This window comes from Hyperolius riggenbachi, chromosome 2, assembly GCF_040937935.1.
Source record: "Hyperolius riggenbachi isolate aHypRig1 chromosome 2, aHypRig1.pri, whole genome shotgun sequence".
Taxonomy (NCBI): domain Eukaryota; kingdom Metazoa; phylum Chordata; class Amphibia; order Anura; family Hyperoliidae; genus Hyperolius; species Hyperolius riggenbachi.
The window spans coordinates 131,028,054-131,172,232 of NC_090647.1; the positions used below are offsets into that span (position 1 = coordinate 131,028,054).

A 144,179-nucleotide genomic window follows, 5' to 3' on the forward strand; every position below is an offset into this window, starting at 1 on the left:
TCACAGAGGGGACTGCTGTATGGGGCCCAAGTGAATCTGGGGCCCGGTGAACAATGCCACAAACGGGCCCCAGCTGCAGTCTGTGTCTGTGAATCAGTTAGTGATTAAAGTAAACCTGAGACAAATGGGAGAAAAGGATTTTTACTTACCTGGGGCTTCTTCCAGCCCAATGTAGTCTGTCAGTTCCCTCGATACCCTTCTGGTCCAATCCGTTGTCCTCCTGTGAAATCTGCACAAGCCAACTGTGTTGCGGGGCACTGCGCATGCACTGTTCTGAGCCACACACCTCCTCCACCGTGCTCCCATAGCTGGGATCATTCTGCGCAAGTGCAGTTATAGTCTTAGCAAACTGAGCATAGGCAGAACCCTCCCAGCCATGCGAGCACATGAAAAGCTGATGTTAGTGCATTCAGGCCTTCAAACATTGTGATTTGCTATGTGGGGGCAGAGAGGAATGGGGGATGAGGAGGGGGGAGGGGTAGCGGCAGTGAAATTTGCCCAGTATGGGGCCCAAACATTTCTGTTGGCAGCCCTGTATACCAACAACAGAGTGAAGCACAATCAGAACCGTACAGAACAGCCCAGATACACATGATCAGGCCCGTTTCTTGCCCCGTGCGGAGCGTGCGGCCGCCCGGGGCGCTGTTGGGAGGAGGGCGCTATAACGGAGGTGGGAGCCGGAGCCGCGGGGAGGGCAGCCCGACCTCTCCCTCCCTCTCCTCTCCCGGGCGCCCTCCGTGCTCCCCCCTCAGATGCAGAGTCCGTGAGCAGGCAGGGAAGCGCTGTTTACAGCTCACCTGCCTGGCTCCAAGCGCTGCTCTCTCGCCGCTGGTCTGTCTCCTCTCTCTGTATACGTACTGATACACGCTGCTTCCGGCTACAGGAAGCAGCGTGTATCAGTACGTACAGAGAGAGGAGACAGACCAGCGGCGAGAGAGCAGCACTTGGAGCCAGGCAGGTGAGCTGTAAACAGCGCTTCCCTGCCTGCTCACGGACTCTGCATCTGAGGGGGGAGCACGGAGGGCGCCCGGGAGAGGAGAGGGAGGGAGAAGTCGGGCTGCCCTCCCCGCGGCTCCCCCCTCCATTATTGGGGACAGCTACCTATCTAACCTATCCTGGGGGCACCTACCTAATCTAACCTACGATGGGGGGCAGCTGCCTAATCTAACCTACGCTGGGGGGCACCTACCTATCTAACCTACACTGGGGGGCACCTACCTAATCTAACCTACACTGGGGGGCACCTACCTAATCTAACCTACACTGGGGGGCACCTACCTAATCTAACCTACACTGGGGGGCAGCTACCTATCTAACCTACACTGGGGGGCAGCTACCTATCTAACCTATACTGGGGGCAGCTACCTAATCTAACCTACGCTGGGGGGCAGCTACCTATCTCTAACCTATACTGGGGGGCACCTACCTAATCTAACCTACACTGGGGGGCACCTACCTAATCTAACCTACACTGGGGGGCAGCTACATAATCTAACCTACACGGGGGGGGGGGGCAGCTACCTATCTAACCTACACTGGGGGGCAGCTACATAATCTAACCTACACGGGGGGGGGGCAGCTACCTATCTAACCTACACCGGGGGGCAGCTACCTAATCTAACCTATACTGGGGGGCAGCTACCTATCTAACCTATACTGGGGGGCACCTACCTAACCTATACTGAGGGGCACCTACCTAACCTATACTGGGGGGGCAGCTACCTAATCTAACCTATACTGGGGGGCACCTACCTATCTAACCTATACTGGGGGGGGGGGGGCAGCTACCTAATCTAACCTATACTGGGGGGCACCTGTCTAATCTAGCCTATACTAGGGGGCAGCTACCTAATTTAACCTGTACTGCGGGGCACCTACCTATCTAACCTATACTGAGGGGCACCTACCTATCTAACCTACACTGAGGGGCACCTACCTATCTAACCTATCCTGGGGGGGCAGCTACCTATCTAACCTATACTGGGGGCACTTATCTAACCTGTATTGGGGGCTCCTACCTAGCTAGCCTATACAGGTAGAAACTATACTGGCTACCTATATTGCAGGCACCTACCTAAATAACCTATACTGGGGGGCACCTACTTATCTAACCTATGCTGGGGGCAACTATTCTGGCTACTTATATTAGAGGCACCCACCTAGCTAACCTGTACTGGAGCACCTACCTATCTAACTTATACCGGGGGCGCCTGCCTATCTAACCTATACTGGGGGCAACTATACTGGCTACCTATACTGGAGGCACCTACCTGGCTAACCTATAGCGGGGGCAACTATACTGGCTCACCTATGCCTGGCTACCTATACTGGGGTACCTATTCTTGGCTACCTATACTGGGGGGACCTATACTAAGTGCAACTAGACTTGGCTAGCCTATACTGCGGGCACCCATACCTTGCTCGGGGGGGGGGGCGCAATTTTTACACCCTCGCCCTGGGTAAATTTTAGCCTAGAAACTGCACTGCACATGATGGAGCCAGCCTGTCAACATGTTCACTGAATTCAATCCTCATTTATGGACATGGAAGGAAGCAGAAGACAGGGGGTGGTCACATTTGACAGCAGTGGGGAAAAGCAGGCATAAGTAAAGAACCCATAGTCGTAATCATAATTTAGATTTCTTTCTCTTTGATACAATGGTTTATAAGGATGCTTTCAGGTCCATGGGACAAAGGCTCCTAAAAATGTTACTTGGAGGAACTTTTGGCACTGAATTCAACTAGATCTGTTACTTATTTATCTTTTTTTTTTTTTTTTTTTAAAGCATTCACTGAGAGTTTGTACTACATTAAAATATTGGGGCGCTAACAGCTTCCCAGAACAGTTTAGCAACCTTTCTCGCTGATAAGATGGTTATCTCTGAAAATTGGGGGAAAAAATACCGTCAACATAGTCGAGGTGAAAGCCAGAGTTAACCTTTCTGGTGTATGAGAAACTAACCAATATTCTTAGGATACACAAGAAAAAAAAATACGGTTTGATTCTTATGGATTCAAGTGGAACTCCCCTCTATGGACAGTGTGACTGTGACCGCCTGTCAAACCATTCTTTTGGCTTATGCTTTTCTTTATTTCTTTTTGTCTCGTTGGCCTTATTTCCATTTATGAGTCTTGTTGGCATTTTTAATAGACATAAGTCAATAGGCTTTTGTCTATTAATTGCAAATTTCCTTTTACTTTCCACTACGGAAGAAAAACTGCCTGCTGCATCCAAATCACACAACAATTCTTAACAGCTCTGACTGCATGTGAAATGGGAAGATTTGCATACATTTTTCAAAGGAAGCAAAGGAGAAGGAAGGTGTCATATATGCTAGCCGCATCTGACAATTCTCATAAACCTGCAACCTGGCACATTTTTCTCTCTTTCCGGTGGACTATGCCACAAACGGGCCCCAGCTGCAGTCTGTGTCTGTGAATCAGTTAGTGATTAAAGTAAACCTGAGACAAATGGGAGAAAAGGATTTTTACTTACCTGGGGCTCCTTCTAGCCCAATGTAGTCTGTCAGCTCCCTTGATACCCTTCTGGTCCAATCCGTTGTCCTCCTGTGAAATCTACACAAGCCAACTGTGTTGCGGGGCACTGCGCATGCACTGTTCTGAGCCACACACCTCCTCCACCGTGCTCCCATAGCTGGGATCATTCTGCGCAAGTGCAGTTATAGTCTTAGCAAACTGAGCATAGGCAGAACCCTCCCAGCCATGCGAGCACATGAAAAGCTGATGTTAGTGCATTCAGGCCTTCAAACATTGTGATTTGCTATGTGGGGGCAGAAGGGGATGAGGAGGGGGGGGGGAGCGGCAGTAAATTTTGCCCAGTATGGGGCCCAAAAATTTCTGTTGGTGGCCCTGTGTGCTTCACTCTGTTGTTGGTATAATCAGAACCGTACAGAACAGCCCAGATACACATGATGGAGCCAGCCTACACTTGGGGCTCCACTCTACTCAGGGAAAGCACTTTGCCTATACTGGGGGCAGCACTCTAAATATACTGGGGGCTGGCTGCCATGGCATTTTGGGGGGGGGGGAATGACTTTGTGGGGGCCCCCCAAGTTACATTTGCCCCAGGGCGCCAATGCTGCTTAAACCAGCCCTGCATGCCTTGTCTGACTTGAGTCATTCCCAAGTACATTCTGTTCTGAATAGCTATCAGTGTTTGTGTAACAACCAGTACACCCCCAACCTCTAAAGAATTGCACACCACAACTGCTGCAGATCCCCCACTGGCCAAAGTCTGTGCACACATCACAACTGCCACATTAAGCCCAGGGTACAACCTTTGGTTGTATATAGAATTCCTTGCAGATCAGCTGTTGAATGAGCTGCTTGATAACTGTGCAGTTTAACTGACAACTGGCCTCCGTGTGTCCACCACATTATGCATTACAGTTGTCTTTTAATTATATAGATACCATAGCTAGCTAGCTGTGTGATGAACACTATGGAAAGCTGTGAGTAATCGCCAACGATTTCCGTATTGTCGAGCAGACTGTCAGTTTTGTTTTGTCACTCGGTTAAACGAACAAGAAGTGCATTTTGTTTCTCTCTTCTATTAAGAGCTCCCCCCATCACCCACACTGAATGAAAACCTTCCCTTCACCCACCTTCCCCATGTCCTGCATTGCATTAAGTCCAGAGAGGAATGTCACACGTGGCTGGACCTCATGAGGAGACCAATTGCTGCCTACAGCTCATTCCCACAAACCAGGTAGAACCGGCATAGATAAGGGATTCCCTCTGAAATCTAAGAACCAGACCATAAGAACTTTAATGTATTTGTAATTCAAAATAGGCTTGTCACAGAAAGACAAAAGATACATTTTCTGATACCCATAAACCAGTTCTATCATCCACCCAAAGTACAATTTTCTAACTATTGGGGGTCAGTCGGGAAACTGCTTTATTCAGCATGTGCAGACCTAATGCGATAGACTAGGCATGTGTACCCTCATTTGATACAGGATCGCAGGCTGCTTATGAATATAGTCTCGGATTTGCGATAAGCCAATCTGGTGCGGAGTCACGCAGATGATTAATAAATGTTACATTTTCTGCTCTGAGTCCTGGGGGCTGCGACCTTGCTGACCAGGAGGTAACTCCGCCTTAACCACACCTAGTTTGAAGGTAATCCAGCCCCAATTCTAAGATTGTATAAAATCGTTTAGCGGTTATGACCTGTTGTTGAACATACACAATCGTACTTACTCCTCCGAAAACGTTACCTTGTGTTCTCAGAGGCGTATCTAGGTAAGATAGCGCCCATGGCAAACACTAAAATTGCGCCCCCTCACAGTTTCTCCCAAGCAACAGCATTCTGCCTAACCGGTCCTGGGCAGAGCAACCAAGACTACGACATCCATTCCACCTGCCATCCAACCTTAACACAAAAAATGAGAGGGGGGCCCAGACTATTTCCTTATTTCCTTCCTCCCTCTACTGGGGGTCCTCTCCTGTGCTTTCCCTACCACCGTCATCTCCTTCCCCATACACTTGAAGACAGGCACATCTTCGGTGCAAGATTTTCATACTGCTGAAGCTTTCCCCTTACAACACTGGGCCCACCTTGTGTCCTGATCTCTGACACCTGATTGCAAGTTTTCCCACATGTTGAGAGAGAACTCTGTGAAGGAGCAGAGATAAGAGACTGCAGCATACTAGATCTAAGAGCTGACCTAATGCTGGATAGGTAAGCTCCAGCAGCTCAGAACAAGGGACATACACCTATTGCACTGAGAAGGCATAATTATGGTGGCATAGTGGATAACACTCTTGCCTTGCAGCGCTGGGTCCCTGGTTCGAATACCTGCTAGAGCACTATCTGCATGTAGTTTGTATGGTTTCCCCATGTCTGCGTGGATTTCCTCTGGGCACTTCAGTTTCCTCCCACATCCGAAAAACATACAGATAAGTTAATTGACTTTCCCTTAAATTGTTCCTGGACTGTGATGGACATATGGCAATGGTAGGGATTAGATTGTCAGTCAGTGACAAGACTGTGTATTCTTAAAGCACAGCGGAAGAGGTCGCCGCTATAGAAATACTATAATAATAATACTATAATAATAATAATAGCCAAGTATTATTAGAAACTGGTACTAGGTGAGTGAGGAAAATGAATTATGAACAAAAAAAAGGCTATCCCTATATGAAAAGGGGTGGGGAGAAGGTGCCAATGCAATACAGTTCATAGGTTAAATGCTGTCTGTGATGACAAATTCACAATTAAACATTTTTAACCTAACCACAATTATAACAGAATATCTGGAAATCTGGACCACGGATTACAGATCAGTAGATACAGATCCTGCTATAAATAAACAGCATTTTGATGACAATTGAGGCAGACTGTGTACGAGAGAAATTGTTAATCGGGCCACAGAGCTTCCAGCAGGGTAATAGTTAAAGTGCAGACAGAGTATCATAAATAACTGTGAGAGAAGGCTGAGGAATGTGAGAAGGGCAATGAGTGGTAGGAGTGGGTAATCTATTACCTTCAGACCGTCACCCGCAGCATGGAGACAGAACACCAGCGCAGCGGCAGTAAGCAAGTTTAGGGAAGGGACAGAACACCATAGCTGCTTCCATAAACAAATGTAGGGAGAGAGAGAAAGAGAGAGGGACAGAACGTCACCAGCGCTGCGGCAGTAAGCAAGTGTAGGGAGAGGGACAGAGACAGAACATCACCAGTGCTGACATCTGTGTACGGAGCACAGACAGGAAGAGTGGAAAGAGTTTAGAGCCCCTCCCTCTAATATTCTCACCACACAGCGCTGCCTTTCCTCCTGGCTAGCTCACCTCACTTTCAGCAGCTGCTGTTAAACACGCTCAGCGCTGGCTCTGCCTCTTTCTCTCCCGAGAGTTCCTGGGGCCAGCTGATGTAAATAATATCATGCATCACTGCGCCCCCCATGTTGTTGGAAGGGGGAGGCGCCCAGTGCACTTGCCATGTGTGCATCCCTGTAGATACGCGTCTGTGTGTTCTAGAGTATCCTGTATTTATAACTTGTATGCTGGAATCGGGCACAGATGAACAGGTCTGGCGCCGATCCCTGCATACAGCTAAGGGTTAACTTACAGTGTTCGCAGTGTGCTTAAATATTTACAGTCCTGTGCTGTCTCACAGGTGGTGGCAAGCCTTTGAATTGTATGTGTGTGGTGCATCCTTTGGCGTCCGAACGCTCCCTCCGCTAGTCGGTTCCTCAACTTGCGAAGTCTGTTACGCTTCGTGATGAGCAAAATGACCGTGTGAGAGGATTTCTGACTCAGATCGATCGACCGATCGCGGACCAGCCCTTGCGGCCTGTGACAAGCTGTATCAGCTTTCACCGACCAGCACACCTGTTTTCTGTTCTATGTCAAATGAAAAAGACTTTAGCTCTATTAACATTCAGAATCAAGTTTATTTGCAAAGTACAACAGGTATTGCAATGGAATTGCTTGTGATTCACATGGCATCAATCATAGGACATAGGCCAATATCCATGAAAATGAACAGTGAAGACACACGTATAGAAGTGAAGGTGTAGGTTCAGTAATGTGAGGATTTCAGATAGATGAGGGAGGCTGGAAGATTATGCTGGGGAAGGAGCAGGAGTTTAGGAGGAGGACTACATGGGGGAAGGTGTTCCTATGCCTGACGGCGTAGCTAAGGAGTTGTGGGCCCCGATGCAAGTTTTACAATGGGGCCCGTCCAAGCACTCTATACATAGCAATTGATACGGCGCACCAAAACCTGCCAATGGCAACTACAGTGTCAGAGGTGCAAGAAGGGGATGGGGAACAGCTTGTTAATGATTACCACTATTCAAAGTATCTATAGAAGTGATTATTATGAGCACAGGACCAATAGAGAGCTAATACTGTAGTTGAGGGAGGGCCCTTTGGGACCCCTCTGGCCCAAGGGCCCCGATGCGTTCGCTACCTCTGCAACCCGTATTGCTACGCCCCTGGATGTTCTTGAAGTGGTGGCCTGAGGGTAACAGGTTGAAGAAACTGCTGCCTGGTTGGTAGGGGTTGTACAGAATCCTGTTAGCCCTGGACCAAGGTCACAATGTGTGGTGGAAGGTCTAGCAGTGGCAGCGATGATTACTCTTTGAAGTTTGAGCCTGTCGCTTACAGTTGCACCTGTGTGCCAGATGATGATGGAGGAGCAGAGGATAGATTCGATAGTGATGTTCTTACCGCTCTACACACCATTGATGTACTGATACAACTGTCTAATGAGATTTTTTTTTTTTAAATGTTGAAGGAGATTCTTGCTTCCTTCATTAACCACTTCAGCCCGCAGGTTGTTTTCACCTTATGGACAAGAGCAATTTTCACATTTCACACTCCTCCCATTCATCAATACCTTCGCCAAATAGGCTTTTTGAAGGTGATTTTTTTAAATAATTTTATTCTCTATTTATTTTAAAGGGAAAAAAAGAACACAAATGAAAAAATACAATAGATCTTTTATTTCCATCCACTATAGTTTTAAAATAAACGATGCTACCATACATAAAACCCACACATTTTATTTTCCCATTTATCCTGGTTATCCCAACATTTAAATTATGTCCTTAGTGCGATGTATGGGGATAATCTATTATTAGAAAATAAAGCTGTATTTTTTCTGTATTGTAATTTATTTTCTCATTGTACCCCAACAATAATTGCAAGCCTTTATTTGCAAAAATAACAGTAATCTACCTTTAGGGCAAACATATTTAGTCCCTAAGACAGGGCAGCACGGTGGCACAGTGGTTATAAGTCTCACCTTGCAGCATTGGGTCCCCGGTTTGTATCCAGCCAGGCCACTATCTGCACAGAGTTTATATGCTCTCCCTGTGTCTGCATGGGTTTCCTCCAGGTACTCCTGTTCCTTCCACATCCCAAAAACATACAGATAAATTAATTGGCTTTCCCCTAACATTGGCCCTAGACTACAATACATACATTACACAATACATACTGTATATAGACATATGACTATGGTAGGGATTAGATTATGAGCCCCTCTGAGGGACAGTTAAGTGACAAGACAATGCAGTCTGTACAGCGCTGCTGAATATGGCGCTTTACAAATACTAAATAATAATAAGGTAAAAATGTATGTATCCTATTTTAAATTCTGTCCCTTTTTTGCTACAAAATATATGAAAATAAACATTTTCTTGTGTTTGATTCAGTTTGTCACTAAAAATAATACATAGACCTCAACCCTAAAAAACCCTAAAATCTATTCTACAACTTATCACAATTAATATAATACCACATATCAGTTGATGGATAGTTGGTCATCTAGCAGGCCATTCATTCCAAAGTGTGGAAGTGGCTTTGTACTGGCCAGTTTTTTTTTCCGACAAAGAATTTTAGCACCATACTTTGTTTGCATAGCCCCAGAAGAGACTAGACAGCAGAAAGAGGCCACAAAAGTCACCATTATGGAAAGCTAACAGCCAGGGTGATTCAAAAGTGTATGTTTTTTCAAGCTACCAACTTATGTAATTTTGCTGAAACTTTCATAAGTTTCATCATAACTTTAAACATCACTATTTTTTTTCATGATGGATTGCTATCTCTGCCCCAGAAAATATTGGTTATTCAAATTCAAGCAAACAAAAAATAAAAATAAACTAAAGATAGAAAAAATCTGTTTAATGAGCTCCTTCTGCAAACCATACACATAATTTAATTACAGACCTTCAAAAAGAGATAGACATTTTTAAAACACTTGCACTAAAGAATATCAGAAGCATAGATGGCGTTTAATAAGTGGGGCAAATACATTGGGCAACGTCCTGGCTAAACCTTTAAAACAAACAAACAAACAAAAACCACATAAAGACTGGTTCACACTTGTTTTGAAAATGTACCCGTGGGATACGTTTTAAAGCTCTGCAGAAACGCAGAGGAGTGGATCCTATGTTAAAAAAAACCCGCTTCCACTTGTGCAGAAACACAGATCGCACACAGATCGAAAACGTAATGGAGAGTCAGGGTTTGACACTTTATCCCATACTGGATGTGGAAATGTGTCCAATGCAAGCCTATGAGAACGGACACTGTCCGCTCTCACTAGGCTAGTCGCCGCATCCGCGTGACCCGTTTCACCCGCATACAGTCGCCTTTGGGACGTTGTACTCGAGCACCCCGCCGTCCTTCACCACTGCTCAGTCCATTCTGAAGAGCCCAGAGGCCGACAGAAGCATGGGGATTCTCCATTGGGCTGCAATAGACCAATGGGAATTCTTAGCAACAGAACGAATTCTCATTGGTTCATGTTGAACCAATGAAAATTCTCCCTCTTGCTTGGCAGAATTGGCCTGTTGCAGCCTATGAAGAGCCATGCTTCTGCTGGCCTCCAGGCTTATGCTACTATTTATATATTTTTTTTCCTGGCATAGTATGGCTGTCCCTCCTGCTTTAAAGGGGAACTGAAGAGAGAGGTATATGGAGGCTGCCATGTTTATTTCCTTTTAAGCAATACCAGTTGCCTCGGAGCCCTGCTGATCCTCTGCCTCTAATACTATTAGCCATAGCCCCTGAACAAGCATGCAGCAGATCAGGGGTTTCAGACTTTAAAGTCAGATCTGACAAGACGAGCTGCATGCTTGTTTCTGGTGTTATTCACACTACTGCAGGCAGATAGCTCAGCAGGGCTGCCAGGCAACTGGTATTGATTAAAAGGAAAACCTCCGACACAAGCTGCCGCGTTACCACCAGCACGTTGACTGCCCCACTAGAGAATCGAACATACTCGACCACTGCTACTCGGTCCTGAAAGACTCTTACAAAGCCGTCCCGTGGGCAGCACTTGGATCCTCTGATCACTGCCTCGTCCACCTCATCCCCACCTACAGGAGGCACTTGGAATCAGCTAAACCGGTCCACAAGTCCTCTAAAGTATGGTCAGAGGAGGCCAAGCTTCAACTTCAAGCCTGCTTTGACTGTACTGATTGGAAGGCCCTGGAATCACCGAATCTGAACGAGTGGGTGGACAATGTCACCTCGTATATCAGCTTCTGCAAGGACATCTGCGTTCCAACAAAATCTTACAAAGTCTACCCTAATGACAAGCCATGCTTCTGCAACAAGCTCCGCCGACTATGGAAGTGCAAGGAAGTAGCGTACAAGTCGGGCAACCAGGATGACTACAAAAGGGCAAGGAACAACCTTAACCGTGAACTGAGGGTAGCCAAGAGGGAGTTCGCTGAGAGGATGGATCAAAACCTCTGCTCGAACAACTCACGCTCTGTCTGGAAGGGACTAAAGGCTGCTACTAACTATAAGCCCTCCCCCCAACATGCGCCACCCAGCATTGAGCTAGCAGAGAAACTCAGCGAATTTTACTTTAGGTTTGAGGACCACGCGGCACCTGCAGGTCATCAGTTGCTACCCTCCTCCTCCATCCTGGCCCCTGATGAATGTGCCCTGAACCTAAGCTCACCCCTTCCGCTTCCAGCTGTAAGTGAGACCGAGGTTATGCGCTACCTGGCAACAGTGAATGCCAGGAAAGCCCCTGGTTCTGATGGCGTCTCTCCAGCCTGCTTGAGGATCTGCTCACGACAACTAGCTCCCATCCTAACGGCCATCTTCAACAAGTCACTTCAGGAGGGCAGAGTCCCTGCATGCTTCAAGAGGTCCACCATCATCCCTGTTCCCAAAAAGCAGGGAGTCTCCGACCTGAACAATTACAGACCTGTGGCCCTAACATCTGTGATCATGAAGACCCTCGAAAGAGTGGCCCTCTCTCTCCTGAAACTCTCCACCGTGCCTCTCCTGGACCCCCTTCAATTTGCGTACAGGGCCAACAGGTCCACGAATGATGCCATAAATATCTGCCTGGAGTACATCAGCGATCACCTGGACAGATCAGACTCGTATGCCAGAATCCTCCTCCTGGACTTCAGTTCAACTTTTAACACCATATGCCCATGCTTACTTCAGGAGGATCTGGCAGCACTGGGGGTCCACTCAACACTACGCCTCTGGATTCTGGACTTCTTAACCAACAGGTCACAAACAGTCAAGCTGGGAGACATCTCCTAAAAACCAAGGACTACTAACACAGGTGCGCCGCAAGGCTGTGTCCTGTCGCCGATGCTGTTCTCCCTGTACACGAATGACTGTAGATCTACAGCAGACTCCGCCAAGGTCATCAAATTTGCTGATGACACCACCATTGTTGGCCTTGTCACAAACGACGACGAGCAGGCCTATCGCCAGCAGGTTGACAGAATATGTCACTGGTGCAAGGAGAACAGATTGGTCCTCAACACGACCAAAACTGTAGAGCTGATCATAGACTTTAGAAAGAATGCCCCCAAACCACTTCCAATCCACATTGACGGTACTTAGGTGTCAAGAGTTCCCTGTGTTCGCCTCTTGGGCACTACTATCTCCAAGGACCTGAGCTGGAAGGCCAACACCAGCTCCACCCTGGCAAAAGCTCAGAAAAGGCTCTTCTTCCTCCGCCAGCTGAAGAAGTTCGGTATGGACCAAAAGGTTCTGTCAAGATTCTACACTGCCACCACTGAATCTGTCCTCTGCACATCTATTCTGGTCTGGTACGCTGGCTCCTCTGCCGGCGACAGATGCAAACTACAGAGGGTTATCAGAACAGCAGAGAAAATCATTGGGAAACCTCTCCCTCCACTCGACCTTCTCTACGTCACAAGACTGCGCTCTAGAGCGCTGAGGATCACAAGCGATACATCTCACCCGGGCCACCGCTACTTTAGCAGGCTTCCATCAGGCCGGAGGTTTCGGGTCATTGCCACCAAGACCGAAAGGCACAGGAACTCCTTCTTCCCCTCCACTGTCAACCTCTTAAACTCCTCCTAAACTACAGTCACGTACCCCCACACTTCACCAGGGTCCCCCTGAACTGCAACCGAAGTGGGGAACTATACTGTATCTACTATATCACCACCTCTTTTGCTGTCTAGTGTCCACGATCTGTTAGTGTTACTGTCTTATTGTGCTATTATCTATTGTCTTATTGTGCTATTATCTATTGTCTATTGCAAGTTTGTGCTTTTATCCACTGTCTTACTTTGCTTCTGAGTTATGTACGTGCCAATTCCAATTCCGGGCATGACCCAGTCATGCTTGGCGAAATAAATGATTCTGATTCTGATAAATATGGCAGCCTCCCTATACCTCTTTCTTCAGTTCCCCCTTAACCAGGTTGACTGATCGGAAAGTTATTAGGTCAGAAAATTGGGACGTGAATACTTTGGAGAAGTTACCATTTCATGACATGCTGCCTGTGGAAGCCAATGCTATTTGTAACTTGTGCCCCACATCTTCTGTAAGTCTTTTTAGAAATGTCTTTAAGTCTACCAGTAGGGAAAATGGTGCCCCAAATGGGTACTGACCTAAGAAGAGGAAATTAATAAGGTTTTCATTTTTGGAATTTTGAGGTCTGAATTAGCTTTTTTTTTTCTGTCCCATTACTACTAAGTAGAAGAAAGCCTCTGGATAATCCAGAGGCAGTCCCTGTCGCACTTCTCCTCAACCAGGGCCGGATTTACCATAAGGCACTGTAGGCACGAGCCTACAGGCGCCTGATGATGGAAGGGCAGTTCACTCCCTTCCCTAAGTGCCTCATTCTCTATTCAGTGTCCTGATGAGAGTGTAAATGAAAGTTTACTCACCCTGCTCTCGGCATTCTACTAATGAGATCTCTCTTCAGTGAGGAGCACCTCTAGCTACCTAATACTGAGGTTCTGCTAGCTACCTAATACTTGGGGACATCTCTAGCTACTTAATATTGAGGATAGCTTTGGCTACCTAATTCAAAGGGGCACCTGGAGTAAGCATGGCAAGAGAAGTAAGGGAGAAGTGACAGCTGGGACAGCCAGCACACTTGCGGTGTGATTCTGCGTGTATTTGTGGGTTCATGGAGGGCGAAGTCTACAGTGCCACGACATCTGTGCCTATAGGCTCCTGTGAGGTAAATCCGGGCCTGTCCTCAACGTTCCAGTGCAGTGCGGCTGCACTCATTCAGGTATGGAAGCGTGGCTGCAAACTTCTGAGGGTCTCAACACTGGATCGGTAGTCAGAAGAAGGATGTGCAAAGCCTCTGGAGGATCCAGAGGCTTCCTTCTACCAAGGTAAGCATCTAAATTTTGGTCCAACATAACGCATAGATTTGCTTTAATGACCTCCACTACACGGCACAAGACCTGCATGTTTATATCTTGTGATTTAACACACCTCGATAATGAAAGCGTGGAGACTCGCCAACTTGTTCTCATTGAAGATCTGCATATCAGTCGCCCAAGAAATGGAAAGGGGCCCCGTTGTTTTATGAAAACACAAACTCGCAATTTCAAGTGGATTATTAGACTATTAACTTAACCACTTGCAGACCGCGCACTCATAACGCGCGTCGGCAAAGTGGTAGCTGCAGGACCAGCGACGCACATCTGCGTCGCCGGCTGCAGGCTAATTAATCAGGAAACGCCTGCTCGTGCGAGCGGCTGCTTCCTGTCAATTCACGGCGGGGGGCTCCGTGAATAGCCTGCGGGCCGCCGATCGCGGCTCGCAGGCTAAATGTAAACACAAGTGGAAATAATCCGCTTTGTTTACATTTGTACAACGCTGCTAACAGTAGCAGAGTTGTACCAGATCAGCGATCCCCGGCCAATCAGCGGCCGGGGATCGCTGTCACATGACAGGCAGGAGCCTGTTAGAGGCTGCACAGGACAGATCCGTTCCTGTGCAGCCTCCGATCTCCGGGACAGGGAGGGAGGAGAGGGAGAGGGGGAATCCTGCGGTGGAGGGGGCTTTGAGGTGCCCTCCCCCTCCGCCAGCCACACGCAGGCAGGATCGATCAGACCCCCCCAGCACATCATCCCTCTAGTGGGGAAAAAAGGGGGGCGATCTGGTCGCTCTGCCTGGTATTTGATCTGTGCTGGGGGCTGTAGAGCCCACCCAGCACAGATCAGCGAAATCAGCGCTGGTCCTTAAGGGGGGGTAAAGGCTGAGTCCTGAAGTGGTTAATTGGTATGAGATCCTATACCATGCCGCAATGCTTAATTATTGAGATTACTTTTCTAACAAGATTTAGACCCACTAGAGGGAGCCATCCCATTTGGTTGGACCTGCAGATGCCTGTCTCATTAGGCAATATGTTTATACAATGGATTTCGATCAGCACAGTAGTTCTTGTTCCACAACAGCTTAAGCTCAATCCTGCAGAAAAAAAACATGCTTAAGAAAACATGGTTTCAATTGACAACCTCAAAGTCTTTAACAATGGCATTTGCTAATGTCATTTCTAGGAGTGGTGATCCATAATTCTAGGTACTCAATGGTTCTTTATCTCATGTGAGTCATTGAAGCAGGTGAGGTATTTCACAAACATTTCAAGGAACAGAAATAAATATATGTCAACTGTTGTACCCACTGAAGGAAATGTCTTGTGACTCACATAACTCTGTGACCCAGGATGTAGCTGATACCATTGATCTGTCAGGTGACACCGTGGATTTATACATGTAGCCTTAACCAGATATAGCTGGATGAAGCTACAGTTTTGCGCATAGGTTTACATAAACTAGCGGGGGAGGGGGCTGTTCTATGGTCAGTGTCAGTACATATAAAAGTCAAGGCAGCACCAGCCCCTGACCACTACCTTAATTACCCTCAGCAATTTAGCCTTTTTCGTTGTTGACTGGGTCAGTGCTGCTGCCAGGGCCGGATTTGTACTTTCCAATGCCCTAGGCCTGCTGTCTTCAAGCGCCCCCCCCCCCCCCAAAAAAAAATATTTTGGCCAACACTCTGACTAGCGATCATTGGTTTGAATGGGCTAATTTCAGTGTGCTGCTCTGCCCCCCATTCAACAAATAATTCCTGTAATTTGCGCTCCTGCCCGAATGTGCACAGCAGCCGATAGTGTTCTGGGCATGCATACTTGAGAAATGACGCTGATGTATGACCGGTACTTGTCAAGAATGCGTAACACGGCACCGGCCTCAGTTGCTGTGCACATCTAGGCAGAAGCGGGAAATTACAGGGAGCGCGAGTGACCAGAGCATGCACTGCTTCTTTGTCCTCTGTGCGACTGGCTGCAGTCGGAGCTACAAACAGGTGACAGGGCAGAGCAATGGAGAGAAGCCCATCCAAAACAGAGAACAGGTAAGTAGCAAACATCCAGTCAAGATCCACTTTGGATGTTCTGTTGTAATTATAGTGGACCTGAACTCAGAACTTCCTCTCTGCTCTAAAAGATACGCAACAACATAACCTTTACATAAAAAACATTTATTTGTTACAGCTGATACAAATCCTGCAATAAATCTGCAGTGTGTCTACTTCCTGCTTTTATGGAAGCAGACATATTTTTAACATCCTGTGCTTTCAAATGAGCTTAGATGTTGTGGCAGTCTGGTGACACAGTGTAGAGATCAAATTACAACTTGTGACACAGAGGAGGGGGAATTAGACAGGCTCTCGAAATACATACATGGTGCATTTCTCTGTTTTCCTTTTGTCCTGTGCAAGAGTTCAGCTCTACTTTAAAGCATCTGAATGACATTTATTTATATTTGCTGAAAAATCTATGCATCTCTTTTGAATGCTGAATGTACATATGGTGGTGTGCTCTAACATATTGACAGTATACAGAAACAAAGTCTGAAGAAGGCTTATTAGCAGAAAGCTTACTCTTTTTCTTTTAAGCCAATAAATGGTATTATCCTGATTTAAAACTCTCTGCTTTTGCTGATGGCTAAGATGGTACAATGCTCTACTGCTACAGGAAAGCAGAAGGATGCCAAATCAAACACGCTAGCATAGGTAGTAACAGCTCAGGTGCAGTGCTGCTCGGATACCCCTTTTCAAAATCCGGATTGAATTCGGATCTGGATACGTAGATATCCGATCCGAATCAGATATCAGAGTTTGAAATTTTGGAACCCGAATCGGATATCCAAACCCAGTATCCCAGATATCCGCCCGGATTCGGATATCCGAGTAGAAAACCGGAAGTGGGTTTCAAATTGCCTTTAAAATATTTTTTAGGGTAAATGAGGCATGTAGCATCATGGTTTTTTTAATAATGTGGGGACTTAAAATCCCCCCTCAAAAAAAATTCTCTCTCTCTCTCTCTCTTTCTCTCTCTCTGTCTCTCTCTCTCTCTCTCTCTCTCTCTCTCTTTTAAATGGGAAATCCGAGTTTTCTCAGATAGTGCTATTCGGATTTTAAAATATATCCAAATTGTTATTCAAAGTTCAAAGTTCGGATAGTGGAAAAAGTTCGGATTATCTGGGTAGTTCGGATACCCGAATATTGGATGAGCAGCACTGCTCAGGTGTCCTGTAAAATGACAGTTTAGCAATGATAGGAAAGAAAACAGCATTTTTATTATTGCAGTTCTCATACATGGTAGGAGCTGGAGGACAGAAAATGAGTCAGGAAAGAGTTAACTAAGGAAGAGAAGAGACCACTGCTAGCTAAGAAAAACAGTCATAAATTAGGATAAGATAAATTAATTAACTGCTGGGGTCAGTGTCAAAGCTGTAAAAGAAACTAGCAGAGCTCAGTGATGTTTGTGAATGCCTGCATTAAAACTCAGCGTAACTTAGTTCTATCTGCTTTGTAATGTAAATCCCTTTTATTTCTCACATCCACTTGTATGCCCATCATACAGAAGAATGATTGTTATAACACATCAAGAAGTGAGAGAGAGAGAAGCAGGGATTGGGGAACTCTGGAATTCAGCTATTAGTGCAGAGCAGGGCACTGGCTGGCTGCGCTGCGGGACCAGAAGAGATGATTTACTTTGACATATATAGTAACATAGTTACATAGTTATTTTGGTTGAAAAAAGACATACGTCCATCGAGTTCAACCAGTATAAAGTACAACACCAGCCTGCTCCCTCACATATCCCTGTTGATCCAGAGGAAGGCGAAAAAACCCTTACAAGGCATGGTCCAATTAGCCCCTAAAGGGAAAAATTCCTTCCCGACTCCAGATGGCAATCAGATAAAATCCCTGGATCAACATCATTAGGCATTACCTAGTAATTGTAGCCATGGATGTCTTTCAACGCAAGGAAAACATCTAAGCCCCCTTTAAATGCAGGTATAGAGTTTGCCATAACGACTTCCTGTGGCAATGCATTCCACATCTTAATCACTCTTACTGTAAAGAACCCTTTCCTAAATAAATGGCTAAAACGTTTTTTCTTCCATGCGCAGATCATGTCCTCTAGTCCTTTGAGAAGGCCTAGGGACAAAAAGCTCATCCGCCAAGCTATTATATTGCCCTCTGATGTATTTATACATGTTAATTAGATCCCCTCTAAGGCGTCTTTTCTCTAGACTAAATAAACCCAGTTTATCTAACCTTTCTTGATAAGTGAGACCTTCCATCCCACGCATCAATTTTGATGCTCGTCTCTGCACCTGCTCTAAAACTTTTTTGTAATGTGGTGCCCAGAACTGAATTCCATATTCCAGATGTGGCCTTACTAGAGCGTTAAACAGGGGCAATATTATGCTAGCATCTCGAGTTTTTATTTCCCTTTTAAAGAAAACCTGAACTGAAAATTAAAAGTCAAAATAAGCATACACAAGTCATACTTACCTTCCATGTAGTCTACTCCTCAGTATCTTTCTCCTGTCCCGCGTCCTGTTTGTTCACTGTGATCAAGGGAATTTTCCGTCCTCCATTTTGAAAATAGCCTTTACTCATAACAGCTTTCTGGTCAGCACACAGTTAAACTGTAACATCGCCCACTTGAGCCATAGGCAAACATGGAGATTACCTGTTACATCCGTTTTCCTCTCAGCTATAACTGACAGCAACTGATATTTTACTGACAGCAACTGATATATTTCAGATCTGACAAAATATTGTCAGAACTGGAAGGGATTATTGTCAGAAGAAAATGGTGAGCTTCTGAGAGGAACTGATGGCAAGGTAACTATGCAATGTTCATTTGAAGTTACCTCGTGTTTATTTTAAATATTTTTACTCAGTACAGGTTCTCCTTAATGCATCCCAAAATTTTGTTAGCTTTAGCTGCAGCTGCTTGGCATTGAGTATGATTATTTAACTTGTTGTCAATGAGTACTCCTAAGTCCTTCTCCAAGTTTGATGTCCCCAACTGTATCCCATTTATTTTGTATGGTGCTAGACCATTAGTACGTCCAAAATGCATGACTTTACATTTGTCAACATTGAATTTCATTTGCCATGTATGTGCCCATATAGCCATCCTATCCAGATCCTGTTGCAATATGACACTATCTTCCCGAGAGTTGATGATTCTGCACAATATTGTATTATCTGCAAAAATAGCAACATTGCTCACTACTGCATCTACTAGGTCATTAATAAATAAATTGAAGAGCACTGGACCCAGAACAGACCCCTGTGGGACCCCACTGCTAACAGTCTCCCATTTTGAGTACGATCCATTCACCACAACTCTTTGTTTTCTGTCCATTAGCCAGTTCCCTATCCATGCACACAGACTCTTCCCCAGTCCTTGCATCCTCAACTTTTGCACCAGACTTTTGTGGGGAACAGTGTCGAAGGCCTTTGCAAAGTCCAAGTATATCACATCTACAGCATTCCCAATATCCATATTAGCATTCACTACCTCATAAAAGCTGAGCATGTTAGTCAAACAGGACCTGTCTTTAGTAAACCCATGTTGATGCTGAGAAATAAGATTATTTTCTACTATGAAGTCATGTATAGTATCTCTTAGTAACCCCTCAAATAGTTTGCATACAACTGATGTTAAGCTTACAGGTCTATAATTTCCTGGATCTGATTTTTTGCCCTTCTTAAATAAATATGACCTCTTCTCTCTCTAAGTCATGCTGCCCTTCTTATCTTATCTAATTTTATCACCCTAGGCCGTGGCCTTTCTGGCCTTTCCAGAAATCTGGCCCTGGCTGCTGCATAACTTACCATAGTTCACTGGTGTAGTACTATGGAACAGTGCACCCCATTCAGCACAAGACAGATTTGGTGTGACAGCCAGGTGGTGAAAGTGAAGGGGTACAGCCTGGGCTTCCCTATCTACTGGTACATCAAAGTACTAAAGAGGTCGGCACCACTCCAAACGTGAAGAAAAGCTCTTTTATTGCATCACCACCATTGTGGCTTAACAATGACAAACGTTGTTTCGGGTATAGCCCTTTTTCAAATTGCAACAGCCATATACAAAAACACAAGTGCAGTGCCTTAAATACCCCACCTCCACTAAAATCACCAATCGGTGACTTACTGGGCGGAGACATGTGGTGGACCTGATGGGGAACTGCGAAGGCTAATATGTAAATCACAATTAACCATTTACCTGCTGACAAAAACATTCAAAAAGAGAATAAAGGTGCCTCCATTGGTCATTATGAACGGATCATGTGACATCCACATCACTTCCTGGTCATTCCTGGCCAATCGGGAAGATCCACGTCACCAAACGGAACAACGCGTCAAAAAATACGCATGCATGCGTGATCATCCGCATGGAACACACGCCTACCGCTGCGTAACCTTCAGAACGCGTAAAAACCGACGGAAAAAACGCTTCAAAACCATGCGTCAGAACGTACGCATGCATGCGTGACCATCCGCATGGAACACACGCCTACCGCGGCGTAACCTTCAGAACGCGTAAAAACCGACGGCAAAACCACTTTGCGCCACAACGTACGCATCCCACATGGCGGTACGCATGGAACGCACCCCAAACGCGGAGTGCGCTCCAAAACGCGTACGACTGTTCCACAACGCGTCAAAAAGTACGCAAAACATTCTCTTTTGAATGTTTTTGTCAGCAGGTAAATGGTTAATTGTGATTTACATATTAGCCTTCGCAGTTCCCCATCAGGTCCACCACATGTCTCCGCCCAGTAAGTCACCGATTGGTGATTTTAGTGGAGGTGGGGTATTTAAGGCACTGCACTTGTGTTTTTGTATATGGCTGTTGCAATTTGAAAAAGGGCTATGCCCGAAACAACGTTTGTCATTGTTAAGCCACAATGGTGATGCAATAAAAGAGCTTTTCTTCACGTTTGGAGTGGTGCCGACCTCTTTACTACTTTGATGTTCTGAGCACCTCGGTGGACGCAGAGGTGAAGGTCGAGGCACACTCATTTTCATTCTGGTGTGGAGCTCCTCCTGACTACAGAGTGCAATATTCCAGTGAGTGTCCAGAGGAGTGGAGCTTTATGGCGACCCCACAGATGGAGAAAGTTGCAGGCACATTCTGTTATCAAGCTACTGAGATCTTGTCGATAGTGGAAAGGGGTACATCTTTTCTACAAACTCTGGATCCTAAGCCACTACAGCATGACCTTGAGATGACCATGAGGAGGAAGATTAACCTGGATTTACACTCCAGGACTCTGGAAGAATACTGTCATGCCAAGAGGATTCCCCGGTCGATGAGAGCACATGTGGCACCAACGCTATTTCCCAATGATGATGCATACTGTGATGTGTGGGCCAACATTTGGAATAAGGCATCATTGGATGCGATGTTGCACACGATCGTCCGCATCCAGCGCGAATTACCCCTACTGACGACAAAGATTGAGGTCTTGACCAAACAGATCAAGGAGACCCTCCCCACGGATAAGTTTGATGACTTTATGGATTCTCTCAATAATAAGTTAGGTACTTTGACTAAGAAGATCGAGGAGGATAAGAGAGGCAAATTTACTCGAGATGCCTGCGATTACGTCTCTGGATATGTATATCCGTGGCAGCGACAATCTGGGCTGCGTAATCCTGTCCCTAGAGGAAGAAAACCACCTCGGGGGGGGGGGGGGGGGGGGGCTAGACCCGGCTCTGATTCGCCTCGTGAGGAATCCGGGGCCTCTTCACAGGATGATTCCCCAAACTGTGGAGGAGGAGGAGGCATAGGGGAGGGAGGCACCGGAGGAGGCGCAGCTTCCAAGAAAGTTCTGAGTCCACGGGTATTGCGCCGGAGGAGGAAGTAGAGTCCCTTGTGGTAAATATTTCCTCATATACACTATCTCCATTAGAGACACATGTTTTGAATTACGGACTTTCTTTTTGTCCTACTTTTGCCACTGACTTTTTTCAATTAGATCAAGATCTGTTTCGGTTTTTCCGGAACATTAGATTGAAATACTTTTTTTCATGTTTACCCACTTTTTCTTCTACCAATCAAGATGATGCAGATGGACAATTTAGGTTGAAGGAGCTGGGCTTTAGAAACCCTAGCTCTTTTTTACCTCCAAGTCACCCCGTGATTGACAATTTTGTTTCTAAGGTTCAGGGTGACATTAAAGAGACACTGAAGCGAGAAAAAAAATGATGATATTATGATTTGTATGTGTAGTACAGCTAAGAAAAAAAACATTAAGATCAGATACATCAGTCTAATTGTTTCCAGTACAGGAAGAGTTGAGAAACTCCAGTTGTTATCTCTATGCAAAAAAGCTATTAAGCTCTCCGACTAACTTAGTCGTGGAGAGGGCTGTTATCTGACTTTTATTATCTCAACTGTAATTGAACGGTTTACTTTTCCTCTGCTAGAGGAGAGTTCATTACTTCACAGACTGCTCTGAAAGACTCATTTTGAATGCTGAGTGTTGTGTAATCTGCACATATTATAGAGTGATGCAATATTAGAAAAAACACTATATACCTGAAAATAAAAATATGAGAATATTTTCTTTGCTGCTAATCTTCTAGCAGGGCCGGGACAAGGTCTACAATCAACAGAGGCTGAGCTGCCCAAGTGCCCCCCCCCCCCCCCCGGCCTGCTCCGTAAGCTTACTGCGCATGCGCAGCTCTCTGATGTCTGAGTGAGCAGTAAGCTTCCAAAGATCGAACACATTGAATCCAGCGTAGGAGACTTGGGCGCAGTCAATGCCACCATAGGCCTTAAAAGGAATTTCGGCTATAGCAGCGCACAGTGAGTAACTTCGGCGCTGTCAGAAGACGGAGCTGAAGTTACTTTTAAAACACAATAATTCAGCCTCCAGCAATTGCTGAAAGCAGAATTATTTAATTCCCCTCTATCCATGGTGGCCTGAAGAGGGAATAGTATTTAACATCGATGGGAACTTGTGCAGCAGCAGGATCAGCCATACCGGCTGTATCCTGCGCCCAGGTCTCCCGCGCACTTTGCTGCAACTTCAAGCAAAGTAACAGGATTTTGGGAGCTCCAGCCGGAGGACTGAGGGGGACCCTGAGGACGCCGAGGGACCTCGGACACTACAGGGGACTAGAGGTATGTTAAAATGTCCCCAGGTATGTTAAAAAGCCCTTTTTGTTCAGTTCAGGGTCTCTTTAAATGTTCAGAAGATGGCTAAATAATACATCGTGTTTTAATTAGCCTGACAGTGTCTTGAATGAAGTAAAGTTCTCACATAATACAGCAGCATTATATTCTGAATCTCCACTTCCACTAGATATTTTATGGTACGCAGAATGAGGTCACATCACTGTCTGTGTGAGCTCCTCTGAGGACAGTCAGTGACATGACTATGTACTCTGTAAAGTGCTGAAGGAGATGTCAGTGTTATAGAAATACATAATAATAATATGGTAGGATATTAGACTATGACTATGGTAGGATTAGAGTGTGAGCTCCTCTAAGGACAGTCAGTGACATGACTATGTACTCTGTACAGTGCAGCAGGAGATGTCAGTTCTATATAAATACATAATAATATGGTAGGACATTAGACTATGACTATGGTAGGATTAGATTGTGAGCTCCTCTAAGGACAGTCAGTGACATCACTATGTACTCTGTAATGTGCCGCAAAAGATGTCAGTGCTATATAAATACATAATAATAATATGGTAGGACATTAGACTATGACTATGGTAGGATTAGATTGTGAGTTCCTCTGAGGACAGTCAGTGACATGAAGATATACTCTGTATACAGTACTGCTGCAGAAGATGTCAGTGTTATATAAATACATAATAATATGGTAGGACACATTTCACTATGGTAGGATTAGACTGTGAGCTCCTCTGGGGACAGTCAGTGACATTAATATGTACTCTGTATAGTGCTGCAGAACATGTCAATGTTATATAAATACATTGTAATGTGAATATGGTAGGACATTAGACTATGATTATGGCAGGATTAGATTGTGAGCTCCTCTGAGGCCAGTCAGTGACATGACTATGTACTCTGTAATGTGCTGCAGAAGATGTCGGTGCTATATAAATACATAATAGTAATATGGTAGGACATTAGACTATGACAGGATTAGATTGTGAGCTCCTCTGAGGACAGTCAGTGACATGACTATGTACTTTGTAAAGTGCTGCAGAACATGTCAGTGCTATATAAATACATATTAATATGGTAGAGACTTATTACACACTATAACTATGGTAGGATTACAGTTTAAGCTCTGAGGATAATCAGCAATATTGCTATGTACTCTGCAAAGTGCTATGGAGGGCATCATCACTATATAAATACTTAAAGTGGACATTAATTATACAATTCTCCAGATGATTGATCGTCTGATTTGATAACATTGATCAGAAACAATCTTTCGGGCCCACTAATGGAAGAAAAGCTGCTATCCAATTTGCTCAGATTAATGGAATTTATACTTTTTTGGATCGATTCCATCAATTTGATCGAATTAGATATACCAGCAAGCTGTCATTAGTGGTCTAGGATGACTGATTGTCCGGAAAATTGTATCGGTAATGGCCACTTTAAAGCGGACCTGAACTTCCACTCTGCTCTAAAAGATAGGCAACAGTATAATAACCTATAAAGAAAAACATTTCGATGTTACAGCTGATACAAATCCTGCAATAATTCTGCAGTGCGTCTACTTCCTGCTTTCATGGAAGCAACCATTGCTAATATCCTGTGCTTTCAAATGAGCTTATATGTCTTATCTGCCATGGCAATCAGGTGGCACAGGGGTGAGATCAAACTACAGCTTGTGATTAGTCACAGGTGAGGGGGAATTAGACAGGCTGAACTCTCTAAATACATACAGGGTGCATTTCTCTGTTTTCCTTTGTCCTGGGGGGGAGGTTAAAGGGGTTCTGTGGATAAATACAGACACTTACCTGAGGCTTCTATCAGCCCCCTGTAGCAGTAATGTCCCACGCAGTCCTCCTCCGATCCGCTGTTCTCCGCCGCCGGCTCCGGTCCAGCGCGGCACGCTTTCAATTGCGGCTGGGCGCCAATGGCCGCACGCCTGCTCGCTACCGCCGGCATAATCAGAAGCTTACTGCGCAGGCGCAGTACAAGAAACCTTTGTACTGCACCTGCGCAGTAAGCTTCCACTGACATGAACGGGAGCCCGCATTATTCGTCTGTCGTCAGACGAATAATTGCCCGGAGCCGGCGGGGAAGAACGGTGGATCGCAGGAGGACGGTGTGGGACATTACTGCTACAGGGGGCTGATAGAAGCCCCAGGTAAGTGTGTTTTTATCCCCAGGACACCCCCACAGAACCCCTTTAATGGGAAATATAGCCTGATGCATGAGAAATAGAGTGATAGGGAATGGGAGAGGGGCAGGGGAGTTGGTGACATAGAAGCCAGCATTATCACACACCTGACACAGCACATAGTCACTCCCCCTTGTGCTCTCCTTTGCCCAGCTCTGGGGTGTTAAAAAGCTGCAGTTATTCCTGTAATCTTGCAACCTCGATATACTCATGCAGCAGCTTCAGGGACAGGCAGGGAGAGAGAGAGAGAGCTCAGCTGAGTGTATCCTGTAGTGCACAAACAAGGCAGCATTAGGGAAACTGATCTATCATGCAAGAATCAGGAACACAGGCAGTGTGTGAGCTGGAAAAGAGCAGAATCATGTGTGCATATTCTGATCTGAACATACCTCTCCCTGCCTGCAGTGTCTCTCCCCCCCTTCCCCCGCATAGCTATCTCTTCTTCCACAATCTTCATTCTAGATCGAAATGCCCGGGTTACAGTGCTCAGCCCCGCCCCTCATCGTCACATGAAGAAGAGAGGAGGGGAGGGGCGCTCTCTATATACACACACACGCAGCCAGGAGAGACTGGGGACAGCGAGCAGCAGAAAGCAGATTATATACAGCTCATCTGCTCCGCTGGTCTTGACGTCTTCCCCAGCAGCCAGCCAGCACTGCAGCCAGCAAAGTGGTGAGTGCAGCATATACACAGCGGGGGTGGTGGGTGGCAAGCCAGGCAATACACAGGCCTGCTCCTTGCGCCCCACCCACACAGCAGTGAGCTCCGCCCAGAGGCTCCAGCCTCCTGAGCCTATGTGTCGGCCCGGCCCTGTCTTCTAGTAATTATTCATAGTACACAACCAATTCATTATATCATATATTTTTTTTCGCTTCAGTGTCTCTTTAAGAAGTTGGAGGAGGGTGTGAGGAAGTGTGAACGTACCCTACATCATAATCTCAGCAGGGATGAGAGGGAGGCTTTGTGTGCTCTGCAGAATAACGTGTCCATCACCATCCGCCCAGCCAATAAAGGTGGGGCGGTGGTGGTGATGGACACAAGTATGTATGATAAAGAGATTCTACGACAGCTTTCTGATCAAGCAGTGTATGAACCACTAGTGGGAGATCCCCTGGCATGGATACAGAAACAAATTGATAGTGTGTTACATGATGCTCTGAGGAAAAATGTTATTGATAATGGGTTATTTACCTTTTTAAGGGCTGATCATCCCTCCACCCCTAGAATTTACACACTCCCCAAGATACACAAGTCTCTAGCCAACCCCCCTGGCCGCCCGATTGTGGCCGGGGTTGGCTCGATATTTGTACCCCTTGCCAAATTTTTGGATGCTTTACTTCAACCATTGGTCCGGTTGACCCTTCGTGTTTGAAAGACACCTCCATGTTCCTTGAAAAGATTGGGGAATTGCGTCTGCCTGATGATCAGCTTCTCCTTGTGACCCTTGATGTGGACAGCCTCTACACCTCCATCCCACATGATGGGGGTGTGGAAGCTGTCGACTGGTTCTTGATGACGCGTACTGATCTCTCTTTAGATCAGAGGAGATTTTGTTTGACATTGTTAGGGATTGTCTTACGCTTTAATTATTTTGAATTTAAGGGACAATTTTACATGCAGCGTCGTGGTACGGCCATGGGGTCGAATGTGGCCCCCTCCTATGCGAATTTATATATGAGCCTATATGAAGAGGCTTTTGTTTACAATAATGCATTATTCCACCGGCATGCGATTTGCTGGTGGCGCTATATTGATGATATTTTCTGCGTATGGAGGGGGCCGCATGAGACCCTTATGAAGTTCATTGTTCAGCTGCACGTTGCTGCCCTTACATCAAGCTTACGTCCCACAGTGATATAAATTCTATATCGTTTTTGGATACATCTGTCACCAGAGGGGAGGGAGGTGAGCTGGTGATTGATCTATTCCACAAGAGTACTGATCGCAATTCCGTATTGCATTATGAAAGCTTCCACCCCATGGGTACCAAGAACAGCATTCCTCGGAGCCAGTTAGGTCGGGTAGATAGGATAGTTAGCAATGAGCTCCAACGTACTAGACGTAGAGATGAAATGATTGGTAGGTTTCGTCAAAGAGGCTATCCGTCTGAGACATTTACTCCACGGATTAGACGTGGGAGGAAGCCGACTGGCCCTCGTCTTCCATTTGTGTCCACATTTAATGCGAATAGCGATGCGATTTCACGGGTCATACGACGGCATTGGCGAATTTTATCCGACGGTTTTCCACGGGTTCCCGAGTTTTGTTACATGCCAATGATGTCCTTTAAAAGGGCCCTGACAATTCGGGACAAGTTACATACAAAGAAGAAAGGACGACCGGCGAATAAACGTACGGGGATGTACCCGTGTATGGGGTGCCACGTGTGGCACGGTGTTGAAGGGTAGTACCTTCACTCACCCGTCCTAGGGTACTCTTTTTCATTTACGAGATTTTTACACGTGCGACTCCAGTTATGTTGTATATATGCTTAAGTGCCCGTGTGGGCTTGCATATGTGGGCATGACTACACAGCGCCTCAAGGATCGTATTTCGTCGCACAAGTCGGCGATACGACACAAGACACAGGGCCAGTCGGTTTCTGAACATTTCGCTAAGATGAAACATTCTGTTACACAACTTAAAGTTAAGATCATAGATTCGGTGCCCATGGATTGGAGAGGAAGCAATAGGGAAATTGCATTGCGCAAGAGGGAGGCGTTCTGGGTAAGACAGTTGGGGACGATGGAGCCCAATGGTCTTAACCGGGAATACGATTTGGCGTTTTGTATTCATTGATGGTCTATTACTGTCTGATGGGTGGGGTAACTCTTAGTGCCTGTAACGTAGTACTTCTTCTGATTGATTGATATTTAATTCTGTATTTATATGTATTTATTTTATTGCTTTGTATTTTGTTTTAGATATCCCTGGGCTGTACTGTGATGGACCTGCTGAGGGTGACGTATTGAATCATTTGCCTGCTGCATTCTTTTTGTTATCATAGTGCCACTATTGACTTGTCCACATTTGTGGATTTTGTTTATTGTGGAAATATGAGTGCCTAGTTGACATTCAGGTTCCATGATTATCACATTTGTTCGGTTGGTCTAATTTTTGTATTCATGTATGCATGCATTTGTGTGATTATGTGCTTATATGCGTATAGCCATATGTTTTGCGTACTTTTTGACGCGTTGTGGAACAGTCGTACGCATTTTGGAGCGCACTCCGCGTTTGGGGTGCGTTCCATGCGTACCGCCATGTGGGATGCGTACGTTGTGGCGCAAATCGGTTTTGCCGTCGGTTTTTACGCGTTCTGAAGGTTACGCCGCGGTAGGCGTGTGTTCCATGCGGATGGTCACGCATGCATGTGTACGTTCTGATGCATGGTTTTGAAGCGTTTTTTTCCGTCGGTTTTTACGCGTTCTGAAGGTTACGCCGCGGTAGACGTGTGTTCCATGCGGATGATCACGCATGCATGCGTATTTTTTGATGCGTTGTTCCGTTTGGTGACGTGGATCTTCCTGATTGGCCAGGAATGACCAGGAAGTGATGTGGATGTCACATGATCCGTTCATAATGACCAATGGAGGCACCTTTATTCTCTTTTGAATGTTTTTGTCAGCAGGTAAATGGTTAATTGTGATTTACATATTAGCCTTCGCAGTTCCCCATCAGGTCCACCACATGTCTCCGCCCAGTAAGTCACCGATTGGTGATTTTAGTGGAGGTGGGGTATTTAAGGCACTGCACTTGTGTTTTTGTATATGGCTGTTGCAATTTGAAAAAGGGCTATGCCCGAAACAACGTTTGTCATTGTTAAGCCACAATGGTGATGCAATAAAAGAGCTTTTCTTCACGTTTGGAGTGGTGCTGACCTCTTTACTACTTTGATGTTCTGAGCACCTCGGTGGACGCAGAGGTGAAGGTCGAGGCACACTCATTTTCATTCTGGTGTGGAGCTCCTCCTGACTACAGAGTGCTATCTACTGGTACAGTCACCTCCAGCCTTTCCTGTCCTCACCTGCCTCCCCACACTCACTTTTCCCCTATCCTCCTCCCCACACTCACTTTTACCCTTCCCTACACTTTTAGCCTACCATTCTTCCTTGCATCAGCAACTTACCTTTAGTGATGTCCGGTTCATGAGTGATTGGTTCATTTGAGCCGGTTCTTTCCTGTGAGTCGAGTGATCCGACTCATCACACTGAACCGAATCAGTTCAGTGGATGATTCAGGAACTGCAGCTGCACAGGGTCCTTTTCCACTGCAAAACGCAAAACTTGACCAATTTTGATGTGCATTTTGTTTGCATTTTTCTGATTGGCAAGTGTCTTGATTTTTGAAAATAAATACTAGTGGTTAAATCAATACAAAACACAAAGTGTTTTTCATGCGTTCCTATACTTTAAATTGAAATGCAAAACGCATCATAATCGCATAGCCATGCGTTTGCGGGTTTTTAAAAATGGGAACGCAGCCAGGGGCAAACGCAGGATTTTTAAGAGGGATTCCTGAAAGGTCAGCACGGTGGCATAGGGGTTAGCACTCTCGCCTTGCAGCGCTGGGTCCCCAGTTTGAATCCCAGCCAGGTCAACATCTGCAAGGAGTTTGTATGTTCTCCCCGTGTCTGTGTGGGTTTCCTTCGGGCACTCCTGTTTCCTCTCACATCCCAAAAACACACAGATAAGTTAATTGGCTTCCCCCTAAATCGGCCCTAGACTATGATATATCCACTACACAATACATACATAGATATATGACTGTGGTAGGGACTAGATTTTGAGCCCCTCTGAGGGACAGTTAGTGACAAGACTATATATACTCTGTACAGCGCTGCGTAATATGTCGGTGCTATATAAATACTTAAATAAAGATCCAAAAGCACTTATGTCCCCTGAGGGCTTCCGAATACAGGTGGCTCCATACTGCCCATGCACGAAACTGCCCTGGCATATTACGGAGCTGCCCATCTTTGGAAGTACTCAAGGACACGAGTGTTTCTGAGGGCTTCTGGGAGCAGCAAATTTGAACGGGGGACAGCGCTGGAACAACTCCCTGAGAGAGGAACGGGAGATAGACTTAGTTTGGACAATTCAGTGGAATATGCCACATAGTGTCACATAGCGCAAGCGATACCCATATGATGCAGGGATATATGCATCTGCGGAAGATGGCGGCGCTATATAAATACTAAATAATAATAATTTGTCTCACCAGGATTGCACTTTTATTTAGCTTTCCTGTATAACAAGAAGACACAGACACCCAGCACTAGGGGAAGAGGGAAACTAAGGTGAATGAGGGAGGGCTGGTGCACACCAAGAGGGCTTCTGAGCGTTTTTCAAATCGACAGTGATTTGGAAAGCACTTGGCTAATGTTACCCTTTGACGGTGTTCTCACAGCAGCGTTGTGATTTTTTCTAAATCACAAGTATACTGCATGTAGCATTTTTTTGAGCGATTCATTCAAAAATCGCTCTGAAAATCACTTCACAAAATCGCACTCACAAATTGCTAGCGATTGCTATTGTGATTTTGGCATGCAAGAGCCCAGAGAGAGGAGGAGTGCAGAGAAATTGAGAATAGCCTGAGATGGAGCAGATAGCTTATCTGTATTGCAGTCCCACATCACACAGAGGCTCAGAGCTGGCCTTAGGTTTCACAGCGCCCTGAGCGAAACCAGATTTTGGTGCCCTAACAACCCCCCCATTCATCCCTTTTGCATACACACAGGCCCATATGCAATTCCCCTTTTCTCCTGAGGTTTCTCCTAGGAGATAATTTTCATCTTCACTTTAAAATAATTTTTCAGCATTCTACAATTGAAAAAGTACCTCAAAGTTGGTGAAAAAGTACTATCAAGATCCCCCTCTTTAGTGTATATAGTCAGACCCCCATTTTAGTGTACAAAGGCAGATATCCTCCCCCCCCCCCCAGTGTATATAGGCAGACCCCCCTCCTTTGGTATATATAGGCAGATTCTCCTTTACTGTATATAGGCAGATCCCTCCCTTAAGTGTATACAGGCAGATTCCCCCTTTAGTGTATATATAGGCAACTATCTGATTTGAGCAGCCTGCATCCCCCACTGAAGCAGGCTGAGCCAACCAATCAGACATCGCCTGTGAGCGAGGGCGGCATGGCTCACACGCTCCACAAGATGCAGAAGAGGGTTCCTGGAGTCTTCTCCCCTATCACCCTTAGCGGACAGGAGAAGGGGGGCGGAGGTGGAGCTACAGCAGCCACAAAAGGAATTGGAGCCCACAGCCAGGTAGAAATGCGGCCAGGGCCAGTCCAGAGTAGATGAATGCACATGCGCCCCCCCTGGAAGCCGGCGCATGTGCATTCATCAAAGTCAAAGGCCGGCCATGCAGAGGCTACTTGCCTGTAATAGGACTCATGTCCCTGCCAGTCTCTCACACAAGTCAGAAAGCAGACCTCCTGGAGTCTAGGGACTGTCAAAAAATGTTCAACTTGTTTAACTCCTTATCCACACATGCAGTCATTATAACATAGGGGAGAGACCAGACAGATTTTTGCCCACAGAGGCAAATGGTAGGGGAGTCCATGCCTACATCATGCTCCACTGTACTGCATACATAATTTAGCACGATTGATTGATTAAAGCCCCTTTTTCAAATTTGAACACCACCCCCTTGAGGATCCTCTGCATGGCCTTTATCACCTGTAACAATTAATCAACCACCTGTTTCAGTATCTAAGTCAATTACTATTGGTATTGATACTAGATACTGATACTGTTAATACCAGATACTGATCAGTGCTCCTTATCATGCTGTTATTATGAATCAGTTATGCAGTGTGGAACAAAATGTACCTGCCCAGGTGCATAAAAGAGCACTAGCTAAGACTGATCAACCAGTTCTTTCAGATTTGGATTATGAACATTATATGGAGGATTTGTCTGATGAGGAATCAGAGGTGGAGCTTTAACATAAAGATGAGCCATCAAGATTTAAAGTTGCGGCTACTGAAACTGAGGAATTGCTGTAAAATGTTAAATCAGAAGTTGCAGAATCTATGTCTACACATGATGCATTGTATTCTGGAATGGAAAGGGATCATCCAATGGTTTTACCGCTGCATGCTTCAACTAAGAACATTTTTAATAATCAATGGAAAATCCTGATACAGGTATTTTTAACAAGGTGATTTAAGAGGAAGATTGTAAGCATTGGGACCAATGTCCTAAATTAGATGCAGCATTCTCTCAAGTGGATAAGGACAATGAACTGTCTTTTGAGACTTTTTAGGCTATCTGAAGGATACAAAAGCCGAATTTGCTTTGAAAAAGAATTGGTTGGCAGTTTGTGAAAATTTTCATCCTGCAGCTGCAACAAATGTATCATATTGAGCAGCCCATTAGAATTGGATCCAGTAAACACAGACCATTCTAAATTCTTTTACTGTGCTTCACAAGGCAAGCTGCATCTGAATGACCAACTGCATGGATGTGCAGAGCCTAAATATACGCAGGTTACACAACTTGCATTGAAAACAGATACAACAAATTGTAGGCTGTTGGCTTTCAAAAACAGTTTACACGCAAAGTGTTCCATAATAGACACTGCATTGAGGGATCCTCGTGGAAGAGACCCTTACCACTAACTAACAAAAAACACTGTAACAGTGTAAACCTGGGGGCAGCTGGCTATAAAATGGTTTACACCTTTTTGGGAAAGAGGTAGAAATTGGCAGTGATCCTAATCAGGCTGCACCTGAAATGACTACCAACAGAGGTGTGCAGAGCCCCCTAGAGGCTAAATACATGTCTTGTATTCAAAACAGATGCAAACTATGCACTAAACCCTAAACTCAGATTAAAACGGAATGCAAACTAAAATAGCACATAGATGCAGCTAGCCATATGTAAACGTACATTTCTATACGGCAGGAGGCAGCGCTTCACAAGGCAGGCTGCAACTAACCAAGTGCATGGATGGGAGCGCAGGTGCACGAGCGAGCCCATGGGATGTCTGCGGGGCCGGGGGGTGTATTAATTTTAATCTGTTTCAGCTGGCCGGAGGATCAGTTAGAAGAGGAGCCTATCAGGACGTTGGAAGACTGGGGAACAGCGCGGGGACAACATCTGATTGGCTGAGCGGGGGTTATTTAAGTGGTGGAGCTGCGTAGCTAGCCGGCCGTTACCTTTGGAGACCGGACTGCAGCGGTGATCCCCCGGAGCAGAGTGTCATGGCGTCGCCTTTTCAGCGTCTTCTGATGCGCGCTGAAGCTGAGGGAGGAGAGGAGTGGATCGCCCAGTGTTTGGCTTTGCCGGAGGCGGGTCCTTCCTTCGTCGAGCCGCCTCCCTTTGATCAGGATTACATTCCCCTTTGCTCTCCTCCGTATGCATCGGCCCGCCCTACAGAGGAGGATCTGTCCGGCGAGAGGCGTTCCTGCTCTAATGGCAGACGGGGAGAGCGAGTGGAGGAGGAGAGAGGATCAGTCTCCAGGCGTTCTGGGAGCAGGTCTCGCCCACGTAGGAGTGCCAGGAATAGACGCCCTTTGCCGGAGCCTGCCCAGGGATACCAGCTGGATGATCGTAGGGCTCCCACGCAGCGCAGAGCCAGGAATAAGCAGACCAGACAGGCTGCTCAGAGGAGAGGGAGAGGCCGCTCCAGGTCCCCTCAGCGCAGACCAGCACAGGAGACTGTGCCTCCTCTCCAGTCGCCGCGGCATGTGCCGGTGGCTATTCAAGAAGGACCTCTTCCCTTGGCTGACCCAGGAAATGGTGAGAACACCTTTCAGATGTTTAGTCAATTGGGTCAGGTTGTGGGTTCTTTGGCTGAGGCCCTTGCTGGTTTCTCCAGAACTCAGCCAGTGGCTAGTGTATGGGCTAACCCCACTATTACATCCTCACAGCAAGACAGTGTTTTGCAGCCTGCGGGTGCTCCGCACAGGCCTGCGGGGGTGTCAGAGTCAGTGCTGAAGGAAGTATTGCCTTGTGAGCTGTCGCCGCTGGGCTATCACTTATCAATTACAATCAAGGAAAAAATTTGGCGGGGTGATTACCTTGACTTGTTATCACTATTGCCAGCATCTAAGGAATTTTTGAATAAATCTGAAAAAAAAAATGATGAGAAATCTGAGGAAGAGAGGCGAAGGGCTATACCCAGAACTTTTCAAAATTGGTTGCAGTCATTTTGTATTTTTGCAGCTGTGATGGGGGAGAAGCACCCTGACAAGTGCTCTGGTTTGTTCCAGCATGTGGACATTATTTTGGAAGCGTATCGTAATTTCGGGGGCCTAGCGTGGTACGCATATGATGAGGCGTTCAGGCAGAAAATGTCTGTCTTTCCGTCTCTTAAGTGGGGATCTAAAGATGTTGGTCTCTGGCTTAACCTTATGTTGCCGCAGAGACCCCCATTTACTTCTGTTAAGCCTGCTGGAACAAACCCTCAGAGTTTTCGCAAAGGAGTTTGTTTTGCCTACAATGAGGCCCAATGTCGTTTTCTGTCCCAGTGTAAGTACAGACATGAATGTAATGTCTGCAGTGGCACACACCCAGCAAGCAGGTGCTTTAAGAAAACCCTGTCTCAGCCCCCTCTTCCCAATGCAACAAAAGGCTCAGACCCCAGTGAGATTGTTAGAAATGCGTCCGTGGTTAGAAGTATACCCAAACCGACGGATGGCGGCGCTACTCATTAATGGTTTTGAATTGGGTTTTGAAGTTCCGCCTTTCAATGGTACGGGTTGTGTTTGGGTAGACAATTTGGCTTCTGTACGTAAGTATCCCGAGGTAGCTGCGGAAAAAATTGAGAAAGAAATTAGGGAGGGCAGAGTTGCGGGCCCATTCACGGATCCTCCGTTTTCAGGGTTTAGATTATCCCCCCTGGGAGTGGTTCCTAAGAAGGGTCAGGGAGCTTATAGGCTCATACACCATTTATCATTCCCGGAAGGGACGTCTCTTAATGATCAGGCTGACAAGAGTTTAGCCTCAGTTTCATATTCATCTTTCGATGATGCACTGTCCTTGTTGCGGTTTTATGGGAAGTGCTCTCTTTTAGCAAAGGTGGATGTGAAATCGGCATTTCGCTTGTTACCGGTTCACCCAGATGGCTTTAGTTCCCTTGGCTTTCAGTTTAATGGTTATTATTTTTATGACAAATGTTTGCCGATGGGTTTTTCGTTATCGTGCTTCTATTTTGAGGCTTTTTCTACGTTCTTGCAGTGGGTTATCTCATCGGTAATTCCGTCGGCTGGGATAATCCATTACTTGGACGATTTTCTTTTCATCGGAAGTAAAGATAGCTCGGTTTGTGCAAGCGCTTTGTCAGCTTTTTGCAGCATGGCTGATTGTTTTGGCATTCCTCTGGCGGATGACAAAACGGTTTTCCCATGCATGTGTCTTGAATTCCTAGGAATTTTAATTGATACCCAAAACATGGTCTTTTGCTTGCCGGTGGCAAAAATTTTGCGAACGAGAGGTTTGATTGCGCAATTTTTGGGTTGTAAAAAGGTCAGACTTCGGGAGATTCAGTCATTGCTGGGTCTGCTTGCTTTTTCGTCCAGAGTTATCCCAATGGGACGCGTTTTTTGTCGGCGACTGGCTTTATTGATCAGAGGCTTAACGTCTCCTTTTGCCCATGTTAGGATTACGCGGCAAGTTCGGGATGATTTGGGTATCTGGGATAAATTCCTAGTTAACTTTAATGGACGTGCCATCTGGCAGTCAGATTTCATCGATTCAGATGCATTAGGTTTACTTACTGATGCGTCTGGGTCTGTCGGTTTCGGCGTTTTTTGGAACGGCCATTGGTGCGCGGAGCGATGGCCAGGGTCTTGGAATTTTCCCGAGATCCGTCGTAATTTGGTTCTGTTGGAACTTTTTCCGGTTGTAGTAGCTTTTGCCATCTGGGGGGATTGCTTCCGTGACAGGCGCATTTTGCTTCGCACTGACAATAAGGGAGTCTTATTCGCAGTTAACTGTTTGTCCTCCAAATCTGAGTTAGTGCTGAAGCTGCTAAGATTTCTGGTTTTGCAATGCTTTAAACTCAATATTTGGCTGAAGGCATCATATATCCCCTCTAAGGATAATTGTATTGCGGATTCCCTCTCCCGTTTGCAGATGTCTCGATTCCGGGAGTTAGTACCCGATGCAGATTTGAATGGAGCGACCTGCCCGGCTTCCCTATGGTATCTGTTGTGGGATTGAGTGGAGAATTGGTGAAGAATTCGTTGGCTGTGCGGACGTGGAATAATTATTGCTCTTCATGGATCAGATGGTGTTCATTTTGCCGGGCTTCAGACTGGGATTTCATGTTTCCGTCAGAAGCTGTGGCTGTTAGTTTTTTGAACTCCATTGCGGTCTCTGGAGGTTCTTATTCTAGTGTCCATAAAATGTTGTCAGGGGTATCTTTCTTTTTAAAAATTTTTAAGCATCCCTCATTGTTGTCCTTTCACGCTATCAAATTGTCCCTTCGCGGTCTTCGGCGGGCTCGTTATGTTCCGGACTCCCGCAGGCCTATTTCGCCTGATCTATTAGCTAAATTATTGCGTTCCCTCCATGGTGTTTGTTTTTCGGGTTTTGAAGCATCTCTTTTCTCGGCATGTTTTTCAGTTTGTTTTTTCAGAGCTTTTAGGTTGGGAGAAATGACTGCCCCTGATAGAGGGGGAGCCTCCATAGTTTCTTTTTCAGATGTTTCCTTACGGGATCGGCAGCTTATCATTTTTCTTAAAAGGGCGAAGAATGATCAGCTGGGCGTAGGCAGATCGATTGTTCTTTCCGAATCGGGGGAGCCATCTATCTGCCCGGTAAGGTTGGTTTCTATTTATTTAAATTTGCGCCCGGGAGTGGAGGGTTCATTTTTTGTTCATTCAGATGGTTCCCCGGTTACCGGGTACCAATTCAGATCGGTGCTTCATAAGGCATTGGTTTCTCTAGGTCTTTCTGGTTTGCATTTTACCCCTCACTCCTTTAGAATTGGGGCTGCTACCACTGCCAGTTCTCTGGGTTTCTCCGGTTCTGAAATCCAGCGAATTGGTAGGTGGAATAGTAGTAGATTTAAGATCTATGTTCGTCCTTCTCTTAATATATAACACATTTTTATGTTTCTAGGTCCTTCGTGTGTCAATGTATGGATCATTGGACACTCTTACATCCACTAGGCCCATGATAGAGCGGTTGGTAGAGTTTATGGTACTAACCTTTCTCTAGATACCAATGTTTTTTCTGTTTTTTGGATGGGTGTAAGGGGTCTGAGGTGGCACTCTTTATTAGATAATATATTTTTGGCTTCCCAGCAATGGCCAGCTCCTGATGTTTTAATTATTCATGCGGGCGGTAACGATTTAGGGAAGGTGGAGACCGGTAAATTGATTCGGGAGATGAAACGGTCTTTTTATGTTTTAAAATCTTTGTTTCCTTTTACCAAATTGGTTTTTTCTGAAATTGTCCCCCGCCTCATTTGGTCTCCATCTTCCCCATCCAGTTATTTGGATCGGATCCGGCGTAGGGTTAATCGGGCCATGGCCTGTTTTTTAATCAAATTGGGTGCGTCATCCTTCCGCCATTTTGAACTGGAGGGTTTTTTGGTCGGCCTATTTTGTGCCGACAAAATTCATTTAAGTCCTATTGGTATTGATATATTTAATACTAATGTTCAAGAGATGGTTGAAAAGGTCGTGGTTGGGCGGGTCGAGGCTGCAGGTTGCTCCCCTTAGCCTCGACGGTTGGGCTGGTGATTCAGCTCTGCTGAATGTACTTTTGTTTAAAGGATGGTTTTTTAAGTTTTTATTATTTTTGGTGAACATGAATGTTCGGTATGTTATAAAATTTGGTAACCCTTAATAAAAAAGCCACGGCCTATTTATATGCATTCCTGTGTGGTGTGGTTCATTTTAGATGTTAAGTAGTTATGTTTCATTACGGTCCCTGCATGACATTCCATGGATGGGAGCGCAGGTGCACGAGCGAGCCCATGGGATGTCTGCGGGGCCGGGGGGTGTATTAATTTTAATCTGTTTCAGCTGGCCGGAGGATCAGTTAGAAGAGGAGCCTATCAGGACGTTGGAAGACTGGGGAACAGCGCGGGGACAACATCTGATTGGCTGAGCGGGGGTTATTTAAGTGGTGGAGCTGCGTAGCTAGCCGGCCGTTACCTTTGGAGACCGGACTGCAGCGGTGATCCCCCGCCCACCCTCCCCCCCCCCCCTTTTTTTTCTTTTATTTTCTTTACTTTTGTCGTGGTTTTTTATTAGAGTGGGCTGGTGATTCAGCTCTGCTGAATGTACTTTTGTTTAAAGGATGGTTTTTTAAGTTTTTATTATTTTTGGTGAACATGAATGTTCGGTATGTTATAAAATTTGGTAACCCTTAATAAAAAAGCCACGGCCTATTTATATGCATTCCTGTGTGGTGTGGTTCATTTTAGATGTTAAGTAGTTATGTTTCATTACGGTCCCTGCATGACATTCCATGGATTTGCATATCCTAAATATAGGCAGGTTACACAACTTGCATTCAAAACAGATGCAACAAAATGGAGGATGTTGGCTTCCAAGAACAGTTTGCACGCAGAGTGTTCTGTACTGGACTCTTTCACTGCGGTGAGGGATCCTTATGGAAGAGACCCTAGCCTCTAACTAACAAAAAACATTGGGTTCGATTCACTAAAGGGTGATAACTGCTATCACATCAGTTATCGCGCGATCTGCCGCGCGGGATAAAAGAAAGTTTGCGCACGATCACTTGCTTGAAACAAGCGAGTGATCAATCGCAAACCTTCCTTTATCACACGGAGTAATGCTTTGCGCGCACTGCACGCGGTAGATTGCGTGATAACTGCTGTGAAAGCAGTTATCACGCTTTAGTGAATTAAGCCCATAGTGTGAACCTGGAGGAAGCTGACCATAAAATGGTTTACACATTTTTGGGGGGAACAGGTAGAAATTGGCAGTGCTCCTAATCAGGCTACGCCTGAATTTACTACCAACAAAGGTTTGCAGAGCCCCCTAGAGCAGAGCTCCCAAACTCTGTCCTCAAGCAGAGGCGTATCTGGGTAACATGGCGCCTATGGCAAATAATTCCTGGGCTGGAGTCTTTGCTTTGCATGGTGCTAGCTTAGGCTCATAGCGCAAATTTGATTTTAAAAAATCCTCCCGCGGTCGCAGCCTCTAAAACTGCGTACCGCCAGGGAGGTTAAACAGAAGGTATTTTAGGTTATTCAGGTTGGAATGAGCTCTCTGAGTCCCCCAGTGCATCACTGTTGAATATGCAAATCATTTCTTAGTTGTCCCTGGTAGCTATACACACCTCCAAAACCTCTGGAATGCAGTGATGTGTCAGTTTGTTAATACTACAGAGCCAAACTAATCCAACATGCATACAGACTGTTTCGGATTGGTTGATCCTCATCAGTGCATGGCATGGATTAATATGGCAAACTTCTGATTTTCATATCATCTTAGTATGGAGGTTTTTTTGGTCTCTTTCAGCCTCTAACACACTCCTAGGAGTTTCCCTCACCAGGGGATAAAACGTAACTTTTATTTTGTCATTAAAATAGACTAGGATATGCTGTCATATTTGTTACTACAGACATAAGTTGATCTAGTAGAAAGTATGCACGGGGAATGGATACCCCTCCTACTTCAACTTATATTGGTCACTTTTACTGCCTAAACAAAACCCCCCACCATACATAAACAACCCAACATGTTTCACTTCCTACTGGAAGCTTTCTCAAGGGAACAAAGTGCAGTGCTATAAGTGCATATAGTGATAGGATGCATTACAAAGCAATAAATTAAAATAAAATCATTATGAGTAACAGAGCGTATAGGCCTATGACAGCAGCCTAAGCATGATGGCTGCTGGGGGATTCTATCACACATTCCTTCTTATCATCAGTAAAGAAAGATCAAAAAGGAAAGAATAAAACTTGGTTAAGTAAGGATTTGAATGGAATGTATAAATGTGGTAGCTGTAAAGCATGCAATTATGTGGAAAAATGTAAACAATTTGAGGCCCCCAAAAGTGGGCGGACGTTTGACATCTGGGACTTTTATAATTGTGATACAGAGGGGGTTGTGTATGCAATTAAATGCCCCTGCCCATCTGTATATATAGGTGAAACAACAAGAGCAGTAAAAACGCGCATCCTGGAACATCTAGGAGATATTAAGCACAAGCGCAATACATCGGTATGTATGGTGGGGGGTTTTGTTTAGGCAGTAAAAGTGACCAATATAAGTTGAAGTAGGAGGGGTATCCATTCCCCGTGCATACTTTCTACTAGATCAACTTATGTCTGTAGTAACAAATATGACAGCATATCCTAGTCTATTTTAATGACAAAATAAAAGTTACGTTTTATCCCCTGGTGAGGGAAATTTGTTAAATTTACTGATTACTCAGGTCTGTGTTTATACACTCCTAGGAGTACTGGTTCACCACGAGCTTGCTGGGTAATCTGTAACTCTAAAAAAAATGTGGTGATCTAAATCTACTTATAAATAGGTCCCTTATGCTGGAAATACACGGTTAGATGTATGCGCCGGATTGAGCCGCTGGCTCGATCCCGGCACATCCCCGCCGGCGCCTGGATCGATCCCCGCTCGTTCCCAGGGGCGCTCCTTATCTTCCGCTCGTTTTCTTCCCATTGTCCGCCTGCGGGGAATCGAGCGCCTCGCTGATCGGACCTGTCGAAACTCATCAATCGAGCCATCAGCGGCTCGATTGATAAGAAAATATCTAACCATGTATTCCCAGCATTAGTGACTTGCTAGTCCCAGCTTCTGCTTCTTCCATGAATTTAATTAACGTGTTTCTTCTGTGAATTTCATTAACTTGTTCGGAGAAATGTTTGTTAATCACTACACTGTGTTCCAAATTATTATGCAAATTGTATTTAAGTGTCATAAAGATTAAATATTTTGTTTTCAATTAAACTCATGGATAGCATTGTATCCCAGGGCTCTTTTCATTGCTAAAATCATTCTCGGACACCCAGTGGCGTAGCTAAGGAGCTGTGGGCCCCGATGCAGGTTTTACAATGGGGCCCCCCAAGCACTCTATACATAACAATTGATACGGCGCACCAAACCTGCCAATGGCAACTACAGTGTCAGAGGTGCAAGCAGGGGATGAAGAGCAGCTTGCTAATGATTACTACTATTCAAAGCATCTATAGAAGTGATTATTATGAGCACAGGACCAAAAGAGAGCTAATACTGTAGTTGAGGGAGGGCCCTTCAGGGCCCCTGTGGCCCAAGGGCCCCGATGCGGTTGCAACCTCTGCAACCCCTATTGCTACGCCCCTGCGGACACCTCTTGATAACTAATTTGTCAGGGGAGCCCGATTACAAGAAAAACTACTAAAAAAAAGGTTGTTCCACATTATTAAAGTGGACCCAAATTAAAAATACAATATTTCAGAAATAAAATCTATTTTCTAAATTATAATAATAAATAGCAGCCTTTTTTCAGCTGCATGATGACAAATATAAAATATTTTACATTTATTGGAGGAACCCCTCCCTTCCTTTCATATAGCCGGGATTTTTCCGGCAAACTGGTGGAGGAGATAATTTGCCGGATTTTTCCGGCAAACTGGTGGAGGAGATAAAAAAACTAAAACAAAACACTGCTACTGATGATGTCACAGGGGAGGTGATCTCAGCTTGTGTGAGATTTCACATATACGACGCCCCTGTGAGGGAAAGTAGCTGATGACAAACACACCCTTAATCTAAAACCTCAGAAGTAATGGCTGCCAGTGCCGCCTGTATAACCCTAGTTATGAAAAGAGAAGGGTGAAAAGCATGCACTGAAATGCTCATAGGCTTAAAGGAGTGTTTATTTATCTTTGTATGTGTCAGAGTGGTGCAACTAAATATTTTGAATAAAAAAATGTTTGGTTTGGGTCCGCTTTAAGCAGAACACCATTTTCAAGCAATGTGACAAAGAAAATGATCTCTCTGCTGCCAAAAAGTGTGAAATTGTTGAATGCCTTGGACAAGGTATGAAAACTTTGTATTACACAAAAACCTAAGCATGATCATCATACTGTTAAAAGATTTGTAGCTGACTAAGCACCCTTGGGTTTGTGTAGATACAGTGGTTTGCAAAAGTATTCGGCCCCCTTGAGGTTTTTCCACATTTTGTCATATTACTGCCACAAACATGAATCAATTTTATTGGAATTCCATGTGAAAGACCAATACAAAGTGGTGTACACGTGAGAAGTGGAACGAAAATCATACATGATTCCAAACATTTAAAAAAAAAATAACTGCAAAGTGGAGTGTGCGTAATTATTCAGCCCCCTGAGTCAATACCTTGTAGAACCATCTTTTGCTGCAATTACAGCTGCCAGTCTTTTAGGGTATGTCTCTACCAGCTTTGCACATCTAGAGACTGAAATCCTTGCCCATTCTTCTTTGCAAAACAGCTTCAGCTCAGTCAGATTAGATGGACAGCGTTTGTGAACAGCAGTTTTCAGATCTTGCCACAGATTCTTGATAGGATTTAGATCTGGACTTTGACTGGGCCATTCTAACACATGGCTATATTTTGTTTTAAACCATTCCATTGTTGCCCTGGCTTTTTGTTTAGGGTCATTGTCCTGCTGGAAGGTGAACCGCCGCCCCAGTCTCAAGTCTTTTGCAGACTCCAAGAGGTCTTGGAAGTGAGGAAGGGTTTGCAAAAACAAATATATCTGATTAAGAGAACAGCTGTCAAAATACCATTACAAAGCAACAAACACATATTTGAAGCGGCTGGTGCCATCGGAGTCCCGCAAACATCCAAGTGCAAGATTCCCCAGAGGATTTCAGTGCATAAACCTTCTATTTAACCAACCCTAACCTAAGATCACAAGCAGAAACAGATGCAGTGGGCCCAGAACTACAAGACTAATTTTCAAACAGTCTTGTTTACTAATAAATGCCATGCAACTCTTCATGGTCCAGATGGATAGAGTGGTGGATGGTTGGTTAACAGCCTCCACATCCCAACAAGGCTGCAATGTCAGCAAGGAGGAGGCGGAGTAATGTTTTAGGCAGGAATCATGGAAAGAGAGCTGTTCGGCCCCTTTAGATTCTCTGAAGGTATGAAAATGACCTTTTGAAAAGTATGTGAAGTTTCTGACTGACCACCTTTATTACATGGTACAAAAACAACAACCATATTTTCATCTTCATGCATGACAATGTACCATCTCGTACTGCAAGGAATACCTCTGCTTCATTGGCTGCTTTTGCCATAATAGGAGAGAAACTCATGGGGGTTTATTCCTGTCAAGTGACACGCAGCCTATTGGGCCAATCAAAGTGCAGAAATCTCGTCCTTTGAAGGCACTGGACCCGCCGGGGCTCAGGGTGAGTTCAGTGGAGTGCCCATTAAGTTAATGGAGCACTTGTTAAGTTAGCAGCGCACGCTATGCTGCACTACCGCAGCATAGCACGCGCAAAAGATTTTTACCTCGCGCTGCTGTCAACCCCATGGTGTGGTCCCATCCTCCCTTTATGTCAGTCCTTCTGAGAACCTTTGGAGCATCCTAAAGCAAGCAGATCTATGAGGATGGGAGGCAGTTTACATCCAAACAGCAGCGTTGGGAGGCTATTCTGACATCTTTCAAATAAATTCAAGCAGAAACTCTCCAAAAATCTCACAAGTTCAATGGATGCAAGTATTGAGAAGCTACTATCAAATAAGGGGTTCTATGTTAATATGTAACTTGACCTGTTAAGATGTTTTTGATTGAAGTAGCTTTTGATTTCAGTAAATAGGACCCCCTAATTCAGATAATTCAACAAATGTCCATTTTCAGTTTTTCACAACCTATAAAATGTTTTGAAACTCTGTTGTGTGTAATAATTTGGAATAGTGCATTTTAAGTTTATTCATTTTTGAAAAATATTCCATTATCATTAGGTTTGTTCAGTAAAATTTGAACTATAGTTAAATAATGGTTGATGACTCAAACATTACCACTTGCATCCACTATTTAGGAAAATCAGAGAAAAATATAATATGCATAATAATTTGGAGCTTGTAATTGCAAAATATCTTTTTTATTTTTTTCTCTGTTTGGCTTGTAACTTTAATTGATTCATTTGTATTGGGCTGCCCTCTAGTGGCCACAGCAGTTATAGCACCCATACATTCCAGCATGCCATTGTAGCCCAAAACAACAAGGCTGGATTTCTGAAAAGCAGGGCCGTTTCTATACTTTTTGCTGCCTGAGGCAAACTTGTGAGGATGCTACCCCCCCCCCCCCCCCCCCCCATAGGTTTTATAATTTCCCCCCAGTATAGGTAGCCTGGAGGGGGTAGCAGCAAGGAAGAGGGAGCAGCGGGCGCAGTGCTGAAGTACAGTGGGCGGCATTGTAGCAAGTGACGCGATCGGTGATACACTGCGCAGGATCCAGGAAGCAGGTGAGTCATTACGCTCCCTGCTGCCTGGCTGAACTAATTGAATTTTGAGCCAATCGCTGGAGGGGGAGAGCTGACGGGGGAACCCCAGGTGAGGGAGAGGAGGACCGACCCCCCCCCCCCTCCCCACCACTGTGCCCGCTGCTCACCCATCCTGGCTGCTACCCCCTCCAGCTTGGTGGCTCCCCCACCCACGGCCAGGCCTGGCCCAACTTCTGCCGCCTGAGGAACCTGCCTCACTCCACCTCATGGTCGGCCCGGGGCTGCTGCACATTCCATGTGCCAACACCCATTCCTATCCGGCTTCCGTGTGGGGGTGGCTGGACGAGAAGGTATTTCTATATGCGGACGACCTTGTGATCTACCTTGAAAACCTTAACAACTCAATTAAAGATGCATTAGAGATATTTGAAACCTTCTCCCGCTTACTGGTTGGAAAGTGAATTGGGGAAAATCTAAATTGCTTCCCTTGAACCACGCCCAGGTAGTACAAGCCCCACTGAGGTTATCTCTAGAACGAAATATCTTGGTATTTTGATCTCAAATAATTGAGCTGATTACTACTCTGACAACCTGCTTCAATTATTACAATACACCCAAAAAAAACGTTTATGCTGGCAGTGCCTCCCATTATCGTTAATGGGACGAATTAACCTCATCAAAATGAAGCTCCTCCCTAAATATATATATATATATATATATATATATATATATATAGGGTTATACTTTGACCACCCAGAGCAATGAGGCTGGTAGCTGAATAATGGAAGAGGTTACACAGGCTGCCCAGCGCAACTGCAGCTCTGGGCTTCCGATCTCGCTACAAATAAAACACAATGGCAGCGCAGTGCGATGTTGCACTGCCTTAGTTCGCAATATGCTGCCTTAGCGATAGCAAGCATTCAGACAGGTACAAGACAGGACTATAAATTGGAGCGTAACTAGTAGCAACCGCAGCTCACAGTCACGTCCACAGAAGCAGAGCAAGAAGGCTAACAACAGTCACCAGCATGCATCCACCCAGGCAAGACTACAGGATAGAACGTAACTAATAGCAACTGCAGCCTATAGTTACGTTCCCAGAAACTAGAGTAGCAGGAATACTACCAGTCACCAACGTGGTGATGGCAGAATCCAAGCTATCTGGATAATGGACTTCACTGACCCACAGCGGATGCAGCGAATGTCCATCAAGCATGGAAATAGGCAATACATAATAATAAGAAAAATAACAAACGGCTCAACTAACGGATACATGCCCGTTTCTAGGGCCGTGCAGGGCGTGCCGCCGCCCGGGGCGCTGTTGGGAGGGGGGCGCTGTAATGGAGGGGGGAGCCGGAGCCGCGGGGAGGGCAGCCCGACCTCTCCCTCCCTCTCCCGGGCAGCCCTCCGTGCTCCCCCCTCAGATGTATGAGCAGGCAGGAAGCGATGTATACAACATACCTCCCTGGCTCCAAGCGCTGCTCTCTCGCCGCCGGTCTCCTCTCTGTATACACACTTATACACACGCTGCTTCCTGTTTAGCCGGAAGCTGCATGTGTATCAGCGTGTAGGCAGATAGGAGAAGACCGGCGGCGAGAGAGCAGCGCTTGGAGCCAGGGAGGTATGTTGTATACAGCGCTTCCTGCCTGCTCACTATACATCTGAGGGGGGAGCACGGAGGGCGGCCCGGGAGAGGTCGGGCTGCCCTCCCCGCGGCTCCGGTGCTCCCCCCTCCATTATGGGAGACAGCTACCTATCTAACCTATCCTGGGGGGCACCTACCTAATCTAACCTACACTGGGGGGCAGCTACCTATCTAACCTATACTGGGGGGCACCTACCTAATCTAAGCTACACTGGGGGGAAGCTACCTATCTAACCTATACTGGGGGGCACCTACCTAATCTAACCTACACTGGGGGGCAGCTACCTATCTAACCTATACTGGGGGGCACCTACCTAATCTAACCTACACTGGGGGCCAGCTACCTATCTAACCTACACTGGGGGGCAGCTACCTATCTAACCCATACTGGGGGTCAGCTACCTAATCTAACCTATACTGGGGGGCAGCTACCTAATCTAACCTATACTGGGGGGCAGCTACCTATCTAACCTATACTGGGGGGGGGGCAGCTACCTAATCTAACCTATACTGGGGGGCACCTGTCTAATCTAGCCTATACTGGGGGAGGGGAGCAGCTACCTAATCTAACCTATACTGGGGGGCACCTACCTATCTAACCTATACTGAGGGGCACCTACCTATCTAACCTATACTGGGGGGCAGCTACCTATCTAACGTATACTGGGGGGGAGCAGCTACTTATCTAACCTATACTGGGGGCACTTATCTAACCTGTATTGGGGGCACCTACCTATCTAGCTAGCCTATACAGGTGGCAACTATACTGGCTACCTATATTGGAGACCACCTACCTAAATAACCTATACTGGGGGCACCTACCTATCTAACCTATGCTGGGGGCAACTATTATGGCTACCTATATTAGAGGCACCCACCTAGCTAACCTGTACTGGGGCACCTACCTATCTAACTTATACCGGGGACGCCTGCCTATCTAACCTATACTGGGGGCAACTATACTGGCTACCTATACTGGAGGCAAAACAAAAGATGTGCAATCTTGCGCTAACGCAGGTGAGAGGTCAAAGTGGACCGCAGACTGATCACACACTGGCAGCTCCTCAAACACTCGGCTGTAAGCGGACTACTGGAAAAGGAAGCAAAAGACAGGAGGAGCGCTCTGTAGTGTGATACCGTTTAATAAAATGAAAACTGCGCAATAAAAGATACACTCACTAGATGTGTATGAACAGTAGGCATTTAAAATTGGCATATAGCCCAGAATAAAAAGGACATCCCCTCTTGGAAGCGAAACCTGAAGCTGCAGTGGCCAGTTAACTGACGAAGGCGTGGACACGCCGAAACGCGTCTTGACGTAACCTGCACACAGTCACCCCGAAGGGACACCTGTCATCCATTTACCATCTGGATCCTTGCTGCCGCTGGCCACTGCAGCTTCAGGTTTCGCTTCCAAGAGGGGATGTCCTTTTTATTCTGGGCTATATGCCAATTTTAAATGCCTACTGTTCATACACATCTAGTGAGTGTATCTTTTATTGCGCAGTTTTCATTTTATTAAACGGTATCACACTACGGAGCGCTCCTCCTGTCTTTTGCTACCTATACTGGAGGCACCTACCTGGCTAACCTATAGCAGGGGAAACTATACTGGCTCACCTATGCCTGGCTACCTATACTGGGGTACCTATTCTTGGCTACCTATACTGGGGGGACCTATACTAAGTGAAACTAGACCTGGCTAACCTATACTGCGGGCACCCATACCTTGCTCCGGGGGGTGCAATTTTTACACCCTCGCCCTGGGTGCATTTTAGCCTAGAAACTGCACTGAACGGATAAATATATATTAGCAAGTCTGCATATATATTTATCAAGAACTAGCTAAAGCACAAGTAATAAGGTTGCATAGAACTACAATAACAGAACTATAAAGAGTAACAAGGTGCCCAGCAGACCAACGTACTGACCGCTATGACGGGCAGGTTCTAAAATGGGAGGCAGACTTTTAAACCGGCATCAGCCAATGGATGCAAGCATGCAAATTTCCACACAGCTGAATGGTAATCACTCAATCCTGAGCTGGCTTGATTACCATTTGCTAGCTGGCTGTGAATGCAAAGGACTCCCATAAGAAATACATGCAGTATTATGTAACAACATGAATGCAGGAAATCCAGGGATATCTGGCGCAGCTATCTTGGACTAAAGGAGGCTTTGCCTTTCCTAACCTCAATAAATATTTAATTGCTAGCCAATTGGTCACAGCTCAATGGTGGCTTAAAGGGAACCTTAACTGTGGGCCCAAAAAAAATTCACTTACCTGGGGCTTTCCTAATAGAGTTGGGCCGAACGGTTCGCCTGCGAACGGTTCCATGCGAACTTCAGTGGTTCGCGTTCGCGTCCCGCAGGCGAACCTTTGCGGAAGTTCGGTTCGCCCCATAATGCACATGGAGGGTCAACTTTGACCCTCTACATCACAGTCAGCAGGCCCAGTGTAGCCAATTAGGCTACACTAGCCCCTGGAGCCCCACCCCCCCCTTATATAAGGCAGGCAGCGGCGGCCATTACGGTCACTCGTGTGCTGCCTGCGTTAGTGAGAGTAGGGCGAGCTGCTGCAGACTGTCTCTCAGGGAAAGATTAGTTAGGCTTAACTTGTTCCTGTCTGGCTGCATACCTGTTCTGTGAACCCACCACTGCATACCTGTGCTGTGAACCCACCACTGCATACCTGTGCTGTGAACCCACCACTGCATACCTGTGCTGTGAACCCACCACTGCATACCTGTGCTGTGAACCCACCACTGCATACCTGTTCTGTGAACCCACCACTGCATACCTGTGCTGTGAACCCACCACTGCATACCTGTTCAGTGAACCCACCACTGCATACCTGTGCTGTGAACCCACCACTGCATACCTGTTCAGTGAACCCACCACTGCATACCTGTGCTGTGAACCCACCACTGCATACCTGTTCTGTGAACCCACCACTGCATACCTGTGCTGTGAACCCACCACTGCATACCTGTTGTGTTCAGTGAACCCGCCACTGCATACCTGTTCTGTTCAGTGGACCCGCCACTGTATACCTGTTTAGTGACCCCGCCACTGCATACCTGTTGTGTTCAGTGAACCTGCCACTGCATACCTGTTCTGTGAACCCGCCACTGTATACCTGTTCTGTTCAGTGAACCCGCTTCATTGTGGTCAGACCAAATTTGATCAGCTGGACAGTCACTGTTCTGTCATTCAGCTACATCAGCCAGGCGACCATATGGGCTGTAAAGCCACCAAAACCTGCACTCTCGCCATGGTGCGCACCAGTCCAGCACGGCCGTCACTACACAAACAGCTGTTTGCGGTGCGTTACACGGTGAGTTTGGTGTGTCAGTGTGAAGCAGTACCTTAATTACACTACCTGATTGATGTATACACATGCAAGATGTTTTAAAGCACTTTAGGCCTGTCATTTAGCATTCAATGTGATTTCTGCCCTTAAAACGCTGCTTTGCGTCAAATCCAGATTTTTCTTGGGGACTTTTGGCATGTATCCCACTCCGCCATGCCCCCCTCCAGGTGTTAGACCCCTTGAAACATCTTTTCCACCACTTTTGTGGCCAGCATAATTATTTTTTTTTTTCAAAGTTCGCATCCCCATTGAAGTCTATTGCGGTTCGCGAACTTTAACGCGAACCGAACCTTCCGCGGAGGTTCGGCCCAACTCTATTTCCTAATCCTCCTGCAGCTGTCCTGCGCCCGCGCCGGTCCTTCGGTGCCCTCCGGTCTCCCTCTGCGGCTAAGTTTCGTTTTCGGCTGACTGCCAGTCGTCCTCCGGCAAAGCGTCCTCTTCTTCCGCATTCCCCGTTGTAAAGAGCCGTAAAGCGCGTCCTTCATGCGAAAGAAGAGGACGCTTTGCCGGAGGACGACTGGCAGTCGGCCGAAAACGAAACGTAGCCGCGGAGGCCACCGAAGGACCGGCGCGGGCACAGGACGGCTGCAGGAGGCTTGGGAAAGCCCCAGGTAAGTGAATTTTTTTTTGGGCCCACAGTTAAGGTTCCCTTTAACCTCCCTGGCGGTGCATTTCTGTCTGGAATTATGAGTCAAAAGCGGTACATTTATTTCAAGAATTACAGGCCTTCAATTTTTCAGTCATAACCCACCAAAATATGTCTGAATAAAAGCCTGGTAGACATTCTGCATATAAATAAAAGAATGGAACAAAAATTTGTTGATTTAATAAATTTATGAATGAACTTTAAACATTTTGAAACTGTACAAATAAGTCAGGCAGAGAGTAGTCAAAATCCAGACAAAAATCGGTAACTGTAATTGGATATACTGTCATCCTGTGCTTTCACATGAACTTATCTGCCATCTCTGACTTGGCAGTCAGGTGACACGGGAGAGATCAAATTTTGTGATTATAAAGAAATGAGGAATCAGACAAGCTAATATATATATACACGTTGGTGTGTGTGTGTGTGTGTGTGTGTGTGTGTGTGTGTGTGTATATATTATATATGTATATATATATATGTATATACACACACATATATACACACACACACATATATATATATATATATATACACACACACATATATATATATACACACATATATACAGTGTGTATATATGTGTATATATGTATATATATGTGATATATATATATATATATATATATATACTGTATATAAAAACATATCTATATACACACACACAGGTAGTCCCCGGTTAATGAATGAGATAGGGACTGTAGGTTCGTTCCTAACCTGAATCTGTTCTCAAGTCGGAACAATGTGCGATCTCTGTCCCCTGTACCTCCTCTGTACCCCCGTGCACCTCCAGTGTCCCCCTCTGTACCTGCTTATACAAGTTTAAAAGCCATTTTTTCTCTTAATTTTTTAAAATCGATTTTCTCAAAAACTACAAGTCCAATTTGAAAAATTGGAGGGGGGGGGGGGGGGGGGGGGGGGGGAGGCTTGTTCCCATGGAAACATTGAATCCATGGAAACACTGAATACGCAAAGTATATAGATATATAGAGTCACGCTGGCTCCCGAAGTCACATGACACGGCATGAGTGAGGAAGGGGAGAGCATGTGACACCCGGTGCTGGACTCGTAAGTTGGCTGCGGCAATTACACAGCATTATACACCGGGGAACATAGAGAGAGGCGGACACCCTTTGGGTGATGGTGGGTGGGAAAGAGTATTAAAGGCCCCTGCCACCTGCACTCTGCAGGGAGGGGGAGAGATATAGGCGGTCCCTGTCATCCTGGCTAAAAGTTGTTAAATTTAGGACTGTCTCAAATATAAGCCACCCCCCCCCCCCCCCTCCCTTTTATACTGTGAGTCCGTACTAAATTTCTCGACTTATAGCCGAGTATATATTGTAGGTGTGATACATTGGTCAGATTTTCTAATGTTGCAATCAATCAGAAAAGGTGATTGTAATTCTAGAATATAAAATAAATTAAAAAAATAAAAATAGTATTTTGGGTGGCACCCTTTACTAAGTTCATATTGGATTGGTGTAAACTTATTCAAGAATCCACCTAACTGTCAAAATCAGCCTTCTATTGCCATCTCAGTTCAAGTGCAGCAAACCCATGCTGATAAGGGAACAAGGGAAATGGTTTGCTGCTGCCAGCTGCAAGAGGTATAGTCTCCATGCAAAGACATTATGGCAGCATCTGTTAAGGTCACAATACATTCAATAAATAAGGCACACTGCAGTTTAAGTACACAGTACCTAACTGTACATTCAAAGGTCACTATAATTGTATTCTGACCTAACATTTTGCACATGATCCACTTATTCTCTTAAAGGACACCCGAGGTGAAAATAGACTGATGAGATAAACAATTGTATCTATCCTCCTTCTCCTAAAAATGATTTTTTTTTTAGATATTCCACAGGTTTATTTTATATATATATATTTTTTAAAATTATGTTTTCACAGTTTGATTGTTTCTGCTCAATGACACATTGAAGTATACCAGAGCTAAAAATCTATGAACTATTGACCCTTTCTATCTCTTTCCTGCTCTCAGAAGCCATTTCCTGCTAGGAACATGTTGTATGCTTGTAATTCCTTATCAGTGAGCGTTATGCTGTAGTCCAACTCAGTCCCAACCCAGACATAATCACGTACATACCTGAAGTCTTTCGTTTTTCAGGCAGAGAACAAAAAAAACACAGCTTAGTTATTAGTGCACTTGGCACTGTACATACACATGTCTATCTCATCATGTCACATTAGGTATCCTTTAACCACTTAAGGACCACGGGCTTAAACCTCCTTAGTGACCAGGCCATTTTTTTACAAAATAGGCCACTGCAGCTTTAAGGCCTTGCTGCAGGGCAGTACAACTCAGCCCACAAGTGATTCCACCCCCCTTCTGCCCACCAACGAACAGAGCTCTCTGTTGGTGTGCTTTGATCGCTCCTGGAGTGTTTTTTTTTTATATAAATATTTATTTGTTTTATTTAATAATAAATATTACTATTTTTTTTATATTTATGTGTCCCTCCCTCCACCAGCCAATCAGTGAGATCGGCTGTCATAGGCTTCAGCCTCAACGCACGCGATCTTCTGCAAATCCCCACCCCAGGATGTTACATCGATCAGCATTAGGCAGTCCTGGGGCTGGCGCTGCGCCCAAGCCCTATCGGCATGACACGGTCGCCAAGTAAAGTAGTTAAGTTGCGTACACACATAACAACTGATGGTGGGTACCAATCCCGTTGGGTGACATCGCTGGGCCAGGCTGTACAGACAATTGTCAGCTGTGTAGCTAACAACGCGTTCTGTTGCTATGTGGGGGGGGGGGCAGAGGGATGATGGAGCGGCGTGGCGGGTGGGGGAGCAGCGTGCTCAAAGAAGAGGGCCGCTGCTCAGCCAAGTTGATCCGTGTGTGCGGATTGCTTGCCAAGCAGCCGTTGCTGGTTGAGGGCCTCGGTGCACACTATCAGCTGATGCGGTTGTATTCAGCTGCTACAGCCGACTTTAGTCAGGCGTGTATCAGGGGAGGACTGGGACCTTTTGGCCTGGGGGGACAACACAAACTAGAGGCCCGTTTCACGGCATCCCCAGCCCAAAGCATATCTTTCTTGTGTGCAAATCTTCAAGTTGTGATGACTGACAGCCCCAGCCACACACACACACACACACACACACTATGTACCTGATGCCTTACCCCATTTCTCCGCACAATCTACCTGTCTGTGTCTGATGCCTAACCTTAAAGGAGTTATCAGGCTTTTTTTTTTTTATGAAAATAAGTGCTACTTACCCAGGGCTCGTCCAGCCCCAAGCTCCCAGCATGTCCCTCGCCGCAGCTCTGCAGTCAGCTGTTCGCTGCCGCTGCCTCCCAGCCCCCGGCGATGACGTCAGGCCGACTGCGCCTGTGCGAGCGGCACTGTCAATCACCGCCACATGGACCAGAGCGTACTGTGCAGACGCAGAACTGCTACGCCTGCTCAGTACACTCCGGTCCACGTGGTGGTGACTGACAGTGCTGCTCGCACAGGCGCAATACAGGCAGACATCCAGGTCGGACTGGTGCCATCGCCGGGGACTGGGAGGCAGCGGCAGCGAATGGCTGACTGCAGAGCTGCGGCGAGGGACATGCTGGGAGCGTGGGGCTGAGGAAGCCCCGGGTAAGTAGCACTTATTTCATTAAAAATGCCTGATAACTCCTTTAAACAACCCTCCCCCCCCACCCCCCCCCCCCCCGACACACAAACCTACCTACCTGTGATGCCTAACCCCACTCCTGCCCACCCACCATACAAACTACTTGTCTGACACCTACCCCCCCCCCCCTCCAACTACCTGTTTGACAGTGCCTAACTGCCTGCCTCCCCCCCTCCCCTGCCGCCAATCACACCACAAGAAGAAAAAATGTCCCCTCAGGCCAGGGTCAGAATGGGGATGATTATCACACAAAAAAAACTCAGAGGGCACTGGCCTGGCAGAGAATTGAATTTGACAGCAGTAGCAGGCAGGCAGCAAAGTGTGAGTAACTCAGTGACAAGAAGGGAGAAGAAGTACAGAAACAAAATTTATAAAAACCACCTTCTCCTCTGGCGACCTGGACCCGACCTCCTCTATCCTCCTGTCTCCTCAGTCCTACACCTCCTCCTCCTCCACAGCAGCAAGCAGTTATAGGTGGCATCTCCGGCTCCCAGCCCCCAGAGTGTCCGACTCCTCCAGCCAGGACAGCCAGCCAGCCACTCGTAGCCGCAGCTCAGGCCCCCAGCACAGAAAGCTGAAGAGTGAGACAGCTCACTCCGACGATACCTCAGGCACAGCAGCACAGGGGAGGACTGTGTCCGACTCCTCCAGCCAGCCACTCGTAGCCACAGCTCCAGGCCCCCAGCCCCCCCAGCACAGAAAGCTGAAGAGTGAGACAGCTCACTCCGATGACACCGCAGGCACAGCAGAACGTTGCAGGTGGCAATGGCTCCAGGCGGGGGGTGGAGTCAAGCAGGGTCAACCCACCGGGCCGGAGAGGACCTAAGCTATTTATGTCCTTGTGCCGCTCACATCCACCGCAGGCGCAGCCACGCACAAGGGCACACCACGGCCGGCCGCCTCAGCCCCTTCTCTGATTGGATACTTCAACTTGCCGGGAAATATCGTGCGAGGTTGCGATCCCCACTGCGAACCTGTCACCTGTGGTATGTCTGCGGCCGCTGCGTACAGCAGCGGCTGGCCCTAATTACTTAAGATTTGGGCGGCCCGGGGGGCAATTGCCCCCCGTCCCCTGGGCCAGTCCTCCCCTGGCGTGTATACAAGGCTTTAGTTATGATTCCAGCGGGTCAGTCCCTTTCATTTTTGTTGGCTACAAAGTACACAATGTCACATTTTTATCATGTTACTACAAAAAAAAAAGATAAATAAACCATCACTGCACTGCATGAGTTAGCATCTTCTTTTTTAAAATTATTGTCATTATTTAGTATTTATATACAGTAGCACCAGCATCTTCTGCAGCTCTTTACAAAGAATTTACAGTCTTGCCACTTAAAGGACCACTATCGCTAAAAAATGTAGGCAGATACAAATCTGACAGAACTGAGAGGTATTGGGCCATTTCTTCATTAGGGATTCTCAGGGTTTTCTCTGTTTTCAACAGCATTTCCTGAACAGCAGTTGCAAAGTCTAACTGACAAAATAGTGTGCAAGTGAGTGGGGAGGCTGGCTGGTATATTACTATTTTGGCAGATAAACTGCTGTTCAGGAAATGCTGTTGAAAACAAAGAAAACCCTGAGAATTCCCCAGGAGGAGATGGACTGGCCCAAAACCTGTCAGTTCTGTCAGATTTTATCTGCCTATGTTTTTTTAGCGATGGTGGTCCTTTAACTGTCCCTCAGAGGAGCTCACAATCTACTCCCTTCCACAGTCATATGTCCATTGTAGACTAGGGCCAATTTAAATGCGTGTACACACCTTTGATGGATGTCCCCCCGTCAGGGATCGGGACCGAATCCCCTTGGGCGGCATCGCTGGGTCATGCTAACAGACGTGAGTCAGCTGTGTTGCTGACAACGCATACTGTTGCTATGCAGAGGGGCGGAGGGGCGGCGCAACGGCACATGAGTGATGTCATGTGGTGGGCGGGGCAGTGGCTTGCACAAAGGAATTAGCTGTCACTGGGGAAGAGTTGATCAGCCTGGTAGATCGCTTGTGCGTCACGGGTCAGGGATCGGGCACCTTTGTAAACACATTATCTGCTGGGGCGAATGTTATCTATTTTTACACAAGCGGTTTCATGTGTGTGAACTGCAATGGGGACTGGACATAGACATTATTTCAGAGCCTGCACGCAGCGAGTTAGACTAATGCAATCCATTATAACGCCGAGATGTGAACAGCCCAAGAGAAGGTGATGATGAGCAGTGAGCTAACATGCAGAATTATTGCAATACAACTGGTGCACTGTGAACTAGTAGCCCTTAGTTATTTTGCAATGTAAACAGGCCCCCAGCACACCGATTACTGCCAGGTAATGTACATGGTGCCAATGGCAGCATGCCTCGCTTGTTAGAACATGCCCAGTTCAGGAAGAAGCAGTGGCGTTCTTTGATGTGACAGTGTTTTCCTCATATGGAGGTGGCAGTTTCTCTTGTCTCTCCTCCGGGTGTATAGGAAGCTTATAAGCATTTTCAGGTAGTGCAGGCTGGTAGCGGTATTGATATCCATATGCCCTCAAGTGGTACACTAAATACTCCAGGGTGTGCATTAGTGTTGGATCAACATAGTGAAAAGTTATAGCCAGGTCTGAGCAGCACTGAGGACCCTGTGGAGAAGATAAAACACAATGTGGTTAATTTACTAATGGAAAAATGCAATAAATGCACTGCTGTTGAATTTTGTTTTCTTCAACTATCAGAGCAGGAGCAAAGCAACTAAAAAACAAAAATGGTCTAAATGTCTGCACCTGAATGGATGTATGAAATGGGCAGAGAATAAAATCTCTCTCTCTCTCATAAGCAGAGCCGGGACAAGGTCCTCCAGCACCCAAGGCTGAGACACCAAAGTGCGCCCCTCCATCCCTCCCACCCCAGCCATCAAACACTGATTGCTATTAGACTAAGAGGCGCCACAGGGCCCACAACCTCCCCAACACCTTAATCTCTAGTTATCTGGCTTGCAGTCACTGCCATGTATCCCCTTTTCTTATTTTTTTCTGCTTCAAACACAATTAGGAATGACAGCTGAATGAATTCTGCGCCCCCTCCTACACTGCGCCCTGAGGCTGGAGCCTCTCCAGCCTATGCCTCGGCCCGGCCCTGCTCATAAGATAACTATACAGATATGTAGAAATCATAAGTATTGGAAATGACAGTATTTGAAAACCTGTAAATGTGAAAGCAGGTGATGTTTTTTATGAACAGCAGACTCTCTAGCATTGTTAATTGTTTTTTTCTTTTTTTGGGGGGGGGGGGGGGGGTCGAGCGCCACAGCAGTGATTGTCACATTATACTGTGTGACTGTCTGTGAGCAGCTCCCCCACCATCCATAAAATGGTTTAATCTGGCTCATCCTCCCCTCCCACTCTCCAATCAGGAGCTTCTTTTCCTCCCTGCCCTCCAATCAGGAGCTGCTTTTTCCCCTTCCCTCCCGCCCTCCAATAAGTAGCTGTCTAGCGGATGGAAGAGAGGTGCGGTAAGTCCCCGCTCGCTGCCAGCCGCCGATACTACAAGATTCTGGAGGGGAGAGTGAGGAAGGGGAAGCCCCATGGTGAGGGAAGGGGGGGGGGGTAGACATCCCCTCTTCCCCGCCGCTGTGCCGCCGCTGTGCCCACCGCTCCCCCTTCACTGCACTGCCTTCCCTCCTGGGGACACCTGAAGTCCTGGCTACCTATTCTGGGGACATCTATACTAGTGTTTTGGGCAGCACGGTGGCGTAGTGATTAGCTCTCTCGCCTTGCAGCGCTGGGTCCCTGGTTCGAATCCCAGCCAGGGCACTATCTGCAAAGAGTTTGTATGTTCTCTCCGTGTCTGCGTGGGTTTCCTCCGGGCACTCCGGTTTCCTCCCACATTCCAAAAACATACAGATAAGTTAATTGGCTCCCCCTAAAATTGGCCCTAGACTACAGTACTTACACTACATAATATAGACATATGGCAATGGTAGGGATTAGATTGTGAGCTCCTTTGAGGGACAGTTAGTGACAAGATATATATATACTCTGTACAGCGCTGCGTAATATGTCGGCGCTATATAAATACTAAATAATAATAAATAATAATAATAATAATATAGTGTTATTATTATTATTATGTATTTATATAGCACTGGTATCTTCTGCAGCACTTGTAACCCCCCAATAGAGGGTTCCAAAGTACTAAAGCATTTCTATGTGTGTGGCTAAGACTAAGTATCAGGCTGGTGGAACAAAAACGGCGCATGAGAAGGGAGAGTAAGCGCTAGAAAGGTTGCATAGCCAATTGCCAGGCGACCAGAGTATGCAAAGTAGGGGAACTTGCTGGAACTTTCCAGAAGCCCCGCGCGGCCTGTCAGGGAGACACAGTGCAGGCGCAGGGAGCAGAGAAAAGGGGTGTAACCAAAAAATACTGGTTAGAACCAGTGCAGAGCACGCCAGAGTGTGGAGGAGAGAGGACTTGGAGCCAGGAGCGAGCGGTGCGGAGCAGGGTGGGAGGCCCAGACCAGCGGAGAGAACGGCCGTAGAAGTTGCCCAGAAGCTAGAGGGGGATCCAGCGGCCCTACAGAAAGACACAGTTCAGCCGTAAGGACAGCGGGCTGGACACTAACCGGAGGCTGCAGACCCGGACCAACCCTGAACTACAGTCAGGCACAGACAGAGGAGTATAGGCCCGAGAGCCATCTACAAGCCCCAAAGTGTGTACAGTTAGTAGCCAGTGTCCAGCGTAAGCTTGCTGATAGTAGCAACCCAGAACCTGGAGAGGCCCAGACTCTGTCCCTAAGTGGTATTGCTAGAGACGGCCTGTGTGAGAAAGCTGTACAGTCACAGAGACATTGTGCTGAGAATACAGTTGTTTATGCAGAAGAAAGCTGCATAAAGTGAGAAAAGTTGCTGTTGATTATAAGAAGTATATTGAAAGTCCAGGCCTTGTTGTCACTGAGAGCCATTAGTAGCCTCCTTAAAGCACCCTGCTAAGCTGACACAGCCCCCGCTTGCATAAAGTCCTGTTATACATAGAGACATTGTTCCTGTCAAGTCCGTTTCAAGTCACGAGTTAAACTTCATATATTCTTCATCTTCAGTTGATGTGTTCTGTATAATTACAAAGAGTCTGATATTTAAAGAGAACCTGTCAGTATTACGAAGATAAGTGGAGGAGGAGGAGTTACATTGCATCTTGTGCTATCAAAGTGTACTGCAGGAGAAACCAGGTGATACCTGATCAAGATATAAAGTCAATTAAGTTGCAATACAATTGTTACAATGTTACAAAGTTCAGAGCTTATTCAGCCTTAAAGTCAAAGTGCACTTAAAGAGAGTTATATTGTAGGAGGGTGGTGTTGATGGTATAGAGGGGTGCATCGGTCACTTTATATTTTATTTTATTTATTTATATTTTGCTTTAACCCTTTTTGATTATTTGATTCATATTTTATTTTGTTTGTTATTTTGGGAGGCCCAATCCAGAGGGGAGGTATTGAGAGTAAAGTGTGTTTAGTGCTACATATACTTGCACAAAACATTAAAAACACTAAAAACTATGGCGTGGCATGGGGGGGGGGGGGCAAAAATCAAAATTATAATGACAAATACAAAAGCAGACCACTCAATACAAGGATCTGTGATTACAATATAAATCCCAGTGTAGCAGGAACATGAAAATCTGTCTCACTCCATATATGCACTATAGGCCAGTGACTAACAATTGTGCATACTGAAAATACATTTGTTATTAGTATGCCATGAAACTGCACTCCCACAGCCCTAACAAAGATCACACATCATGACCTCCATAAATACACAATTCAAATGGTTACACAGGCAGCAAGATTTCTTCTTTGCAGCCTTCGTCGGGCTTAAATCCTGTTGCCCAACGAAGGCTGCAAAGCCGAAAGCTTGCTTATTCTTATTCTTTTTAGTTAGCCAATAAATGGTATCATCCTGATTTAACCTTCCTGGCGGTAAGCCCGAGCTCAGCTCGGGCTATGCCGCGCAGGAGGATTTTTCAGGCCCTGCTGGGCCGATTTGCACATTTTTTTTTTTATTACACGCAGCTAGCACTTTGCTAGCTGCGTGCAGTGCTCGATCGCCGCCGCTCTGCACCAATTCGCCGCTACCTGCCTCGCAATGCCACCCGCCCCAGACCCCATGCGCAGCCTGGCCAATCAGTGCCAGGCAGCGCTGAGGGGTGGATCGGGACTCCCTTTGACGTCACGACGTTGATGACATCGTTGACGTCATCCCGCCCCCTCGCCATGGCGACAGGGGAAGCCCTAATAGAAATCCCGTTTAGAACGGGATTTCCTGATGGGTCTGATCGCTGGAGGCGATAGGAGGGGGTAGGGGGATGCCGCAGCTCAGCGGCTGTCATGTAGCTAGCGCTAGGCTAGCTACATGATTTAAATTTTTTTAAAATTTTTAAATAGTGCTGCGCTGCCCCTGGCGGTTTTAATTGACCGCCAGGATGGTTAAAACTTCTTGCTTTTACTGATGGCTAACACGGTACAATACCCTACTGCTACTTTAAAAAAAAAAAGAAGAATCGCTAATCATGTGACGCTCGGTGTGATGGAGCGCACACGCAGCAAAAAGGGGACAGCGTGCTTCTGAGCCTGGCACTATGCGCCAGCCAGAAGCGAAGGGGGAAGGACATGTGTGCGCAGTATGTCCGGGGGCAGAGGTCAAGCAAGTCGCCGCACACCGGAGTGTATAACGTATGAACGGCGGCAGACGGAGGGGGGCGGGAGGAAATGCAGGTATGCGCTCATCACCCCCTACACAGTGCGGCAATCAATTTTACCACAACCATTCGGTTGTGGTATCCTTTAACCACTTGCCGACCGCACGCTTATACCGTGCGTCGGCAAAGTGGCAGCTGCAGGACCAGCGACGCAGTACTACGTCGCCAGCTGCAGGCTGATTAATCAGGAAGCAGCCGCTCGCGCGAGCGGCTGCTTCCTGTCAAATCACGGCGGGGGGCTCCGTGAATAGCCTGCGGGCCGCCGATGGCGGCTCGCAGGCTAAATGTAAACACAAGCGGAAATAATCCGCTTTGTTTACATTGTACGGCGCTGCTGCGCAGCAGCGCCGTAAGGCAGATCGGGGATCGCCGCCATGTGACAGGGGACGTCCTGTCACAGGCTGCACAGGACGGATAGCGTCCTGTGCAGCCCCAATCACCAGGGGGCCAGGTAGGAGAGGGGGGAAGCGGAATTTCGCCGCGGAGGGGGGCTTTGAGGTGCCCCCCCCCCGCCAGCCACACGCAGGCAGGAAAGATCGGACCCCCCCAGCACATCATCCCCCTAGTGGGGAAAAAAGGGGGGTGATCTGATCTCTCTGCCTGGTGTTTGATCTGTGCTGGGGGCTGTAGAGCCCACCCAGCACAGATCACATAATTCAATGCTGGTCCTTAAGGGGGGGGGTAAAGGGTGGGTCCTCAAGTGGTTAAGTCCCCCGCAAATAGTGCGGCGATCGGGGGATCAAAGCAGGCCGGCGGCATTCGAGGGGTGATGTAGCTAGCCAAGTGCTAGCTACACCCCCTCCGAAAAATTGGGCCAGAAAGACCCTTCAGGGGCTGAGCAATACACCGCGGCGGTAATGGACGAGCTGAGCTCGTCATTACCACCAAGGTGGTTAATAGGTATCTTAGGCACTGAACTTTTTTTTGAATGTCAAAATGGTATATTAATGTTATTTATAAAATTATGGGCTTGTAATTAGTGATGGACACGATACTGAAAAAATGCACCTTTATTTTTAAATAAAATATTGGCACCGTACATTGTACTAGGGAAATATTTTAAACGCTTTAACCTCCCTGGCGGTTTGTTAAAATCCGCCAGGGGGCAGCAAATACCTTTTTTTTTTTTTTTTTTTTTCATGTAGCGAGACAATGTCTCGCTACATGATAGCCGCTGCCATGGCGACGGGGCGGGATGACGTCACCGACGTCATCGACGTCGTGACGTCAAAGGGGAATCCGATCCACCCCACGGCGCTGCCTGCCACTGATTGGCCAGGCAGCGCACGGGGTCTGGGGGGGGGGGGCGGCTGCGGCGACGGGTATAGCGGCGGATCGGCGGGCAGCGGCGGCGATCGGAGGTTACACGCAGCTAGCAAAGTGCTAGCTGCGTGTAACAAAAAAAAATTATGCAAATCGGCCCAGCGGGGCCTGAGCGGTGCCTCCCGGCGGCATAGCCCGAGCTCAGCTCGGGCTTACCGCCAGGGAGGTTAATAACCGGGACAAATGGGCAAATAAAATGAGTGGGTTTTAATTACAGTAGCATGTATGATTTTAAACTATAGTGACCGAAAAACTGAAAAATAATGAATTTTTTCCTTTTTTTTATTTTTCCAGTTAAAATGCATTTAAAATAAAATAATTCTTAAGAAAATGTACCAGCCAAAGAAAGCCTATTAGGTGGTGAAAAAAACAAGATATAGATTGTTTCATTGTGATAAGTAGTATTAAAGTTATATGCGATTGAATGGAAGGAGCACTGAAAGGTGAAAATTGCTCTGGTACAGTAGGGGAAAAACCCCTCAGTAGTAAAGTGGTTAAAGTGGACCAGTAATCTGAAAAAAAAAAATAGATACTTACCTCAGTAGGAGAAAGCCTCTGGAGGTTCCAAAGGCTTTCCCGATCTTCCTACGCCCAAATCATTCATGAGCTGAGACATTAATGCGCAAACTACAGCCTGCACCTGCGCAGTAGCAGACAGGCACGTGCGAGGGGGGCCTCTGGGTGCCCAAGCCCCCCCCCCCCTTGTTAAAATTCTCAATAAAAAGTCCCCTTTGGCTGTGCACATGAAGCTCTGCCCTCTGCCGTGATAATCTCCACCCACATGTGGGAAGCCCCACCCCCACCTGAACACTTTGGAGTGAAGACGCTGCAGACAGGAATCAGTGTGCCCATTCCGTCAGCTGTATGGGAGCAAGTAAGATGGTGTCTCCCTAAATAAACTAGAGGAACATTTTAAAAAGAAGGATGTTCCTGAGAAATTGCTGTCCTGGCTGTACGACCACCTGGGGACAAGAGGGAATGATCAGATTATAAACCTATATAGAGAAAAATGGGGAAAAGAATCCGGTGAGATAATAGAAGAATCTACATGGGAGAATATTATAGCAAACATCTGGGTACCCAGAAACACTAGTATTCAATTATTACAATTTAAGATGGCCTCAAGGTGGTATCTCACCCCCGAAAAACTGTACCAGATGAATCTTAAAGACAACAAACAATGTTGGAGATGTGGGGTTGGGGTGGGGAACTTAGTACATATGTTATGGCAGTGTCCAATATTACAACTTTTTTGGAAAGAAATTGAACAATTCATTCAAGATTACATAGCCCCGGGTGCCCGTATAGATACCATGGTGGCATTTTTCGGGTATTGTCAAACAGGTGGAAATAAAAATACTGCACTTCTACTCTATATGCTCTCTCTGGCGGCAAAAATAATTATAGTGAGAGATTGGAAAACCTCAAACAAACCCTCTATAAGGCCCAGTGCACACCGAGCGGTTTTTGGAGCGATCCGCCAGCCGCATCCGCCCGGAAAAATGCTTGGCTAATGTATTGCAATGGGATGGTGCACACCGGCGGTTTGAGGTTTTTGCCAAGCCGCAAACGCGCCTCCTGCTGAGCGTTTGCGGTTTGCTAAAAAACCTCAAACCGCCGGTGTGCACCACACATTGAAATACAATAGCCAAGCGTTTTCACTGACTGATGCGGCTGGTGGATCGCATACAAAATCCGCTTGGTGTGCACCCGGCCAAATATCTGCTCTCTGCTCCCAAAACCGCTAGCGTTTTGACGATCTGCTAGCGGTTTTGGTGTGCACTGGGCCTCAAAGAGTGGTTAAGGCAAACCTCACACTTATTGCGGATGGAGTCGGGCGAGGAGGGAACAGCAGAGTGGGGCCTGGAAAATAAGTTCCAGATACCCGGTGAGATATGGGAATCAGCAATAGAGAAATACAAAGAGAAACTAAAGTAAGTTATTTGATTGGGAAGAGAAGCAATAATTGTATAGGACAGGGAAGGTGAGGGAATGCAGGGTTGCGGCAGGGTGTAAAGATAGAGGACGGGGTGTGAAACCAAACAAAGGTGGGTGACGAGTTGGTGGTGAATTTTTCTTTTTGAGGAGAAGACAGGTGCAAGGAAATGAATGGAGGGTATGGGTGGTAAGCTTGAGGAGAGGAGGATGGATGGGAATGAATGGGTGTGCATGAGAGACAAGTAGGATGATTGAACTTGGCGTACACATTGTATATTTTAGATTCGGGTTCTTTCTTTTCTCTGTTTTTGTTTAGTTTCTGTATTAAGACTGAACCCTGATGTACTTTATCTTATCTTTTTTTTCTTTTTTGGATATGACTATATTAAGCAATTAAAAATCAAACAAACGATGATGCAAAACGAACCCAACACAAGAGAGCTTCAGTGAAGCAGAGTGATAGCGTTGGGTACAGTACAACATCAATTGTACGCTGAGTTTGAAGGAAGAAAAAGAAAAAAAAAAAAGATGGTGTCTCCCTAACAGCTGCACCCACTGTGAACCAATGGTGTAGCTTAGGAGCTAGGGGCCCCGATGCGAGTTATGCATGGGTTCCCCCCCCCCCCCATCCCCCAGCACTTTATACATAACAATTGATACGGCACACCAAAACCTGCTAAGGACATCCCCAGTGTCAGAGGTGCAAGAAGGGCATGGGGAGCCGCTTGTTAATGATTATTATCATTCAAAGCATCTATAGAAGTGATTATTACCAGCACAGGACCAGTAAAGAGCTAATACTGCAGTTGAGGGAGGGCCTTACGGGGCCCCTCTGACCCAAGGGCCCCGATGCGGTGGCTACCTCTGTAACCCCTATTGCTACGCCACTGCTGTGACCTCTCCTTCCCCCCAGCACCCAAAGTGACCTCTTCCTCCACCTGGCACCCATAATGACTTCTCCCTCCACTTAGCACCCACAGTGACCTCTCCCTCCCCAGCACTAGCAGTGATCCTGCCTACCCCAGCCCCCACACTGGTCTCTCCCTCCCACAGTGATCTCCCCCAGCACCCACACTGACCCATCCCTTCCTCAGCACCCACAGTGACCTTTCCCTCCCCAGTGACACCCCTCCTGTCCCCAGCAGCACCCACCCTAACCTCTCCTTCCCCCACCACGTACTAATCTCCCAGTACCTTCAGTGGCCTCTCCCCCCAAGCACCCACAGTGAACTCCCCTTCCTCCAGTGCCTACACTGACCTTTACCTACCCCAACACCAACTATGACTTCTCCCTCCCTCAACACCCACAGTGACATATCCCTCCCCCATCACCCACACTGACCTTTACCTCCCCCAGCACCCACAGTGACTTCTCCCTCCCCAGCAACACCCCTCCTGTCCCAAGCAGCACCGACAGGTACCTCCCATCCCAAAAGCAGCACCTAGAGTGACCTCTACCAACACCTAGCATCCACAGTGACTTCTCCCTCCCCAGCCCTCACAGGGACCTCTCCCTACCCCCACATCCACAGTGACCTTCCCTTCCCCCAGCACCCACACAAACCTCTACCTACCCCAACACTCACAGTGACCTCCCCTTCCTCCAGAACCCACACCGACCTGTACCTCCCCCATACCCTTAGTGACTTCTCTCCCCCAAGCACCTACAGTGACCTACCCTTCCTCCAGTACCCACACAGACCTCTACCTCCAACAGTGATCTCATAATACTTGATACCCACCCATATAGCCAGAACTCACATGACATCCTGTCCCTGCACCCAGAGCCCACATGGCCCCCAGCATCTGCATTTAGCATCCACATGGCAACCAATACCCCACTAGCCAGCATCCATCACCCACATGGCACCCAGTGCTCACACGGCACCAAGTCCCCAAGTGATTATATGCCCTAGTGCCCTTCCATGACCGGCAACCAAATAGCACTCAGTACCCACCCATGGTCTGAACCCATCCAGACTCCATATGGCACTCCCTATTCACTCATGTCCTGCCCAGTGCACCTACATGCAACCAGTACCCACTCTTGGCCTGTACCCAGCACTCATATATCTCCCTGTATCAATTAGCACTCACATGGCACCCAATATTTTTTATCACCATCTGCTACTAATTCCCCACCCAATACTGCTTGGCACCCACTGCAAATAAACACGCAATACAAACTGGACCTTGGCACCCACTGCAGCTTGACACAGACTGTACTTTGGCACCTCAGCACCCACTGAAACTTAGCACAAACTGGACCTTTGCAACTTACCACCCACTGCATCTGGGCAACCACTGCACCTTGGCATTTACTGCCATTTTGCACCTAATACTTAGCAACTACTGCATATTGGCAACCACTTTTTCTTTGCCTGAAAATAAGCATGGGTGCTGATCAAGAGGGACAGGGGTCACAGTAATGATGGGTGAGTCTAATAGTGGGCACCTATCACTGCAGATTTGAGGGTGGTGGAGCAGCAAAGTCTGCCTGATACTGCTATAAAAACAGGGTGGGGGAGGGCCAAGACTGCCAGGAGAGCAGATATTATATACACAATTTAGCACAACTGATTCATTGATTAGGGCCCCTTTTTCAAATTTGAGCACCACCCCCTTGAGGATCCTCTGCACGGCCCTGAGCACTGAGCCACTAACGCATGGCTTTATTCTTCATGCATGAGCGGCTCTTTGCTACTGTGCCCGTACACACCCACTGGCACCTGCACACTCCAACTCCACTTATACACAGAAGAGAGCACTGCTGCGAAGATTAATAGGGTCATGGCCAGAAGTGGAAGAGTCTAGGAGGATCAGGGAAGCCTCTGGATGATCAGAGGGCTTTCCCCCACTGAGGTAAGCATCTAACTTTTTTTTCTTGACTACAGGTTTGCTTTTTTGTGTGTAGGATTTGCAGGGGTGATGACTGTTGCACTTACCTCCACAATAGGGTAAAAGCTGTAACTCCAGTACCAAAAACTCTTATCAAAAATTCCTGTCAAATGGTACCCAGGTGAAAATGGGTGAAATGTTTCTCTCTTTTCAGTGTCCCTGGAGTCTCCAGCTATCACCCCCATTTTCTCCATACACTGGCCCAGTGCCAAGTCCTCTACAGATGTGGTGTGCTGGCACGTTCCATTGCGGAAGCCCTCCACAAAGCGATTCACAGCTTCTTTACTCAGCACATAGCCGGCTCCACCACTCATATAGCCCTGCTTGGCAAATGGTTTAAATCGCTTTCCAAAGTAGATAGGCTGATCAGGAGTATAACTAGAGAGCATCAAGCGCAGGTTTTCCACCACCACATAAGTATCATCATCTGCTTTAAGAAACCAGTCAGCCTTGTCCAGGTAGTTCTTGTGTGCATACTGAAAAGCTCTGATGGTCTTCCAATACAGTTGATCTCTTCCTTCCTTGGTTTCCAAACCCACTGTGGGGAAGCTGTCATTTCTGACTGAACTCATAAACAACACAATGTTACAGTGGCGAGTCCAAGAGTACTTCAAGTGAATGGCTTTGGTGTCCAGATTAACTGGTCCAGTCATAATCCAGCAAAGTATTCTGACTTTGTGTGAAAGTTCATCACTTACTGTACTGTTCTCTGTAAGCCCAAAGAAAGGACAATTAGATACATGGATTATTTTAATAACATACCTAGATGCAAACAGAAAAACAGCTGTTCTAAGTCAGTCTTCACTCGGGCTAAAATAATTCCATCTAGAGCAGGTATGTCCAAAGTCTGGCCGGCGGACCTATCATAGCCGAATTTTACATGGCTTGTGCCTTTTGTCTCAAAATGTGTTGTTTTTGGCCCTTAGCAGGAGCAAACCCAGGATTTTCGAGGGGGGGGGGGGGGGGGGGAGGTCTGTGGATTCCTGAAAGGTCTCTCTCAGCCACGCACACAAACTGTCATTTCTGTAGGAAAATTTTACACAGTGCAGGCAGGTGGGATGGGGAGAGAGACAGGGCTTGTAAACTTGGTGCCTGGATCATTTCTTCTATTGTAAGTCATGAGTCTGGGTTCTGTGAAAGCACAGCCTGCATTTTAAAGCCTCATCTACACGGGTAGATGAGGCTGCGATCCGGCAGCTCGATTAGCCGCCGTATCGCCTCTTCCGCGTCCCCGTGCGTGCCCGCCGCGCGTGCGCCAGATTCGATTCCCCGCTCATCCCCGCCGGCATGTAGATGCGGCTTAAGCCTGCACATCACAGTAAAAGTGAGATAACGGCCCATATGCAATTCACTTTTTCACCTGAGTTATCTCCTAGGTGATATTTTCACAGCTTGTAAATAAAATGCATTTTACATCACCAACAAGCAAGAACATAATCAAAATGATTTTGATAGTAGTTGTTCAACTACTTTTTGGTACTTTTTAAATTGCAAAAGGCTGAAAAGTTATTCTAAATACAAGATGAAAAATTATCTCCTAGGAGAAAACACAGGTGAAAAAGTGAATTGCATATGGCCCCACATCTCCTGTTTGTTTGCTGCCTTCACCCCTCGCTGCTTCTAATGTGTATACAAGAGCTGATTCTCTACCCTTCACCTTTTCATTAGGTCACACAGACAGAACTGACAGCAGCTCCATCCGTGCACAAATCGCAACCAAAACACAGTGCCTTTTGCATTATGTAGTACAACTATGCCTGCTGCCTCTGTCTGCTCACACACCTGTGACTGAAGCTCTCTGCCTGCTCGTTCTCCACATAGTGCAGGGCACACTGATTCCTCATGTCTCCCCTGCTGCAGGCTGCATTTCAGCCCCTAGTCACTTATCCCCACGTCAGGCTCAGGGCAGGGGATTCAGGAGGCATGCTGGCTAATGTAGCCACTGGGAACCCTGAACTTCCGGCTGGCGGGGGGCGGAGTTTAAGGCCACACGCAGGTAGTACACAGACACTGCTCTGCGCCTGTGGCTGATGAGGAAACTAGAAAGGGCTGGCTTTAGAAGAGGATCAGAGCGTGCTTGCTCTGTCTCTATTGGCCAGCAGGGGAAAAAGGGGCAAGTGAAGGCTGTGCAATAATGCAGGACGCTGGGAGCTCGAGCGGCGATCCCTGCAGTGTACAAGCCTGCAAAATGAGTAAATTAATGTGAAGGTGGCCAGCGCCTAGTGACAGACATTCCGCCCCAAGTGGCTGCCTGTAGTGCCTGTGCCTCCAGGCGCCCCTGCGCACAATATAAAAATATAGTAGGACAATAGAGTGGGAACAGACAAAAAGAGCTCATTTGGCTAATGGACAAAAAGGGCACACCATAGGCTCCAATTAAAATTTTTTTACAGAATACGTTTTGTAACAAATATCGTTTAGAGATTCGTTTTGACTATCGGTTTAACTCATTTTAGCATTTTAAAATTCATTTTTAGGAGTACAATGCATAAATTATCGTTTTGAAGCTTATTATCTTACAAATATATCGCTTTTTGAATTAACCTTGTTTTCGGAAGTACAATTCGTAAATTATAGCTTTCACATTTATAATCTAATATATTGTTTTTTATATTACCGTTATTTTAAGATTTTTCTTTTAATACGTACATTATTGTTAGGCAATTTATTCTATTACAAATATATAGATTTTTATTTTTTTTTATATTACCGTTATTTTAAGATTTTTAATGTGTACCTTATTGTTAGGCTTTTTATACTATCAGAAATATATAGCTTTTTATATTTATGTTATTTGCAGTAAGTAGGTTTTTAAGTAGGTAGGTTTTTAGGCGTACGTTAAAAAGGGGCGCTGGGAAAAAAGGGCGCCGGGTTTTTAACGATAAGCATGGATAACGTTTAAAAATGTATTGTACTGTATTTCGTTTAAAATTAATGTTTTATAAAGTTATAAATCATTAAATAATGTGCATTAAATCGGCAATTGTAAAAACGTTAATCTTTCGTTTAAATAGTGAAACGTATAATAACGTTTAAAAAAAAAAAATACTAAGTAACCCTCCCTGTACCTACCCCTAACCCCTACACCCCCCTGTTGATGCCTAAACCTAAGACCCCCCCCTGTTGGTGCCTAAGTAACCCTCCCTGTACCTACCCCTAACCCCTAGACCCCCCTGTTAGTGCCTAAACCTAAGACCCCCCTGTTGGTGCCTAAACCTAAGACCCCCCTGTTAGTGCCTAAACCTAAGACCCCCCTGTTGGTGCCTAAACCTAAGACTCCCCTGTTGGTGCCTAAACCTAAGACCCCCTGTTGGTGCCTAAACCTAAGACCCCCCTGTTGGTGCCTAAACCTAAGACCCCCCTTTTGGTGCCTAAACCTAAGACCCCCTGTTGGTGCCTAAACCTAAGACCCCCCTGTTGGTGCCTAAACCTAAGACCCCCCTGTTGGTGCCTAAACCTAAGACCCCCCTGTTAGTTATTTCGTTTAAAAATAATGTTAAAAAAAATGTACTGTTTTTCGTTTAAAAATAATGTTTTAAAAAAAATATTGTACTGTTTTTCGTTTAAAAATAAAATTTAAAAATGTATAAATCATTAAATAATGTGTAATCATGAGAAACAGTAATAAAACATTAAGTCTCCGGGCGCCGCTTTTAAAACGTTATTTTTCTCCGGCGCCCTTTTTTCCTATCGGGCGCCCATTAAACGATATTTATTATAGGAGTGAATGGCGGCGCCCGATTTGTCCACTAGCCTCAGGCGCCCGAATTTACTGTTTCCGGTTTTTAGGGCTAGGCACCACCACGGGGGTCTTAGGGTTAGGCACCACCACGGGGTTTTAGGGTTAGGCACCACCAGGGAGTTTTAGGGTTAGGCACCACCAGGGAGTTTTAGGGTTAGGCACCACCAGGGGTTTTAGGGTTAGGCACCACCAGGGGTTTTAGGGTTAGGCACCACCAGGGGTGTCTTAGGGTTAGGCACCACCAGGGGGGTCTTAGGCTTAGGCACCACCAGGTGGTTTTAGGGTTAGGCACCACCAGGGGTGTCTTAGGGTTAGGCACCACCAGGGAAGATTCAGGGTTAGGCACCACCAGGGGGGTCTTAGGGTTAGGCACCACCAGGGGGGTCTTAGGGTTAGGCACCAGCAGGGGGGGTTGAGGGTTAGACAACACCAGGGGAGGTCTAAGGTTTAGGGATAGGTACAGGGAGGATTCAGTGTGAGAGTAGGGTAGGTATTGTTGCAGTAAAATATCTGCAATATTTACAAATTCTTTCCTATGCCTAATACAAGTGTAAATATCTCTTTATGATTATAGATTAAATTTTCCAATTTTATTACCGTTATTTCAACATATTTATACTTGATTTTAGATTATGATTTAGAAACCATAAAAAATGTTAAAGATAATTTTGTATATATCCCCGCGCTCTTTTTGAATGTATGCAATTTAGTAGGACTATGGTGGTAGGGATTAGATTGTGAGCTCCTCTGAGGACAATTCGTGACATAACTATATACAGTGGGTTGCAAAAGTATTCGGCCCCCTTGAAGTTTTCCACATTTTGTCACATTACTGCCACAAACATGCATCAATTTTATTGGAATTCCACGTGAAAGACCAATACAAAGTGGTGTACACGTGAGAAGTGGAACGAAAATCATACATCATTCCAAACATTTTTTACAAATAAATAACTGCAAAGTGGGGTGTGCGTAATTATTCGCCCCCCTGAGTCAATACTTTGTAGAACCACCTTTTGCTGCAATTACAGCTGCCAGTCTTTTAGGTTATGTCTCTACCAGCTTTGCACATCTAGAGACTGAAATCCTAGCCCATTCTTTGCAAAACAGCTCCAGCTCAGTCAGATTAGATGGACAGCGTTTGTGAACAGCAGTTTTCAGATATTGCCACAGATTGTCAATTGGATTTAGATCTGGACTTTGACTGGGCCATTCTAACACATAGATAGGTTTTGTTTTGAACCATTCCATAGTTGCCCTGGCTTTATTTTTAGGGTCATTGTCCTGCTGGAAGGTGAACCTCCGCCCCAGTCTCAAGTCGTTTGCAGTCTCCAAGAGGTGTTCTTCCAAGATTACCCTGTATTTGGCTCCATCCATCTTCCCATCAACTCTGACCAACTTCCCTGTCCCTGCTGAAGAGATGCACCCCCGAGCATGATGCTGCCAGCACCATATTTGACAGTGGGGATGGTGTGTTCAGAGTGATGTGCAGTGTTAGTTTTATGCCACACATAGCGTTTTGCATTTTGGGCAAAAAGTTCCATTTTGGTCTCATCTGACCAGAGCACCTTCTTCCACATGGTTGCTGTGTCCCCCACATGGCTTGTGGCAAACAGCAAACGGGACTTCTTATGCTTTCTGTTAACAATGCCTTTCTTCTTGCCACTCTTCCATAAAGGCCAACTTTGTACAGTGCATGACTAATAGTTGTCCTATGGACAGAATCTCCCACCTGAGCTTTAGATCTCTGCAGCTCGTCCAGAGTCACCATGGGCCTCTTGACTGCATTTCTGATCAGCGCTCTCCTTGTTAGGCCTGTGAGCTTAGGTGGATGGCCTTGTCTTGGTAGGTTTACAGTTGTGCCATACTCCTTCCATTTCTGAATGACCGCTTGAACAGTGCTCTGTGGGATGTTAAAGGCTTTGGAAATCTTTTTGTAGCCTAAGCCTGCTTTAAATTTCACAATAACTTGATCCCTGACCTGTCTTGTGTGTTCTTTGGACTTCACGGTGTTGGTGCTCCCAATATTCTCTTAGACAACCCCTGAGGCCCTCACAGAGCACCTGTATTTGTACTGACATTAGATCACACACAGGTGTACTCTAATTAGTCATTAGCACTCATCAGGCAATGTCAATGGGCAACTGACTGCACTCAGACCAAAGGGGGCTGAATAATTACGCACACCCCACTTTGCAGTTATTTATTTGTAAAAAATGCTTGGAATCACGTATGATTTTCGTTCCACTTCTCATGTGTACACCACTTTGTGTTGGTCTTTCATGTGGAATTCCAATAAAATTGATTCACGTTTGTGGCAGTAATATGACAAAATGTGGAAAACTTCAAGGGGGCCGAATACTTTTGCAACCCACTGTATCCTGTAAACTGCTGCAGAGGATGTTGGGGCTATAAAAATACATAATAATAATAATAATAATATGGTAGGGTATTAGACTATGACTATGGTGGGATTAGATTGTGAGCTCATCTTCGGACAGTCAGTGACATGATTATGTAAAGTGCTGCAGAAGATGTCAGTGCTATAGAAATACATAATACTCTTTAGAATGAAATAATGCTGAATTTTGTATTTTTTTAGGGGGTAGAAGGGTTGGAGAGAGATGGTGAGACAGAGATAGGAGAATGGGAGAAAGCGATAGAAGAGAGTGAGGATCCCCTAATGAAGGCAACCGAAATCCGGATTAGGAATTGTATTAACCTTGATGAGCTATTAAACAAGAAGCTTTCACATGTACAAGTGTACATGTGTATTGCGTAGTCTTTCAACTGTGGGCGCAGTCTGCACTATTGGTTTTTGTAATCTCTCGCCCCCGCGTCCAGGAAGCTTTAGCCAACGGCCCTTTGGAACGCAGCGTGAAGTACAGAGGGACTGACATCATATCTGGTTGCCGTGTTTGGAACTAACAGGTGGCAGCAAACTCCTCATGCGCGTGGTCTTTTCCGCACTGATCCAGAGTCCTCACTGAATATTCCTGCTGGCCGTGAGTAAACTGTTCACATTACTTGATATTGGGCATGCTTAAGCTTCCTCCCCCAATTCAAAACATAATGTATAACTTAACTAAGAATAAAGCACAGAGGCTGCTTCTTTGGAAAATGTTGGTCAAAGCAGCCATTTTATTAAAATTGATATGTAACAAAACTTTATTAAAACTTTGTAAACCTAAACTGGTCAAAAACCAAAAGTGCAAAAATTGAATGAGTTAAATGAGGTAAAAGGGTCCGGAGGTTTAAATAAAACCATAATTTGGCAAACAGCCTTGATAACCGGACCCCAGACATGGACGCCGTCTCGGGGACAACTGTTTGCCCTTCATTATCAAATTTGAAGATGACTAAGTTCTTTTAGGTGTCCGCCCCGCGGCGAAGACCTCCTTCAAACACAAAAAAACCTGCCTCCGGAGCCTTACCCCGCCAGCTGCATTGACAATCAACTCCAATACACATATCACATAAACATTAGGGTGGGTCTCCGAACTTTTTTCCCGACAGCCACTCTGTCCCTGTCTCCTCCCTCACTACCACACTTCCTGGCCCTGCTTACTAGCCTGCTAGCCCGGGAAAAAGGAGAAAAGGGGGAGTGGCCCAAAAATGTAACCCCTTACTATCATGGTGGCCTGCCCTCATAGCTGCTCTGCCAGTGCAGGCACTGCTTACCATGTGGATATCACGGCAGCAGGTATTGTGACTATTGTGCAGTTGTGAGCATGCAGGATCTTTAGCTTTATTTAGCGCTGGGCTCTTCCATCACTATTGAGAAGAGAGTGAGGAGACTGGTAGAGAGAAAAAGCAAGAGTCTATAAAGGGTAAGAGACATACAGTGAGTGAGTATCATTGTGTCTGTGTAGAAGAAGAGAGTGAGGGAAAGAGAGAGAGCAAGATTAATGAGAGACAGGAATGGGGAGAGAGACACACACAGAATGAAGGGGGATTCTGGGCATCAGTGGCAGGGCAGCCATCAGTGGGGGACAACTGACACTGCAGTGAGGGGGGCCCAGGGCTTGTGGGGGTCCTGCCCCCCCCCCCCCCAAATCGCTGGAAGGGCTGCATGTGCTGGCTGCTGGCCTGTGGCTCACTAACCAGCACACCGTGTTCCAGCATTGAGAGAAGAGTGACATCAGCGCTTGAACGTGGGGAGCAGATGAGTGAGCCCGCTATAGCGAACTTTCTATACTGGGGCACCACCTATATCTGGCTACAGGCTACTTATACTGGGCCACCACCTGTTCCTGGCTACCTTTACTGGGGCTGGAACCACCTATACCTAGCTACCTATACTGGGGCATCACCTATGCCTGACTACCTATACTGGGGCAGCACCTATATCTGGGTACATGCTACTTATACTGGGCCACCACCTGTACCTGGCTACCTTTACTGGGATTGGAACCACCTATACCTAGCTACCTATACTGGTGCACCACCTATACCTGGCTACCTATACTGGGGCACCACCTATATCTGGCTACAGGCTACTTATACTCGGCCACCACCTATACCTGGTTACCTTTACTGGGACTGGAACCACCTATACCTAGTTACCTATACTTGGGCACCACCTATACCTGGCTACCTATACTGGGGCACCACCTATATCTGGCTACAGGCTACTTATACTGGGCCACCACCTATACCTGGCTACCTTTACTGGGGCTGGAACCACCTATACCTAGCTACCTATACTGGGGCACCACCTATACTTGGCTACCTGTACTGAGGGCACCACCTGTACCTGGCTACCTATACTGGGGCACCACCTATACTTGGCTACTTATACTGGGGTGCCTATAGCTTGCTACCTGTACTGGGGGCACCTGTACCTGGCTAACCTATACTGTGTCCGCAGCACACTTCGCGCACGGACATGGCGGTGGGGTGGCGAGTGGGCGGGCACAGAAACCAGTGGGTGGGCCCGGGGGGGGGGGGCAGGTCTGATGATGTGTGAGGGGCCCCAAAATTTCTGATGGCGGCCCTGATCAGTAGTTATCCCCCTCTGAACTTGCCTATACTTAGGCACAAACAGAATAAACAATTCATACTATTCAACATGCAATCCCTATTTTGAAACACATGGTGGCAGTGTTTCATTACAGGTGTCTGCCCTCAACTGTACAAAAAGTTTCATAGTCAAGGTTTGCGCATTCTGACTCTTCACTCTTTCTATGCACAACACAATGCACCCCCCCCCCCCTTCAGGGTATGACTCACCATATCCTCTGGTCTGACTGACCAATTCACGCCTCTGGAATCACGACTGACCAAATCACGCATCCTCAGACCAGAGGATCTGGTGAGTCATACCCTGAAGGGGGGGCTGCATTGTGTTGTGCACACAAAAACTTGCCAATGGCAACTACAGCATTAGAGGTGCAAGAATGGGATGGGGAACAGTTTGTTAATGATTCAAAATATCTATAGAAGTGATTATTATGAGCACAGGACCAATAGAGAGCTAATACTGTAGTTGAGGGAGGGCCCTTCGGGGCCCCTCTGGCCCAAGGACCCCGATGCGGCCGCTATGTCTGCAACCCCTATTGCTACGCCCCTGTGTATAAGACATATCTTAAGTGACTATTATAGGATACACTTTTATCTGTTCATTCACTTTGTATATGTGAATTTATAGTGAGTGCTTTGTTTTATATTTTATATGTAGAAAAGATTGAAAGATCAATCACAGCTCTTGCAATGCTGTGGGGTTTGGACAGGTTTGACACTAAGGGCCCTTTTACCCGGGCAGCTGACAAGCGGTGAACTCAGTGCCTGTCAGCTGCCCTCCTGCACCAGCCGGGTGCTTGGTAGCGCTCGGTATCTGTGCTATGCAGATGCTCCACCCCCACGGAATGAGATAGGAGTGCAACAGCAGCCACACTCAGACTAAACATGTCGTGTTCCTCAGCTGGAGCAGTGCTTTTCAGCGCTGCTAGATTTGGGCGCAGCCGGCGCCACCATAGACTATTATAGGAATCACATCCATAGCGGCGCTCAGTGAGTAACGTCGGCGCCGTCAGAAGACGGAGCCGAAGTTGCTTAACCTCCTTGCCGGTCTAATTCTCCCCGGCAAGGAGGCAGCGCAGCACTTTTTTTAAATTTTATTTGTTTTCAAATCATGTAGCGAGCCGAGGGCTCACTACATGATAGCCGCTGAGCGGCGGCATCCCCCCACCCACTCCGATCGCCTTCGGCGATCAGAGTAAGCAGGAAATCCCGTTCAGAACGGGATTTCCTGCTGGGCTTCCCCGGTCGCCATGGCGACTGTGCGGGATGACATCACCGACGTCGGGACGTCACAGGGAATCCCGATCCGCCCCTCAGCGCTGCCTGGCAGTGATTGGCCAGGCTGCGCAGGGGTCTGGGGCGGAGGAGGGCGGCTCTGCGTGGCTCGGCGCGGCGGGTAGCGGCGGATCGGTGACGAGCGGCGGCGATCGAATGTTACAAGCAGCTAGCAAAGTGCTAGCTGCTTGTAACAAACAAAAAATTATGCAAATCGGCCCAGCGGGGCCTGAGAAATCCTCCTGCGCAGGTTACCCCGAGCTGAGCTCGGGATATCCGGCAAGGAGGTTAAAAAACACAATAATTCGGCCTCCAGCAATCGCTGGAAGCCGAATTATATCATTCCCCCACTATCCATGGCGGCCTGGGGGGGGAATAGCAATTAACACGGCCCAGACTTGTGTAGAAGCAGGATCAGCCATATACTGGCTGTATCCTGCGCCCAAGTCTTTCTGCGCCAATTTTAAATGTATGCTCCTCAGCTGCCCAATAACACCACCGCGTGTCAAAGCTTGATACCCATGGAGTTCCAACCATGCATGCCAACCACTGCAATTCATCTGCTTTTAAATTGCACCCGTCAGATTTCTACTACTTACTGTAAGTGACAGCAACATAGGAGAAAAGTAATTTATGGCTCATTTTACTCTTGAAGAAACATATTTATTTATTTATTGTATTTATAAAGTGCCAACATATTACACAGCGCTGAATACCGTATATACTCGCATACAAGCCGAATTTTTGACCCCCAAAAAGGGTCCCCCCGAGGTCCCCCCGAGGAATGGACTCCGGACAGCTCCTACCCGGTCTCTCAGGATATAGAGCATGGAATTCCCTTCTTAATTTGTCCACATGCATGCGACACTCCGGTACCCATGTTCTCTCCTCAATACCATACCCCTTCCAGTGCACCAGATACTGCACAGAGTTCTGCACTACACGTGAGTCTAAAATCTTTTCTACTTCGTACTCAGGTTGGTCGTCTACCATCACAGGAGGAGGAGGAGTGGAACCCACATGGACTGCTGGCTTAAGCAGGGACACATGAAACGATCTTACACCACGCATGCTGGCAGGAAGATCAATGGCATAAGTGACATTGTTGATCTTCCTGGTTACAGAAAAAGGGCCCACAAACCTGGGACCTAACTTGGGCGAGGGTTGTTTCAGGGTCAAATGACGTGTGGACACCCAGAACAGGTCTCCTGGTCGGAACTTCCACTCCAAGGATCGTTTCTTGTCAGCTTGACCTTTCTGACTTTGAAAAGCCTTCTCCAAATTATTTTTCACGATTCCCCAAATGGCTTTAAATGATTTTTGCCAAGCCTCCAGAGCTGGAAACGGAGTGGAAGCTACTGGTAATGGTGAGAACTTGGGCAACTTTCCGGTTACCACCTGAAACTGAAAAAGTCCAGAGGAAGAGCTTTTCAAATTTTTGTGCGCAAATTCTGCATATGGCAAGAACTTGACCCAATCATTTTGCGCATCCGCAACATAACACCTTAAAAACTGTTCCAAAGACTGATTCACCCTCTCCGTCTGACCATTGGTCTGTGGGTGGTAGCCCGACGAAAATGACAGTTCCATGCCCATTTGATGACAAAATGCCCTCCAAAATCTAGAAACAAATTGGACTCCCCGATCTGACACTATGTTTTTCAGAATGCCATGTAGTCGGAAAACGTGGATGATGAAAAGATCGCCAAACTCCTGGGCCGAGGGGAGTCCTTTCAAGGGCACAAAATGGGCCATTTTACTGAAACGGTCGACTACCACCCAAATGACCGACATGCCTTCAGACCTCGGAAGCTCACCCACAAAATCCATGGACAAATGGGTCCACGGTTCACTCGGGGTGGGCAAAGGCTGCAACGTTCCCACAGGTGCCAGACGGGAGGGTTTGCTTTTAGCACACACTGCACACTCTCTAACATACTCCTTGCAGTCTGTTGCCAGAGAAGGCCACCAAGCACACCTAGCAACCAAGTCTTGTGTTCTGGAGGCCCCCGGATGCCCAGCATTCTTGTGTGAGTGGAACATCTGCAAAATCTGGAGACAAAATGGCAGTGGTACAAACATAACCCCTTCAGGCTTTCCCTCAGGGACATCCTGCTGGAAGGGACTTAAAGTCTCCGTCCAGTCTTTCCAAGTCTCTGTGGCTCCCAACACTACTTTCTGTGGAACAATGGTCTCTGGGTCTGAGGGCTGTGCTGTCTCCGGCTCAAAACATCTGGACAAGGCATCCGCCTTAATGTTTTTACTACCCGGAGTGTACGTAATTACAAATCTAAATCTCGAGAAAAACAGTGACCACCGAGCCTGACGGGGGCTTAATCTTTTAGCCCCCTCAATGTATTCCAAATTTTTGTGATCAGTGTAGACCATAATCGTATGTTCTGCTCCTTATAGCCAATGACGCCATTCTTCAAAGGCCAACTTAATGGCTAGGAGCTCCCTGTTGCCTATATCGTAGTTTTTCTCTGCTGGTGAAAACCTCCGAGAGAAATAGGCACATGGGTGTAATCGTCCCTGCAGCCCAGAGCGTTGAGACAGCACAGCCCCTACCCCGACTTCAGAGGTGTCAACCTCTACAATAAATGGATAAGAGGTGTCTACGTGTCTCAAAATGGGTGCAGAGCAAAACAGTTCTTTCAAAGTGGAGAAAGCAGCCAGAGCCTCGGGGGACCAGTGGTTGGTATCTGCCACTTTCTTTGTGAGACTGGTGAGGGGTGCTGTGACTGTAGAGTACCCCTTTATGAACCTTCTATAGTAATTAGCAAACCCTAAGAATCTCTGGAGAGATTTGAGTCATACTGGCTGAGGCCATTCCAGGACAGCAGAGACTTTGGCAGGATCCATAGAAAGGCCCGAGGTGGAAATTATGTATCCCAGAAAAGCGACAGATGTCACCTCAAAAATGCATTTCTCCAATTTGGCATAAAGCCTGTTTTGTCTAAAGCTTGTACAGCACGAATTTGACATGAAACCTGTGCTCAGAGAGGTTGTCTGAGAAGATTAGTATATCGTCCAGGTATATTAGGACAAATTTACCCAACACCTCCCTGAAAACTTCATTGATGAGTTCCTGAAAGACGACCGGGGCGTTACACAACCCGAAGGGCATCACCAGGTACTCGTAATGCCCGTCGGGTGTGTTAAAGGCCTTCTTTCATTCATCGCCCTCTCTGATCCGCACCAGGTTGTATGCACCCCGCAAATCCAATTTCGAAAAAATCTTAGCATTGGTGACCTGAGTGAATAAATCGTCTATCAAAGGTAATGGATAGCGATTTTTAACTGTGATCTTATTCAGTCCCCGGTAATCAATGCATGGCCAAAGGCCTCCGTCTTTCTTTTTTACAAAAAAGAAACCTGCTCCGGCAGGCTACCGGGAAGGGCGAATGAATCCTTTAGCTAAGTTTTCACGGATGTACTCTTGCATGGCCACCTTTTCTGGCCCAGACAAATTGTAGAGATGACCTCTTGGGGGCATACAACCCGATCGGAGATCAATAGGGCAATCGAAAGGGCGATGTGGAGGTAGTTTATCGGCAGCTTTGGGACAAAACACGTCCGAAAACTCAGCATATTGTTTCGGAACTCCCTCCACATGAATCCTGGTCTGGCCTAAAGTCACCTTCACTAAACAATGACGAAAACAATGGGCAGACCAGCTCGTTAGCTGACCAGTAGCCCAATTTATCTGAGGGGAGTGAAGGTGTAACCACGGCATGCCAAGGATGACTGTAGAGGTTGTCATGCGCAACACAAAAAACTGCAATTTCTCTCTATGCAGCACCCCTATAGTGACTTCCACCTCTGGTGTCTGGGACAGAGGATGGTTACGCTGCAGGGGTGAATCATCCACTGCCGTAACCTGAAGGGGTGGTTTGACCGGAGTGAGCGGAATACCCAATTTCTTTGCAAATTCGTAATCCATAAAATTAGCCGCTGAGCCTGAATCAAGGAAGGCCTCAGAGACTTCCGATTTATCATCCCATGTAATCATACAAGGAAGAAGTAACCGCTTATCCTCTAGGGGTAAGAGCTGTACGCCTAGGGTATTACCCCCAACTACTCCTAGGCAGTAGCGTTTCCCGACTTCTTAGGGCAATTTCGTACTCTATGACCCCCCTCAGCACAATAAAGACACAACTGCTCAGAAATCCTGCGTCTACGCTCCACTTGAGACAGTCTTGACCGACCAATCTGCATTGGCTCGGGTGGAGGTGAAACGGGAGGAGATGGAGTCACAGGAGGCGCAGCGTAGGACACCATTTTAACATTGTTCCTACCCCGGGTCTGCTTCTGATAGCGTAATCTGCGATCAATCCTGATGGCCGATGAAATGGCCTCATCGACGGTTTTTGGTTCAGGCTGACTTAACATAAGGTCAGAGACCTCATCTGATAATCCTGATAAGAAACAGTCTAAAAGGGCATAGGTGTCCCACCTGGCTGAAACTGACCACCTCCTAAATTCAGCAGCATACTCCTCGACCGGACTCTTGCCTTGACGCAACAACTTGAGCTTCCACTCAGAAGTCGAGGCAATGTCTGGATTGTCGTAAACTACTGCCATAGCCTTAAAAAAATCATCTACGGAGGTTAAGGCTAAGTCTCCAGTGGGCAGACTGTATGCCCAGGTCTGAGAATCGCCTGATAACAAAGTTTTAATAAATGTGGCCCTTTGGGTCATGGTTCCTGAAGATCTAGGTCTTAACTCAAAGTATGACAACACTGTACTCCTAAAATTTCGAAAGTCAGATCTGTGACCAGAAAATTTTTCAGGTACAGGCATACGTATGTCTGTGCTAGGAGGGGATCGCACCTCATCCACAGCCGTCTGAAGGGTTTGTAAAGAACCGGACAAAGCGTCAATCATCGCCTTGTGGTTACCCAGCACTTGGTTGATGGTCTCCACCGAAGTGGTAAGTGCGCCCAGACGGTCAGTGTGTGCGTCCATTTGCATTTTTTGGTCTGGCGTTCTGTAACGATCGGTGTAACAGAGAGGATCTGATTACCGGCGATCTGCAGTATCACCGAGAATGCAGATATATACCCGATTATAGATGATCTGCAGTATCACCGATAATCAGATATATCTCTAACCTCTGGACACCTGAGTAATATATGAGTGTTTGATGCAACAGTAATACTTTGAGGAGAGCACCCTTACAGTAGGTGCGAGGCAGTAGGAGGTACTGCCCTGAGAACAGATTCCTTCCAAAGGCCTGAGGCTCCCCAAGGGGCGGAGCCAGGCTGAGAGTAGGAAGGATCAGAGAGTGAGTGACACCAAAGGAGAAGTGTCACTGACAGCTCTGTGAACTATTTCCCAACAGGAGAAATAGTTCTCGAGGTCGGACAGGCCAGGTCGGCAACAGACTGACAGATCAGGTACAGAGACAGGAGACAGATGCGGAATCCTAAGACTAGCCAAGTTTGGCAACAGAGTATCAGAATGACAAAGGTACAAAATCAGAGATCAGAAGAATGGTCAGGAAAGCAGAAGGTCATAACAAATAATCAACAATTACTAGACTAAGGTGTGAGTTCCTTGATCATCAACACCTTGGAAACTGGTCTAGATAATAACACAGATAATAGCAGAATTCCTAGACTAAGGTGTGAGGTCCGTGATCATCAACACCTAGGAAACTGGTCTAATGTAACACAGATACTGACAAGGTCTGAGTGCTACCACGTAGTGATCGCAACACCAGACACCAGAGGAATGACCAGCACCCAGTATATATACACCAGCGCTCTCCTGCGCCTCCCCTAAGTGCTGGACCAATGAAACCTGAAAGAATTGTCAGCTGACCGGCCTGGTCAGCTGACACCCTTCTGGCTGTCATAAATGCTCTGCCTCTCCGCGCGCGCACGCGTCCTTCTGAACCTGTGTGGACTATCAGTCCCAGCCACACCAGACATGTGTTGTAATGCCTCTGCTGTTTTGGATGCGGAATCCGCCGCATCGCTGTCCAAGCGTGCGGCTTTTTCTCCGCGTTCAGCAGTACTGACAGAAGTAGGCTTATGCATGCAAACCGCCGCGTCGGACGCGGAATCCGCCGCCCTGTTCTCTGGGCATGCGGCGCTTTCTCCGCGCTCCGTCAAGACAGTAAATGCAGGTCTCTGTGCGCAAGCTGCCATGTTGAACGCGGAATCAGCCGCCTTACTCTGAGTACTTGTGGCGGCTTTTCCGCGTTTTCTCACAATATCTAATTCTAAATGCTTACAACTGTGTATTTAAACTTCCAAGTGGTAAAAAGAGTAGCACTCTCTCAGATGGAAGGCGTGCCCAAGCCTCAATGGACCTCCGCACCTCCTGGTCCCCAATGTAGTACAAGACACGAAGGAGGCTGGCACTGCAGTAAAGATAAGCTCTTTTATTCTGAAAAGTATAAAATCATGGGGCCATACGGCGACAGCCCGCTGTTTCAGGTCTCAACCCTTTTTCAAGCTGAGAATGCCCATAACATGCATCACAAAACACACCCCTTAAATAGTGTCAATGTGTCAGTAGCACCAATAAAATCAAACTTCATAACAGCCAATCAGCTTACCAGTTTGTGCAGGCGGACTCAGTGGGAGACTGTCAGCCCGACATGCAAATGACAGCCAAACGTTATATGCCTACAACACAACGCTGTCCAAGTCAGAACGAGGCTCCCCGCACAGCTCCATCACCAAGCGTACCATTGGTCAGGTAGCCCGAGAGCCAATCAGAGCGCGCAGCGTCAAATGACGCTGCAAGGCATGACCAAAAACGTCACAGCAATAACAAACTTCGGAGCTAACACGGCGCTCCGTAATCAAACAGTACGCCCTTCCGCTCTCTCAAGCAGCCTCACCATGGCAACAAGTAAACAAATAGTGTATAATAGCACACTGGCAAATAACCATTGCCTGGAGTACCTCTGCAGAGACCTCGTGATGACACATCGTGGTTGCAGTCCCCCCTGATCAATCCACCTTCTGATAAGCTGAAAGCTCTGTAAAATAAAGAGCAAATTGTAACATTTTAGTACACATAGGAAACATGCATAGGTAATGATCTAAATACAAAAACCCAATTCATAGTCACGGTTCAATCCTCCCTCCCCCAATACCCCCAATCTTCTAATCCACCCCGCCTCCCTCCTCAAAAGTTCCTTCCCCCTACTGAGTTTACCCCTCCAATTAAGGGGGACTCCATCAATGATTTGTACTTTAAGTTGGGCAACAGTATGTCCACAATCAGAGAAATGTGAAGACACTGCTTGTTTCCTGTCCTTATTTCTAATAGCACTTTTGTGAGAACAAATTCTGTCCCTCACTTTTTGGGTTGTCATACCGACATAACCCAACCCACAAGGGCACTTCAAATAGTAAACAACATAGCTAGACTCACAGGTGTAAAAATCTTTAATTTGGTATTTAGTACCCTTAGATGGATGTCTGAACTCTGATCCCTTAGTGACATGGCCACACATGTGGCATCCCAAACAAGGGAAGGTACCAACCCTCCCCTCTCTGGTCTGTTGTACATTAGTGGGATAAAATATTTTATCCCTAATAGTGGGGGCTCTCTTGAAGGAAAGGATAGGGGGATACCTGAATTCAGGAATGCGTGGAAAGGCTTCACTTAACAAATGCCAAGGAACTTTTGAGGAGGGAGGCGGGGTGGATTAGAAGATTGGGGGTATTGGGGGAGGGAGGATTGAACCGTGACTATGAATTGGGTTTTTGTATTTAGATCATTACCTATGCATGTTTCCTATGTGTACTAAAATGTTACTATTTGCTCTTTATTTTACTGAACTTTCAGCTTATCAGAAGGTGGATTGATCAGGGGGGACTGCAACCACGATGTGTCATCACGAGGTCTCTGCAGAGGTACTCCAGGCAATGGTTATTTGCCAGTGTGCTATTATACACTATTTGTTTACTTGTTGCCATGGTGAGGCTGCTTGAGAGAGCGGAAGGGCGTACTGTTTGATTACGGAGCGCCGTGTTAGCTCCGAAGTTTGTTATTGCTGTGACGTTTTTGGTCATGCCTTGCAGCGTCATTTGACGCTGCGCGCTCTGATTGGCTCTCGGGCTACCTGACCAATGGTACGCTTGGTGATGGAGCTGTGCGGGGAGCCTCGTTCTGACTTGGACAGCGTTGTGTTGTAGGCATATAACGTTTGGCTGTCATTTGCATGTCGGGCTGACAGTCTCCCACTGAGTCCGCCTGCACAAACTGGTAAGCTGATTGGCTGTTATGAAGTTTGATTTTATTGGTGCTACTGACACATTGACACTATTTAAGGGGTGTGTTTTGTGATGCATGTTATGGGCATTCTCGGCTTGAAAAAGGGTTGAGACCTGAAACAGCGGGCTGTCGCCGTATGGCCCCATGATTTTATACTTTTCAGAATAAAAGAGCTTATCTTTACTGCAGTGCCAGCCTCCTTCGTGTCTTGTACTACATTGGGGACCAGGAGGTGCGGAGGTCCATTGAGGCTTGGGCACGCCTTCCATCTGAGAGAGTGCTACTCTTTTTACCACTTGGAAGTTTGGATTCTACAAACGCACCATAGAGGATGAGCACCCCAGTGGAGAGTACGTCTGGCTGTGTACCAGATACGTTTTCTTATACAGAGGAGCATGCTGCTCGGGTACTGGCTAAAGCTAGTGGGAGTGCACAATTTTTACAGACCCCAGATGTAAAGCCTTTAAAACGAGAGTTGGAAATCCTAAAGAAGAAATGGGTTGAATTGGATATGCATGCAAGGACACTAGCTGAGTATTGTCGCACAAGGAGAATACCACGTACTTTGCGATCACAAGTGTCCCCCATGATGTTCTTAAGTGATCAGACCTTCTGTTCTACCTTTGAAAAAATATGGAACAAGGCGGCATTCGACACCATGATTCTTACAATTGAGAGGATACATGAGGAACTCCCAATATTGGAGAAAAAGAGTTTGTCTGTGATTACACAACTAACAGAAATCTTGTCAGCTGAAGAGATGCAAAGTTTCATAGACCAGCTGTCGGTGAAGATTGTGGCACATACCAAAACCATTGAGGAAACCAAGCGTTCCAAGTATAACCGTGACTCACAGGACTACATCAATGGTTATATATACACCTGGCAAAGGATGATTCCGGCAACTACAGCACGTAAATTTAACAGACCATTAAAGCCTAAAAAGAGAATACCACGCCCACAAGGAGGGGGTCAAGGATCCTCAGCCTCTGATTTTTTGTCCTCACGGGAGAATTCCCCAAAAAGAGGAGCAGCAGGAGGGGCGGTAGGAGGGCCAGGTGCAAACGTTCAAAAAGAGCCGGTCAGGAGCCAGATGGAGTTGCGCAAGAGGAACCAATAGAAAGTCCACAGTTAGTGGTGAACATCTCTAGTCATGTGTTAACACCTACTGAGGAGAGAGTCTTTAATTATGGTTTAGGCTTCTGTCCCACCAATAAACCTAATTTCTTTGAATTAGATCAGGAACTTTATAGGTTTTTTAGAACCCTTAAATTGAAATATTTTTTGGGACCTTTCCACAGTTTTCTGGTGATGGGGAGACTACAGAGGATGAGTCTATGCATAAATTGAAAGGGATGGGCCTCAGAAACAAAAGTACCTTTGTACCATCTAGTAACCTAGTGATTGACACGTTTTGTGGAAAGGTGATGGAGGATGTTAGACAACATGAGGACTCACAGAAACACAAAAGGATGGAATTTAACCTCACTAAAGATGAACGTTGTGCCTTGGATAATTTAAAGAAACGAACTGAACTTACTATACGTCCAGCGGACAAGGGAGGGGCTGTAGTGGTGTTGGACACTGTTTACTATGAGACAGAAATTAGAAGACAGTTGGCGCAAGCTGACATCTATTGCAAGATTCAGGAGGATCCTATATTGTCTATACAGAGTAGAATTAAAAGCATTGTTGAAAAAGCCAGAGCAAGGGAGATTATTGATGAGGGCCTAGCCAAGTTTCTTATTCAGGATAACCCATTGACACCTAGGTTTTACACCCTGCCTAAGATACATAAGAGCCTGTGTCGTCCACCGGGGAGACCCATTGTGGCCGGCACGGGCTCTGTTTTTGTACCGGTAGCTCAGTTCCTGGATAGGATTTTGCAACCTTTGGTAGTAGCATTGGAATCTTACACCAAAGATACCAATATGTTCCTCCAGAAAATTCAGCAGGTGGATATGGGGGAAGAAGGGCTCCTCCTGGTGACCTTTGATGTTGAGAGCCTCTACACCTCCATCCCGCATGATGGAGGTGTAGAGGCTATAGACTGGTTTCTTATGACCAGAACCGATTTGTCCTTTGACCAAAGGACATTTATATTGGATCTGTTGAATGTGGTGTTGCGTTGCAATTACTTTTCTTTCCAGGGTGAGTTTTTCCTACAGCTGCGTGGCACGGCGATGGGGTCGAATGTGGCCCCGTCCTATGCTAACCTCTACATGGGTCTTTTTGAGGAAGCATTTGTTTACAATAGTCGTCTTTTTCAACAACACGCCAGGTGTTGGTTTAGATATATAGACGACATCTTTTGCGTATGGGCGGGGCCACACTCGACCCTACAGGCTTTTAAAATATATTTGTCTCAATGCTGTGGTGAAATTAGACTGACTAGTCATGTCAGCTCTGATCAAGTGTCTTTTCTAGACACATGTATTAAGATAATTGATGGAGGTCTGAAGTCTGATCTTTTTATTAAGAGTACTGATTGTAACTCAATTCTACACTATAATAGTTTCCACCCCCCACACGTTAAGAATGCTATCCCTAAAGGACAGTTCATGAGGTTAAATAGAATAGTGTCGGATGAGGCTAGTCTTCAAACACGCAAGCTAGATATGGAAACTAAATGTAGACAGAGAGGGTACCCCAGACAGGTTCTCCAACAGGAAGGTTCTAGATGTAGACCCCGCAAGAACAATAGACAATTCCGACTCCCTTTCGTATCCACCTACAGTACTAGTAGTCAAGAGGTGGGTAACATTCTCAGAAAACATTGGCATTTGTTAAGTGAAGCCTTTCCACGCATTCCTGAATTCAGGTATCCCCCTATCCTTTCCTTCAAGAGAGCCCCCACTATTAGGGATAAAATATTTTATCCCACTAATGTACAACAGACCAGAGAGGGGAGGGTTGGTACCTTCCCTTGTTTGGGATGCCACATGTGTGGCCATGTCACTAAGGGATCAGAGTTCAGACATCCATCTAAGGGTACTAAATACCAAATTAGAGATTTTTACACCTGTGAGTCTAGCTATGTTGTTTACTATTTGAAGTGCCCTTGTGGGTTGGGTTATGTCGGTATGACAACCCAAAAAGTGAGGGACAGAATTTGTTCTCACAAAAGTGCTATTAGAAATAAGGACAGGAAACAAGCAGTGTCTTCACATTTCTCTGATTGTGGACATACTGTTGCCCAACTTAAAGTACAAATCATTGATGGAGTCCCCCTTAATTGGAGGGGTAAACTCAGTAGGGGGAAGGAACTTTTGAGGAGGGAGGCGGGGTGGATTAGAAGATTGGGGGTATTGGGGGAGGGAGGATTGAACCATGACTATGAATTGGGTTTTTGTATTTAGATCATTACCTATGCATGTTTCCTATGTGTACTAAAATGTTACAATTTGCTCTTTATTTTACAGAGCTTTCAGCTTATCAGAAGGTGGATTGATCAGGGGGGACTGCAACCACGATGTGTCATCACGAGGTCTCTGCAGAGGTACTCCAGGCAATGGTTATTTGCCAGTGTGCTATTATACACTATTTGTTTACTTGTTGCCATGGTGAGGCTGCTTGAGAGAGCGGAAGGGCGTACTGTTTGATTACGGAGCGCCGTGTTAGCTCCGAAGTTTGTTATTGCTGTGACGTTTTTGGTCATGCCTTGCAGCGTCATTTGACGCTGCGCGCTCTGATTGGCTCTCGGGCTACCTGACCAATGGTACGCTTGGTGATGGAGCTGTGCGGGGAGCCTCGTTCTGACTTGGACAGCGTTGTGTTGTAGGCATATAACGTTTGGCTGTCATTTGCATGTCGGGCTGACAGTCTCCCACTGAGTCCGCCTGCACAAACTGGTAAGCTGATTGGCTGTTATGAAGTTTGATTTTATTGGTGCTACTGACACATTAACACTATTTAAGGGGTGTGTTTTGTGATGCATGTTATGGGCATTCTCAGCTTGAAAAAGGGTTGAGACCTGAAACAGCGGGCTGTCGCCGTATGGCCCCATGATTTTATACTTTTCAGAATAAAAGAGCTTATCTTTACTGCAGTGCCAGCCTCCTTCGTGTCTTGTACTACAACTGTGTATTTTTCATGACAACACTAAATAACAGAATAATCGTATGCTTCAATCATCATCTCTCTATATAATTGGCAAGTGTCTCTGCATCCATATTTGTCCCTGTGCGCATGTGCATGGACAAGACGCAGAGACACTGCCGAGTGCTGCTGAGAGCCGGAGGACAGACCCAAAAGGGTCGGGCATGTGTGCGCGCAGCGGGCGTCACCGAGGCGGGCGTGCGGTGAAGTAATGACAGACCTAGCCGTTTTTAAACCTGCTAAGGTTACTAGTTTATATAATAAAACCCCTGTGTCTCTGTGTCCTGTCCCTGTGTGTGTGTGTGTCCCTACTTACAGACTTGACAGTTTACTGTTTGAGAACCTCATTACATTGTGGGAAATAACAGCTTTCTCCAATTGCCAAGCAAGCAACATCTCCCCGTGTGCATATACTTCGGACAGTGGTGGGAGACAGATGAGCAGGACGCATCGGTATGCGCTTTGCTGAGGTTTAGTGGCTATGGCCTAGCGCCCGTTTTTAACAGGCAGGCCTTTTTACTAGTTTAAAATAATATCAGACACTGTTGGCCCTCAGGAAGCTTCACACTTAAAAATCTGGTGATGCTTGATAAAAAGTTTGGCCACCCCTAAAGTTTGGACAGCTAATTTTAAAGGAACACTATCATTAAAAAAAGTAAAATCAAAAATATGTGTATATGTATATTTATAAAATGTACATTGTTCCACAATAGAATGCACGATAAATTACAAAAATGTTGCTGTCACAGTATTTTGTAAACATCTGACAGGGTTTCTTTTTTTCTTTTAAAATGGCTTAAAGTGTAACTGTGGGGCATAAAATCAAAAATCAATTCTTTATTTTTATCTGGTAAACACAAGTAATAAGGATGCTAACCAGGCAATCCAAACGTTAAAACCACTATTACTTTTCCCGTTGATAAATGAAAATGATCATTCCCCAGTTTACTTGACTCTTATTAGGTACACACAAAATTTGGTACGCAAAGTTGCAGAGCATGCTGGGTTGTCCTTTTTTGCTTCTAGACTTCCCCCTCAGGACTTAACTAATGCAGCCTGATTGGCTGAAGACTCTTTCCCTCTTGCTTTCCCCTCCCACACCTCTCTGTTCCTCTCAGACTGGCCAATATTTCACATGTTGAGACAATGCACTTTCTATAGTGGAGGGCGAGCAATGCATACACAATCAGGCAGAGGATAGTAAACGGGCCCATACACTGGTCGGGTTCAGGCATCGATCGGAAATCAATTCTATCGAATTAGCTGATCGATTGATTTGCGGCCGATTTCAATCAATTTGATCTAATTGACTAATGTAAAATCTAGGTTGATCTGCTGCTGGCAGCAGATCGATGGCCCGTTGAGTTGCATTGGATCTAATGGTCCAACAATACAATTTAGATCGATTTACACATTAGATAGATTCCTGTCAGATTTGACTTGACAGGTATCTGACAGAAATCTATCTGATGGTCGAATCTGCTGCAAATCTATAAGTGTATGGCCACCTTAAGGGAGGAAATTAAATCAGGATTGGCTTCAAAATTGCCACATTTAAAATGGGAAATGCTAAGAAGGATTTTCTCTTTTTTTTTGCTGTATTAAAATCACTAAAATAAAAACGTGGACAGCACAATACATATGTTATGTAAGTAGAGCAAGTATTTATCTACTTATATATGTGTTTTTTGGTATGGTATGGCTGACAGCTCCTCTTTAAATGTTTTAAATAACATTTAAATAGAGAACTCTTGTTAGTGCTAGTACGCACCAAAAATCACTAGTGTCATCGCAAACACTTAGCGTTTTTTAAATCATTTTTTAAAAGTGATTCTAGGCATGTGTCTAGTAATTTTCTATTTATGCCTAATGATCTTTGGAACGTTTTGTGTAATGATTGTGTCCTTCTTCTACACTTTGACCTGGAAGAGATAAGCTTTTGTAAAAAAAAAATACCAGTGCGGTCCGCGAACGCACGCTGCACGCATTTTTTCCCAAAACGCGCGGCTGACCCATTCACTTTCAGGAAATGCTGTTGAAAACAAAGAAAACCCTGAAAATCCCCCATAAGGAGATGGACTGGCCCAAAACCTGTCGGTTCAGATTTTAACTGCCTACTTTTTACGTGATAGTGGTCCTTTAATCAGTTGCTCACAGTTAAAACTGAAAGAAAATGAATTTTCAAAGTAATGTTCATGTTTCCCTATGGCTCAGTTCACACTATACACCTTTTATATGAAAGCTTTCTCACAATGCACTGCTATGGAAAAAAATGCATACCAACGCGTACTAACGCATACCAACGCACACTAACGCATACCAACGCGTACAAATAGATCCTTAGGGCCAGCTCCATCATGAAGGCAAAAGAGGTAATTTCCCCAGGGCCCCCAAGAGCTGACAGCCCCCCCCCTGCCACCCCCCCCCCCCCCCCCCACTGTGCCAACCCCCAGGTCACTAGCCCTTCCCCCCAATTTGTGCACTGTACTGTTTGTTACAGCATTACAACGCACCTTTTTGCGTGCGCTGCTTCTTCCACGTGCCACGTCTTTATCCCCACTGGCTGCTTCTTTTCCTTGACCCATCACAGGTCATTATGCAACAACATGCGCCAGGTCATTGAGAAGAGGCAGCAGCAAGGATGAAGATGGGGAGCACATGCAAAGCAGTGCACCTGAACCAGTTAAGGTGCAATGCCGTAGAAAATCATGGAGGGCCCCCATTCAGCATAGAGTTGAGGGAAGCGATCGAGGGGTGGCAGACAGATTGGGGTGGAGGGTGGCAGTCTGCTCGGGGGGGCCAAAGGGCTGAACAGAATTTTCTGGAAGGGGGTAGAGGCAGGACCGGTTCTAGCTACTATGGGCCATCAGAGCAGAAGTAACTTGGGGGTCTACTGACACCCCCCACAGCAAATCCATTCTTCAGGGACCCAAAGCTGGCTGCCAGGCCCCATCCTACCCCACCTGTCCCACAATATCATCAGGACTCAGAGTCCATCTTCTGTCTACTCAAAAGCATTGTTGGGATTCCCATAATTTCCCTCTTCTTTTCCCCCACAAATGTAGAATGTACACACAGCGGAGTCTTACCTAATCCAGACAGGACACAGGTGGCAGCACCGCACTCTATGCTTTGGACTTTGGCTGTGTATTTATGCTGGCAACAGGTAGTGCAAATTACCCCTGTACCCCTTGGGTCACCAATGGCCTGGGGTGGGGAGAAGACATCTTGGGGGGCCCATTTTGCCTCTATGGTAGGGAGGCCCCAGATTAGCTTTTCCCCAGGGCTCCAATGCAGCTTGAACCAGCCCTGAGTACGCTGTCTCTATACGTAACTTTTTCAGATATTTAGCAAATACACTGCATAGTTTGCTCACGGTAAATGCAGGAACAAACATGTTGAGCAGATTCGTTGGTTTGGTGGATCAGGAGTCCACATAAAGCATTCGCTAAAAACACATCTTCCACAGTTGCATAAGTTTTTTAATCATGCTTATCTACAATCATAATAGTACAAAAATACCTTTAATAAATGTATTTAACTCTTAATACCTGAGTCGTGTTCATGAAGAACCTTATCTATTGAGCCGGTTTCCTTAAATTGTTTCCAAGATGGCATGGTTTTAGGTGGCTCGTTCAGGGAGCTCTGGAGGAAAGTATGGACTATAATAAATGTCAGGAAAAATCCAATCAAGATGCCAAAGTTGAATGTCACCCATGAAAACCTGCCAAGGAATACTGCCATTGCTGTGGAGACACATACATGAAACTTAATGAATTGTTGCACATGGAAGAAAACTATTCAATATAATATAACAATACAATGTCTCGTCTTGAAATGAGGTGACCCATAGCTACTATTTATGTACTTGGAAAGTGGTCAGTTTCTGTTAAAATGATTAGCAGTTTTAGTAATAAAAATTGAAGTCAAAGTGAAAATAAAAGTAAAACAGGTGGGTTTGCTGAACTTCCTAGTGAGACAAGGTATCAGTCACACTAAAGGATCAATAGAAAAGCTTGGGGGGTGAAAGGGGAGGGATCAGCCTTAAGCTCAACACACACCATACAATCTTGGTTGTACAGATTTACCAAATCTATGTAGTATAAGGGCCAACAGATTGAAAATACCTTGAATGATTGATTGGATAAGCTCTTATATTACATGAAAGTGGTAAGATTGAACAACCAAGATTGTATGGTGTGTGTTGAGCCTTAGTATTTATCTAAACTGAAAGGGAAGGTCCAAGCGAAATAAAAAAATGAGTTTCACTTACCTGGGGCTTCTACCAGCCCCATGCAGCCATCCTGTGCCCTCGTAGTCACTCACTGCTGCTCCAGTCCCCCGCTGGCAGCTTGCCGACCTTAGAGGTCGGCGGGCCGCATTGCGTACATTTTTACGCATTCCCGCTAGTGCAGGAACGTTAACACATACATTTTTATGCGTTAGTGGTTTAATGCGTAAAAATGTATGTGTTAATGTTCCTGCACTAGCGGGAATGCGTAAAAATGTACGCAATGCGGCCCGCCGACCTCTAAGGTCGGCATGCTGCCAGAGGGGGACTGGAGCAGCAGTGAGTGACTACGAGGGCACAGGATGGCTGCATGGGGCTAGTAGAAGCCCCAGGTAAGTTAACTTCCTTGCCGGTCTAATTAACGCCGGCAAGGAGGCAGTGCAGAACTTTTTTTTAATTTATTTATTTTTTTTAAATCATGTAGCGAGCCCAGGGCTCGCTACATGATAGCCGCTGAGCGGCGGCATCCCCGCACCCACTTCGATCGCCTTTTGACGATCAGAGTAAGCAGGAAATCCCGTTCAGAACGGGATTTCCTGCAGGGCTTCCCCGGTCGCCATGGAGACGGGGCGGGATGACGTCATCGACGTCGAGACGTCACAGGAAATCCCGATCCGCCCTTAGCGCTGCCTGGCACTGATTGGCCAGGCTGCGCAGGGGTCTGGGGCGAGGGGGGGGGGGGGGGCGGCTCGGCGCGTCACGGCGGCGATCGCGTACTACACGCAGCTAGCAAAGCTAGCAAAGTGCTAGCTGCGTGTAGGAAAAAAAAATATGCAAATCGGCCCAGCAGGGCCTGAGAAATCCTCCTGCGCAGGTTAGCCCGAGCTGAGCTCGGGATAACCGGCAAGGAGGTTAAACTCATTTTTCTATTTTGCTTGGACCTTCCCTTTAAAGATATTATTTACCTCATAAGCCTATTTCTCTGTAACTACTAATAGTTTTAAAATGCATTTTACCCACACAGGCTCAGTTTTATTGCCTTAGTTTGTATCCACTAGTTCTAACTGTATTATTATTATTATTGATTTACTGTATATAACGCCAGTATCTTTCGTGGCACTGTAAAACCAGTGGCGTAGCTAAGGAGCACTGGGCACCAGTGCAAGTTTTACATTTGGCCCCGCCAAGCACTTTATACATAACAATTGATACAGGATACCAAACCTGCCAAGGACAGCTGCAGTGTCATTTGCAAGAAGGGGATGGGGAACAGCTTGTTAATTACTACTAATCAAGGCTATAGAAGTGATTATTACAGGAACAGGACTAATAAAGGGCTAATTCTGCGGTTGAGGATGGGCCCTATGGCTTTTATTGTATTTTGAACATTTTATCTGGTCACCACAAAATCTCTGACCCTGACTCAGTTAAGGTCATTGGACTTGTTTGTTGAGATGGTTATCAGGCATTCTAACACAGTGCCCATTCCACCAGAACTGGTTCAGAAGAGTCTAAAGCTGGCAATGCACTATATGGATTATGTTTCTCAATTAGGCTTGGTTCCCACTTGCGCTGGATCAGGTGCGGCTAGCGGAGAATGTAGTGTCCACTCTGATGGTCCGTTGCGGTCCGGCTGGTGCCCAGGGCAGATGTGTTACCATCCATAGGCTATATGGTGAATGCATCCACCTGCCTGGAATTATTGTGGACTACACAGAAGTTCATCCCATTTGACAAGTATGAACGTCTCCTATTTATAAAATAGGTGCCTTTCACTGTCAGTTTTGGAATGTGCGGAGAACAGACAAAAAATGCCCATTCTCAGTGGGAACACAGCCTTATGGTGCCCATAAATGGTACCATTTTTTCATTTTTTTCGATTAGATAATTTTGTTAGATTATTCCGATCGGATATATTTTTTTTTCCAACATGTCTGATAGGATTTTTATTGAAAAAAAAAAATGGGATAATCATTCGTTTTTCTTGATTTAAAAAAAAAAAAAAAAAAAAAAAGATTATTTTTGACTTTCATTCTTTTCGATCTTTTTTGTCAAATAAACAGGAAAATCGACCATTTTTATTGCACGGTGTATGGGCACCATTAGACATTCAACGTCTAATTAGACAAAATGGTGTTTTCCATCAGCACCGGGATCGACCCATGAATGACATTATGCTATTGCCAATGGCAGTTCTTGGTGATGTCAATCATAATGTTAATAAAGGGTCGATCACTGAACCGATCGTATAGTGTATGGCCAGCTTAGAGGTACCCATACACTACTTCGATTTCCCGCTGTTATACAACAGATTCGATCACTGTGATCGAATCTGCTGTGAAATCGTTAACGCAAATGTTGACCGATCGACCGATTTCCATCCGAAATCGATCGATTCAGTCCATCTTTCCAGGCGGAAAATTTAGCTCGATCGCCAGCCGCATTGTTAGCGGCGTTCGATTCAGCAACGACCGATGCAGCAATACATCACCCGTCCACCGGCGCGAGTCCCAGGGTCCCTGCAGTTCCTCACTGCTTCCAGCGTCTTCTCGTCTTCTCTTCACTTCCTGTCCCGCCCTGTGAGAAGTCGAAGTTCAAACAGTAGAGGGCGCTCTACTGTTTGAACTTCTCTTGTCACAGGACAGGAAGTGAAGAGGAGACGGAGGATGACGCTGGAAGAAGGGACAACACAGCCGCAGGGACTCGTGCTGGAGGACAGGTGATGTACAGCTGAGGGCGGCGAGGCAGGCAAAGTGAGCGGCAGCTCCACAGGTTGTGAACTGATTTCATAATGAAATCGATTCAAAATCTGTGTGCAATGTATGGGCAGCCATTAGATCCCTCTCTGATCAGATTCGATCAGAGAGGGATTTATCTGTTGGTCGATCTGGTGGCAATCGACCAGTGTATGGCAGCCTTAAGGCTGTTCACTTTTATCTAAGGACACTACAATTCTTCCAGCCAATATGTAAAAGCTTACAGAGCAAGAGCTAAAGGAATCTTTTTTTGGATCTTCAGATAACAGTGGAAGGTGACTCAGGCTTTGATGTTGTATGGAAAATCAGTCATGCTAACAGTCTTGTAGACCGTGATTGTAATTTCATTCTTAACATCCCAGTTCTCAAACAACTACGTGAATCGCTTTTATGCAATACACACTATAACTTCCTCCTCAGTGATTGCTTTCCTGGTCAGGCAGCTGCCAAGGTACTGAAACTGGTCAACAGATTCCAAATGTTATCCATCTATGGTCATCATCCGTGTCTTTACCGCATTGCCAGGGTTATCGTGAAGGAGTACTTTGGATCAGTCCCCAGTTATGACATGGTATCCTACGTTATTATTATTAGTCACACAGTACTTTCTTTTCTCAGGTTTAGTTTGCTTGTGACTTGTGCATACAAATGTGTAACCTTACATCAGCTTATGGGAGATAAGACTGCTTGTAGGCCCATACCCACGAGATAAAGAAACCGAGCAAAACGAATAATGAACGACTCACGGTTCAGATATATGCCGTGAAAATTATACCAAACGAAGGCTACGACGAACAATTTGCGATGATTCTCAGGCGTTTCGAGTGACCCCCATGATGGATCACATCGGCAGATAATCATTTATAGCAGCAGTGTGTACAGAGTTATGAATGTTTATTACACGATCTGTCCATTCAGTCTACGACGCCTCACCATCTTCATCCTTTAAGAGTGGAGAACAAGAGGGCGAGAGAGGATATATGGTAGCATTGAACCAGTCTACAGAACACTACTTTGCTGGTTTTTAATGTAGACTTTAGATGGGATTTTAAAGGACCACATACAGCGAAATAAAATTAAGCAGTTAAAATCTGTCAGAACTGACAGGTTTTGGACTAGTCCATCTCCTCATGGGGGATTCTCAGGGCTTTCTTTGATTTCTAAAGCAAACCTGAATTGCACTTGCTTAAAGGTGGGTACACACGTCAGATAAAAGTCTTTGGAAAATGAAAGATCACAGACCAATTTTACCCCCTTTCATGTAGTATGAGAGCCATACTCTACACAGTCTATTCTATGGAGCTGAACTCCCCATCAGACAGAAATCTTTGCAAGATGCTGGACACAAAGACCGCTGTACACATGCAACAGATCAGTATCTGCAAAAGATCTGTTCCTGCAAAAGATCCATTCCTGCAAAACGCATTCATAGTCTGATATCTGCAGATCTCATACACACCTTGTTTAACGGACAATTATCTGTAGATCAGATCCACCAGGTTGGATCTTCAGATCGGCAGATAATTGTCTAATCTGCAGATGAATGTCCATTAAACAAGGTGTGTATGGGATCTGCAGATTTCATAGACTATGAATGCATTTTGCAGGAATGGATCTTTTGCAGGAACAGATCTTTTGCAGATACTGATCTGTTGAATGTGTATAGCATCTGTGTGTGCAGCATCTTGCAAAGATTTTTATCTGATGGGGAGTTCAGCTCCATAGAATAGACTGTGTAGGTATGGCTCTCATACTACATGGAAGGGGGTAAAATTGGTCTGTGATCTTTCATTTTCCAAAGACTTTTATCTGACGTGTGTACGCACCTTTAGTCTACCTGCCCTAATAGTATGCAAGTAGGGAGGCTGGCTGGTATCTTACTATTTTGGCAGTTAGACTTAGCAACTGCCATTCAGGAAATGCTTTTAAAACAAAGAAAACCCTGAGAATCCTCTGTGAGGAGATGGACTAGTGCAAAACCTATTGTTTCTGTCATATTATTTTGCTATAGTGGTCTTTTAATCTTCCTGGTGTTCAATTTCCCCAGGATTTCTGAGCAAAAAGTGATCCAATTAATGTTCATAACCTTTTTTTCCTGTAACTTGCCAAAATGTGTCAAGCAAGGGTCTAGTATACAGTGCAGGAGAGTATTGACATCTATGCACGTCAATACTGTTCACAGCATGTTTTGAATCGACGTGTACTGTATAGCCGTCAATACCGCAAGGGAGGTTAAACACACAATTTTTTTTTTTAATTTTTTTTTCTGTAGTGGTCTGTTAAACACACATTTGTAAATTGCCTGAGAAGCTAAGGAGATGTAAAGCACCAATGTTCTGCAAATCCAGATTGTTGGACTGATGTACTACAACATTTTAAAGTGATGTTTGGCCTGGGGTAGTCATGAAATGAACACAGAGACATATTTTTTACACCATTCCTGATAAAAAGATCCAAGCTGACTTTCTACCTGCATTCAGTGGCGTAGCTAAGGAACTGTGGGCTCCGATGCAAGTTTTACATTGGGCGTGCTCCCCCCCCCCCAAGTGCTCTACACATAACAATTAATACAGTGCACCAAAACCTGCCAATTGCAACCACAGTGTCAGGTGCAAGGGGATGGGGAACAGTTTGTTAATGATTACCACTATTCAAAGTATCTATAGAAGTGATTATTATGAGCACAGGACCAATAGAGAGTTAATACTGTGGTTGAGGGAAGGCCCCTCTTGCCCAAGGGCCCCGATGCAGTCATAACCTCTGCACCCCCTATTGCTACACCCGTGCATGCAGTAAGTCATTTAAACTGAGTCTGAAGCGAGAATAAATCTCGCTTCAGACCTCATAGATAGCAGGGGCATGTGTGCCCCTGCTAAAACACCGCTATCCCGTGGCTTAACGGGGGTCCCTTCACCCCCAAATCCCCTCGGTGCAGCGGGGGATCTCTTCCTGGTTGGGGCAGGGCTAACTGCCGCAGCCCTGCCCCACGCGCGTCTGTCAGCGCGTATCTCCGCCTCTCCCCCGCCCCTCTCAGTCTTCCTTCACTGAGAGGGGCGGGGGAGAGGCGGCGATGCGCCGCTGATAGACGCGACTGGAGGCAGGGCTGCAGCCGTTAGCCCTGCCTCCAGGAAAAGAAAACTCACGACCAAGTTTGCGACCAATGCTTGCGGGGGTGGGTTTAAGGGCGAAGGAACCCCCGTTTAGCCGCGCGATAGCGGCGTTTTAGCAGGGGTACACATGCCCCTGCTAACTATGAGCTCTGAAGCGAGATTTATTCTCGCTTCAGAGTCTCTTTAAAGGTATTACCAACAGCATCTTATATAATAATTTCCCAATCCCTGCATCTTCCTGTGTCCCTGTGTCTGTAGTGCCTGGCGCGCATGTGCAGCACACTGGCAGACCTCACGGCTGTGTGCCTGTTGCCGAGGGGAGAGAGGTTGTGGCTGTGCGCATGTGGCGCGTGCCCATTAGCCTAGCACCAGTTATTTAATGGGCTGGCCTTTTTACTAGTCTTCTATATTCTTGACAAGAAGTATGATAAAGGAATCATCAGGCTGTAAGGCCCCCTCCCCGATCTACTTACCAGTGGCTTCCTCCAGCTCATTCCCGACGACATGTCCCACAACGCAGCTCTGCTCACAGCCCGCGGCCGGTATCCCCACCGGTACTGACACGACCTCAGGGTCGGCTTCGTACTGCGCCTGCGTGAGCGGTGCTGTCAATCACCGCCATGTTGTCCCCGCTGTACTGCGCCTGCTTTAGTACCAGCGGGGATACCGGCCGCGGGCTGTGAGCGGAGCTGCGTCGTGGGACATGTCGCCGGGAATGAGCTGGAGGAAGCCACTGGTAAGTAGATCGGGGAGGGGGCCTTACAGCTTGATGATTCCTTTCAGGCACCTCCAAATTCTCTAATGATTGCTGAGGATCCTTAATGACCTTACCATAACTCAATGCTGTCTGTGTTTGTGGAGGGTCACCCATTTTGCTTTACTCCTCTTTGAGCAAAAAGGAGCAAATCCCAATAAAAACTTTGTTCTATATGGAAATAGATCTATTGTGTCATCTGTTGGGAGGCAAGTCCACCATTACCTCCCATTTTTCAACTGTTTTTAGTTTATTTTATCCTGTTTTGTTTTGGCACCTCTATATTCCTAACCCAGTCTATATCTCTATGCTTACCATAGATGGCTTTGCCCCTGGCTAGGTGACCTTTGAGTTAGTGACTCACCTGAATAAACAAGGTGGTGTAACCACATTTTCTGTGCTTACTATGCAAGTAACTGCCCCTCCCCCCCCCCCCCCCCCCCCCTAAATACCACAGGACACCTTCAAAGGTCTTGTGGAGACTGTGCCGTGACAGGGCAGAATATTTTTGTCAGCACATATTAGTAGAATGGTTAGAATGTTTGCTTGATCACTGCCTTAGTACCTGAGGCTACCTCTGTGCAGCGCACTAGATTTTTGTCAGGTGTAAGGGTGTGAAGCACTTTTTCAGAACTGGTATCTTTATTTTACTTGAGGCAAATATTTTCTTCTGTGAGAAAAACAAGGGGAGCAATACAAAGTGTACAAAGTTTACCTAACTCTAAACCATGACACGTAAAATCAGTTTTTTTTCCTCCAGCTTTGTTACATGGGTCTGTTTGACCTGTAATAGTGCAGATAGTTTTATTTAGAAAATGGGAAATCTGCACACTGTGTAAAAAGAGCTCTGGAGTCTGACTCTGGACCACAAGCATACAGATCCTTGTTTGTGTAACTGTGCACCATATTTTATTGGCGTAACTCTGCTATTAGATATGTCTGACAGTTGGTGCTCTTTCTGTTACTTTAAAGGGTACCTGAAGTGAGAGGGATATGGAGGCTGTCATATTTATTTCCTTTTAAACAATACCGACTTCCTGGCATGTCCTGCTGATCTCTTTGGCTACAGTAGTGCCTGAATCCCACACCTGTAACAACCATGTGGCTAATCCAGTCAGCCTTCAGTCAGACATCTGATCTGCATGCTTGTTTAGGGTCTAGGGCTAGAAGTATAAGAGGCAGAGGATCAGCAGGGCAGCCAGGCAATATGTATTCTTTAAAAGGAAATATATATATGGCAGCCTCCATATCCCCCTAACAATGTGCTTTAAAGAGACTTTAAAGAGGGGGGGAAGCCTCAGGATCCCAATGAGGTTTCCTCCTCCCCTGTAGCTGCAGGCAATCCAGTGCTGGCTCGCCCGAAGTCTCCCGAAATCCTCCCTCGACAAGCCTGACAAGGCTTGATACCTTCTCGGCTTCAGCGGGGGCGCTGTTGCAGCTCTCAGAACAGAAATAAAGGGAAATAGCCGATTTTCAGTTAGGTCCGCTCTACTGCGCAGGTGCAGGTGTCTTACGCCTGCGAAGTAGAGCAGACCAGACTGGAATCTGCTACTTCCGAGACCAGAGCGGCAACTGCGCCTGTGCTGGAGCCGGAAAGGTAAATATTTACCTGCTAGCCGTTTCTGGACCCGCAGCGAGACCACCGTGGGACAGAGGAGGACTGGGCAAGCCTCGATAGGATCCGGAGGCTTCCACCTCCCAAGGTGAGTACCCCCAGGGGCATATTTTTTTAATGCAGATTCTCTTCATCCACTTTCCACCTAGACCTGTTTTCCCTTTATTTACTAGAGCAGTTTTGACGCTTTAGCTATGCCCATATTTCATACGCAATAAATTTATCACTACGTTTGACACCTTAGTGATATATACATCTTTTTTCGGGACAAACTAAACTATCTTCAGGTGCTATTTTTCTCCAGGAATTATTTTATTTCCTATGTATTTTAACAGGATAAAAGGAAAAAAATTTAAAAAGATGCAGTTTCTCAGTTTTTACCTATTATTATTTTTAAAATGAAAAGTGCTACTGTAGATTATATAAACAAGTTAAATTTGGCAATGTACCCCATCTATATACTGTATATAAAATCGTATGTGTGTGTGTGTATATGCCCCAATCACTTGAAAACGCCTTGACTAATTTAAATAAAACTTGGTATACAGATCCCTTACTACCTGGGATAATATGTTCTGGGGGTCTCGCGGCCCCCCTGCACACCTGGGCGGAGCTACGAACAGCCTATCCGATTTCACCCATTCATGTCAATGGAAAAAATGGAAAAGGCTGTAATCAAGTAATCAAGCCAGAGTCCCCAAACTTGGCACAGTTGGTCACTTGATGACCAAGGTTACAAATTCAGGAAAAGTGGACGGGGCAAAAAACAGCCAATCAAATTTCAGCCATTCATTTTAAATGGTAAAATGTAAACTGCAGCCATTCTTAGACTATTAATAGCAGGGTTTTCAGACTTGGCACACTTGGTCACTGGGTGACTAGGATTAATATACAGTAAACTGGATGGAGCCTACAACAGTCAATCAAAATTCACCTATTGTTTTTCAAGGGTAATATTTACATTGCTTCCATTCTTACACTATTAATGGCAGAGGCCTCAAACCTGGTACAGTCAGTCATTGAGTGCCCGGGGTTCAAATTCTGAAAAGAGTAGGAGCCACAAACAGCCAATAAGATTTGTTTCTTTTCAGTGGGAAATTTTAAATTATTGATGTCAAGGACCACAAAGCTCACAAACTTGGTTACTGTGTGTCAAGGTTTGAAAAAGTGGGCAGAGCCATCAACTACATTTTTTACATGGGAAAATATAAACTGCAGCCATTCTTACACTGTTAATGGCAGGGTTCTCAAACTTGGCACAGTTGGTCACTGGGGGACTGGAATGAATATTCAGGAAAGTGGGTGGAGCTTACAACAGCCAATCAAATTTCACCTATTGATTTTCAAGGGGAATATTTACATTGCTGCCATTCTTATACTGTTAATGGCAGAGGCCTCACAACTGGTACAGTCTTGAATTGGGTGACTGGGGTTCAAATTCTGAAGAAGGTGGTAGGGCCACAAACAGCCAGATTTGTTTAATTTCTATGGGAAAATGCAAGTTATTGATGCCAAGGACCCCAAAGCCTAGTCATTGAGTGACTGTGTGTCAGGCAGGGGTCACACTTGTCTTTCAGTTTCTACACTTTTCAGAAAACTGAAAGACAAATGTGACCTCTACCGTACAACAGCTAATGTAATTTATAGAGAAAACTGACAAATTGCGCAAGATGTCAGTTTTTTTTCTGCATGCGAAATCTGCATTAAAGTGTGACCTAGCTCATTGATTAACATGAGTTCTCAGTTGAAGTCAGTTTTTCTGTGCAGAAAACGCGTACGAAAGCCGGTAAGTGTGACCCCTGCCTCAAGGTTACATAAAGTGGACGGAGACAAATGCAAATTTCACTTGGAAAATATAAACTGCAGCCATTCTTACACTGTTAATGGCAGGGTCCTCAAACTTTGTACAGTTGGTCATTGGGTGACAGGGATTATTTTTTTCTGAAAAGTGGGTGGAGCCTACAAAAGCCAATCAAAATTCACCTAATGATTTTCAAGGGTAATATTTAAATTGTTGCAATTCTTGCACTGTTATTGGCACAAGCCTAAAACCTGGTACAGTTGGTCATTGGGGCTCAAATTCAGAAAACAGAGCGGAGCCACAAACATCCAACCAAATTTGTTTTATTTCAATTGGGAAATACAAATTAGTGATGCCAAGGACCCCAAAGCTCACAAACGTGGTCATTGAGTGTTTGTGTGCTAGGGTTAGAAAAAGTGGGCAGAGCCATTACTAGCCAAATACATACCCGGGCAATGCAGAGTCATCAGCTAGTTTATTATAAAACTTCTACAATAGATGGTTATGGTATTCAGATTTGTAACAGTGTAATATGTTTCTGCCCATGGCTGTCTGTACTAGCATATCTTGCCGCTGAGCATGAGCTGCAGTTGTGGCTAGTGGTAATCACTGATGGATTGCCGCTGTGCATGTTCTGCAGTTGTGGCTTGTGGTAATTACTGATGGACTGCCGCTGGGCATGTGGTGCAGTTGTGGTTGTGGTAATCACTGATGGGATTGTCACTGTGCATGTGCTGCAGTTGTGGCTGGTGGTAATCACTGATGGGACTGCTGCTGTGCATGTGATGCAGTTGTGGTAATCACTGATGGGCTGCCGCTGTGCATGTGCTCAGTTGCGGCTGGTGGTAATCACTGATGGGATTGCCGCTGTGCATGAGCTGCAGTTGTGGCTGGTGGTAATTACTGATGAACTGCCGCTGTGCATGTGCTGTAGTTGTGGCTTATGGTAATCACTGATGGATTGCTGCTGTGCATGAGCTGCAGTTGTGGCTGGTGGTAATCACTGATGGTACTGCCGCTGTGCATGTGTTGCAGTTGTGGTAATCACTGATGGACTGCCGCTGTGCATGTGCTCAGTTGTGGCTTGTGGTAATCACTGATGGGCTGCCGCTGCGTATGTGCTGCAGTTGTGGCTTGTGGTAATCACTGATGGGCTGCCGCTGTGTATGTGCTGCAGTTGTGGCTTGTGGTAATCACTGATGGGCTGCCGCTGTGCATGTGCTCAGTTGTGGCTTGTGGTAATCACTGATGGACTGCTGCTGTGCATGTGCTGCAGTTGTGGCTTGTGGTAATCACTGATGAACTGCCGCTGTGCATGTGCTGCAGTTGTGGCTTGTGGTAATCACTGATGGGCTGCCGCTGTGCATGTGCTCAGTTGTGGCTTGTGGTAATCACTGATGGGCTGCCGCTGCGTATGTGCTGCAGTTGTGGCTTGTGGTAATCACTGATGGGCTGCCGCTGTGCATGTGCTCAGTTGTGGCTTGTGGTAATCACTGATGGACTGCGCTGTGCATGTGCTCAGTTGTGGCTTGTGGTAATCACTGATGGACTGCCGCTGTGCATGTGCTCAGTTGTGGCTTGTGGTAATCACTGATGGACTGCCGCTGTGCATGTGCTGCAGTTGTGGTAATCACTGATGGACTGCCGCTGTGCATGTGCTCAGTTGTGGCTTGTGGTAATCACTGATGGACTGCCGCTGAGCATGTGCTCAGTTGTGGCTTGTGGTAATCACTGATGGGCTGCCGCTGCGTATGTGCTGCAGTTGTGGCTTGTGGTAATCACTGATGGGCTGCCGCTGTGCATGTGCTCAGTTGTGGCTTGTGGTAATCACTGATGGACTGCGCTGTGCATGTGCTCAGTTGTGGCTTGTGGTAATCACTGATGGACTGCCGCTGTGCATGTGCTCAGTTGTGGCTTGTGGTAATCACTGATGGACTGCCGCTGTGCATGTGCTGCAGTTGTGGTAATCACTGATGGACTGCCGCTGTGCATGTGCTCAGTTGTGGCTTGTGGTAATCACTGATGGACTGCCGCTGTGTATGTGCTGCAGTTGTGGCTTGTGGTAATCACTGATGGACAGCCGCTGTGCATGTGCTCAGTTGTGGCTTGTGGTAATCACTGATGGGCTGCCGCTGCGTATGTGCTGCAGTTGTGGCTTGTGGTAATCACTGATGAACTGCCGCTGTGCATGTGCTGCAGTTGTGGCTTGTAGTAATCACTGATGGGCTGCCGCTGTGCATGTGCTGCAGTTGTGGCTTGTGGTAATCACTGATGGACTGCCGCTGTGCATGTGCTCAGTTGTGGCTTGTGGTAATCACTGATGGACTGCCGCTGTGTATGTGCTGCAGTTGTGGCTTGTGGTAATCACTGATGGACTGCCGCTGTGCATGTGCTCAGTTGTGGCTTGTGGTAATCACTGATGGACTGCCGCTGCGTATGTGCTGCTGTTGTGGCTTGTGGTAATCACTGATGAACTGCCGCTGTGCATGTGCTGCAGTTGTGGCTTGTGGTAATAACTGATGGACTGCCGCTGTGCATGTGCTCAGTTGTGGCTTGTGGTAATCACTGATGGACTGCCGCTGCGTATGTGCTGCTGTTGTGGCTTGTGGTAATCACTGATGAACTGCCGCTGTGCATGTGCTGCAGTTGTGGCTTGTGGTAATAACTGATGGGCTGCCGCTGCGTATGTGCTGCTGTTGTGGCTTGTGGTAATCACTGATGAACTGCCGCTGTGCATGTGCTGCAGTTGTGGCTTGTGGTAATCACTGATAGGCTGCCGCTGTGCATGTGCTGCAGTTGTGGCTTGTGGTAATCACTGATCGGCTGCCGCTGTGCATGTGCTGCAGTTGTGGCTTGCATCGGTAGGTAGCTTCTACCTGGTAGATCATTTTCAATTCATACTTTAATAATTCTCTTGCAAGCTGAAAAAGTGTGGGCGCCTCTAGTGTACAGAAAGCAAGGTGTAGCTGTATAGACTACTGACAAGGGAAAACTTGGAAATAACAGGCAGCCAAGGCATTGTCTTCCCAAGGAAAAATCATTAACAAGGCAATTAAGGTCTGATTTCCCATATCTATGTAATACATTTATAAAATAAGTAGACCTATCATTTTAGGCAGCGAAATAAAGTACAGTATATGAGTCATAACCTTAGTTGTGTGCCACTAAAGGTGCCCATTAATGATGATGCAATCTTAATTGTACAATCTTACTACTTCTGTGTAATATGACCGACGACCTAAAGTATCCATGCAACAGAATATTACCTCAGTTTACCCTTCCATTACATAGATTTGGTAATTTTGTACAATCAAGATGTTATAATCAAAAGGATGTGAAATCTTGCGCTGCTAGGGCAGTGGTCAAGGGTGGCTGAGTTAGGTCACACTTTAGCTGCTCCTTTAAAGCCCGTCTGTCAGAAAGGCTTAATCAAGGAAACAAAAGTAGAGAAGGAGGAGCGCTCCATAGTGTAACAACGCTTTATTAAAACATATTGCGCAAATAAAAATTCACTTACTAGATGTAAGTTGAATACAAGCATGTAGTCAGGCTTTGCAGCCTTAAAATCCTTCCTCGGTGGGTGCACCTCAAACTGCCGTGGCCATCGGAGATGAGTGGATCGGATGGAGAGCGACCCTGGATGCTCCCCCAAGGGATAAACGTGTGCTGGTGGCGTTATTATGCGTTTCGGTGTTCCATGCCTTCATCAGATAACCTCCGATGGCCATGGCAGTTTGAGGTGCACCCACCGAGGAAGGATTTTAAGGCTGCAAAGCCTGACTACATGCTTGTATTCAACTTACATCTAGTAAGTGAATTTTTATTTGCGCAATATGTTTTAATAAAGCGTTGTTACACTATGGAGCGCTCCTCCTTCTCTACTTTTGTTTCCAAGATGTTAGAATCGAATAGGCACCTTAAAGTGTTAAAGGGACCCTGAACAGTGGCCTATATTGAAAATCTGGTCATACCTGGGGCTTCCTCCAGCCTGCGAAGTCCCCCGGCTTGTTCCTTTCCAGGGTGCATGGCGGTTCCGGTCATTACGGCGGTCGGCATAAGCATTCTGCGCATTCGTGGTTGTCTAAATACTGGATGCTTATGGAGACCGGCGTGATAGCGTGCTGGTTACCCACGCAGGCTATGGGAACTGGAGGAAGTCCCAGGTAAGTCCAGATTTTCAACTTAGGTCACTGCTCAGGGTCCCTGTAAATTCTCAGACAATTGGCATGGCATACATTTGTTATGATAAAGTTTTTGTACAAATTTCTCTATTAAGCATTTCTTCTAATTACCTTATATAATCAGTGTAGCTTCCAGTGGTCCAGTTCTGGGTTAGTGATGGTTTTTGCAGTAACACTTGATGATGAAGGCTTGATGGTCACTGTGTTGTGGACGTTGACAGGCTGAGATGAACTAGTTCCTGCAGCACAACAGAATCACGTGAGAATTCCAGTACTTCAAACAGCTTTGTATAATAAAACATGTTCTACAGGCACAATACAGTCTCTTCTGTTTTATCAGCCTGTAGAGAGAACACAAAGACTGTCCACATAGCACAGCTATACTCCTAAACTATACTATTACATTCACTACATAAGACAAAGCCTGGAGTGTTGCACATTAGCATACTGGCTCACACCCATACCAGAGAAAGATGCTGCTATGCTTGTGGTTTCGCCTCATTCCCTTCAGCACAGAACACTATTATAAGCGCAAGCTACTTCCTACTCAATATCTCAGAGGAGCCAATCAGCAGCCAGAATCTCCACATTCTATACCGTCATCAGATGTTGCATAAGACTGACTGAGTTACTAGAAGGTAGAGAAGGAGCTCATTTTCTCAGACTGACAAGACCTGTTAAGCGTGTCAACTGACAGGTGGTACTAGTGAGGAAGAATGGAACATGTGGCTAGTCTATTGAAAGTAATGCGAAAGCACTGACATACCTCCAGTGCACACCAAAAACCTCTAGCAGATCTGCAAAACGCTAGAGGTTTTTGAAGCAGATTTTCAGAGCGATTCCTAGGCATGTTTAGGCCCCATTCCCACTTGAGCGGGAATCGCGCGATTCCCGCTCAGCGCAAAACACTAGCGGTTTTTAAAAAACGCTAGCCCATGTAAGCCTGTGGCAGTGTTTTCACTGCTGCGTTTGTGGTTAGCATTAACCGCATGCAGCTTTTTGCCAGCGATTCACGATTATTGCGATTAGCATGCATAGCACTGCTAATTTTGATCGCTCACAAAACGCTGCATTGTCCAGTGATTTTTCAGAGTTAATCGCGGAAAAAATTACTCCCGCAAAATACCGCCGGCGTTTTGCGCCTTTAGGTGTGAATGGGGCCTTTGAGAGATTTTCTAAATATGCCTAGCGTTTTTTGGAGCATTTTTGTGTAGCAGATTACAAACATTGTTACAGTAAAGCTGTTACTGAACAGCTACTGTAACAAAAACGCTTGGAAAACCGCTCTGATCTAGCGTTTTTCAGAGCGGTTTTCCACTTTCCTATACTTGAACATTGAGGCAGAAACGCCTCAGAAATCTAAAAAATACTGCAGCCCCTGAGTTTGCGTTTGTGGAAAAAACAAACCGCTCTGGTGTGCACCAGCCCATTGAAATACATTACCCAAGCGGTTTTCAAACCGCTAGCGTTTTTAAAAATGCTCACTAACCGCTCTGGTGTGCACCAGCCCAAACAGAGAAACTTTAAGACACTCCTTTTCCACACCTGTAATCCTGCCCCTTCCTCGCCTCTAATTATGCCCCCACCACACCCCTCATAAGCAAAAAATGTAATTTTAGAATTAAAACCACACTGGTTCTTTCTAACATGACTAGTTTTTCTTCATATTAACATTTGTACTTAAGAAATATATCAATTTAAAGGATGGGAATACAGTTTGGAACCAGTTAAAAAATACATACAGTGGGATGCGAAAGTTTGGGCAACCGTGTTAATTGTCATGATTTTCCTGTATAAAGCATTGGTTGTCATGATAAAAAATGTAAGTTAAATATATAATATAGGAGACACACACAGTGATATTTGAGAAGTGAAATGAAGATGTGTGGGAAAGTGTAGGAGGGGGCGCAGAATTCATTCAGCTGTCATTCCTAATTGTGTTTGAAGCAGAAAGAAATAAGAAAAGGGGATACATGGCAGTGACTGCAAGCCAGATAACTAGATATTAAGGTGTTGGGGAGGTTGTGGGCCCTGTGGAGCCTCTTAGTCTAATAGCAACCAGTGCGTAATGGCTGGGGTGGCAGGGATGGAGGGGTGCACTTTGGTGTCTCAGCCTTGGGTGCTGGAGGACCTTGTCCCGGCTCTGAGTACAGCTAAGAAATAAAACATCAGGAGCAGAGACATAAGTCTAATATTGTTTCCAGCACAGGAAGAGTTAAGAAACTCCAGTTGTTATCTATGCGAAAAAGCCACTGAGCTCCATGACCTTCAAAGTCGCAGAGAGCTCTGTCTTCTAAAGTCATCTCAAGTGTCTGTCACTGTATTATTATTTTTTTCTGCAGAGGACAGTTCAAAAGTTCACTGGCCTGCTCTGTAAAATCATTTAGAATGCTGAGTAGTGTGTAAAATGAAAATATTAGAGAATGATGCAATGTTATAATAAAAAAACTATATAACTGAAAATAAAAGTATTAGAATATTTTCTATTGTACTAATGTTCTATTAATTATCTGTACTACACAACCAATTCATTAGATCATAATTTTTTTTTCACTTCAGTGTCTCTCTACGGCATCCATGTCAAACTCCGGCCCGCGGGCCAAATCTGGCCCTTGGAGCTATTAGATTTGGCCCTCAGGTGGTTTCCCCAGTTTGCATTATGTTTGGCCCACTCTAGACCACCAGAGAAGCTATACTGGAGGGTAAGCCCTAGATCACCAGGGAAGCCATAAGGGCAGGGGGACAGCCCTAGATATCAGGGTACTGTATAGGAGAGGGAATGGGGCCACTAGACGCCAGGGAACTGTATAAGTTAAGGAGGGGGCCACTAAACACCAGGAAACTGTATAGGGAAAGGGGGGCCACTAAACATCAGGGGATTGTATAGATGAGGGAGGGAAGACTACTAAACATCAGGGAACTGTATAAGGGATGATGGAGGGGGTCTATTAAACACCAGGGAACTGTATAAGGGAGGGAGGTGGCCACTAGACATTGAGGTCGGCCCACGACTTGGTTCCCAGAGCTCAATTGTGGCCCACATTGCATTTGAGTTTGACACCCCTGCTTTAAGGGCTCTGCCTCTGACACAAGGAACCAGGATTAAAACCCCGCCTCTTCCTGTTCAGTAAGCCAGCATCTATTCTAAAGGAGACCTTGGGCAAGACTCCCTAACACTACTACTGCCTATAGAGCGCGCCCTAGTGGCTGCAGCTCTGGCGCTTTGAGTCCACCAGGAGAAAAGCGCAATATTAATGTTCTGTGTCTGTTATCAATGCAACTGAACAGACTGAAGGATGAAGAAAATATTCAGCATGTGTATCACAGAGAGGTAAGTTACTAATGCTTAGTAGTGGAGGAGGAGGGAGGGGAGACCTCTCTGGCTACCTAAACTGTGGGAGGGGAGGGGTGGGGGCTCCCTGGTAGGGGAAGGCTCACTAGTTACCTATACTATGGGAAGGGAGGGGGCTCACTCAGTGGCTACCTATTCTGTGGGAAGGGAGGGGGCTCACTCAGTGGCTACCTATTCTGTGGGAAGGGAGGGGGCTCACTGGCTACCTATACTGTGGGAGGGGGGCTATATATACAGATGGGGGGAGCTCACTTGCTACTTATGATGTGGGAGGGAATTTAGGCTCACTTGCTATCTATAGAGAGGGGTGGGGCAAGGCTTACTGGCTACCTATACTGTGGGAGGAGAGAGGGGGGCTGGTTACCTATAATGTGGGAGGGGGCTCACTGGCTACCTGCACTGTGGGAAGGGGCTTCATATACAAGGGGAGCTCACTGGCTACCTATGCTGCGGTCTGCGGAAGGGGATGTGGGCTCACTTGCTACCTATGCAGAGGGGTAGGGGTAAGGCTTACTGGCTACCTATACTGTTGGAGGAGGAGGGGCCTTCCTGGCTTCCTATACAGAGGGGTGGGGGTTGGGTTCACTGGTTACCGATACTGTGTGTGTGTGTGAGGGGGGGGGGCCTCACTGGCTACCTACACTGTGGGAAGGGGCTTAATATACAAGGGGAGCTCACTGTCTCACTGGCTACCTATGCTGCGGTCTGCGGAGGGGGATGTGGGCTCACTTGCTACCTATGCAGAGGGGTAGGGGTAAGGCTTACTGGCTACCTATACTGTGGAAGGAGGGGGGGGGCTTCCTGGCTACCTATACAGAGGGGTGGGTGGGGTTCACTGGCTACTGATACAGAGGGGAGGGGGGCTCATTGGCTACCTATAGGGAGGAGGGGGAGCTTTCTGGTTCCCTATACTGTGGGAGGGGGGTTCTCTGGCTACTTATGGAAAGAAAGGGGGAGTCTCTGGCTGCCTATACAGAGGAGAGGGGGGGGGGCCTCTATCACTTCCTATACTGACACACACACTTGTAAAAAGGGTGAGCTTCTTTTTGCAGAGTCAGCACCTGTCAGTACCCCAGTGCCACCACAGCACCTCTTCTAGTTCCATTGCCTCTAAAAGCCGTGCTAGGTTCCATAGCCTTACATGAGGAGGCGCATTAGTATGCATGCAACACCTAATGATAGTAAATAGAAGTTAGGTCTGCAGCAAGAGGAAGCAAAAATGTTTTTTAGGTGCCAGCTCACTGGCATTGGTGAGCATGAAGAGATAGCTTTGCCCACCTTTCTTCCTATAGAAATTCAGCGCTGTGGGAGATAAGACTTATATGGAGGTGCTGAACTAGTCAGGACTAGCTGAAACCTGTGTTTTTTGGGGGGAAGCTTTAATTAGACAATATTTCTCCAGTTTCCTATCAGAGTAGGGAATGGAGAACCTTATTTGAGCCTTGGGAACAGCTGCCAAACAAAATAAAATTATCTTGGTTTTCAGATCTAAACTCCATTACTCGTAAAAAAAACAATAAGGTCACATTAAGTCTGAACACCAGGTTCTTAAAGTGCGTACTTATGCAATACAAGTTCAGCCACAAACACATTAGAGCATAATGGATACTCATGATATAATGAATGGATTAAAAAAAAATAAAGGCAAAGTTAGAAATCCAGTATGAACAAACTCCTCATAAAGTCAGTCCCTTCACTGGCTGCCAGTTACACAAAGAAAACAAGTCAGGATGCTAGGATGCTATGGGTGCTCCAGGGTGACAGCGTTGGTGGGCGCTATAAGTGTAGTGGGCAGGGAGGAGAGTGGGAGCCGCGCAGGAGGGAGGACGGAGCAGAGCTCTAGCTATACTAAGTATAGCTAGAGCCAAAGCATCTTTAAATTTGGCTCCCCATTGGTATATTAACAGAGCAATGGGGATCAGAAGGATCCCCATTAGTCTATAGGGAGCCTTGGAGCCAAATTCAATGATGCTTTGGCTCTAGTAGCTATACTTTGTATAGCAAGAGCTGCGCAGGGAGAGGCAGTGTTTGGCGGCGGGTGCCAAGAGATATTCAAACAAGATCGCAACATTAGTGGATATTGGCATGGGACTATTTCTGAGGATATTGGCGTGGTAACATTTTTTTAAAAGTCCAGGTAAGTATTTTTGGCTAACTGCAGCCTTAAAACCCCTTAAAGAGACACTGAAGCGAAAAAAAAAATGATGATATTATTATTTGTATGTGTAGCACAGCTAAGAAATAAAACATTAAGATCAGATACATCAGTGTAATTGTTTCCAGTACAGGAAGTGTTGAGAAACTCCAGTTGTTATCTCTATGCAAACAAGCCATTAAGCTCTCCGACTAAGTTAGTCGTGGAGAGGGCTGTTATCTGACTTTTATTATCTCAACTGTTCCTGGACTATTTACTTTTCCTCTGCTAGAGGAGAGGTCATTACTTCACAGACTGCTCTGAAAGACTCATTTTGAATGCTGAGTGTTGTGTAATCTGCACATATTATAGAATGATGCAATGTTAGAAAAAACACTATATACCTGAAAATAAAAGTATGAGAATATTTTCTTTGCTGCTAATCTTCTAGTAATTATTCATAGTACACAACCAATTCACTATATCATATATTTTTTTTCGCTTCAGTGTCTCTTTAAGGACCAGACACTTTTTTTTCCATTCAGACCACTGCAGCTTTAACGGTTTATTGCTTGGTGATACAACCTACTATCTAAATGAATTTTACCTCCTTTTTTTGTCACTAATACAGCTTTCTTTTGGTGCTATTTGATTGCTGCTGTGATTTTTAGTTTTTATTATATTCATCAAAAAAAAGACATGAATTTTGTCAAAAAAATGATTTTTTTTTTACTTTGTGTGCTGACATTTTTCAAATAAAGTAAAATTTCTATATACATGTTTGTCTAAATTGTGCTACATGTCTTTGATCAATAAATAGACCCTTATTGGATTTTTTTTTTGTTTGGGTAAAAGTTATAGCGTTTACAAACTATGGTGCAAAAGGTGAATTTCCCCAGTTTGAAGCATCTCTGACTTTTCTGAGCACCTGTCATGTTTCTTGAGGTGCTAGAATTCCAGGATAGTATAAATACCCCCCAAATGTCCCCATTTTGGAAGGAAGACATCCTAAAGTATTCAATAAAAGGCATGGTGACTTCATAGAAGCTTTTAATTTAAAAGTGTAAAAATACACCCCAAAATACACCCCAAAACACATTATACTACTTCTCCTGAGTACGGCGATACCACATGTGACACTTTTTTGCAGCCTAGGTGCACTAAGGGCCCCAAAGTCCTTTAGGATTTCACAGGTCATTTTGAGGCATTTGGTTTCCAGACTACTCCTCACGGTTTGGGGCCTCTAAAATGCCAGGACAGTTTAGGAACCCCACAAGTGACCCCATTTTAGAAAGACAACACCCCAAGGTATTCCATTAGGAGTATGGTGAGTTCATAGAATATTTTATTTTTTTGTCACAAGTTAGCGGAAATTGATTTTTATTGTTTTTTTCACAAAGTGTCACTTTCCACTAACTTGTGACAAAAAATAAAATCTTCTATGAATGCATCATACACCTAATGGAATACCTTGGGGTGTCTTCTTTCTAAAATGGGGTCACTTGTGGGGTTTCTATACTGCCATGGGATTTTAGGGGCCCAAAACAGTGAGTAGTCGTCTGGAAACCAAATGCCTCAAAATGACTGTTCAGGGGTATAAGCATCTGCAAATTTTGATGACAGGTGGTCTATGAGGGGCTGAAATTTGTGGAACTGGTCATAAGCAGGGGGGCCTCTTAGATGACAGGTTGTATTGGCACTGAAGTGCAGGATGTTCTCAAATCGTGACCTGGACATGGCAGCAGAGAACATGGGCATGTGATGTATTGGGTGTGTAGACCAATAAGACCGCAATACATTCTTTTTGACTAGACCCATGTTAAGGAGAAGACCCCAAAAAAATGTTAAGTTTGGAAACTTGGAGTGGTTTCCACCGAAAAGGCTGGGCATGGTAGCTTCTCGGATTGGCGGTTGTGTATTGTGTGGCATAACGGTTGGTCTCAGCCACAATTAAGTCGTAGAGATCCACGGTGCAGAACAGATGAAAAAAGTCTAGGGCCGATCCTAGATTATCTTTCTCCACCTGAACTCCAGACTGGGCGGTGAAAGGGGGCAGTACGGGTGCGGCGGAACCAGGAGATTGCCAATTCGGATTTGCCAGCACCTCTGGGAGACTATGGGTAGTACGGGCCTGTTTTGCTGGTGGCTGCGACTCGAGTCTTAATGCACGTGCCACCGAACCAGTTTCTACTACCATGCTGCTGCTGGCCACTTCACCAGGGTCTTTGGTAGTACTGGTGCTAGGTCCAGGAGATGCTACGCTGCTGGTGCATGCCTCACCAAGAAAACTCTGATTAGCGCTAGCACCACTCTGCGGTCCAGTGACATGGGGTGTGGTACGCCTGGCTCTAGCCGGGACCTCAACCTCGTCATTGCTATCGGTCAGAGAGCCACTCGGTTCGTATTCTGACCCGGATGACTCGTCGGATGAGGCTTCCCAATCGCACTCACCCCACTGGGCCAGAATCTTCAGCGGAATACCCCTTTTTTGCCATGGTGGACTGCTAAATTTAGGTGGTATTCCTCTGAGACTACCCAGGAAAAAGAGCACCTACCTAGTAAAAGGGAGTACTAGTGAAATAGAAAGCTGTGGTCACTGAGTTTTGATTAAAAAAAAAATCAAAACTGAACTTTACAGCGCCACAGCTATTGTACAGTGTTTTTTGCAGTGATCAGAAAAAAAAATTCTGTCACTGCGGTGGGGCGGGCTGAACGCAAGTGCAGGCGAACGATCAGGCCTGATTGGTCAAATACTGCATTTTTAGTGTATCCTAGTTACCCTAATATAGATCTGACTGCGATCAGTAATGATCATTTACTGATACTATATAGTAGCAATGCTGATTAGCGACAGTGATGATGCTAATCAGCAACTAATTAGTGACTGCGGTGTGGTGGGCTGGGTGCTAACTGATAATAACTACCCAACGAAGGGCCCTAGCTAAATAACTGGCCTAACTGTTAACACTAGTGATTCTAAAAAAGTGACAGTTTTCACTGATCACTGTTTTTAGATCACTAGGATAGTGACAGGGGGGTGATCGTGGGGGTTCTGAGGGTGTGGGCGGGTGATCAGAAGCCCGCAGGGGGCAGATTAGGGCTTGATCTGATGGGTAGGAGTGCTAGGGGGTGACAGGTGGAGACAGGAGGTGATTGATGGGTGTCTCAGGGGGTGATTAGAGGGGAGGATAGAGGTCTGATCTGATGGGTAGCAGTGACAGGGGGTGATTGATAGGTGATCAGTAGGTGATTACAGGGGAGAATAATAGATGCAAGCAATGCACTGGCAAGTTGATCAGAGGGGGTCTGAGGGCGATCTGAGAGTGTGGGCAGGTGATTGGGTGCCCGCCAGGAGCAGATTAGGATCTGATCTGATGGGTAGCAGTGACAGGTGGTGACAGGGTGTGATTGATGGGTGATCAGTGGGTGATTAGAGGGGAGAACAGATGTAAATAATGCACTGGGGAGGTGATCAGGGGGGGTCTGAGGGCAATCTGAGGGTGTGGGCGGGTGTTTGGGTGCCCGCAAGGGGCAGATTAGGGCATGATCTGATGGGTAGCAGTGACAGGTGGTGACAGGGGGTGATTGATGGGTGATCAGTGGGTGATTAGAGTGGAGAACAGATGTAAACAATGCACTTGGGAGGTGATCTGAGGGCAGGACTGCGGGCAATCTGAGGGTGTGGGCAGGTTATCAGGTGCCCGCAAGGGGCAGGTTAGGGTTTGGTCTGATGGGTGGCAGTGACAGGTGGTGACAGGGGGTGATTACAGGAGAGAATATATGTATACAGTACACGGGGGGGGGGTCTGGGGAGGATCTGAGGGTGGGGGGGGGGGGGTGATCAGGAGCCCCCAGGGGGCAGTTTAGGACCTAATCTAAAATATAGCGTTGACAGATAGTGACAGGGGGTGATTGATGGGTGATTAGGGGGTGATTGGGTGCAAACAGTGGTCTGAGGGGGTGATCAGGGGGGATTCTGAGGGGTGCTGTGGGCAATCAGGGGGCAGGATCAGTGTGTGTGTGTGTGTGTGTGTGTGTGTGTGTGTGTGTGTGTGTGTGTGTTTCATACACAGCTGCCTCCTGCCCTGGTTGTCGATGGATCACTGGGACCACCAGGGGAGGAGGCAGCCAGTATAATACACTTTGTATACATAACAAAGTGTATTATACTCTAGTAACGGCGAGATCGGAGGGTTAACAACCCACTGGCGTTGCTAATTAGCCGGCGGGTTGACATTGCGGGTGGGCGGAGCCTAAAGCCGGCAGATGCGCGCGCATGCCTGTGCGCGATCCCTGGCTAATCAGTCCCACAGGTGCTGCCGCCAATCGTCGTTACGCGGTCCTGGGGGTGCCACCTTGCCAACGCCAATAGGTAGTGGGCGGTTGGCAAGTGGTTAATTAAGAATAATAAAGTCTCAGTGTTGTGTTTTTATTTCACTTAACCCTTTGTGGAAATGGATAAGGGGTACTATGTACCCCTATACTAATTTCTCCTGGGTAGGGGCGAGCATCTGGGGGCCCCCTTCTTAAAGGAGATTCCCAGATGCCACCATGAAACCCAGATCGTTGTTAGCCCCCACCGCCTTTCTGGGGCACCGGAGAAGGGGAAAAGCCTCTTGTCCATGGATTGGACAAGGGTTCTGGGGGAGAGGGAGAGGCTTGGCCTCCATACCACATGGTCGGAGCTCCGCATTCTGGCTATCCCAGGCTGCTTGGGGACAAGGGGTTATCGAGATTTGGGAGGGGGGACCCCACATTTTTTTTTTCATTTCCCGCACTCTGCACATATAAAAAATGCATTTTTAACCATGTTGATACTTTGTCATTTTACCACTTTTAAATTGCAAATTGTTTAACCATTTCAGCCTGCTGGTTGTTTTCACCTTATAGACGAGAGAAATGTTCACATTTCAGCGCTCCTCCCTTTCATTCCCCAATAACTTTATCACTACTTATCATAACCTAATGATCTATACCTTGTTTTTTTCTGCCACCAATTAGGCTTTCTTTGAGTGGTACATTATGCTAAGAATGATTTTATTCTAAATGCATTTTAATGGGAATAATACGAAAAAAATTGAAAAATGTATAATTTTTCAGTTTTTGACCAATATAGTTTTAAAATAAAACGTTCTACTGTGGATAAAAGCCACACATTTTTTTGCCCATTTGTCCCAGTTGTTACAATGTTTAAATTAGGTCCCTAGTACAATGTATGGCGTCAATATTTTATTTGGAAATAACGGTGCATTTTTTCAGTTTAACATCCATCACTAATCACAAGCCCAAAATGTAATAATAATATACCCTCTTGACATACATATTGCGTATTATTTCCTATTAGCATACAATAAAATACGCTAAATAAAAGTAACGCGTGGCTGTTACATTTTGACTGCTCTCTGCCTGCCGTCTGCACCAACCTCTGCCTGGATTTTGACTACTTTCTGCCTGCCGCCTGCACAGACTTCTGCCTAGGTTTTGACTACTCTCTGCCTGTCTTATTTGTACAGTTTTACAATTTGTATTAATTTTTTCATACATTTAATTAATTCAAATGTGTGTTCTAATTTTTTATTTATATGCAGATTGTCTACCAGGCTTATATTCTGATATATTTTGGTGAGTTATGACTTAATAATTAGCGGCCTAAAATTCTTGAAAAAAAATGTACCGCTTTTGACTTATACAGTGGGATGCGAAAGTTTGGGCAACATTGTTAATTGTCATGATTAGGGGAAATAAAAACTTGAGATGCTAGCATAATATTGCCCCTGTTTAACTCTCTAGTAAGGCCACATCTGGAATATGGAATTCAGTTCTGGGCACCATATTACAGGAAAGATATTGCAGTTTTAGAGCAGGTGCAGAGACGACCAACAAAATTGATACGTGGGATGGAAGGTCTCACTTACCAAGAAAGGTTAGATAAACTGGGTTTATTTAGTCTAGAGAAAAGACGCCTTGGAGGGGATCTAATTAACATGTTCAAATACATCAGAGGGCAATATAAAAGCTTGGCGGATGAGCTTTTTGTCCCTAGGCCTTCTCAAAGGACTAGAGGACATGATCTGTACATGGAGGAAAAACGTTTTAGCCATTTATTTAGGAAAGGGTTCTTTACAGTAAGAGTGATTAAGATATGGAATGCATTGCCACAGGAAGTAGTTATGGCAAATTCTATATCTGCATTTATACAGGGCTTAGATGCTTTCCTTGCTTTGAAAGACATCCATGGCTACAATTACTAGGTAATGCCCAATGATGTTGATCCAGGGATTTTATCTGATTGACATCTGGAGTCGGGAAGGAATTTTTACCCTTTTGGGGCTAATTGGACCATGCCTTGTAAGGGTTTTTTGCCTTCCTCTGGATCAACAGGGATATGTGAGGGAGCAGGCTGGTGTTGTACTTTGTTCTCTGGTTGAACTCGATGGACGTATGTCTTTTTTCAACCCAAATAACTATGTAACTATGATGATGGCCCAGTGCACACCAAAAATCTCAAGCAGATCTGCAAAACGCTAGAAGTTTTTGAAGCAGATTTCAGAGCGAATCTAGGGATGTTTTCTACACATGCCTAGCGTTGTTTGGAGCATTTTTGTGTAGCAGATTACAAATATTGTTACAGTAAAGCTGTTACTGAACAGCTTCTGTAACAAAAACGCCTGGAAAACCGCTCTGATCTAATGTTTTTCAGAGCAGTTTTCCACTTTCCTATACTTTAACATTGAGGCAGAAACGCCTCAGAAATCTAAAAAATGCTGCAGCCCGAGTTTGCATTTGTGGAAAAAACGAACCGCTCTGGTGTGCACCATCCCATTCACTTTCATTAGCCAAGCGGTTTCCCCGCTGCAAGCATTTTAAAAACCGCTTCAGAACCGCTCCGGTGTGCACCAGCCCTTTCCTTTATAAATCGTTGGTTGTTACGAAAAAACATGCCAGTTAAATATATCATATAGGAGACACACACAGTGATATTTGAGAAGTGAAATTAAGTTTATTGGATTTACAGAAAGTGTGCAATAATTGTTTAAACAAAATTAGGCAGGTGCATAAATTTGGGCACCACAAAAAAGAAATGAAATCGATATTTAGTAGATCCTCCTTTTGCAGAAATTACGGCCTCTAAACGCTTCCTGTAGGTTCCAATGAGAGTCTGGATTCTGGTTGAAGGTATTTTGGACCATTCCTATTTACAAAACATCTCTAGTTCATTCATGTTTGATGGCTTCCGAGCATGGACAGCTATCTTTAACTCACACCACAGATTTTTAATTATATTCAGGTCTGGGGACTGAGATAGTCATTCCAGAACATTGTACTTGTTCCTCTGCATGAATGCCTTAGTGGATTTTGAGCAGTGTCTAGGGTCGTTGTCTTGTTGAAAGATCCAGCCTCGGCGCAGTTTCAGCTTTGTCACCGACTCCTGGACATTGGTCTCGAGAATCTGCTGATACTGAAGCAGTTAATGTCTGGGGTGCTAAATTCTCGGCTGAGATGGTGCTGAGCAGCTGCTTCCCTTTAGCGTGTGTCTGGGGCTTTTAAATAGAATTGTCTTAAGAGACCTTTGGGAGCAGCCATTGTTTATATCATCCTGAGAATGCTTGTCACTTGGGTGTGTAATTCTCGGGCTGTAATTCTTTCAAACCTGCTGTTATGGACGAAGCATTAACGTAAGGCGTGTCAGGACAACTGACCTGCATAGTCTCTAATGCTGGGAATACACGGTCTGTTTGTCCTGCTCGATTATGCCGCCTGATCGATTCCCTGCTCGACCCCGCGGGCGATTCTCTTATCTTCTGCTCGGTTTCCTTATGTTTTTCCATTGTCCCCCATGCGGTATCGAGCACGGAATCGATCGGGCGGTTGATCGGACATGTCGGAAATTATCAATGGAGCCATCTTAATGGCTCAATCGAGAGGTACAAACGTACCGTGTATTCCCAGCATTAGGTGGAGCTTTAGAAAGGATTGTGGTCAGATGATCAGCAATACAGCCAGGCAACTCACATTTCCTATCTGTGTACTTCTTTAATGACAGGGACTGAAAAAAAGCCCAGTGAGTACATTAACATGACAGCCGAGTGACATTTTCGTAGGGCATTTTAAAGAGCTTATGTCAGAATTTAGGAAGCAGGTCACTTAGACTCTCATGGAGGAATTCATACAATAACTTATTACTTTTAGAGCAGAGACTTTTAAACACCAGTCCCATGAAATTCTAATGTAGCACAACAGTGAAAATTGAATTTCTCTATAGGAGAAGCTGGTTTGTTCAATTTTTCCCCAATTATGAAAAAAAAAGGATTGAAAACTCTAAAAAGAATGTTTGGGTCTATACATTAATTACCCCATTCAATTGTCATAAAAATTGATCAGAAAAATTCCCCATTGACTTATATAGGAAAAAAAAAGAAGAGAGAAATCCGGTGGATTTCTTGCATGCATAAAAAAATCTCTAGATTTTTCAGGACAACCGATCGTTTTATCGAATTGCCATAAAATCGGATCATTTTATTATATCGTGTGGCCACCTTTTGGCATATGGTTAGGAAAGTTAGTGTTAGACATATCGGTTGTAAGGTTAGTCTTAAGCTGCGTACTCACTGCCAGGGCCGGATTTGTACTCTTTACCGCCCAAGGCCACTGTCACCAGCCACCCCCGTTCAATATAGGTAACGAGATGACCCCTTCCCTCCAGTATAGGTAGCCAGATGACCCCTCGCACTTTCCCTCCAGTATAGGTAGCCAGATGACCCCTCGCACTTTCCCTCTAGTATAGGTAGCCAGATGACTCCCTCAATCCCTCCTCTCCCTGCCCCCCCTTGAGTATACGTAGTAGCTCACCTTCACATCGCAGCAGCCATCTGTGTTGCTCATTTCTCTGCTTATCTCCAGTGCAGAAGCTTTCTCTTCATTCTGTCTCCAATGCTGCCCAAGTTCATAGCCGCTGGCCACAATGTAAACGTGCACAGAGCAGGCGGCTAGCAGCAGATTACTGCGGTCAGGGGCTCACCTGATTTTCCTGCATTGCAGTATTTGCAAGCTTGCGAATGCTGCACCAGTTTAGCCTACTGCTTTGGTGCCCTTGCTCCTGTGGTGCCCTAGGCCATGGCCTAGATGGCCTTGGCTTAAATCCGACTCTGCTCACTGGCCAACAGCTCCTGTGACGTCCCCTTGACGACGGTAGTCAGCGATGCCTCTTCCTGCCAGCGGGGGTGCACAGCTTAGCGATCTAATCCACCGTGATGGTCGTTATTGTGGCGAGACACTAAGCGACATTCGCATGGTTGTGCGCCTGTACCCACGTTGCAATATCGCGGAAGTGACTGGCATATCAGTGGGAAGGTTAGTGTTAGGCATATCAGTGGAAGGTTAGTGTTAGGCATATTAGTGGAAGGTTAGTGTTAGGCAGATCAGTGGGAAGATTAGTGTTAGGCATATCAGTGGGAAGGTTAGTGTTAGGCATATCAGTGGGAAGGTTAGAGTTAGGCATGTCAGTGGAAGGTTAGTGTTAGGCATATCAGTGGGAAGGTTAGAGTTAGGCATGTCAGTGGGAAGATTAGTGTTAGGCATATCAGTGGGAAGGTTAGTGTTAGGCATATCAGTGGAAGATTAGTGTTAGGCATATCAGTGGGAAGGTTAGTGTTAGGCATATCAGTGGGAAGGTTAGTGTTAGGCATATCAGTGGAAGGTTAGTGTTAGGCATATCAGTGGAAGGTTAGTGTTAGGCATATCAGTGGGAAGATTAGTGTTAGGCATATCAGTGGGAAGGTTAGTGTTAGGCATGTCAGTGGGAAGATTAGTGTTAGGCTCAGTGGGAAGATTAGTGTTAGGCATATCAGTGGAAAGATTAGTGTTAGGCATATCAGTGGGAAGGTTAGTGTTAGGCATGTCAGTGGGAAGATTAGTGTTAGGCTCAGTGGGAAGATTAGTGTTAGGCATATCAGTGGAAAGATTAGTGTTAGGCATATCAGTGGGAAGGTTAGTGTTAGGCATGTCAGTGGGAAGGTTAGTGTTAGGCATGTCAGTGGGAAGGTTGTGGTTTGGCAAAATTGTAGATGGTTAGTGTTAGACGTAGTAGTAGTAGGGTTGGTGTGAGATTATAGGGAGAGGTTGCAAGTTGTGCTTGCTGCAAGCTATAGGCATCAGTATAATAACGGTAATGCAATATAACTAGTATAATTACTAGTGGGATCAGCTCTCGCCAAACTCATTTGTGTGTATACTAAACGTATGCCTCTGCAGGCACCTTATCACACAGGCTTCTGGCTTTCAGACAGAATACACAGTACATAACAAGATGACAGATCTGGTTTTAGTAGACACATTAAGAAAGCATATTTTCACAATACTGTTTTCCAAAAAGAGGAATTAACTACGTAGAGACAATAACATGTTCATGTAATATAACAGCCATAGCGTAGGAAATGTTATAAAGATTAAAGAATTCGCTGACCTTGAGCTTTGCAAAGCTGTTACCTTGAAATCCATAATCTTCACACTGCTCACACTGCCTCTACTTCCTGTAGATTGCAGCTATTTTTACATATGTTTACTGTGAAAGGCGAGCTAAACAATATGTTTTATGATAGTAAGCCTTCCTGTCCTGAAGTACAAAAAGCAACAACTGGGTTACCATTTTTAAAAAAATGAAAGTGAAATGCCAACTAGTTAAAAAAAAGAGAGAATAGAAAATTCTTGGTAAAACAATCACATAATATAGTACAAACAACGGTACATCAGTGAACTAGAAAATGTGTACATAACATTAAAATAGGATAAAACACTGACTTAAAGGAAAACTTAAGTCAAAAAAAAAAAATGACATTTACTCACCTGGGGCATCCCTCAGCACCCCGAAGCTGGATGGTGCCCTCGCAGCCCCGCTCCGATCGTCCTGTCCCCGCCGGCGGCTACTTCCGGTTCGGCGACAGCCGCCGACAGGCTGGGAACGCGGCTGTTTTTCCGCGTTCCCAGCCGCTGCTATCACCCTCTATGCTGCTATAGCGTATATATAGCAGCATAGAGGGTGATAGCAGCGGCTGGGAACGCGGAAAAACAGCCGCGTTCCCAGCCTGTCGGCGGCTGTCGCCGAACCGGAAGTAGCCGCCGGCGGGGACAGGACGATCGGAGCGGGGCTGCGAGGGCACCATCCAGCTTCGGGGTGCTGAGGGATGCCCCAGGTGAGTAAATGTCATTTTTTTTTTTTGACTTAAGTTTTCCTTTAACATTCAATAAAAATGTGTTTTCCTACTTTGTATTACTCATACAGTTATCATATTTGCTTTTGTGCACAAGTAATTTTGCATGAATACAAATTCCCAAAGTAAATGGATCTGTTCTAAAAGCTGCCATTGCATTTTACTGCATAGCTGCTGTATTTATATATTAAAATCTATCTATTGATTACTTCTCAGCTCTTTCTGCTTCTCATCTCAGCGCAGCTCAGTTTTGTCAGTTTGGTATGTTTACTAAATGTATCTGACAACGGAATGTAAACAAAAGATAATGTTATCAACTCTTCGGATGCGGCCAGAAGCTTTCCACTGAAGCAAGGAGCTTTCCATTGTTTGAATGCTGTTCTGCTACAATTTTTTTTTAGTGGTAGTAGATTTTATGCTGTAAATAATATTTTAGAATAAAGAGGAAATGCTGAGTTTCATACCACTTAAGTGTGGTGAAAAACTGTTTCCCTTGACTTATTTCCCCTCTTGTTACATATTTTTCACACTGAACAGTTGCTGGTATTCAAAACAATGTCTTGATGCATAAACCTGAGTGAACACTGTTTTTAAGGGATCTCTTTATATAAAAAGCAAAGTTATTGAACACCCATGCTACTTGTGTGAAAAGGAAAATCCTCTAGGATCATACAATCAATCAAATATATGTAACTGAAAAGTAGATTCTGATGACTGCACCCAGCAAGTTTGTATATTGTACTAATCACTACAGATCTTCTACGAGAATTCTATGCCATGATCAAAGGATATTCTAGAAACAATGAGAAAAAAAAGGAATACCCAGACAGCTTGTGGTGACCCAGAACCCTTGAACGGTGCAAAGGGATAAAAAAAGATCAAATATCCCTCTATTAAAAAGCAATTTTAAATGTAATTTTGCCTTCCTAAAACAGAAGCAATTTGCAATCATTTAAAGGCTTGTAATAAGGTTGTAGTGCTGGAAAGTTGAAAGGGTCATTAGTTCCGTTTGTTTTCCAGATCAACAAGGCAGATTTGTTACAGCTGTTGTTTATATTTAAGTGTTATGGCTCATACACACAGGCTACGGCTGTCGCCGCAACCACGTGGCACACGCGTGTTGCGGTGACAGGTCGCCCGTGTGTATGACGCGCGCGCCCCGAACCGTCGCCCGTCAGAGCTGTCGCCAGGGGATTGGCACGGCCAATCGCCTGCAACAGCTGTCGCCGCAACTGTCGCTAGTCCGCCGTGTGTATGCGAATTAGCGACAGCAACCCACACACAGTGAGCGGAGCTTCCAGTGGGGGGGGGGGGAGGAATAATCGGCGACAGCTTCCGCCGCATCTCTGTCCCTCTGTGCGCTGTGTGTACAGCTGCAGCAAAGAGGGACCTGGCGACGAGCTGTCGCTGCTTTTTTTTTTTGTGTGTGTGTCACTTGCCTCCTTTTGTGCCTCGTGTGTTTGAGGCTTTAAATATGAGACTCAGTTCTATAGTATATTTACCTTTAGTGAAACACACAATCATCTCATATGTTTATTTTCACTTCAGGTTTGCTTTAAGACCTTTGTTAGACTCCAGAGATGAGTATGTGGTTTTATAACTCACAGGATTTTTTTTTTATTTTAGCCTAGAGATTTGCATTAACTAATGCTAAAGGACTTGGACTAGTCTGGATGTTCTTCTGGTATGTTTATGGCCTCCTGGATTAATTGCTGCACCCATGACAGTGTGCTGGCCAGCTGGGTCATCTGAACACTCATGGAAAATCCTACTGTCGATATAAATTTGTCTACATTTTAGTGATTATGCCTCTCATTTTGGTTCAGTTAAGTAGCATCACAAAGTTTTTTAGTTTTTTGGGGTTTTTTTTTACTGTTTTTAATCCTTTCTAAATTGATATACTTCAATAAACTTTTTTCTCAGTGTAATTTCGCCTTCTTTAAAAAGAAGCAAGAAGTTTTAAATCAGGATGATACCATTTATTGGCTAACTACAAATTAATAAGAATAAACAAGCTTTCGGCCTTGCAGCCTTCGTCAGGTTTACATCCTGTTAGTTTGCAAGCTGGTGGTACAGACAGCTTATATACATGCAACATCAAAAGGGAAAACAGATATTTTTTTCAAGCATAAATACGTCATTAAGATGCCTTAATACAAACAGACCATCTAAATGGGGTAAGATAAGGATCCTTGTTTACTCCATTGCTCACAGACCTGGTATTAAGATTGACCCAGAGGTATCGTAAATTCTTAGTTCACAAGTTCAGGTAGAGTGGCTAAGACAGTTCATATATCATCAATCTCATACCAATATAGAAAGTTGGTGTCCTTATTCAAACCCTTCTGCACAGCTTTGAACCAATTTATAAATTTTGTTTCTGCTATTAATCGGTCATTTGACATTTTGAAGCCGCCCTTCAGGGCAGTGACACAAAGATCATCCATGCTGTGTCCGTTGGACCGAAAGTGTGTAGCAACTGAGAGTCCAGATTTGGTATCATTTATAGTGTGCCTGTGTCCATTCATACGTTTGCACAGTGTTTGTCCAGTTTCTCCCACGTACATAGCATTGGGGCATTTAGCACACATGATCAGATATACCAGATTGGTGGACCCACAGGAAAATTTACCTTGTACTCTGTACTCCTGTTGTAAACCTGGTATCGTTACCCTGTCAGTGGAGTAAATGTGTCTGCAGGTCCCACATATTTTTTGTCGGCAGGGTGATGTTCCGTTTTGTCGAGGCCTATTCAAAGAGCTCCTGACAATCATCTGTTTTAGATTGTGTGGTTGCCGATATGACAAGAGTGGAGGTTTAGGGAATAGCGTTCTCAGTCTGTGATCCTTGTGTAAAATGGGATGAAGTTCCTTAGCAATCCTCCTTAAGATTTCCAGGTGTGGGTTGTAGGTGACAACCAAAGGGACACGTTCCTCTTTCTGGTTCTGCTTATATTTCAGGAGTTCAGTCCTGGGGATGTTGCTGGCTTTCCTGATTTGGGCCTCAGCCATGGGAGGACTGTAACCTTGTTTAATGAAAGTGTTCTTAAGGTGATGGTATTTGTGATAATTCAACTTAAAGTGACACTTAAGGCAGGAAAAAAAAGAGTTTTACTCACCTGGGGCTTCTACCCCACTGTTTGTCATAGTGCCCCTGCCAGGTTTCTTGGCAGGCCCGGGTTTACCACATAGGAGCCTATAGGCACGGATGTCCTGGCACCTTAGACTTCACGCTCCATGAACCTACAAACCCCACCAAACCACAATGCAAGTGTGCTGGCTGTCCCAGCTGTCACTTATCCCTTACTTCTCTTTCCCATCATTTATTATTATGTATTTATTTAAGTATTATTATATAGCGCCAACATATTACGCAGCACTGTACAGAGTTTATTGTCTTGTCACTAACTGTCCCCCAGAGGGGCTCACAATCTAGTCCATCATTATACATTTTATTCATCATGTTACTTTTATCACTGTCATTACCACTTCTGTATTTTGTATTCTGTATGCTGTATCATTTTTTGTATTTTGTCACTAGTTATGTATCTTGTATATTAGTGTACACCATTGTCTGTATTATGTACCCCATGTTTGTTTCTTACTCTGTACAGCGCCACGGAATATGTTGGCGCTTTATAAATCAATAATAATAATAATAATACCATAGTCATATGTATATGTATGTATCATAGTCTAGGGCCAATTTAGGGGAAGCCAATTAACTTATCTGTATGTTTTTGGGATGTGGGAGGAAACCGGAGTGCCCAGAGAAAACCCACACAGACACGGGAAGAACATACAAACCCCTTGCAGATGTTGACCTGGCTAGGATTCGAACCGGGGACCCAGCATTGCAAGGCAAGAGCGCTAACCACTATGCCACCGTGCTGCCAACCACTATGCCACAGTGCTGCAGCTACAGGTGCCCCTTAGTATTAGGTAGGCAGAGGTACCATCAGTATTAAGTAGCCAGCGGTGCCCCCAAGTATTAGGTAGCCAGAAGTACCCTCAGTGTTAAGTAGCTAGAGGTGCCCCTGACTGAAGTCAGGACTCTGCAGAGGGGAGGAAGGAGGGAGGTGCTCGGGGAGGGAAGTGAGCCACCTTTCCATCTTCAGGCGCCTGTAGGCACGTGCCTACAGTGCCTTATGATAAATACGGCCCTGTTTCTTGGTATTTGTAGGGGCCTCGGAAAGAAGGTCGACAAGTAGGTATAACAACACACTACTAGAGATAGCCCGAACCTCCTATTATAGGTTTGGGAACCGGGTTCGCAAACCTCCGCAAACATTCGCGAACTTGTGAACTTTCGCGAACCGCAATAGACTTCAATGGGGAGGCGAACTTTAAAAACTAGAAACATTTATGCTGGCCACAAAAGTGATGGAAAAGTAGTTTCAAGGGGTCTAACATCTGAGTTTTTGCATGGCGGAGTGGGATACACACCAAAAGTCCTTGGGAAAAATCTGGATTTGATGCAAAGCAGCGTTTTGAGGGCAGAAATCACATTGCATGCTAAATTGGAGGCCTAAAGTGCTTTAAAACATCTTGCATGTGTATACATCAATCGGGTAGTGTAATTAGTGTACTGCTTCACACTGACACACCAAACTCACTGTGCAACGCACCGCAAACAGCTGTTTGTTTTGTGACAGCCGTGCTGGACCGGTGCGCACCATGGCGAGAGTGCAGGCGATAGCGGGTTTCAAGCCCATATGGTCGCCAGGCTGAGGTAGCTCAATGACAGAACAACAGTGATTGTCCAGCTGATCGAATCTGGTCTGTCCACAATGAAGCAACAACCTTATTATCTTTGGTGTGCCACCCCCCCTCTCGGCAATGACCGACGGCTAGGAGTGGCTCACTCATAGCCGTTGGTCATTGCTTCATTGTGATATGCCCGAACCTCCTAGGTAGCGATCATGAAGAGGAATGGACACATGTACATGCCTTTTGTTTTGTTGTTGCAGCCGCAGTGCAGCCAGAAAAATTAGGCAGGCATGAACATGCACCAGAAAAATTATTATAGCGGCCGCTGCTAGCAGCGGCCTTAAAAATTCAGGAACCCGCCTGGAGTCCTGGTGGACCCTGTTGGTGGTGGAGAAGAAGGCAGTCAAGCGGCCTGCAGGCAGAGATGCTGTGTGGGGACCGACTTAGTCTTGGGGCAGGCAGTCACATGGCGTGCAGGCAAAGATGCTGTGTGTGGGGACTGACTTAGTCTTCGGGCAGGCCTGAGCGTGCTTTGCAGACCAGGCATCCGTAGTCAGATGGACCCTTGACCCAACGCTGTGTGCCAGAGATGTCACGGTACAGTTTAGGTATCGCCTTTATTGAGAAAAATTGCGGCCTGGTATCTTCCACTACGGTGTGTGGCTTTGCTTTTGTGTGCTGCTTTTCCTCAGGTGGTCATCCCATTGCAGTTTTTGACAAGGCTTGGTGTACAGAGACACCGGAGTAGAATAAAAACGTTTAAAAAACGTCTAAAAGAGGGGGATGTTCAGGTGGACTTACCTCCCTCGAAAATATAAAACTCAATTGAGTCACAATATATCAATACAATTTTTTTTTTATTTAACTCCACTTAGTGCAGGTTAGGAGGTAAGTCCACCTGAACATCCCCCTCTTTTAGACGGTCTTTAAACGTTTTTATTCTACTTCCTATCTACAGAGAGCGACATCTTAAAAACCTGACTGGGGTCAGGTTCTAATACTCCCCACCAGCACTTGAAGTGGTTGCCTATGGGTAACCCATGTTTGTGAGTATATCTAAATATTTTGCTTTAAACCACAACCAACTTAACAATACTACACCATATTGGGCTCTCGATTTCTCTTTGTTCTTCCAATCATTGCAGTTTGTGCTTTGTAATGATGTGCATTCGTAAGGTAGTTGTCCCTATGTGGGTCTTGGCCTTTCCACGGCTCAATTTTCGGTGGCAGGGAGTACAGATGGCATTGCTCTCATCTGAGGCAAATACACAAAAAAATGTCCACAGCGCTGAGCCCTGGGGTGATGGCACTTTGGTGGTGGCAGCAGACAGTGTTAAGTGGGGTGCCAGAATCAGAGCAGGAGGAGGAAGATATGTCATGCTTCCGTGCGGAAGCTGAGAAAGATGAGGTGTTCTGTGTTAAATAGTCAACTACGTCCTGACAATATTGGGGGTTGATGGCACGTGCCTTCTTCTGAACACTGTACTTTGGTTTAGTGCTGCACGAAATCACGACAGTGCGACCTCGAACAGACCTGTCAGGTGGCCTGCCTCTGGCTCTGCCTTTTGTTTTGTCCATATTGGGGGGGATAAAGTGAAAGGTATGCACTGACTTCACTAATACAATGTACGGTTACACAGGTGCAGTGAACAGGTATGCAGTGACTGCTGGTACAACAATGTGCGGTTACACAGGTGCAGTGAACAGGTTGCAGTGACTGGTATTACAAATGTGCAGCTACCTGTCACACACACACACACACACACAAACACACACACACACACACTCACAGGTACCCTGAACAGGTGCAATGACTGGTGGTATTAACAATGCGTGCGTTCACGTAGGTATAGGTAGGTAGGTGCACTGAACAGTGAACAGGTGCAGTAATTGGGATTACAAATGTGCAGCTGCCTGTCACACACACGGACTGCAATGACAGGTGCAATGAGTGGTGGTATTAACAATGCATGCGTTCACGTAGGTATAGGTAGGTAGGTGCACTGAACAGTGAACAGGTGCAGTGATTGGGATTACAAATGTGCAGCTGCCTGTCACACACACAGGAAGTCACTGAATGTGCTGGGCATGGCAGCGGCACAGTAGGAATTAAGGTGACAAAGGCCAGCTGTGATGACTGACTGACAGGGCTGTATATAATGCAAGTGGGCCACACAAAAAAAAAAAAAAATAGATCACAAGAACAACATTAGGTCTCAAAGGAGCTGTTGAGGGGTGCTTTTTTAGCAATAAAAATCAGCAAGGAGAAAGCTAACAAGCCTACAAGAGCCTAACTAAGCTTTCCCTATGTGAGTCTGCAGCAGCTCTCCCTTCTCTAATTACTGCAGGCACACGACTGAGTCCAATGCCTGACGCTGCCTGCCTTTTATAAAGGGGGAGTGGGGCTCCAGGAGGGAGCGTAGCCTGATTGACTACAATGTGCTTGCTGACTGTGATGTAAAGGGTCAAAGTTGACCCTAATGATGCACTATGGGGGTGAACCGAACTTCCGCAAAAGTTCGCAGTTCTCTGCGATCGCGAACCACGGAAGTTCGCCGGGAACCATTCGCCGGCGAACAGTTCGGGCCATCTCTACACACTACTACACAGTAACCTATTTAAAGCTTTGCCTTCCTATGTGTAATATGAATGATATTATTATACCAAATACAATCAAAATGATGTCAATGGGAAGACCTAACAGAGTTCCTACCCAAGTTCCACCACACCAATAAAACTATTACCTCTGTTTATGACCTGAGCTATTCTACTTGCAATCTTCAGCCTTCAAGCACCTTTGGTAAATGATAACAGTACTTGTGGTAAATGGTCCTTTATATCTGGTACTACTGAGTATTTTAAAACACTTTTTTTTCTGCAATTAGCTCTGATTATACACTGCTCAAAAAATAAATAAATAAATGGAACACTTAACCACTTCCCAACTGAGGGGTTTTACCCCCTGACCACCAGAGCAATTTTCACCTTTCAGCGCTCCTTCCATTCATTCGTCTATAATTTTATCATTACTTATCGCAATGAAATGAACTATATCTTGTTTTTTTCGCCACCAATTAGGCTTTCTTTAGGTGGGACATTATGCCAAGAATTATTTTATTCTAAATGTGTTTTAATGGGAAAATAGGAAAAAATGTGGGAAAAAATTTATTATTTTTCAGTTTTCGGCCTTTATAGTTTTTAAATAATGTATGCTACTGTAATTAAAACCCATTAAATGTATATGCCTATTTATCCCGGTTATAAAACCGTTTAAATTATGCCCCTATCACAATGTTTGCCGCCAATATTTTAGTTGGAAATAAAGGTGCATTTTTTTCAGTTTTGCGTCCATCCCTAATTACAAGCCCATAGTTTATAAAGTAACAGTGTTATACCCTCTTGACATAAATATTTAAAAAGTTCAGTCCCTAAGGTAACTATTTATGTATTTTTTTTAAATTGTAAATTTTTTATTTTTTTTTTAATTACAAAAAAAAAAATTGGGGAGTGTGGGAGGTAAGGAGTTAATTTTTTGTGTAAAACAAGTTTATTTGTCTGTAAAAAATGGTTAGGGTGTAGTTTTACTATTTGGCCACAAGATGGCAACATTACCAATTTGTTTCATGCGACCTGCAAGCGTCCTTCCGGACGCTTGCAGGAAGTAGAAAGAGGCTGGGACTTTGTTATTTTTTCACAATGATCGCGCTGCTCAGCCGAGCGGCAGCAGATCATTGCGGGGCTTAGATCAACGAACGGGAATGGATTTTCCCGTTCGTTGATCTCTGGGCGAGCGGGCGGCGGCGTGTTTACTAGCGGCGGGCGGCGTGTTTACGAGCGGGAGCGCGGACAGCGGCGGGAGTGCGCAAAGTACGGATTTCTCCGTCCCTGGGGGTGAAAGGATGGAAAAAGGGGCGGAGAAATCCGTACGCGCGGGGGTAAAGTGGTTAAACAATACAATGTAACTCCAAGTCAATCATACTTCTGTGAAATCAAACTGTCCATTTAGGTAGCAACACTGGTTGACAATCAATTTCACATGATGTTGTGCAAATGGAATAGACAGCAGGTGTAAATTATAGACAATTAGCAAGACATCCCCAATAAAGGAGTGGTTCTGCAGGTGTTGACCACAGACCACTGATGGATGATGTTTTGGACACTTTTGATGGCTGGCAGTGCTTTCACTCTAGTGGTAGCATGAGAAGGATTCTACAACTCGCACAAGTGGCTCAGGTAGTGCAGCTCATCCAGGATGGCACATCAATGTGAGCAAGAAGGTTTGCTGTGCCTGCCAGCGTAGTGTCCAGAGCATGGAGGCGCTGCCAGTGTAGTGTCCAGAGCATAGAGGAGATACCAGGAGACAAGCCAGTACATCAGGAGACTTGGAGGAGGCCGTAGGACAACAACCCAGCAGCAGAACCGCTACCACTGCCTTTGTGCAAGGCGGAACAGGAAGAGCATTGCCAAAGCTCTGCAAAATGACCTCCAGCGGGCCACAAATGTGCATTTGTCTGCTCAAACGGTCAGAAACAGACTCCATAATGTTGGTATGAGGGCCCGATGTCCACAGATGGGAGTTGTACTTACAGCCCAACATTGTGCAGGACGTTTGGCATTTGCCATAGTACACCATTAACCTCCTTAGCATCCTGTGCTTTTCACAGATGAAAGCAGGTTCACACTGAGCACATGTGACAGACATGACAGAGTCTGGAGACGCCGTGGAGAACAGTCTGCTGCCTGCAACACCCTCCGGCATGACCGGTTTGGCAGTGGGTCAGTAATAGTGTGGGGTGGCATTTCTGTGGGGGGCTGCACAGCCCTTCATGTGTTCATCAGAGGTAGCCTGACTGCCATTAAGTACAGATGAGATCCTCATACCTCTTGTGAGACCATATTCTGGTGTGGTTGGCCCTGGGTTCCTGCTAATGCAAGACAATGCTAGACCTTATGTGGCTAGAGTGTGTCAGCAGTTCATGCAAGACAAAAGCATTGATGCTATGGACTGGCCTGCACGTTCCCCAAACCTGAATTCAATTGAGCTCATCTGGGACATCATGTCTCGCTCTATCCACCAATGCCACGTTGCACCATAGACTGTCCAGTTGGTGGATACTTTAGTCCAGATCTGGGAGGAGATCCCTCAGGATATTTTTTTGGCAGTGTATATTGTATAACCTGATTGGTGTTAAAAACGAGTGTACGTTCTTTATAGCTCGCACTGGTCATTTTGTAATTGCATACACACGTCACTGCAATGGGCTAGAGCCTGTGTGGAGAAGGAAAGGAGGAGTGTGCAGCAACTTGGAAACCTGCAGAGGGAAACCAGCAACAATGAACCACTGCAGCAAATATTTTACACTTTATTTTGCAAAACAAAAGTCATTTTGGTATAGTTTTATGTGATTTAAACATATTAAACAAATGGATGAAAAATGAATCCACTAAAAACAAAACAAAAAACAGGGTTGCCTTAATGTTATCATTACCATTGCTTGACCCACAAAGGGCAAAAGGGCCCTGAATAAAATCCATGTATGCCACAAATTATTGAGGATTTGAGAGCAAATGAAAGCCCTGACCAGCATTTTAATCTTTTTTTACTCAAGAAAAGTATATGGTAGTTGCAATTAGGCCTCTTTACAGTGCGACGTTAAAGTCGCACGTTAGAAAATGTTTTAACGTGGACTAAAGCACAGCATTAGTCTGTGCAACATTCACAGTGCACATGTTGCATTGTGTGTAACGTATGGAATATTTAGAAAGTGCTGCATGCTGTGCATTTAGCAATAAATCTGCTGCGTTGTGTGTGTTGCACATGCTCAGTAATTTTTTTTTTTAATGTAACGCATACGCCGTTTTTGTTCCATCACTGGCGACGAAAACGGGGCACCAAACGCAGGACTAAAGAATGCACTAGAACGTCCAAGTTATAGTCTTTCAATGCGTTGTATTAGGGGCACATTATGCAACCTTAACGTCGCATCAAACACACCGTTCCACTGTGAAAGAGGCCTTAAGCAGTGCAATTTCTGCCTTACAAAGTAGACATTTGCAAAACAATAAATTATTAACCAGTTCGGCCTATCTGGACGAGTAAGTTCGTCCAGATAAGCTCTGCTGCCGCCGCCGCGTGGTGCGCGCGATCGGGCGTGCCCTCCCGCCGCCCGCCGCTAGCCCCACGATCAGTAAATGGGAATATAATTCCCATTCACCGATCTAACTTCCCCGCAGAAAAACCGACGCTTTCTATTGAGAGAGCGCGGTATTTCTGTCCCCCAGGAAACTTCTCCGTGTCTTTTAGTTCCTGGATGCGAGATCGTTCGCATCCAGAACTTTTTTGACTGTGGCCATCTTGTAGCCAAATAGTAAACTGCACCCACATACATTTTTCAATAAACAATGATCTTATTTTTACATTTAAAATTGGCTGTTTCCCTCCCACACCAAAAATTACTCACATACATTGTTTATTAAGGGAAAAAAAATACAATAAAAAAAACAACATAAATAGTTACCCAAGGGTCTGAACTTTTTAAATATGCACGTCAAGAGAATATGTTATTATATTATTTTAAATTATAAGCTTATAAGTAGTGATGGACGCAAATTGAAAAAATGCACCTTTATTTCTAAATAAAATATCGGCGCCATAAATTGTGATAGGGACATCATTTAAATGGTGTAATAACCGGGACAGATGGGCAAATAAAATACATGAGTTTTAATTACGGTAGCGTATAATAATTTCAAACTATACTGGCCAAAAACTGAGAAATAATTTTTTTCATTTCTTTCTTAATCTTCCTGTTAAAATGGATTTAGAAAAAAATAATTCTTAGCAAAATGTACTACCCAAAGAAAGCCTAATTAGTGGCGGGAAAAACAAGATATAGATCAAGTCATTGTGATAAGTAGCAATAAAGTTATTGGCGAATGAATGGGAGGTGAACGTTGCTCGGATGCATGAGATTTTCGGCACTGCGGTGCTGAACCGGTTAAACTGGGTGTGTGTTTTTCAATTTTAACTTTTTGTTTCCTTGTAACCAGGAAACTCAAACATTGAATTGTGCCCTGCCAAACATCGCTATGAGTGATGCACAACTGATAGCCTCAAACCTTCTTCATGGTTTCCGTATACTTTGTGATCAAAAGCTGCAGGTTTGTGACTCAAGTGTAAAACAGAGATGATACAAAATCCCCTTTGCTTGCCATGGTATGGATAGTAATAAGGCTAGGGATTCAGGTTGAACATGAATTAAACCAACATTGTTGGAATTCAAGTTTAATTTGCATAAACTGAATATAATGTTTTATGAAAATTGATGCCAGTCACTGCAAGAGTCTCCAATTGCTGTGAAAATTAGCTTTTCTAGGATAGATTTTAATATAGTTATTTTCCCGACGTTTATACCTTAGGCCCGGTTCACATTAGCGTTTTTCTGTGGAGCCGGCCGTAAGGATCCGGTCATGAAGCCGACCCCTCACTATTTATTTCATGCTGCTGGCCAGGCTGCCAGGCAGTGCTATGCCCAGTGATCAGGGATGGTCAGAAATGCCCATTTCCAATTCCGCAATAATTCCAACTTCCGTCAATTTCCGATTTCCGTTTTTCCATATTTCCAAGTAGTATTTTATTTGTCATTTTTTTTTGCACCAGAGAATACAAAAAAATGACAAATAGAAATCGGAAAAACAGAATCTTGTGATTAGTCTAGAATGACCGCAGTAATCTGAATTTTGCAGGAAAATTCTCTGATTGGTCCAATGCGTCTGAGTTCTGTGGCTAGGCTAAAATTACTGAGTTGCGGGAAATTGGATTTCCACTAAATTCCGATCGGAAATGCGAAAATGTCAATTCTGCGGGATCCAAATGAGCCTCCCTATCAGTGATGTACACACCTGTACTTTTCCCTATTCAGTTCATTTGTTTTATTTCGTTCGGTTCACTAATATGTTTTTTCCCCTCTAATCTCACTGATAAAAATGGATGAAAGAAGGATCAGTGGGCGCTTGAATGAAGTGATGAGAATTCTTTACTTATGTAGTCTTCTCTCTAATGCCATGTGGGACATTGATGTAAGTTTGTATAAATAGAGTGTGGATGTATGGAAGTGTTAGATTACTATATTTGCTTGCTAATAAATTATTAACCACAAACAATACAGTTCTTTGGGTTAAATATCCTGTTGGCAGCAGCAGAAAGCACAAGTGTGACCCAGCTGCCGAAACAAAGGCAACTCGCATGGCACTTATTCAGGTTTATAAAATGTTCAAATACACAAGATGACCCAGAGTGGCTTTTCACTGCAGAAAAATACAGTCAAAGCAATAAGTAACAGCCTGCACACCCTTAGTATGAGCCAAATGAGTGGAGAGCTCTAGTCAGAGTTTGTCAGAGTGATTGACAGCACCCCCTTTATCAATCCACAAACATATGAAAAGACTGGCACTTCCTCAAATACAGTGGCGTAGCTAAGGTGCTGTGGGCCTCGATTCAAGTTTTACAATGGGGCCCCCCAAGCACTCTATACATAATAATGGATACGGCGCACCAAAACCTGCCAATGGCAACTACAGTGTCAGAGATGCAAGAAGGGGATGGGGAACAGTTTGTTAATGATTACCACTATTCAAAATACCTATAGAAGTTATTATGAGCACAGGACCAATAGAGAGCTAATACTGTAGTTGAGGGAGGGCCCTTCGGTGCCCCTCTGGCCCAAGGGCCCCGATGCGGTCGCTACCTCTGCAACCCTTATTGCTACGCCCCTGCTCAAATAATAACTTTATCAGACAAGGCTACCAAGCAATGTGGTCCTGTCTGGTGGCCACAGCACACTGTGTACTGCAACCACCAGATGGACCACATTGTTTGCTAGTGAGTGGATTGGCAATGGGGCCAGACTTTCCCAGCTGAGATACATTTAACAGATTCATTTGCCCTGAAGAAGGGACCTCTGTGTCCTGAAACTGCTTATGTCTGCTTGAATAAAGTTATAATTTGAGGAAGTGCCAATTTTTTCATACCATGGCAAAACTTCTCGTTTCCCCCAGAATTAGGAATGTAAAAAACGTCTAATACCTGGTACACCCCTTGCAATTTCCCACAGATAGACAGAAGGTCGAACTGATTATTTCCCACTGGTCCAATCATTTTCCTGATCGATTTTGTACACAAGTAATCTGAAAATCAATCAGAAAAAAAAAAAACGACCGGAAATCAGATCGGATCTGTTGGAAATAATTCATTCAAGTTGTCTATCTGATGGGAAATTGCATAGTGTGTACCAGGCATTAAACTCTAAATAGTAGTTCAGCAATGGAAAGTTAGAATTTACCTTTATCACGTATACAGAAAATACGTATATCATTGAGGTAAGGAATATACTGCATTACCAGCTTGAGCTTATATTATGATGCAGAGTCGGTTTTGTAGCTAGATAGTTCATAATGAGATTGGATTCACACCGGACAAATGAAAGCCATGCAGCCAGCTGTGTATACCAAGTAAGGAACCAGGATCTAAATTTCTTTTAAAAGTTGTCTGATGGCAAGGAGCTCACCGGACTGCTGGAGTGTTGGAAGAGGTACTCTATATCGTGGTTGGGCAGAATAGCCGCCATAAAAATGACCTTTCTCCCAAAATTGCTATACGCTTTTAGATTGTTGCCCATCCCTTTAGCTCCTTCACTTTCCACTCTCTTCAACAGAAAGTTAACGATTTTATTTGGGGGGGCAAGAAGCCGAGGTTTAATAAAAAATATCTTTACCTCCTGAGGTCTAATGGAGGAATGGGAGTGCCCAACATTAGATATTATTATAAAGCTGCACAACTGGCCTCGCTCACTAATTGGTGCCTAGAAAGCAATCAACCCTCCTGGGTTGAATTTGAGAACCATCTTATTTGCCCTATCGAAATAAGCAATCTTCTATGGCTAGCCCCAACCTATCGCAACAACATCTCTACTCCCAGCATTAGAAAACTCACTACACATTTGGGATAGTTGCAAATACTCCGGCCGGCTAATGTCCCCACATAGGCCCCTCACTTCCTTTCTGGGTAACCCTTCCTTCCCGGGTGCTTTACAGACCCCTAACTCTTATCAATGGTGGAAACAAGCTAATTTGTACAAGGTCCAGGACCTGCTTACGGCAACGGGCATCAAGTCATTTACTTACCTCAAAGAGAAAGCGGCACATCCCACATCCGAATCATTCCATTACATGCAGCTTTCCCATTTTGTCAAACGTCATATCACTGATATTGAAATATCTTCATGTAAAACATCTTTTGAGAACATATGTGCCACTGACCCCCAGTCTCCGGGAATTATCTCTTTGGTATATAAAGAGCTATCCCAAACTCGGTCGCAGAATAAACCTGATTACATAACCAAATGGGAAAAGGAGTTGAACATATCAATTGAATTTACTGACCTATCAGACATCTGGTTGAACATTCCCAAAACTTCCATCAATGCAGATCTTATAGAGGTAAATTATAAATTACTCTTCCATTGGTACTTGGTACCACAGAGACTAGCTAAACTTAATCCGGATCCGTCGGGTGAATGCTTTCGTGGATGTAAGACGCCGGGTACTTTCACCCACATATGGTGGACCTGCAAAAAAGTCCGTAGGATCTGGTTAAGGGTTTGCACATGGGCATCATCTCTAATTAACGCTCCGGTTCCTAGAAACCCACTCCACACCCTACTTGGCTGCCCATATCCCAATCTTACTTCTGCTCAAAATGAACTCATCAGATATATATTTGCTGCCACCAAAATTAAAATAGCGGCCGCTTGGAACTCCCAGTCCCGATCATTTGATTCTATTAAAAATAGGCTGGGATATATTCTCTTTTTTGAAAAATTAAGAGCCCGAATGAACGATACCATGAAGAAATTTCACAGGGTGTGGAATCCTTACCTTGTGAACTCAGATCAAGACGGAATGGTACGCATTTGTTGAGACTAACAACATACCTCTCCCTTTGAGTCTGACAGATGTCTTTTTGTTGAGGATACCGATTGGAGGTGCTTCCCGTCCCCGTGGTTCCTTTTTTCTTTCTTCTTACTCTATCCCTCTTCTTTTCTTTCTTCTACTACCCTGTTCTCTCCTCTCTCTTTTTCTTTCTATATTTTCTCTTATACAGCTTATTTTCACTAATGAGAAGATACAGGAACCCCTTACAGAAATGTTCTGCACCCAGTTAACAATTTTACTCTATAATCCTCTGCTTATCCTAGACCCCTAAAGTTATCACAATAAATAACACTACGACTCATAGGCCTCCCCAAGACGCTTATGGTCAATAACGTGCCCTACCTCGCTGGAGGAATCATTGTTGGCTGATAAATCAATGTTTAAGAGCAGTCTCCATCCAGCCATTTATGGTTTAGTGTTCGGATGGATGATTTGCTCTACAAAGTTATTTTTTGTCAAGTCTTATTCCACCCTCTTCCCAGTTGCACTCATAAGTGCTTTCTCTTCCTATCCTCTCGTCCTGGTGTGACTATGTAAAGTAAATGTTCGCTTTGATTTAGTTAACCACCAGTGTCATCTTTTCATGTGTTCCTCATTGAAGGTTAAAATATTCCTGTTATACTGTTATTCCCATGTCTTTGACAATTTGTTGTAAGATTGATGATGTACCTGTACCCTTAAGTATCTGATACTTTAGTATAAGCTGTACATTTACTTTAACAAAAATTCAATAAAAAAGATTGAAAATAAAAGTTGTCTGAGTGTCAGATGTAAAAAGACGAGGTCATCATCGGGGCCAGTGAAAGCAGGTCTTCCCTACTATTTGTCAAGTGACTTTCCTGTACACGTCCAGGTCTGGATTTGTACTTTTTACCGCCCAAGGCCAACTATCACCAGCTGCCCATGGACTGACAGCATCCTAAACCTCCTCCCCAACAAGGCAGGTATTAGATTGTAGGCTCCTTGGTGAGCGACACATTCGGTGAATGACAGGCAGCTCCGAAATCACTGTATGTGCCCGTTTACTGCCCCTTCTTTCCCTGAGTGCTAGATCCGGCTGTTGGTAGCCGGCCACCACTATGTGCAGAATCTGTGTAGAGGGGTGAATGTTTGGCAGGCTTACTGCAACTGCTTCCTTGCTGCCCACATCCCGCCCCTTGCTTTCCTGGTGTCCTAGGCCATGGCCTTGGAGTCCTTGCCTGAAATCTGGCCATGGGAATGTTGCAATAATGCAATGACACCACACCAACAGCTGAGGGAACACCTGCTGGAGAAAGAGCTCAGCACCCTGACAAAATTAAACGTTGCTAATGCAATGCTATGTTTGATTTTTATAAAATCATATCTCTCAAGTGGGATCACACCCACAGCATTACATTAGCAAGAGCTTTTCAAACTAGAAAGTGCTCAGAAAAAGCGCTACTAGTGGGCTCCAGGCCTAAGGCCTCTTTTCCTCGGACTATTAATAGGAAGTGAAATGCCTCTTAAACTCTCACAACTGCTCACTGCTGCCTAGTAACTGCCCACTGCTGCCTAGTAACTGCCCACTGCTGCCTAGTAACTGCCCACTGCTGCCTGATAACTGCCCACTGCTGCCTGATAACTGCTCACTGCTGCCTGATAACTGCTCACTTGATAACTGCTCACTGCTGCCTGATAACTGCTCACTGCTGCCTGGTATATGCTTGCTGAGCACACAGCTCAACAGCCCGTGGAAAAGAGGCCTTACTCTGATTGGAGGCTGCAGGCTGATTGCAGATGGAAAAGACTCATTCTAAATGCATACAACATTTCGCAGTAATATGCATGCAGGGAATTCAGCACTGTCTGGCTGCAGGCAGCTCAGCTGCAATAAGTCATAGGTGGATTCAGGACAGCATCCTGAGTTGCTCTGAACCGCAGAGTGATTGCAGGTGGCAATGACTTATTGTGAATGCAACCAAAACTATGCAACTGAATACATGCTGAGATATCAGAACTGCCTGATTGCAACGATCCCAAATCAGATCAAACCTGTTGGAAATAATTAATTTGAGTTGTCTATCTGATGGGAAATTGCATAGAGCGCACCAGGCATTAAACTCTAAATAGTAGTTAGCAATGAGTTTACCTTTATCATGTATATAGAAAATATCAATGTATATAGAAAATATATAATTGAGGTAAGGAATATATTGCAATACCAGCTTGAGCTTATATTATGATGCAGAGTCGGTTTTGTAGCTAGATAGTTCATAATGAGATTGGATTCACACCGAGACAAAGATGAAAGCCATGCAGCCAGCTGTGTTTACTAAGTAAGGAACCAGGATCTAAATTTCTTTTAAACGTTGTCTGAGTGTCAGATGTAAAAAGACAAGGTCATCATTGGGGCCAGTGAAAGCAGGTCTTCCCTACTATTTGTCAAGTGACTTTCCTGTACACGTCCAGGCATGATGCAACAATGACACCAAGAGCTGAGGGAACACCTGCTGTAGAAAGAGCTCACTCAGCACCCTGACAAGATTAAACAAGGGCTCCAGCTGTACTGCCCATAATTATATAGCTCTTGGGCCTGATTTTCTGGTCGTAAAGGCTAGCAATTGTTTAAATCTAGGCATACACAAGCAAAATGGGTAAATGATTGATACTTGCCCAAAACTGATAACTTACCACCTTGCCACAATGCACAGTAAGGGCTTGTTCACACTAAGGGTATTTCTGACTTTTTCAAGCGCAGGCGATTTTCAAAATCACCCATGAGTAGGTTCATATGAGCATGTTTTGCCCGCTTTGCGCTCCCGCAAAGTGGTGCCTGGACCATTTTGGGGGCGATTTTGCTCTAATGGAAGGTATAGGAAGAGTGCTAAATGCTCACAAAAACATTTGTGCTGCGATTGCATTTGCGATTTTAAGAATAAAGAGTTCACTTCCTTACCTGCGTCAGGGAGCGAATTAAAAAAAATTGCTCTGCAAAAGCGCTTTAGAAAAGCACTTTTAACCTCTTGAGGACCGCAGTGTTAAACCCCCCTAAAGACCAGGCCATTTTATGTAAGATAGGCCACTGCAGCTTTAAAGCAGTACGATCAGCCATACTATGCCAGGGGAAAAAAACACATATATAAGTAGATAAATACTTGAGCTACTTGCATAACACATGTATTATACTGCCCACGTTTTGATTTCAGTGAATGTTGTATAGTAAATGATGAGAATTCTGTTCCTGGCGGGAACCATGTCTTTTGCCCACAGTTAAGGCTAACACGTGATGTCATTTCTGCCCTTTACTTTTTTTCTTGTCTCCTCCAATCGCTTGCTTGTAAACACAAATGAGTAGAGGATTAGGTTTCAGATAAGCAGCTGGCAGGGAAATAAAGGGAAGTGGAGGAATAGATTATAGATAAAAAGAACCCCCAGCCTGCAATTATTTGGCACAGACTACTAAAGAGCCTTAAGTATGTGATAACTCCAAATCATAACAGCAGAAAAAGTTTTGAATGCAGGAACAGCATCTTTATCACTTAATACACTCAGACCACTTGCTGTTGAAATTTGATTTTTATGGTGACGATAGCGCTTTAAGGCCAAGCTGCAGGGCCGCACAACACAGCAACCAAGTCTGATTCTCCCCCCCCCCCCCCCCCCCCATGTTTATTTTTTATTTTTTTAATACAAATATTTATTTTATTAATTGCTAATAAATTTCCCTATTTTTTATTTATTTTTCCCCTAGGGCGGCCCTCCCTCCCCCTGCCAGCCAATCCCGTAGCCGTCTTATAGTCTCCACCGCTCAGAGACTGAAGGCGGAGCTCCACTCCGCCTACCAACAGGAGATGCGTGCTAAGCCTGCGCGCAAACGCCTGCAAACTGCCACCCTAGGACATTACGCCAATCGGCGTTAGTCGGTCCTGGCCTGGGGCTGCCGACACGGCCACATCCATCG

General features: G+C 45.6%; 1 protein-coding gene across 1 annotated transcript; it reads right to left on the minus strand.

Moving 5' to 3' along the window:
• Positions 1-55,309: 55,309 nt before the first annotated feature.
• Positions 55,310-108,218, minus strand: LOC137544083 (glycoprotein-N-acetylgalactosamine 3-beta-galactosyltransferase 1-like). The gene is made up of 4 exons (XM_068265146.1): positions 107,975-108,218; positions 92,967-93,161; positions 67,085-67,746; positions 55,310-56,767 (listed from the first exon to the last, which is right to left on the minus strand). Exons 2-4 carry the CDS (start codon positions 93,157-93,159, stop codon positions 56,528-56,530), a joined length of 1,095 nt encoding a protein of 364 aa, XP_068121247.1. The 5' UTR covers positions 93,160-93,161; positions 107,975-108,218; the 3' UTR covers positions 55,310-56,527.
• Positions 108,219-144,179: the final 35,961 nt, after the last annotated feature.

Coding starts and splice junctions, on each gene's coding strand:
- LOC137544083 (XM_068265146.1), bottom strand. CDS start 93,159: ATGGCAGTATTCCTTGGCAGGTTTTCATGGGTGACATTCAACTTTGGC. Junction 67,747..92,966: donor TCTTCATGAACACGACTCAG/GTATTAAGAGTT, acceptor TTGGGCTTACAG/AGAACAGTACAGTAAGTGAT. Junction 56,768..67,084: donor GCTTTTACCCTATTGTGGAG/GTAAGTGCAACA, acceptor TCTTCTCCACAG/GGTCCTCAGTGCTGCTCAGA.